Source organism: Anomaloglossus baeobatrachus, chromosome 3 (assembly GCF_048569485.1).
Source record: "Anomaloglossus baeobatrachus isolate aAnoBae1 chromosome 3, aAnoBae1.hap1, whole genome shotgun sequence".
Classification (NCBI taxonomy): Eukaryota; Metazoa; Chordata; class Amphibia; order Anura; family Aromobatidae; genus Anomaloglossus; species Anomaloglossus baeobatrachus.
Window position 1 is genome coordinate 134,670,965 of NC_134355.1, and position 144,179 is coordinate 134,815,143.

A 144,179-nucleotide genomic window follows, 5' to 3' on the forward strand; every position below is an offset into this window, starting at 1 on the left:
TGTCATTCTGGAACTAAGTTGGTGAGCTGCGTTTTTGTTGACAAATCCGTAGGTAAAACGGATGCAAAACGCAAACAATTTGTAATCATGCGTTTTTCAGCCCCTCATTGATTTCGATGGGTGACAAATGTTGACAAAAACGCAAGACGAATGAACATGCTGCTTTTTTGTTACAAACTTTTGTAAAAAAAAAATGCTGACACAAGCTGCAACGTGCGCACAGCAAGTCTGACTTCTCATAGACTTTGCTTGGAAGTCAAATGTCAAAGTTCTGACAACAAAACTGCACCAAAAAACGCAGCGTGCACATGTAGCCTTTGTTTAGTTTTGGATGCATTGGGACAATAAAAATGGTTGTGACTGTGGCCCCTTCTGCAGACTATCCTTTAATTCACATATATTCTTGCCGCATGCTAGGCCTGACAGGAAAGAGTCAATATCGCCAAATAGTTTTCTTTTATTGGCTTGTCATATAACCCTGTATGAGTCCTTGTATACGAGACAATATGATCTCATTGGTGCTGCTGCAGTTTTCTGGGCCATACGGAGGGTCAATGGTTAATACACCAGCAACACACAATGTCCTCATAGACTCTCCCTGTTCGGTAACTGGAATGTTGTTTTGCTGCAGCCAGCCCTTCAGATTGAGCTTTTTGGTCTCCAGATCCTCCTTTTTGAAAGTACTGCTACTTTCCTTAAGATTGAAAATATTAAGAAGTTTCTGTTTTGTGACTTCATCCGATTCTTTCAATATTTCTACTTTCTGCACTGCGTGCCCCATCACCATGCGGACGGATATCTTCTGATCATCTTCAAAGTTAACCAGGACAACACTAAAAGACATATACCATGAATTAGTGCTGAAGAAAACTTTAACACATACCAGTTTGGGCATTTCATTTTTTAAAGGAAGGGTGTTGTGTTTTTTTATTTTTGTATTAATAATAGGGATTATGAAATCAAGTATTTTTAATACAAAATTAAAATCACTGTTTATTTAGTTTTTATTTAATTCTAGTTTTACTGAAGCACTGGGGGCTGCCATCTTGGATTTGGTGTTTGCAACGACAGTTACTCACCTCTTTTATGGCATCCCACTGGGCATAGAGGACAGTGGTCGGCCTGCGACCCCATTTAGTAACAGATAAGACGTCTGCTATGAAATAGACGCGCCTCCTGGGCTGTCCACATCACAGCAGAGGGAGGAGATCAGTGCCATCTTTGTGGAGCACACAGCGTATGCTATGTGCTGCACTTTCCCCCTGTCACCCGCCGGGATGGATGGGGTGAGTACCGACGCCAGGCAACGGTGATTGCACTGTAACTGATCCTGGCGTGCTGCTCGCCACTCCGCCGCTCAGCCCCCGTCCCACTCCTCCGCTTACACCACCGCCCCTCCCCACGTGTGCTCACCTCAAGCCTCTGTCCGCTGCTGGTACTGTGATCGCTGACATGACAGGTTGCCAGGGGCGAAGGTCTGAAGTGAGTGCATGCGGCTGGTAGCGGTGATCTGTAGCCTGAGCAGTACTGCACTATGGATCACCCCTCCTCACCGCATGTCACCTCAGACCTCCGATCCCGGCCGGCAGCACAGTATATGGGGGGCGTGGGATACAGTGGGGCATAGGGAGGGAGACAGCCAGCAGCGGGGCATAGGGATACAGTGGAGCACTATACAGCTGTCCTCGGTGGCACTTTAGACATAATATAATTACTTTGCGGTCACCAACAAAATGGCTCGGCACTGTCACTAAACTTCATCATCCCTTATCCTTTGGGAAACGCCCAGATTGGAAGGGGGAGCTGTGACATCAGACACAGGAGAGCAGATTCTCCCACTTTTACTGCAGCTGTAATGTGAGCTAGTTCTACAGTAGTTCTACAGCAGGATTTCAGCAGCTGCTCCCCCTAGTGTTTAAGAGTGGAAAATATGAAACTTAATTTTTAAAAAAGTTTCTGAATTAAAAACAAATTATTGAAACATAACATTAAAACATAAATATTTTTTTTCAGTTATTGAAAAATTATTATTTTTTTTTTTTTTTAACAACACCTTCCCTTTAAACTAATATTCCATTTTTATATTGCGTTTGCTTATTTTTCTCAAAAACATAAAATGTTCTATGCCCTAAAGGGCTTATTTGGGACCTTTTTTTTTTTTTTGCTATGGGTGTAAAAACAAACAGCTGGTTGTTATGTATTTATTGTGCATGCTTATATAGCGCCATCCTATTCCAAAGCACTTTAAAGACATGACCATCACTCTCCCCATTAGGGCTCACAATTTAAGTTCCCCATCAGTATGGTGTTTGGAGTGTGGTAGGAAACTAGAGAACCCAGAGGAAACCAACGTAAACACAGGGAAAATAAACTCGTTGCAGATGTTGGCTTTGGTGGAAATTGAACCCACCACTGCAAAGCAACTATGCTAACCACTAAGCCACAGTTCTAATCTGACAGTTGCTAATTACCTGCCTATTGTGCACAGTGCCAATCTCTGATGGCTCCAAGAGGTCAGAGACCACTCATGCCAAGGAGTCAGTGGCTTCTGCTGACGTCACTTCGACAGAGCAGTGGCTTCTCTTCCACTCTGCTGTGTCGACAAGGTGTGACAGACAACGTCATGCTAATTGAAAGCTGGCTCCCTGCTGCCTAACTGCGGGGAGCAGTCTGTCAATAAGCATGACGCAGTCAGTCACACCCCTTTGACAGAGCAACCAAGAAGAAGAAGGGCTTCTCAGTTGACTTGGAGAAGCTGAATCACTAGCAGGAGCGGTCCTTGACCACTCTTACACAGCACTGGGTTAATTTTTAGGCCCATATTAAAAAAAGAGAAAAAAAAAATCCTGGCTAAGCCTGTTAAAGGGATTCTCCATGCTTGAAACAAAGATCTTCAGTCACTCCATGATTGCAGACTGCCAAAGCGCCGTTTCACACATCCGGCATTTTGATGGATCTGGCACACTCCAGTACAGTGTATAAGTACAATGGCATCGCGGCAACCTCCGCTCACATGCTGTCATGTGACCGGAGCATGTGAGCAGAGCTTGCCGCGATGCCATTGTACAGTACTAACACTGTACTGGAGTGTGCTGGATCAGTCAATCTGGTGAAATGGCCCTAAGCGGTGTGCTTGCTGCATTACAGTTATACGCCGGCTACATGAGTTCAGCCGTCTCAAAAGAAGTGAATTCAGAGAAGAGCCGTAATGTTGTCAGCATGTAAAGGCAAGTATGAAAACACACACATATATATATATCTAATTATATATATATATATATATATATATATATATATATATATATATATATATATATATATATATATATGTCACCTGACCGCTTCCTCATAAGCGCTGGAAATATCACAGTGTGTGCACCTCGTGCTCTGACGAGTGGACACATTGAGACTGTAGACTGTTGTCTCAAACCTAGACACTCACTATTGGGAGGATACATTTTCACAGATGAAGCTTTAGAATCCCCTTATGAGAGGATAAAGGATTGGGGTAAACAAAAAAAAAAAATTAAACTATGCCGAAATTCAACCTGCCCCACCCTGCTTTCTAAGGGCCTGCAGTCATAAAGGTAGCTGTGTTAGACTTTACATAAGTGGGTCATCACTGCACTGCAGGCCTATAGGTAGGAGAACAAAAGTGAGAAGGAAAAGTGGGTGTCCTAGAATAAGTACCTATCTTTGTTTATTGCCTCCTGGAGCAGAGGGTGGATGAACCCGCCTGCATATTCAGCTCCTCTAGAACACTTGCTGTGTGTCTGATACCAATATGTCCATTACCAGCTTTACGTGCTGGTTTATTCCTAGCCATCAACTATTCACATGATAATGACATTTACCTTGCAGACACTGGATCGATTGTGACAACCCACCCCTGGTATTCATTCTTCTCATCAGCTAGAACCGTCACCTCTTTGTTCACATAGTCTTGCCACTCCAGGGGAGTTTTCTCAGTCCAACTGGTTACTATATTCTGTTCATCTATTAATAAAAATAGATAATATAATTATAACAAACATAAAAACAATAGACTATAGGCAGTGATTGGGGTTTTTTTTTTAGCGTTTCAAACTTAATCTTAATAGGTTTGAGTCAATCTTAATAGGTTTGTAGCTCAATGCATCATCTTTTGGAGAACATATAAGGAAGATGCAATGCTAATATCTTTGAAAAATAACTAAGGGTAAGTTCACACAGTGCGTTTTAGGCGGCGTTTTTCGGGTGCGTTTTTGCTCAGAAAACTGCATGACTTTGCTTCCCCAGCAAAGTCTATGAGTTTTCATTTTTGCTGTCTGCACACAGCGGTTTTTTTAGCTGTGTTTTTGTGGTGCCCACAAAAACGCAGGATGTCAATTATTTTTGCGGTTTTCACTGCGTTTTCCACCCATTAAGTTCAATGAGATATTCAAAAACGCAACGAAAACCACAAATTGCAAATAAAGCTGCATTTTAGTGCGTTTTTATGACTAAAAACGCAGCTATAAACGCAAGGGGTGGGCAGTAAAGTGACATGTACAGGAAGAGGATTCCTTCTGTCAGTAAACACAGAAGCGTGAATCCTCTCGGTACCGCCACCGCTGCTTCTATTTCCCGCCCGGTGCCATGTCTGCTCCCGTGCGGGAGATGGAAGCAGCTGCTAAATCAAAAGTGAACAGTAGAAAAATGTCATACTCACCTGTCTCCAGCCTCCCGGTGCCGCCACCCCCGCTCTGGCTGTGTGCCGGCTCCCAGGCACGTACAATAGCTGCAGGAATTGGCGGTGAGGACCTGGCGGTGATCACCTAACGCATCAGCTGATCGTAAGTCTCGCGGTGACGCCGGATTTTACCGCCCGGCCATCAGCTGATGCCATCGGGAGACTTCATCAGCTGATTACCGGCAGCTCCTGCAGCGGTCAGACGGGAGTCAGGACGGACGTGTGCAGTTTTTTTTTTTTGCACTGATGCATCAGCCTAGACTGTACAGCGAGCGAGCGCCGAGTGACTGATTCCCCGGCGCTTGCAGTCGGTTCATGACAGCTGCAGACAGGCCGGGGTGATCTCCGGCGTTCAGATGAGAGCACCAGAGGTTAGCCCGGGATGTCTGCAGCTATCATGAACTGAACCGCAAGTGCCGGGGAATCAGTCACTCGGCGCTCGCTGTACAGTCTCGGCTGCACTCTGGAGCTCAGGTGAGAACTCCGGAGTGCAGTGCAGGTACCTGAATCCAGGCCTGGCATTACTGGAGATTCCTCCGGTAGCCAGTCCAACGCTGCACAGAAGTGTGTGTTTGTTTTGTTTGTTTGCACTGATGCATCAGCTGATTGTATAAAAGCAGTTTATACAATCAGCTGCTGTGTAATGTGATTCAGGCCCTTGAACCTGACACATTCCAGCAAACCGATCAGATGATATTGGATCCAGATTAGACGGCGCGGGACCCTTGACCCAGGATTACTGTGGAGGGGAGGTTCTTTATTTCAATAAAGATGGAGTCACTAATTGTGTGGTGTTTTATTTCTAATAAAAATATTTTTCTGTGTGTCGTTTTTTTTTTTGTATCTTTACTAGCAATTCATGGTGGCCATGTCTAATATTGGCATTACACCATCAATTTCGAGCTTAGGGCCAGTTGATAATATACAGCTAGCCCTAACCCCATTATTAATCAGCGAGCCACCCGGCATCAGGGCAGCCGGAAGAGTGGGATACAGCGCCAGAAGATGGCGTTTCTATGAAAGCTCCATTTTCTGGGGTGGCTGCGGATTGCAATTCGCAACGGGGGTGCCCAGAAAGCTTGGGCACCCTGGATTGCGGATTCCAATCCCCAGCTGCCTAGTTGTACGTGGCTGGACACAAAAATTGGGCGAAGTCCACGTCATTTTTTTTTAATTATTTCATGAACTTAACCTAAGGGTCCTACATCAGTATCGCGGATAATTGAAAGCATAAAAAAAGGGGGAAAAGACAAAACAATGACAATGTGCACACCTACAGAAAAAACATGGAATGTTCAGTTATTAGCAGAAAATCGACACTCCATAGTGAAAATCAATTAAAAGTCTAAATGTAAATATACTATATCACTGACACTATAGTTATATAAAGTATACTCTCCAGCATAGAACAAAAATATATGGATGGATAAATCCCAGACATAAATTGGTATAATAACCAATAATATCAGACTAAGAAAACAAGCACCATAAATAACAGGAAGTAAATACAATTATAAAAAAAAAAAAGTGTATATATGTAGTATCCAAAGATATCTTGATAACCAGATGCGCAAAAAAAATTAAAGCTCATCTTCAGCGGTTTATTTTTCTTGCACTACTTGAGTGGTGCATAAATTGAAGTCCCCTGATGCCCGTCTTAGGGCTCTTGTCCACTTGCGATTTCCAAGTGCGAGTGCGATCCGATAGAAAAAAATCGGATCGCACTCGCACCAGTGTTAAGCTATGAGGCATTGTCCACTAGCTTAATTTTATACGACACGTCTCGTGCTCTCAGTGAAATCGCAGCATGCTGCGATTTGCACCGAGTCTCAGCTCTCGCACCCCCATGCAAGCCTATGGGAGCGAGAAAAAAATCAGAATACGGGTGGCATGCGCATGTCATACAGATGGCATACGCATGTCAGACAGATCCTTGACACTTGCCTACAACGTCGGACTGGCTACCGGAAAAATCTCCAGTAATACCAGTCCTGGCCGCGGTTACCTGCACTGAACTCCAGAGCTGTCACCTGAGCTCCGGAGTGCAGCCTGGACTGAACAGCGAGCGCCGAGTGATTGATTCCCCGGCGATTGCGGTTCAGTTCAGCACAGCTGCAAACAGACTGGGCTGAACTCTGCAGGTGACAGCTCCGGAGTTCAGTGCAGGTAACCGCTGCCAGGACTAGTATTATTGGCGATTCCTCCGGGAGCCAGTCCTACGCTGCTTGCATAAACACTCACATAGCACTCGCATGACGCTCACATGTCATACGGATGCTATGTGAGGAAAAAAACCAACACCGTACGCAGGACACTCGACTCACCTTTGTAGCAGAGTATTGCAGGGATTTTTTTAACGCAAGTGGACAAGAGCCCTTATACTCACACTCCGGCAACGTCATCTTCTATCATCACCTCTCCGGCGATTTGTGACCTGCTGGCAGCTCCAGTGTTCCATGGAGCACGTCGGAGGTCACAAATAAATTCAAGTCTATGAGAGCCTCATTCTGGCTCTCATAGAGATGAATTACATTCTTCTGATGTAACTTCTAACCAGTCAGACGTTAAAGTCACAAGATGGCACCGCGGGACTAAAGACACATCTGTAAAAGATGAAGATGCCAAAAGGTTTATATATGACAGGGCGGGGAACTTAGATTTTAAGCACCGCTCCAGCAATGAAATATTTTTTTTTTAAAGAAATGCTGGAGTGATGCTTCAAATGAAAAAAGAAAACACACATAGATGAATATAAAGTGCTAAGGAGAAGTACATAATATTATGAACTATGCTAAACTCATAATATGATATCCCAATAGCTGGAGAGATCACTGAATAATATAAAATGGTTGCGATGTCAGTGAAGAAAAAACAAAACCCTATAAAATGGTCGATATTAAATTGTTTTGAAAACCACTAACTCATACCTAAGTGTAATTGTGAGCCACTAGCGTGCACAGAATAGGGAGCTATATATTGCCCTGCACCTGCCAGACATGATTATTTGTTTTATGTTTGCACTATTCACTTTATTTAAGCACTTGCACTTTTTTCTGGCAGGGATACGCAGGGTGATTTAGGGACAGCTGACGAGGAGTGGGGGCACTCTGCTGATAGACAGTGCACAGGAGGGAGAATATCATCAGGGCCAGCATATCTCCCTTGTCTGTGCACGCTAGCGGCTGACAATTGCACTCAAGTGTGGGTTATTGTTTGGTTTTTTTTTAAATAATTTAATAAATCTAGACCATTTTAAGAGGTTTTTTTCCTCTATATTTATAATTTAGCATTTACCCTAATGTATCAAAAAAAAAAAAAAAAAAAATTGGTTGATGTCAGTGAAGAGAACACACACACATTCCTGCTCAAAGCAGCTTCATCAGGGAAAAATACAAGGAACAAGGAGGCTCCTTCATTATATATAGTCAAAGTAAAATTAATTACTTGAGAAAGCATCAAAGGAACTCGATTAGGTGGAACTGGTCATCATTATGCGCTTACTACCAAACTATGGTGCCAGTAACACGATATGCGCATGTGGAAACAAGCTGCACAAGTCAATTAGAGTCTCCACATGAACAATAGTGGATGAATTCGTAGGGCCAGATTTATTAAGACTGGAGTTTTTCGGGGCCGTGCTGGAGTAAGAAAACTCTGAATTCGAGGTATTAGCCTCAGTATGAATCAGGACCGTTGGAGAAGTGGTGCGCACTTCCGCGTGTGTCTTCCCACTAATCTTACTCCAGTCCCTGCTGGAGTTAGATTTCTGAGGTAGGGAACGCCACAACTTGTGAATTTGAACAGTGCAGGTTAAAGCACCTCTGTCCCACCCTCTGTCGGATTGGGCAAAAATAGTGTGAAAAGCCAAAAGACACAATTGTAGAGCAGCCAGCAGTTGCGCCAAAATTATGCATCTTTTCAAAGTTTTTATGCCAGAATACTTTAGAAAAAGTGTTGACAAACTGGACCCATTGTGCGTATTACATATTTATGTTCATGCATCAAGAAGGCCATGTGTGTAATATAGACATTCAATGGGAGTACAACTATCATAATATGGGTTACTAATACAACTATCTGAATACTATGTATGAGCAGAAATAGCACTGCATATACAGTGGGGGAAATAAGTATTTGATCCCTTGCTGATTATGTACGTTTGCCCACTGACAAAAACATGAACAGTCTAGAATTTTAAAGATAGAATATCAAAAATAAAATCCAGAAAATCCCATTGTATAAATTCTATAAATTTGCATTTTGCAGAGAGTAATAAGTATTTGATCCTCTACCAACCATTAAGCGTTCTGGCTCCTACAGACCACTGAGATGCTCCTAATTAACTCATTACCTCCATTACAGTCAGCTGTCTTTAAATTGTTACCTGTATAAAAGACTCCTGTCCACAGACTTAATTGATCAGTCAGACTCTAACCTACAACATGGGCAAGACCAGAGAGCTTTATTAGGCTACTTTCACACATCCGGATTTTTGCTCTGCGGCACAATACGGCGTTCTGCAGAAAAACCGCAACCGGCTTTTGTAACGCCGGTTGCGAGTTTGTTTGCATAGACTTACATTAGTGCCGTATTGTGCCGCAGGGGCTTGCGTTCGGTCCGGTTTTTGCCGCATGCGGCAGATTTAGCCGATGCCGCGGCCGGATCGAACGTTCCCTGCAACGTTTTTTGCTCCGGCAAAAAACACCGCATCGCGCCGCATCCGGCCGCTGCGGCGCATTTTTCAATGCATACCTATGGAGGCCGGATGCGGCGTGATGCGGAAAAATCCGCATCCGCTCGCCGCATGCGGTTTTTCCACTGCGCATGCTCAGTAGCATGCTGCAACCGGAAAAAAACGGACGGGCCGCATGTAAAAACTTATGCAAAGGATGCGGTGTTTTCGCCGCATCCGTTGCATAGTTTTCACAGCCGGATTGAGCCGCAGTGCTCAAACCGGATGTGTGAAAGTAGCCTAAGGCTGCTTTCACACATCAGTTTTTTGGCATCAGGCAAAAACCAGCGAAAAAACTGATGCGACGGATCCGGTGAAAAAACGAATTAGTTCCTTCAGTTTTTTGACAGATCCGGTGTGATACTGAGCATGCTCAGTTCAAAAAAACGGATCCGACGGCCGGATCCATTTTTTTTGCCGCATTAGGCTTCCATTATAAAACATGCCATACGGCGCTGGATCCGGCGGGATTCGTTTTTGTTTTTTTTTGCCAGACACAAAAATGTTCACTTCAACGTTTCATCCGGCCGCCGGACAAATAAATTTTGCCGCATCCGGCAAAAAACGGATGAAACGCAAGGCTATCCGGCGCTAATGAAAGTCTATGGGGGAAAAACGGATCCGGCGGCAACAGACGCCGGATCCGTTTTTTCATGTTTTTGCCGGATTGTGCCTGATGGCAGAAAACTGATGTGTGAAAGCAGCCTTTGGATGTCAGGGACAAGATTATAGACCTGCACAAAGCTGGAATGGGCTACAAAACCATAAGTAAGGCTAGCTTCACATCAGCGGTATTCTGTCGGTCGGCAGAAAAACGCAAACTGCATGTTGCCGGATCCGTTGTCTGCTCAATGCATTGTCAATGGGCTCGCGGCAACATGCGTTTGCATCCGTTTGCATGTGGCAGATTCAGGATCCTGTGAGTTGCTGTTTTTAACCATCTTTCAAAAACGCTACATGCAGCGTTTTTTGTCTCAGACCAAAAACAGCAGCTCACCGGATCCTGTACATTGCAGCAGTAGCTGCAATGTATTTCAATGGGCGCCGGATTGTGTTTTCACAATATCTGTTGTATGCGGCAAAAAGGATCCTTTTTCCCTTGACAAACAAAATCAGAAGAACATAGTTTTGTTTTAAAGTCTTCAAAATCTTTATTTAGCCCTATAAATCTACAAACAACATTTATATAGTTTTATTTTAAATATATATAGTAATAAAATGGAATTTTAATGTACATTAAATATGTTTATTTTTCATTATATCAATATTCATCTAACTTAACAAATCTATAGCAATCTCTCAATATTTTTTTTATAAATTTGAATATAATTTATATTCAAAATTAAACTATGTATCTATATTTAGTTCCTTAATGTGGCTTACTTCCTATCCATGTCTATATATATATATATATATATATATATATATATATATATATATATATATATATATATATATATATATATATATATATATATATATATATATATATATATATTCTATGCATCTATCTTTCTATAAATTATGTATCAATTTCAAACTTTTTTTTTTTTTTTTTTAAATTACACGGCTCTATTCCCTCTCTGTGTCAGTCGGTCGGTACCTCTTTGTCGGTCAGTCGGTGTGTCTCTATCTCAGTGTCTCTCTCTGTCCATGTCGGTCAGTCTCCCCCCTCTCTCATACTCACTGATTCCCGATCACCGGCGCGGCGCTGCACGGCATTCACACTGCTCTGGCGGCTTCTTCACTTTTGAAAATGCCGGCCGCTCATTATTCAATCTCGTATTCCCTGCTTTCCCTGCCCACCGGCGCCTATGATTGGTTGCAGTCAGACACGCCCCCACGATGATTCACAGCTGTCTCACTACAACCAAACACAGCTGCCGGTGGGCAGGTCTATATCATGAAGTAAAATAAATAAATAATTTAAAAAAAAAAAAAAACGGAGTGCGGTTCCCCTCAATTTTAATACCAGCCAGGGTAAAGCCACACGGCTGAAGGTTGGTATTCTCAGGATGGGGAGCTGTCCCGGGATTTGCCCTGGTGCGGTGGTAATAAGGAGTTAATGGCAGCAGACCATAGCTGCCACTAAGTCCTAGATTAATCATGGCAGATGTCTCACCAAGATATCTTCCATGATTAACCTGTTTGTTAAAGAAAATAAAAACACACATCCAAAAATTAATTTATTTGAAAAAATGACAAAAAACAAAAACCTCTTTCACCACTTTATTAAAGTCCCCAAAAACCCTTCCATGTCCGACGTAATCCACAGAGGTCCCTCGACACTGTCAGCTCTGCTACATCGGAAGCTGACAGAGAGCAGTCACAGACCACGACCGCTCTCTGTGAGCTCCCCGCAGCGACTGAAGTGAGTCGCGCTATCAGCGATGACGTCACTCAGGTTACCCGTGGCCACAGATCTCAGCGGGAGGACTTCAGCTGTGGCCACGGGTAAACTCAGTGACGGCACCGCTGATAGCGCGGCTCACTGCGGTTACTCAGCGGATTTGCGGTCAACGGTGAGAACTTCACCGGTGAACCGAAAGTCAGGCCATGCCACACAGACACAGCCGCGGGATTACTATGAAGTCGGGTGACGTTCATCCGACTTCATTCTGATCGTGCGGCTCTGTCTGTGTCTGCTGTCAGCGGCCATTCAGCTCTGCTACATCGCTCTGTCTGTGGCTGCTGTCACCGGCCATGTAGCAGAGCTGAACGGCAGATGACATAAAATAAACGGATCCGCCAAAAATAAGCAGGAAAACAGGACTCAAACGCATGGAAATGCAAGTCTGTTTTTTTGCAGGGTCCGTTCAATGGATCCAGTAAAAAAACGTTCATGTCACTAGCGGTGGCATGCGTTATAATCCATAAAAACAGGATCCAGTGACATGCAGTTTGCCTTAAGGCAAAAAAACGCTGATGTGAAGCTAGCCTAAGACGCTGCCTGAGAAGGAGACAACTGTTGGTGCAATAGTAAGAGCATGGAAGAAATACAAAATGAGTGTCAATCGACTTTGATCTGGGGCTCCATGCAAAATCTCACCTAGTAGAGCAGTCATGGCAAACCTTTTGCAGGCCGAGTGCCCAAACTGTAGCCCTAAACCCATTTTTTTTTACGAAGTGCCAACCAATCCTATTAAGTAAATAATTGATTGTAATCTTACCTTTGCCGTCTTCTCTTCTCTTCAGCAGGGGGCATCACACTCATGCATGCTTACCACACATTGAAGCAGAGTCCTTTCCAGACAGAGCAGTTGGATTGATCTTTCTGGAAAAAATTGCAGCATATTAGATAGATTTTAGCATGGAATGCAATCAGGTGTCACCCTGTAATCCACATCTACATTTCAAAGTCTGAACATCTTGAAATCACATAAAGATGTACGAGTTGCTCCCCTCCCTTTTCATTGTGTAGTTATGTCCCCTTCCTGGCCACTTCCTGGTAAACATGTCCCCCATCCGGATATATATTTCCTACATTCTGGTATATTTGTCCCCATCATGGCCCCATCCTGGTAAATGTACCCCATTCCTAGTAAATGTCCTCCACTCTGGTATATGTACCCCATTCCTGGTAAATGTCCTCCACTCTGGTAAATGTACCCCATCCTGGCATGTTCCCCCATGCTGTTAAATGACCCAGTCCTGGTAAATGTACCTCATCCAGGCATGTTCCCTTATCCTGGTAAACGTACCCCATCCTGCTAAATGTTCCCCATCCTGGTATGTTCATGTACCCCCATGCTTTCATGTTTCCCCCCATCCTGGTAAATGTTCCCCATCCTTGCAGCCACGTTTCCCCCATCTTTGCACGTTTCCCCCATCCTTGCAGCCATGCTTGCCCCGTGCTCTGTCTGCTTGCCCCCCACACTTTGGCACAGCCGCACACAGTTTAAAAAGAAAAACACTCACCTTCCAGCACCGCTCCTCCGCTGCGCGCCGCTGGGTCCTCAGTCAGTTCAGTTCCCGCGCAGCCACAAGCCGGCGTCGCCTACTGACGCTCCTCCGTCTCCTAGGCAACAGGTCTGCGGCTCAGGAGAGGAGGCGTGTCAGAGGGAGGAGAAATGTCTCCTCTGCTAAACATCACTTTGAACTGCCGGCACGATCACACCGACAGTTCAAAGTGGCTGAATGTGGGGACAGCGCCTCTGCGTGCCCAGTCTGGCACGCGTGCCATAGGTTCGCCATCACTGTCATAGAGTATCCAGGATCATGAAGGTGAGAGATCAGCGTAAAACTACACAGGGGGAACTTGTTAATGAACTCAAGGCAGCGGGTACCACTGTCACCATAAAAACCACTGGTAACACATTACACCGTAATGGCTTAAAATACTACAGTGTCTGCAAAGTCCCACTGCTCAAGAAGGCACATGTGCAAATAATTACTTCCTTCACTGTACATGCCCAGCATGACAAAGGTATAACATTATGAGCAAGTGCCGTGCTACCAAATTGTTGCAGGAATCCACATTATAAGGTTGCATAAGTATATGTCATAATACAGAAAATGTACATCTGCATGATAACACTGCATAACTCTGTAGATGTGGAAATATATCCATTGAAGATAGAAGGCAAAAGGCCACATGCATCATAAAGGACATAGAACAAAAGTATACATGAAGAAACAAAAGTCATATACTGTATGTATATATTTGCGAATAATCAGAAAAGCAAAAGCATGGACATAAAAAGACATTGCAAATTACTACTGTTGATATATGTAAAGCGCTGTGGAATTAATATTATTAGGTCATAAGGCATAAGTCAGCATGATTCACAATATACAAGAGTGTACAATTCACGCGCTATACACCAGCATACCACAGTATCTTTAATCTGGTCATTTATCGAGGGTGTCAACAGTCAAACCCCTAATACACTGACAGCCTACCGAAAGTATAGATAGACCATCAATATCCAAATCCTGGAAAACCCCTTTAATTCCAATATGTTACAATAAAGTGCATTGTACCTTGTATAGCTGAATCCGTGTCCATTGCACTGTACGATGATTGGCTACAATCTGAAAGAAAATATCAATAAAGGTGACTTTAGAGGACATGACATGAAAAACACAAGACTTTCTTCTTCAGTAATAACCAAAGAAAGTGTTTTTGGCTGTTGCCATTACTAAGCTGAGTGACAGATCAAGAGGCCATCGGTGATCTGAGCATCAACAAAAACGTATGGGCTGTAATAAAAGCAATCAGAGGGGCATTTATGATTCTGGGCTTTATATCTGCAATACGGGCACAAACGTGCATCAATAGTATTTCATATGACTTACTTTTTTTTTGTACGATCCAAATATTCACCAATCCTCTAGTGCTAATGTAACAGTGCAACATTTTTGAGAATCGAATCTAAAGCTGGCCCCATTCCAGCAGCCAGGTCGGTAGTTAGTGGCCACCAGATGGGCCCTGAGAACCTCCTCCTCCCTGTCAGCGTCCGCGGCGCCTATTATTAGTAAGCCCAAAACAACATCATACGTACGTCACACTGCAATGATGTTGTGGAGCCAGGCTACAAACTGGAAGAAGCGCCAGGAATCCAGCAGGTAGGAGGTTTGCAGGGCTCCCATCTGGGTACCAATGTGGCTACTGGCCCAGCCATTCATTGTGATCATCTTTACTGGCCAAACAGGATACAATAACTTGTAGGCACAAATGAATGGTGAGGCCTCTTCCAGTCCGGACATTGTAGGGTCCCGGTCTGGTCCATCTATATACATGTTCTGTGCACTTGGACACTTGGTGGTCGTTAATTCGGAACAAGAATTCTCTAATGATCTGCAGTGTGGACGAAACCTAATCTGGGCTGAACATCTTAATGGGGTTCTTCACCTTTTATAACACTTCCTTCAATGCATGTATAAGGATTTGAAAATCATTTTTAGGCTTTGTGCGCACTGGAAAATGGAATTTTCTCAAGAAAATTCCGCAGGCATTGAAAGATTACCGCACCCGAAAACCGCATGCGGTTTGCTGCGGTATTGCCGCGTGCGGGTTGGTACATGTGCTTTATTGCATTCAATGCAATAAAGCACATTGAAGAAAAAAAAGTCATTTCATTCTGAGATAGATAGATAGAGAAATAGACCGATAGAAGAATAGATAGATAGAGTCCCTGTGAGCACACGCTGCATTTCTCACGGTCGGCAGTTTGTTCACATTACCGGCCGTGGGAAATGCCCTGTGGTTACCTCTGCTGTCTCGCTGCAAGGCTCTATTCAGCGCTGTGTGTCAGTCGCGGATGGATGCAAGCATCGCAGGACGTGGATTACGCTGGAGCGGTGTGTTTCGGGGGGGGGGGGGGTAATAAAATGGTGAACCAGGAGCTTTATTTGTGTTTTATTTAAAATAAAGGATTTTTGGGGGTGTGTTTTTTCACTTTACTTACGGGTTGATCATGTCAGCTGTCTCATAGACGCTGCCATGATCAAGCCTGGACTTAGTGGTGGCGATCCGCCGCCATTAACTCCTTACATTACCTTGATTGCCACCGCATCACGGCAACAAGAAGAGCCGGCGGGGACACTCCGGGACCGTCGCATAAGGGCTCACTCACACATCCTTCTTTTTACCGGTTTCGCGGATCCGGCGCGCTCCCGTACAGTGAATACAGTACAATGACAGCGCTGTAACTTCCGGGTCACATGCGCCGGTCACATGACAGCACGTGACTGGAGCTTGTTGCGCTGTCATTGTACTGTATTCACTGTACGGAAGCGCGACGGATCTGCGAAACCGGCAAAAAGAAGGATGTGTGAAACTGGCCTAATGCATGCGACAGTCCCGGGGCAGCTGCGGCTGATATTCTCAGCTGCGGCTGATATTCTCAGCTGCGGCTGATATTCTCAGCTGCGGGAGGGAGGCGGGGGACATTATCCCTGCCCCTCGCCCTCCCCAGCCTGAGAATACCGGGCCGCCGCTGTGTGCTTACCTCGGCTGGACGGTAAAAATACAGCGGAGCCCACGTGTTTTGTTTTCTATATTTGTTTGCTTTCTATGTGTATTCTATATGTCTGTGTGTGTGAGTGCGATCTGTGTGTATTGTATGTCTGTGATCTGTGTGTGTGTTTACTCTCTGCACGGCTTCCTCTTCCTGTAATGACATCACTTCCCTGCAAACCGCAGACAGGCGATGTACATTACCGGAGGTAAACCGCGAAATACCGGAGAGGATAACGCAGTAAAACGCAGTGAACCGCACAGAATTTGCTGTCTGCGTTATTCCCTGTGGGATTTCACGATTACATGGCAGTCAATGGAGTGAAATCCCGCAGCGATGTGCGGAAAAGAAGTGACATGCAATTGTTTTTGCTGCGGGAATCCCGCAGCAAAACAGGCAGCTGTCAAATTCCGCCCAGTGCGCACAGCTTTTTTTTTTCCATAGGTTTTGCTGGTGATTCACTGCAGAGATGTTAAGAACATTTTCTGCAGCGAAACATGCAGCAAATCCGCGGGAAAAAACGGTAAGTGCGCACAGGGCTTTATTGGGTTTCATGAAAAATTTTGCACAATTTGTTGATTAGGGGCCTGTGCTTACAAATCAGCTGTGAAGAGCACAGAAAGAGGCAGATAAAGGTTTCAACATCATAATGAGCTCACTGACAGATTTTCATTTAGCTCATTGTGCAACCAGCAAGAAATAGCACAACACAGAGAAGGTAAATGGTGCAACATAAGAAACAATTGCAAACAAAAAAAGAGACAAAATTATTCAGTTAAGTAAACAAATTACATAATTATCCCTTCATTTTCGGCTTCTATTCCATCCATCACATAGACTATCCCTGACATACAGAACTGTGAGACCACCACTAATGGCTGACAACAGCGGACACTACCTGCGCCGGAGGATGAGCTACGTGTGATACACAGAGGATCCCACATGTAGGCAGTGCCCGGTGTCAGGCACAGAGTGTGCGCCCCCCGCAGGCGGCGGCCATTGTACTACTCTACTCACATTATCCATAGAGTCCTGACCTGCGCAGTGAGGCGGCCGCACATCACGTGACTCCAGCACCATGCGCTCCTCCCTGAGCACAGCATACTGACGTCACTTCCGCTTCGCTCACCCACACCCAGGATGCTCAGTGTCCCAAAAATGGCGGGAACTAGGAACGGTCGGCGGGTAGTGTGCGAATGCAGGAAATAACTCCGCACACCTGCCTGTATGGGGCTGCAGCCCGCGGCGGAAGGTGCGGTGTATGTACAGGCTGAGGGCGCAGTGTGGAGGAAGCTCTGGGGGTGATGTAGCCGCGTCCTTCTCTGAGCCAATAATGACTATGGTACGGTGCCATAGAATCACTGGTGCGCTATCAATAATAGTGCGGACTTCCTCCACCTATAAAGGAGTGACAGATGTGTCTGGAACTGCAGCAAGGGAACCTGTCAGGTCCAATATGCACCCAGAACCACGAGCAGTTGTGGGTGCATATGTCTAATCCCTGCCTGACCGTCCCTGTATACACTAGCATAGATAAAGAGATGTTTAGAAGAAGGATTTGTAAAGATCTTTTATCTTATGCTAATGAGCGCTGGGACTAGTTGTAAGGGCGTTACTTCCCCCGACTAGCCGCCCTCTTAGCATGTTAGTACACCCACAGGGGCATACTAATATGCTATTCAATGCAGCGTCACCAGCGTTTGCGGACTCCGCTCTTCTGAATGACGGACACTTCCGGTCATGCGCAGTAGATCTCTCTGAAGCTGGGATGCGTACACCCGGCTCCATACCGCGCATGACTGGAAGTGCGGGACATTCAGAAGAGCGGTCCAGGTACGCGTGACGCTGCATTAAATAGCATGTTAGTATGCCCCTGTGGGCATGCCAAGAGGGTGGACTAGTTAATACCCTTAGGACTAGTCCCCGTGCTTATTAGCATACGATATAAGATCTTTAAAATTATTTTTTCTAAAGATCTCTTTATCTATGCTACTAGCTACAGGGACAGTGATGCAGGGATTAGCAATATGCACCCAGAACTGCTCGTGGTAATGGTTGCATATTGGACCTGACCAGTTCCCTTTAAAGGGAACCTGTCACCGGTTTTTGCCCTATAAGCTGCGGCCACCACCAATGGGCTCTTATATACAGCATTCTAACATGCTGTATATAAGAGCCTAGGCCGCTGTGTACAACATAAAAAAAACACTTTAGAATACTTGCCTATGTGGATGTGGCTCAGTTGGGCGTCCTCGTCCTTCGGTGCCGGCGCCGCCTCTTTCGGCCATCTTTGTTGCCGCCTCTGTCGTCCTTCTGAAGCTGGGGTGCATGACGCGTCAGACGTCCTACACACTCGCCGGCATTCAGGTCCTGAGCAGGAGCACTTTGGTCTGCCCTAAGCAGGGCAGATCAAAGTATTGTAGTGCGCCTGCACGGGACCGGCGTATGACGTAGACGAGTCATGCATACAGGCTTCAGATGGAGGACGAAGATGGCCTAAAGAGGAGGCGCCAGCACAGGAGGAAGAAGACGCCCATCTGAGCCACATCCACCGCAGCGATCGGTTTAGGTATTATATATTGTTTTTTATGTTGTACACAGCGGCTTGGCCTCTTATATACAGCATGTTAGAATTCTGTATATAAGAGCCCACTGGTGGTTGCCGCAGCTTATAGGCCAAAAAAACGGTGACGGGTTCCCTTTAACCCCTTAACGACCCATGATGTACTGGGTACGTCATGGATTGTGTGCCGGTAAGCCCTGCCGCTGGTAGGCGGCGGCGATCCGCGCACATATCAGCTGTTATCAACAGCTGACATGTGTGCCTGCTAGCCATTAACTCCTTACATTTCGCTGCCAAAATCTGGCAGCGATATGTATATGGGCGCCGCCATGACAGTCACTTACCCCGCCCCCAACGGAAGTCATGTGACATGATCACGTGACTTTCGGCGGTTGCCATGGTAGCACAGGGTCATGTGATGACGCCTGCAGCTAACATGACTCACTTCCTCTCAATGCCGGAATACAGCCGGCATTGAAAGTGAAGCAGCAAATCTGCAGTTCTCAGCTCTGTAGCTGAGATCTGCAGATAGTGCAAAGCGATCGGATTGCTGATCGCTATAGCCCCCTAGGGGGACTAGTAAAATAAAAAAAAAAGTTTTAAAAATTAAAAAAACCTAAAAGTTCAAATCACCCCCCTTTCACCCCATTGAAAATTAAAGGGTTAAAAAAATACACACATATTTGGTATCGCCACGTTCAGAAATGCCCGATCTATCAAAATATAAAATCAATGAATCTGAGCAGTAAACGGCATAGCGGCAAAAAAATTCCAAACGACAAAATTACGTTTTTTGGTCGCCGCAAATTTTGCGCAAAATGCAATAACAGGCGATCAAAACGTAGCATCTGCGCAAAAATGGTACCGTTAAAAACGTCAGATTGAGACGTAAAAAATAAGCCATCACTGAGCCTCAGATCCTGAAAAATGAGAACGCTACGGGTTTTGGAAAATGGCGCAAAACGTGCGCCACATTTTTTGGACAAGCTTGTGAATTTTTTTAACCCCTTAGATACAAGTAAACTTATACATGTTTGGTGTCTACAAACTCGCACCGACCTGAGGCATCACATAGATACCTCAGTTTTACCATATAGTGAACACAGTGAATAAAATATCCCAAAAACTATTGTACGATCACACTTTTTTTGCAATTTTTCCGCACTTGGAATTTTTTTGCCGTTTTCCAGTACACTATATGGTAAAACTCATGGTTTTATTTAAAAGTACAACTCGTCCCGCAAAAAACAAGCCCTCATATGGCAAGATTGATGGAAAAATAAAAAAGGTACGCCTCTCGGAAGAAGGAGAGGAAAAAACAAAAACGCAAAAATGGAAAGTGCCCGGGGGTTGAAGGGGTTAACTCACCCAGTCTGAAGATGGGCCGCTCTGTTAGCCATGGCTGCTGGGACTGGTTTGTGTCTTTCCCCCTCCTTGCTTTTAGTTTTCTTTAGGCTATGAAAAAATGCTAAAGATTGAGAGACTCAACATGCTGGTGTCTCAAATTCAGTCCGGGAAATGGAAAAAACAATTGTGTGGCCCCCCCAGCCAGTTTTCACCTTCCTGATCAGGCCAGTTTTTTTCAATTCTGACTAGTGTCACTGTATGAGGATATAACTTTGAAACGCTTCCAGGTCCCAGTGATTGAGATTTTTTTTTTTGTGACATTTGCCCTTCAACAGAGTTATGTAAAAAAAAAAATAACATTTCCCACATGTCTACATCAGCGCAATTTTTGAAACTTTTTTTATTAGAAGGATTCAAAGTTTATTAGCAATATCTCATTTTTCCAATAAAATTTATAAAACTATTCTTTAGGGACAACATCACATCTGAACTGACTTTAAGGGTATGTGCCCTGATCAGGACTGGGGGGGCAGCGCGTCTACTCCGCAGGAGACCGCATCTGTCAGTACCCACGATCAGGGTTCCGTGCCCTGCGGTCTCCTGCTTGTGTTCTCCCTACGGAGGACGCAGGCAATTCCGCAGCAAACAATTGACATGCTGCGGTCTGGAAAGATGCTCCGCAGGTCAGTGTTTGTTGCGGAAAAAACAAGCACAGTAGGCACGGATTTTATAGGAATCTAGAACTGTACTGTACACCGCAGCGGTTTGGACGCAGCTGACGTATGCTGCGTTCAAACCGCTGCAAATACTGATCATGGGCTCGCACCCTTAGAGGCCTAGATGACAAAAAATACTCAGAAGTGACCCCATTCTAAAAACCACACTCCTCAAAGTACTCAAAACCACATTGAAGTTTATTAACCCTTCAGGTGCTTGCTTACTTACATGCTAAGGGGGCCGACTAGCCAAGGGAAGTAACACCCTTGTGACTAGTCCCTGCGTTCATTAGTAGAGTTGAGCGGGATGGCAATAATCCGGGGCCGGCGGGTCGTTAACAGACTTAAAAATAAGTCCGATCCACTCCGGAATCCGGTGCCCATATAAGTTAATGGGGACCGGAATCCGGAGGTTAAAAACGTTTGTGGAGGGGCTAGGGGGCTGGGAGCGAGCGCGGCATACTCACCGAGGCGCTGTCATGGTGGCACACTCTTTCCGGGTCACGCTGTAACCTTCCGGAGCCGACAATTCAATATTCATTGTTTTCCCCGCCCACCGGCTCGCGTTGGTTGCAGCTAGACACGCCCCCACCCTGAGTGTCAGCATGTCAGCTAACTGCAACCAATCACAGGCGCCAGGACGGCCGGTGGGCAGGGAAAGCAGTGCACTGTCGGCCAGTTGAGTTCACGGTGGTAAACACTCGGCAGCACAGGTATAGCGCTCGGCTGCAGCCCCAGCCGTCGCGTTGTATCTGTGCTGTGTATACAGTGGCCAGAGTCACACGTGCGAGGCTTTGCCGGCTGCTGCCATGGCAGACTCGCGTGCACCCCTCGCATGTGTGATTCCGGTGAAAGTAAAAAAAAAAAAAAAGACGACGTGCGGTCCCCCCTATTTTCATCCTTAGCCATGATAACGCCGGCCGGGGGCTGGTATATCCTCAGCCCGAAGCCGTCCGGTAATGCCGCATCTGTTAGATGCGACATACTGGTGCGATACCGGCTCTTCCCGCTGGCGTGATGCGGTGCCAGTCGGGGTAATAGCAGGGGTTAGCAGGGGCACATAGCTGCTGCTAAACCCTAGGTTTGTGTGATGGTACAGGCGTCTATCAGATACCTGCATCACACAAACCTGTAAGTGACAGTAAATAAACAAGACAGAGAAAAATCCTTTATTTGAAATAAAATACAAAACACTCCTCCTTCACCACATTATTAACCCCCAAATACCTTGCAGCCTCGACGTAATCCACAGGAGAAGTCCCGCGGCGACACCTCCGGCTCTGCTACATGTTAGAGCGAGCAGCTATAGAGCACGGCTGCCCGCTCTGAGTGCAGCGTAGTACTGACCGCGATAAGCGATGACTGCACGGCAGACACTGTCACAGGCTGGGGGGCGCGTCAGCCAGGAACCAATCACAGCTGAGAGGACGGCCGGTGGGTGGGGAAAACACAGAAAGCTGTGTGACAGCACAGGAAGTGAAAGCGCGACCCGGAAGCAGTGTGCCGCCGTGACAGAGCCCGGTAAGTATGAAATGCTCATTTATTTATTGTTTTTTTTTCCATTTTTTATTAATTGCCGGTTCCGTATCGTGCAGCCGGAATCCCGGGCCCGGGAATAGTGCTGAAACCGTGCGGATCCGGACATTTACAGCCCGGGCCCGCTCAGCCCTACTCATTAGCATATTATAAAGCATCTTTTTTTTAAACTCGTTTTATTGAAGGTTAAGTATGGCATTACATCAGAAATCAAATCAACAATTTGTACAGTCAGGATATGGGTAAAAATTGGTTAATATCTAGAGTGATAATACATCAATAATCAAGTCAACATCCTGTACTCTTAGGATGGCATTGAACAGTAGATATTTCAGATGTGTCTGCTCACAAGTTATATCTAACATGGGGTAAAGAACCCATATTGACAAGGAATTTGCGAACTTGGTGTCGGGGACCACTTCACACTGTTGATGCATAACCTTATGATCTATAGAATTCCCCTTCCATATCACTGGTATGGTAGCAAATTATTACTACGACAGCAGTGTCTGTAGGTTGTTAGCTAGGGAACCCGGTGAGCCCCCAGTCAAGGGCGAACCCAACCATCTGCCCCATATTTTGTCATTTATTTAAAGAACGTCTCGTCTTAAATACAAATTGTTCTAGCGGAATTATAGCATTTACCAGTGCAATCCAAGAGGCCCTAGATGGGGACTGAGTACTCATCCAATTTAGTATAATGCCCTTCCGGGCCAAAAACAGGACCTTTTTTAATAATAGATTCTCATCTTGGGACCAAGAGTGTACATCTACCACACCAAATAGGCACAGAATCGGGCTCATAGGGACCGGTTTTTCAAGTATGGAGGAAAGAGCCGCTATAACCTCGCCCCAATAAGAATGAATGATCCGGCATTCCCATATCATGTGCCAGAAATCTGCACCGTCTCTCCCACACCTCGGACAACCCTCCCCCACCGAGTTGTTCATCTTTTTCAGTCTCTGGGGAGTGATATAACTCTGGTGTATTATGTATAATTGTCTGTTATTAATTGCAGGAATGACCAAAGTGTGGGATTAGACGATGTCGTCCCAAACTACATCATCTATTTCAGGAATCCTGGCTCTCCGCTTATCCCGGACAGAAAGAGGGTTATTCATGGCTTTGGCCCGAATGAGAGAGGAGTATAGTTTGGAGATAAGACCGCCAGGGCCTTGTGATCTGATAATTCCAATGATTGGGAAGGAAGAGAATCTAACCCCACGACCAGAGAACTGAGCCCGAAAGGCGTGCCTGATCTGGAGGTACTGAAACCCATGGGATTCCGGCAACTCGAATTCAGCTTGCTGTTGCGCAAAAGGACGGAGTTCACCATCACGGACAATTGAGCTCAGGGAGACTATTCCGCGATTCCTCCACTCACCAAAGCCCGGCAACCCACAAAAGTGCGGAAGGTCCAGGTTACCCCATAAGGGGGTCTCAATTGGTACATCATGGAATCTGAATATGGCTTTAGCCTCCTTCCAAATCCTGGCCCCCAGTTTGTGTATCGAGAGGATACGGCCCTCAGGGGCTCTCTTGTAATCTGTCAATAGGGGCCATAGGAGATCCACACCCGTGAACTCTGCCAAAAATCCCTCCGGAGAACCCATCACCCCAGGTAGTGTCCATTGACCCAGATATTTCAGTTGTCCGGCCAGGTAATATATATAAAGATCAGGAAGGGCCATACCCCCCAGATCTTTAGGCCTCTGTAATTTGGCCAATTGGACTTTCGATCTGGAAGCGCCCCAGACAAAGGTATTCATTAAGGAGTCCAGGGTCCGAAAGAAGGAGCGGGGAATCTGCACAAATACATGCTGGGTAATGTAGAGACACTTTGGTTCTACTATCATTTTGAGGTTAATCCTTCCCGCCACTGAAAGCGGGAGCTGGCTCCATCTATTAAATTTCTCCCCGAGGTGTGATAAGAGAGGGACGATATTTCTTGCTATCATCTCCGAAGGGCTTTTTCTCAGTATAATCCCCAGGTATTTAAAGTGATCAACCACCGGAATCCTAAATATGTAAGTGTTCGCCATGTCCTCTCTGTCCCGGGACAAAAAGAGGAGGTACGACTTTGACCAGTTTATTGCCAGGCCCGAGAACTCCCCGAATCGGTCAATAAGCTCCACAGCCCTAGGAATGGAGGAATCCGGATTAGATGCAAACAATAGCAAGTCGTCTGCGTACAGAGACAGGCATTCATCTCCCTTTCGGTGCTTCACTCCTTGGTAAATTGGGTCCGCCCGAATGCGCACCGCCAACGGCTCCATGGCCAGGGCAAACAGGAGAGGGGATAGGGGGCATCCCTGTCTGGTTCCCCTCCCCAGGGAGAAAGTTTCCGACACCCCGCCACCCACCTGGATGTTAGCAGACGGTGCTTTATATATAATCTCAATCCATCTGATGAATTCGTTGCCGAAGCCAAATGCCCGCAGCACCTCCAGCAGGTATGGCCATTCTATAGAATCAAAGGCCTTGGCCGCATCCAATGAGACCAGAGCCCAATCCTCCTCTAACTTGGTACCGATCTGTAAGATCACCTGCGCCCTCCTCAGGTTATCCGAGGTACTCCTACCCGGAATTAATCCCGACTGGTCTTCATGTATTATGGAGGAGATCACTTTGTTAAGTCTAGTTGCCAATATTTTGGTAAGAATTTTATAGTCAGAGTTCAACAAAGAGATCGGCCTGTACGAGCCGCAATCCAATGGGTCCTTGTCTGGTTTCAGTAGCAGAATGGTGGTTGCCTCATAGAAAGAGTCAGGCAACCGTCCCTTTCGGAACGAAGCCTCAACCGTTTCCAGGAGGGCTGGAGCAAGCCCCCCCTGATATCTGACAAATATTTCAATCGGGAGTCCGTCAGGACCAGATGCCCTACCTTTATTAAGGGCCCCCATCGCTTCCACCATCTCCTCCATACTAATGGGCTCATCCAAGGCCGATCTCTGGGCCGAAGTCAGTCTGGGAAGCTCCAGACCTCGCAGGTAATCAGCAATCTCCTCCCTCGACATGGTCAGTCTGGACTCATATAGGTTCCTATAAAATTCCAAGAACACTTCCAGAATGTCATTGACGGAAGTAACTGGTTCGCCATTAGGGGCTCTAATCTTAAGGACCGCAGGTGAGCTATTGGACTGGTGCACCAAGAACGCTAGTAGGCTACTAGATTGGTTCCCTTGCTCGAAATACCTCTGGTTCGTGAAGAAGACATGTCTCTTGGCCTTATCCTGTTAATATAAAAGATATTTCCTCCCAGCTTGTAACCATTGAGTTCTGTTTTCCTCAGACGGGTCCGAAGTAAATCTATGTTCTAGTGTTCTATTTTGAGTGGCCAATTCCTCCTCCTCTCTGGCCGCCTGTTTCTTGATATATGAGATGGAGGAGTGACAGCATCCCCTCAAATACGCTTTAAGTGCGTCCCAATAGGCCGAGTGATTTTCCTCTACGGAATTCGTCTCAGTATATGCCATAATTTGGTCAGGAATCCTATCATTGGTTCCGAAAAGTGAAAGCCACCAAGGGTTAATTTTCCGTGACAATCTGTGTGAATTACATCCCTCCCATGTAATGCCGACAAATATCGGGGAGTGGTCTGATACTGATCTGGGCAAGTGGCATACCATTTGTATATGAGCACAGACTCTCTCATTCCCACAGATGTAGTCAATCCTAGATAAAGAATTTTTCCCTGGAGTATAACATGTGTACTCTCTCAATACTGGATTATAGAACCGCCACATGTCACGCCATCCCATCTCCTGTAGGAATGCGCTCAGTCTGGTTTGTATTGTATGAGAGATCGAGATCTGTCGGGCGCTGAATCTATCCAATCCTGGGTTATTGATCAAGTTAAAGTCCCCCATGCAGAGCACCAGAGCTTGTGGGAATTGCGAGGCAAACTTAGCCGCCTCATGCAGTATCGAAATTCCCATCGCAGGGGGGATGTATATGGCTAGGATCACTATCATTACCCCATCAATGTGAGCTTGGATAAATATATATCTCCCATCAGTATCCTTTATAATCCTACCCGGGTTCCAGCGCACTGTTTTGTGGATTAGCACTGATACTCCCCTAGAATATGAGGAATGAACAGAATGGGCTGACCATTGAACCGAAGGCTTCTGGAGCACTCTAGTGGTCTCTAACAATAAGTGGGTCTCTTGTAAACATACGATCTGCTGCCCTTTTCCTGGCTGTGTCTAGTCCCCTAACATTCCATGTCATTACGTTTAAAGCCATTGAAAGATATCACTTGCTAGACTAAATAAAGTATGTCAAGAACTTAACCTACAGTAGAGTAGAACTTGGGTGAACATACCCTCGAATGCAAACAATCGGCTGCACTTACGCAGCCGACAAGAACTGGTCCAATAGTGTGACCAGGAGAGATTTTCCCTAGCAACGACTAGGGTGAACCAACGTGGCTAGATAATGTACTTGGTACGGGGGTGTCCTCAAACAAGGACATGAGCGGCTCCTGCAGTCCAACAGCTTAAATTTGTCAATTACCTTGCTACATAACATATAACATGCATAAATAAGGGAAAGAATAGGGGGGTATGGAGAGAGAGAGAGAAAGAGAGAGAGAAAAAAAAAGGGGGGGAGTGTGGAGGGGGAGAGGTGTGAAGGGGGGAGGGGGGGAGAGGTGTGAAGGAGAAGAGGTATGGAGGGGGGGAGCACGGGGGAAGAGGAGGGGAGGGGGGTTGAGGGAGTTGGGGGTTGAAAACAGGGGGAGGAGGACTGTTGGGGGAAGAGAGCTTGAGGGGACAGGAGGGGGAGAAGGGTTGGTGTGAGGGGGGGGGGAGTAAGGGGGGGCAGGAATAAGGGGGTTGAGTAGGAGAGGGGGGGAGGATGAGAGTGTGGAGGAAACTAAAGGGATAGTTGCAAGTAGCCTTAGGTTATGAGATACTATAATACGTGGTAGCCTAAGAAACTTTATAAAGCTCTACAATAGAAACCAACATTGTGAACTTAGGTGTGTTGCAGAATAGTGCGATCCTAAAATGGAGTCCCATACCGGTCCGAGAGATACAGGATAACATGAGTCCGCTTTAAAGTGCTTTTGGTGACGCAGCAACGGTCTGGCCCAAGTACTGTCGGACCTCACCTCAGTCTGGGCCCCACAAGTGCCGCAACTGCGATCGAAGTGGCGGTAATCCGGGACTCTGGGACTCAAACCGAACTCAGCAATGATCGCAGGCCATATCATATCCAAGAACGCAGCCCCGGCCCGCCTCCAGTTATCCAGACGGGGAGCCGGCTAGACAATTGGCTCAGTGGAGGACCATAATGGTCGTATCTGGGGACCCACAAGCATCCGGAGGATCGCAATCGCAACAGCGCATCTTCTCATAATCACCAGCTCATCAGCGATCTGGAGCCAAAAGATCGGGGAGCGGGCGCAACAGCGATCCCGAGCCCCTCTCCATTTACAAAACAGGAGAAAAGGAGGAAAAATTATTTCGCGCCTTCAATAACGAGGGACGCAGGATTCCAACAGTCGAAGATCAAAAATCGATCACAACAGCGATTTCAAACACAACGCCCCAGAAACTGGAATCGCATTTCCGTCCTCGCTTCGGAAAAGAAAAGGAGAGGTGGGTCTAAACCGCGATGTAGACACAACAACGTTCACCAGGGTGTCGCCCGAATCAGCATCGTATCAGCGCTTCCTTTTCAGCGAGTTGATCCAATCATCCGCTTCCGCAGGAGAGGTGAAGAACAGGCAACGCTCTTGATGAACCACTCAAAGACGAGCTGGGAAGATCATGGAGTAGGCAATCTGGTGTTCTCTAAGGCGTCTTTTCACTTGGATGAAGGATGCCCTTGTTTTCTGGAGAGACGCAGAGAAGTCAGGGAAGATCAATATGGAGGCGTTATTATGTGAGATCGGGCCCTTGCGTCTCGCCGCACTTAGGATCGCATCTCTATCCCTGCTGCTCAATAGTCGGGCCAAGAGGGGTCTGGGCTGCGCTCCCGGGGGAGGAGGCCTAGCCGGCACCCGATGGGCTCTTTCTATGGCGAAAGCCGCAGACAACGTCGCATCAGGGAAGGTTTCGGAGAGCCATGTTTCCATCAACTTACATGGATCGGTCCCTTCTGTTCTCTCCGGCATCCCTAGGATTCTTAAATTATTGCGACGCAGACGATTCTCCAGGTCGTCAGCCCTATGTGCCCAGTTGTTTGCTGCACTTTCCAAGGATGATAGTCTGCCCGGCGTTGCTCTTGCGTCGTCCTCTAGCGTGGAGATCCTCTGCTCCATCTCCTTTACCCGCTCTCTTAGGTTTTGCAAATCCAGCCTGAGGAGACCCACATCAATCTTAACCTCCTCGATTTTGCCCGTCAGCGACACTTTCGAATCCTGGATCGCTGCAAGTAATTGCGTAGTAACTTGCTGCAAGGTCATCTCCTGCGATCCCTTGGATCCGGCCTCCATGTCCTCCTCCTCCTCCGCCTCGCTGGCTTCCCGCTCTGCCTGTTTGCCGGCGCCATCTTGCTGGGAGTCCCTAGCAAATTTCTTCAGCTTCTCGGCCGCCGCCGCGCTACGACCTCTGCTCATGTTGCCGATCAGGATAATCACCGCACCACTGGTAATCCGGAGGTGTATTTAGGCACCAATTTCAGCAGGATTAATATAGTAAATCAGCGTTGGATAGCAGAGCTGCTCTCAAGTGCGACCGCTCATGCTGCCTGCTGCCCATGCCCCCAATTATAAAGCATCTTTAGAAATACTTTTTCTAAAGATCTCTTTATCTATGCTACTAGATACTGGAACGGTTAGGCAGGGATTAGCAATATGCACCCACAACTGCTCGTGGTTCTGGGTGCATATTGCACTTGACAGGATCCCTTTAAACTAATTTCACAAACTCAGCTGTAAACTGGCAACAAGTAGAAGTTAGTTAAAAACAAAGGCCACATGCCCTGGTGAGAAGTGGCGAGAGGTAGTTTTTCCAAAAAATTAAGGGCACATACCCTGCTGAGAAGTAGAAACAGGTAGTTTCTAAAACAAAATTAAGGCCATAGGCCCTTGTTAGAAGTGGTGACAGGTAGTTTTTACCCAAAATGAACACCACATACCCTAAGCAAGAGGTCGTTTTTACAAAAAATGAAGGGCACAGACCCTTGTGAGAAATTGCGAGTTAATTTTTACTAAACATTAAGGCCACATACACTGGTAAAAGGTAGTTTTTACAAAAAAAATTAAGTCTAAAGACCTGGCTGCACATTGGCGTCAAGTAGAATTTAGGAGGAGGCAGTAAACTATTGGGTTTTCAATGTAATATTATATTTAACCCTTAAATATAATATTACACTGAAAACCCAATAATCAGTATGCTGCCTCCTCCTCCTCCAAAGTTCTACTTCATGCCAATGTGCAACCGGTCTTTAGACTTATTTTTTATTTTTTTTTTTTAAACTACCTTTCACCAGAGTATGTGGCCTTTTTGGTAAATGCTACCTTTTGCCACTTCTCACCAGGGTAGTAAAAAATTAATTCTCGCCACTTCTCTTCAAAACACTGGGCATGGCAAGTAGAGTATATTACGACTTATTAATGTTAACCCCTTCACCCCCGGCCACTAAAACACCCTAATGACCGGGCCATTTTTTGCAATTCTGACCAGTGTCACTTTGACAGGTTATAACTCTGGAACGCTTCAACGGATCCTGGCGATTCTGAGATTGTTTTTTCGTGACATATTGTACTTCATGTCAGTGGTAAATTTAGGCCGATATTTTTTGCGTTTATTTGTGACAATTTAGGAAATTGTGCGAAAATTTAGAAAATTTCGCAATTTTCAAACTTTGAAAATTTATACCCATAAATCTGAGAGATATGTCACACAAAATAGTTACGAAATAACATTTCCCACTTGTCTACTTTACATCAGCGCAATTTTCGAAAGAATTTTTTTTTTCGTTAGGAAGTTAGAAGGGGTGAAAGTTCATCAGCAATTTCTAATTTTTCCAACAAAATTTACAAAATAATTTTTTTAGGGACCACATCACATTTGAAGTGACTTTGAGAGACCGAGGTGACAGAAAATACCCAAAAGTGACCCCATTCTAAAAACTGCACCCCTCACACTGCTCAAAACCACATCCAAGAAGTTTATTAACCCTTTAGGTGCTTCACAGGAACCAAAGCAATGTGGAAGGAAAAAATGAAAATTTTACTTTTTAACACAAAAATGTTAGCCATAAAATTTTCATTTTTACAAGGGAGAAAAGGGAAAGTGCACCCTACAATTTATTGTGCATTTTCTCCTGAGTACGCTGATACCCCATATGTGGTAAAAATCAATTGTTTGGGCGCACGGCAAAGCTCGGAAGGGAAGGAGCGCCATTTGAATTTTTGAACGCAAAATTAGCTGCACTCATTAGCGGACGCCATGTCGGGTTTGAAGACCCCCTGAGGTGCCTAAACAATGGAGCTCCCCCACAAGTGACCCCATTTTGGAAACTAGAGCCCTCAAATAATTTTTCTAGATGTTTGGTGAGCACTTTGAATACCTGGGGGCTTCACAGAAGTTTATAACGTTGAGCCGTGAAAAGAAAAAAAAATTTTTTTACCACAAAACTGTTGCTTCAACTAGGTAGCTTTTTTTTTCACAAGGGTATCGGGGAAAAATGCAACATAAAATGTATTGTCCATTTTCTCCTGAGTACGCAGATACCTCATATGTGGTGGAAATCAAATGTTTGGGCACACGGCAGATCTCGAAAGGGAAGGAGCGCCATTTGAATTTTTGAACGCAAAATTAGCTGCACTCATTAGCGGACGCCATGTCAGGTTTGAAGACCCCCTGAGGTGCCTAAACAATGGAGCTCCCCCACAAGTGATCCCATTTTGGAAACTAGAGCCCTCAAATAATTTTTCTAGATGTTTGGTGAGCACTTTGAACACCTGGGGGCTTCACAAAAGTTTATAAAGTTGAGCTGTGAAAATATTTTATTTTTTTTACCACAAAACTGTTGCTTCAACTAAGTAGCTTTTTTTTCCACAAGGGTATCAGGAAAAAATACACCATGAAATTTATAGTGCATTTTTTCCTGAGTACGACGATACCTCATATGTGGTAGAAAGTAATTGTTTGGGCGCATGGCGGGGCTCAGAAGAGAAGGAGCACCATTTGACAGCAAAATTTGTTTGAATCATTAGCGGATACCATGTCACGTTTAGAGACCCCCTGAGGTGCCTAAACAGTGGAGCTCCCCCACAAGTGACCCCATTTTGGAAACTAGACCCCTCAAGGAGTTTATCTAGATGTTTGGTGAGCCCCAAGGGGCTCCACAGAAGTCGATAATGTTGAGCCATGAATACAATTTTCTTTTGTTTTACCACAGAACTGTTACTTGAACCAGGTAGCTTTTTTTTCACAAGGGTATCAGGAAAAAATGCACCATAAAACGTATTGTGCAATTTCTCCTGAGTACGCAGATACCTCACATGTGGTGGAAAGTAATTGTTGGGCGCATGGCGGGGCTCAGAAGAGAAAGGCACCATTTGGCAGCAAAATTGGTTGGAATCATTAGCGGACGCCATGTCACGTTTTTAGACCCCCCCCCTATGGTGCCTAAACAGTGGAGCTCCCCCACAAATTACCCCATTTTGGAACTAGACCCCTCAAGGAATTTATCTAGATGTTTAGTGAGCCCCTTGTACCCCCAGGGGCTCCACTGAAAGTTGATAACGTTGAACCGTGAAAATTATTTTTTTTTTTTAAATTTTTGCAGCAACAAGGTAGCTTTTTTTTTTCTTTTTACAACGGTATCAGGAAAAAATGCACCATAAAACGTATTGTGCAATTTTTCCCGAGTACGCAGATACCTCATATGTGGTGGAAATCAATTGTTTGGGCGCATGGCGGGGCTCAGAAGACAAGGAACGCCATTTGACTTTTCAAACGCACAGACGCAGTGCACTGATTGGCCGCTGCAGGAGGCACGGTCGGATGAGATACAAAAAGCGCTGGGGATACGGAAAAAAAAAAAAGTCATGGCAAAAATTGAGCAGGGATGCTGATCCGCACTCAGCGGGATGCACGGACAGATGCGATACTTTTTTTTCCGTATCCCCGACGCTTTTTGTATCGCATCAGTCCGTGTGTCCCGCCGAGCGCTGATCAGGGATGCACATAACGGATCGGCATCCCTGCTCAATTTTTGGCGTGACAAAAAGCATCGGGGATACGAAAAAAAAGTCACGCCAAAAATTGAGCAGGGATGCCGATCCGTTATGTGCATCTCTGATCAGCGCTCGGCGGGACGCACGGACTGATGCGATACTTTTTTTTCGTATCCCCGACGCTTTTTGTATCGCATCAGTCCGTGCGTCCCGCCGAGCGCTGATCAGGGATGCACATAACGGATCGGCATCCCTGCTCAATTTTTGGCGTGACTTTTTTTTCCGTATCCCCGATGCTTTTTGTCACGCCAAAAATTGAGCAGGGATGCCGATCCGTTATGTGCATCCCTGATCAGCGCTCGGCGGGACGCACGGACTGATGCGATACAAAAAGCGTCGGGGATACGGAAAAAAAAGTATCGCATCAGTCCGTGCGTCCCGCCGAGCGCTGATCAGAGATGCACATAACGGATCGGCATCCCTGCTCAATTTTTGGCGTGACTTTTTTTTCCGTATCCCCGATGCTTTTTGTCACGCCAAAAATTGAGCAGGGATGCCGATCCGTTATCTGCATCCCTGATCAGCGCTCGGCGGGACGGATTCGATACAAAAAGCGTCGGGGATACGGGAAAAAAAAAGTCCCGTCGAAAACTGACCACGGATGCAGATACGTTATCTGCATCCCTGATCAGGGCTCGGCGGGACGCACGAGGTGTAAAAATGGACAGGGGATAGAGGAAAAAAAAGAAAAAAAAAAAGTTATACTCACAGTACCCAGAGGATTAGCAGGAGGAACAGCTTTACAGCAGCAGCAGGCAGGAAGTTGGACAGCTCAGTAGAAGACCCAGGAAGAAGGACCCAGCGATGGAGGCAGATGTGATCGGCCGGTGAAGACAGGTAAGAGGACGTCGGGGGGACAGCAGAGGTCGGGGGGACAGCAGAGGGGGGGGGGGGGACAGCAGAGGGGGAGGGGGAGAGCAGAGGAGGAGGGAGATACCGGAGGAGCTGCAGAATAGAGATCACGGTGGGAGGCCGGCAGATCGGGATGTCGGGGGCAGATCGGGATGTCGGGGGGCAGATCAGTATGTCGGGGGGCAGATCGGTATGTCGGGGGGCAGATCGCAGGGGGGCACGGGCAGGGGCCATTACGGGAGCGCGCAGGGGCTGCAAGGAGAGCAGAGGAGGAGGGAGATACCGGAGGAGCTGCAGAATAGAGATGGCGGGGGGCAGATCGGGATGTCGGGGGGGAAGATCGCAGGGGGGCACGGGCAGGGGCCATTACGGGAGCGCGCAGGAGCAATCACAAGAGCGCGCAGGGGCTGCAAGGAGAGCAGACGAGGAGGGAGCTACCGGAAGAGCTGCAGAATAGAGATGGCGGGGGGCAGATCGGGATGTCGGGGGGGGGGCAGATCGGGATGTCGGGGGGCAGATCGGGATGTCGGGGGGGCAGATCGGGATGTCGGGGGGGCAGATCGCAGGGGGGCACGGGCAGGGGCCATTACGGGAGCGCGCAGGAGCAATCACAAGAGCGCGCAGGGGCTGCAAGGAGAGCAGAGGAGGAAGGAGATACCGGAGGAGCTGCAGAATAGAGATGTCGGGGGGCAGATCGGGATGTCGGGTGGGCAGATCGGGATGTCGGGGTGGCAGATCGCAGGGGGGCACGGGCAGGGGCCATTACGGGAGCGCGCAGGAGCAATCACAAGAGCGCGCAGGGGCTGCAAGGAGAGCAGAGGAGGAGGGAGATACCGGAGGAGCTGCAGAATAGAGATGGCGGGGGGCAGATCGGGATGTCGGGGGGGCAGATCGCAGGGGGGCACGAGCAGGGGCCATTACGGAAGCGCGCAGGAGCAATCACAAGAGCGCGCAGGGGCTGCAAGGAGAGCAGAGGAGGAAGGAGATACCGGAGGAGCTGCAGAATAGAGATGTCGGGGGGCAGATCGGGATGTCGGGGGGGCAGATCGCAGGGGGGCACGGGCAGGGGCCATTACGGGAGCGCGCAGGAGCAATCACAAGAGCGCGCAGGGGCTGCAAGGAGAGCAGAGGAGGAGGGAGATACCGGAGGAGCTGCAGAATAGAGATGGCGGGGGGCAGATCGGGATGTCGGGGGGCAGATCGGGATGTCGGGGGGGCAGATCGCAGGGGGGCACGAGCAGGGGCCATTACGGAAGCGCGCAGGAGCAATCACAAGAGCGCGCAGGGGCTGCAAGGTGAGCACAATACTCACCGCTCCGTGACGTGACAGCAGCGGCTGCAGCAGCGGTGGCGTGGTACCACTAGTACCAGCCAGTGCTTCACGCTGCAGACATGTTGGGGGAGGGTCCCCAGAACAGCACAGGCCTGGGGAGGGCGGCCACCAGCAGATCAGACCGCCCCACTGCACACTGATTGGAGCGATTGCGCGTCATAGCACGATCGCTCCAATCAGTGCTGCAGGGGCTGGGGGCGGCATGTTTGAGATCCACCTATGATCTGCTGTACCTGCTACAGCACATCATAGCCGGATCTCATAGTATCACACTAATTCTGGCATTATTTTTACCGAAATCAGTGCGAAAGATGTGGTTGGCGGTTCAGATTTGAACAGCCAATCACATCGATCGTCGATGGGGGGTGGCGATGCCACCCCCCCTGGGGTGAAGCAAAGGTCCCTTGCTGTAAGAAACAGCAGGGGACATCATTTGAAAGCCGTTGCTATGGCCACGGCAATCAAATGAACTTTAGGCCGTAAAATTACGTCCCTGGTCGTTAAGTCACGTTAAAATAGGACGTCATTTTACTGCCCGCGGTCGTGAAGGGGTTAATGAAAGTCAGCTTGTCCACATTAGCTGAGGACAGCCGGATGCGCCTGTCTGTGATTAAACCACTGCCATGCTGAACACACGTTCAAACAGTATATTTGTAGCAGGGGAGGCCAACATCTACAAAGCCTATTGTGCAAGCTCAGGCCATGTATTCAATTTTGCAACCCACAAATTAAATGGTGTATAACCATCAGATAGCACTGAGATACGTGTGAACATGTACTCTTCCACCATGTTTGCTAAGTGCTGACTTCTGGAAATACTCACCATAGCAGATGATGTTGCTGGATGGTATGGAGGGTTGCACATGAATTGTGACAAATTGTGGCTGGTGTAACTGCTGCGTTGTTCACTTCCTCCTCCTACGCTGCTTTGTTATTCCAACGAGCCCCTCGATGTCTGGTGGGAATGCCATAAGTACAGCATTACACAACTTAGATTTATATTTGCCCAGTTTTAGATCCCGCTGCAGTGGTGAAAGTAGTACTGCTACATAGTCTTTGTAGCTTAGGTCCATCAGAGTCGCCACCCAGTAATCACTGGTAAGAATCTTTGCAAATCGAGGGTTGTGCAGGCACAACAGCATGTATTGGGTCATGATTAAATATACAAATCTCCTAGAAACCGTGTATAACATAATTATGGATGGATATCAGAATATCGTCACCCAACCACCAACACAAACTCATGGGGAGAGCATAAACACCGGAGGATGAGAGTTATGTGTTTACAAAATATTTTATTTAATACAGAAAGTGGTGGCACACATATAAAAACTATGGGATACAGATTTAGTACAATGAATTTCTTTAAATCGATGTATGCAGCGGGTATCAGGAAAACATAACATGTGACATGCCAGTGCAGCTTAGGCTACTTTCACACATCCAGTTTTTGCCATTAGGCACAATCCGGTTTGTGCCTGACGCAACGGATCCATCACAGATTGTGTAAAAACTGATGGAACGGATCCTGCAAAAAAACGGATCCGTTTTTTTTTTTAATGCCAAAGAGAGAGAGATGAACCCCATCATCACCACACACACGCATGCACTACCGCCCCCATCATCACCGCACACACACAGGCACTACCGCCCCCATCATCATCGCACAAACGCAGGCACTACCACCCCCATCATCCCCGCACACACAGGCACTGCCGCCCCCATCATCCCCGCACACACGCAGACACTACTGCCCCCATCATCACCGCACATACACAGGCACTAACGTCCCCATCATCACCGCACACACGCAGGCACACCGCGTGCCAAGAGAGAGAGACTTTTTCTGTGACCAGAAGTGAATTTACACAACGTCTGGGCATGTGTAGAAACAAAAACCGGACACATCGCTGGTTTCCGGCATATGCCGGATGACGCCGGGTCCGGCCCCTATAGGCTTCCATTATACAACATGCCGGACAGCGCTGGATCCGGCGTGGTCCGTTTTTTTGCCTGAGACAAAAAACGATGCATGATGCGTCCTTTCCGGCAGCCGGATGAAGAAATTTCGACATATCTAGTAACAGGCTCCTAGAGGCAGGGCTCAAGTCATGTAAAGCTAGGAAAATGCTTTCATCAATGAGAAACAAAGGAGAGCCAGGCTGAAGTCTGGAAAAGACCATAAGGATTGGACCACAGAGGACTGGAGTAAAGTAATCTTCTCTGATAAGTCTAATTTTCAGCTTTGCCCAAAACCTGGTCGTCTAATGGTTAGACGGTGACCAGGAGAGGCGTACAAGCCACAGTGTCTTGCACCAACTGTGAAATTTGGTGGAGGATTGGTGATGATCTGGGGGATGCTTCAGCAAGGCTGGAATTGGGCAGATTAAACTTAGCGAAGAACATATGAATCAAGCTGCATACAAGGTTTCCTTGGAAAACAGTTGCTGCCTTCTGCTCAGGCAATGTTCCCCAACTCTGAGGACTGTTTTTTTCCAGCAGGACAATGCACCATGCCACACAGCTAGGTTAATCAATGTGTGGATGAGTGGATGAAGGACCATCACATCAAAACCCTGTCATGGCCAGCCCAATCTCCAGACCTGAACCCTATTGAAAACCTCTGGAATGTAATCAAGAGGAAGATGGATAGTAACAAGATATCAAAGAACTGCTTACATTTCTCTAGTCCCTTCCACGACAGCATAGGAGGTTGTCTCTCCACGCCCTAATTGGGACAGGAAGTTCAAGAGGTTTAAAAGGACCCTCCCACCTCCCATAGCCAGTGTCTTTCCTGTCCCCATGGGGCATGGAGAGGTTTTGTTTTTTCTCCTATGCTGTGGTGGCCGGCGAACTGCAGTATATTTTTTTTTTTTTTTCCCCCCTATTACCTTCAGCCGGACGGCATCGGTCGGGCCTTCACCGCTCCTCCCTTGCTGTTCCCTCACGCTGTGGGGGACCGCTGCTCCAGCCTTCCGGATCCTCCTGAGGGGTGATGCAGGCTGTTGAGCTCCCCGGCCGGCGTCCTCCCTGAGCCGCCGGCCGCCTCCCGCATGCACGCTGCCGGAGCGATCCGGAAGTGCTCCCGGAGGCGGGACTTCTGGTCTTGCGGACTTCCGGTCGAGCGCTTCCGGTTTGCGGAGGCAGCGTGGAGGCACGCCGACTGCGACTCGACCTGCCCAGGACCGGATGCGGGAGGCGGGGAAACGTGCACCGTCACTGGGGAGGCAGGCCCTTGTCCATAAGGGCTGCCACGAAGACATCAGATCATGGTAAGACCGTGCTCCCTGTCATGTCTTCCGCTGCAGCTGCCTCTGCAGAACCCAGTGTGCCCCCTGCTACTGTGAGTATGGAGGGGTCTGGTCCCTCGGACATAGGTCTCATCAGTGATTATGGCTCTCTGCTCTGTGTTTTCTAGGAGGACAAGGCCACCAAGAAAACTGACAGAAATGAGAAATCAGAGAAGCCTGAGAAGTCAGAAAAAACTGACAAGTCCGATAAGCCTGATAGACCTGACAGAGTGGACAAAATTAAAAAATGTCCCATCTGTATAAAGAAGCTCCCTGCAGTATGGGATAAAAAGCTTTGCCAGCAATGTACGGACCAGGTTATTAGGGCCGAACAACCATCTCTGATAGATGAGTTGCGGTCCATGATGAAACAGGAGATTAGGGCCTCACTGGCTTCTCTCCCTGTGCCTGGCCCTGTTCCTGGCCCTGTTCCTGGCCCTGTTCCTGGCCCTGTTCCTGGCCCTGCTCCTGGCCCTGCTCCTGGCCCTGCTACTGGACCCTCTCCTCCAAAAAAGAGGAGACTCCAGTCGACCCCTTCTGATCAGGAGGACGCTGATTCCACCTCTGAGGGTCCTGATGAAGGATTTCCATCTGGGGGGTCTGACCAGTCCTTTCTTTTTCACTCAGAAGAGTTGGGGGATCTTATTGAGGCAGTTCGGAGCACTATGGGTTTAGAGGAAGTGCAGTCTCTTCCTTCAATCCAGGACGAAATGTTTGCTGGCCTGAAGTCAGTCAAACAGTTGGGATTCCCAGTTCATGCCAATATATTGGATATTGTTTCTCAGGAATGGGAATGTCCTGAGAGGCGGGTACGGAGTGACCTTAGACGCCGGTTTCCTCTGGAACCTTCGGGACTACATTGGGAGATCCCAAGAGTAGACGTTCAGGTGGCTAGGGTAGCTAAGCAAACGGCTCTTCCCTTTGAGGATACTTCCCAACTGAAGGATCAAATGGATAGGAAGGTAGAGGGCCTGATGAAGCGGTCCTGGGAGGCATCGTCTTCCTCTATTCAAGCCAACATTGCCTCCACCTGCGTATCCAGGTCCCTAATTAGGTGGTTGGACCAGTTGGAGGCTCATATTTCCCAAGGGACCCCTAGGGAGGAATTACTGGAATCCCTTCCCTTGCTTAGGAAGGCTACCTGTTTTCTGGCAGATACCTCGGTGGAATCTGTCCGCCTGGCAGCCAGGACCTCGGTGCTTTCTAACTCTTCCCGACGTGCCCTCTGGCTTAAGGCCTGGAGTGGAGACTCCACCTCTAAAATGAGGCTTTGTTCCCTTCCTTTTAAAGGGGATTTGGTGTTTGGACCTGCCCTGGATGATATCCTGGACAAGGCGACTGATCGTAAGGCCTTGCCCGATCCTAGACCTACCAGGAAACGGTCCTTTCGTCCCTCGATGCCTCAGGCCTCCCAGCCCAGAGGGAAAGGGAAGGCAGGCAGGTGGAGCTATCCCAAAGGTAGAGGGAGAAACATCCTCATCCCTCCACATCAGCAACGTCCTCAGCAGGACAAGCAGTGACTCGGCCCGGGTGGGGGGAAGACTCTCAGCGTTTCTTACCCAGTGGCAGTCCATAACCTCTTGCCAATGGGTTCTGAAGATCATCTCGGATGGTCTTCTCATAGAATTCCTTTCCCCCCCTCTTCCGGGTCTCCGAGTCACTGCGCTGGCATCGCCGGGTTCACAGACTCTGTTGTACACAAAGATTTTAGAGTTAGTGCACTCGGGGGTCGTTTCCCCAGTCCCGAGTCGGGAAGAAGGGATAGGACACTACTCCCGTCTCTTCCTGGTCAAGAAGCCATCCGGCGACGTCCGTATAATTATCAATTTAAAAAGTCTAAACCGTCAGGTCAGGTACCGGCGGTTCAAGATGGAGTCGGTGAGATCAGCTATTCCCCTGATAGGTCTACACCACCAGATGGCCTCTATCGATCTGACAGATGCCTACTTCCATGTACCCGTCCATCCGGGACACAGACAATACCTCAGGTTTGCGGTGCTTCACGGGGAAGAAGTACTTCATTTCCAATTCAATGTACTTCCCTTCGGGATCTCCTCAGCTCCAAGGATCTTTTCCAAGATCATGGCAGAGGTGGTCGCCTTTATAAGATTGCAGGGTATCTGTCTAGTTCCGTATCTGGACGACTTTCTTCTCATGGCTCCGTCTGCTCCAACCCTCCGGAGCCATGTGGAGAAGTCTTTGGGAATCCTTCGGTCTCTGGGATGGATTCCCAATCTCAAAAAATCACAGTTAACCCCCTCCTCCACACGGCAGTTTCTCGGAGTGCTGCTGGACTCCGACAGACAGGCATCTTTTCTCCCAGAGGGCCACAGGATAGCTCTGTTATCCAAAATCTCGAAGCTCCGCAGGCAGGCTCGCCCAACGCTTCGAGCGGCTATGTCGGCCCTGGGTTCCATGACATCCTGCATCCCCTCGGTCAGGTGGGCTCAGGCCCATTCTCGGTGTCTCCAGGATCATGTCCTGACACACTGGGACAGACTCCCGTCATCCCTAAACAGAAGGTTTCGCCTCTCGGAGTCCGTCTCCTCATCCCTTCTCTGGTGGCTGAGTCCCGCCAACCTGCAGGTGGGGGTTGCCTGGACTCAGAAACCCCTGGTTACACTGACCACAGATGCCAGCCTACGTGGATGGGGGGCAATGGTGGCAAATTCCCCATTTCAAGGGGTCTGGAGTCCTTACGTCAGCTCCCAATCCTCCAACTACCGGGAGCTCAGGGCAGTCAGGGAAGCCCTCCTTGCGGCTCAGGACCTCGTCCGGGACTCTCACGTCCTGGTATATTCAGACAATGTCACAACAGTGGCACATCTCCGCCATCAGGGCAGTACACGCTCCGGCGCCCTGAAGTCGGTATCCTCCCGAATCTTTCAATGGGCAGAACAATCTCTGCTCTCCCTTTCTGCGGTCCATCTGAAGGGCTCCCTCAATCTTCAGGCGGATTTCCTGAGTCGTCGGGATGTTCATCCAGGGGAATGGAGCCTGGATCAGGCAGTGTTCTGCTCTCTAGTGGCAAGGTGGGGTGCACCAGAGGTGGACCTCTTTGCCTCAGCAGAGAATCGCAAGGTCGCAACATATTTCTCCCTGAACCCAAGGGACGAGGCTTTAGGGGTAGACGCTTTCTGCCACAGTTGGTCCTTTCGCCTCGCTTACGCGTTCCCCCCTCTTCCTCTTCTCGCACGGGCCCTGAGGAAGATCAGAGACGAGGGGGTCCCAACTATACTGGTAGCCCCTCTGTGGCCCCGGAGGAGTTGGTACAGCTTGGTCATGACGCTAAGAATCGACGGCCCAGTCCTCTTAGGTTCGGACCCCAGCTTACTGTCACAGGGTCCGATTTTTCATCCGGCTCCTCAGAAACTCAACTTGGCTGCCTGGCTTCTGAGGCCCGGGCACTGAAGGCTCAAGGGCTTTCTGACAAAGTTGTGGCTACGCTGCAGAAGAACCGTAAACCTGTGACTAATAGTATATACAACAAAATCTGGAAGAGATTTTCCTCCTGGTGTGGTTCTCGGCCTCCTGACCCTTTTCGGCCTAATATTGCGCAGATTCTGGACTTTCTCCAAAGTGGTTTAGACTTAGGTCTTAGGCCCAGCTCCCTGAAAGTTCAGGTGTCAGCACTCAGTGCAGTCTTTGACACGGCTCTGGCAGATCATCGTTGGATCCGTCGGTTCTTTGTGTCCGCTGGTAGACTCTGTCCACGTCGGAGGGTCCTGACGCCTCGCTGGGATCTCAATGTGGTCCTTACAGGACTATCTCAATCTCCGTTTGAACCTCTGTGCTCTTGTAACATTCGTTCCCTTTCTCACAAGACTGCTTTTCTTGTGGCTATTACATCTGCTCGCAGAGTCGGCGAACTTCAGGCTTTGTCTGTTAGGGAACCTTATCTGACCATCAGAGATGACAGCATTGTTTTTCAGCTGGACCCTTCCTTCCTTCCCAAGGTGGTTTCGGATTTTCACCGTTCGCAGTCCATCGTCCTGCCTTCATTCTGTCAGAATCCTCGGACTCCGGGTGAGGAAGTGTTTCATTCTTTGGATGTCCGTCGGATAGTGTTGCACTACCTAGAGGTTACTGCTTCTTGGCGCCTTGATTCTAACCTGTTCATCCAGCCCTTTGGCCGCAATAAGGGCAAGAAGGTGGCTAAAAGTACAGTCGCCAACTGGATTGTGCGAGCAATTAGAGATGCATACCTCGCTCAGCATCTCTCTCCGCCTACTGGATTCACGGCGCACTCCACCAGGGCTACCTCTGCCTCCTGGGCCGAACGGGCAGGGGCCTCCCCTGAGCAGATCTGCAAGGCGGCTACGTGGTCTTCGCTCCATACCTTCACGAAGCATTATCGTCTGGATCTGGATTCCAACAGGGATTTGGCCTTTGGCAGGAAAGTCCTGCAGGCTGTGGTCCCCCCCTAGGTATCAATTCTTTGGTATTCCTCCTATGCTGTCGTGGAAGGGACTAGAGAAATAAGAATTATTCTTACCGATAATTCGCTTTCTAGGACCTTCCACGACAGCAGGTAATTCCCTCCCCTATGTATTCATGTATTCCTGAATGTGTAGTACTTCTCATATGCTATGGATTCTTTGTAAGACACTGGCTATGGGAGGTGGGAGGGTCCTTTTAAACCTCTTGAACTTCCTGTCCCAATTAGGGCGTGGAGAGACAACCTCCTATGCTGTCGTGGAAGGTCCTAGAAAGCGAATTATCGGTAAGAATAATTCTTATTTTTGCACCAGGAGTGGCATAAGGTCACCCAAAAGGAGTGGGAAAGACTGGTGGGAAGCAGCCAAGACGCATGAAAGCTGTGATTAAAAATCATGGTTGGTCCACAAAATATTGATTTCTGAACTCTTCCTGAGGTTAAACATTAGTATTGTTTCTAAATCATTATGAACTTGTTTTCTTTGCATTATTTCAGGTCTGAAAGAAATGCATTGTGTTATTTTGACCATTTCTCATTTTCAGAAAATAAATGCAAAATGTATTGTTTGGAAATTTGGAGACGTCAGTAGTTTATAGAATAAAAGAACAATTTACATTTCACTCAAATATACCTATAAAGAGAAAAATCTGAAAAACTGAAAGTTTTGCAGTAGTCTCTTAATTTTTGCCAGAGCTGTATGAGTATATATATACAATTATGCACACAAAGAACCTCATATACACCATGTGCAGAATTATTAGGCAAGTTGTATTTTAGAGGATTTTTTTTATTATTGATCAACAACTATGTTCTCAATCAACACAAAAGACTCATAAATATCCAAACTTAATATTTTTGGAAGTTGGAGTACGTTTTTTTTAGATTTGGATATCTTAGGAGGATATCTGTTTTTGCAGGTAACTATTACTGTTCAGAATTATTAGGCAACTTAATAAAAAACAAATATATTCCCATCTCACTTATTTATTTTCACCAGGTAAACCAATATAACTGCACAAAATTTAGAAATAAACATATCTGACATGCAAAAACAAAACCCCCCAAAAAATTAGTGACCAATATAGCCACCTTTCTTTCTGATGACACTCAACAGCCTAGATTCTGTCAGTTGCTTGATCTGTTTACGATCAACATTGCGTGCAGCAGCCACCACAGCCTCCAGACACTGTTCCGAGAGGTGTACTATTTTCCCTCCCTGTAGATCTCACATTTTATGAGGGAGCACAGGTTCTCTATGGGGTTCAGAGCTGGAGTGATCTGAATTTAATGTGAGGCATCACTAGGTATGTAAATGCAGTGTTAGATCAGTGGCCCAAATCCATTTAACCCATTAAAAACACCAGTTACGTATTCAAATCTGTGAAAACTATGGTTTTGCCCACTTTGATGCCAGTTCTGATGCCCAGAACTTGTTTGGGCCAGGCTTGAATGATCTGAATTTGATATGGGCCATCTCTAGGTATGTAAATGTGATGTTATATCAGTGGTCCAAAGCCAGTTAACCAGTTCAAGACACCAGTTACTTATTTAAATCTGTGAAAATTGGCTGTGTGACCACTTTGATGCCAGTTTTGATGCTCTTTGGGCCAGGCTGTAGTCACTTGAATTTGATTAGGGGCATCACTAGATATGCAATTGTCCTGTTAGATCAGTGGCCCAAAGCCATTTAACCCTTTCACTAATATACTTTGGTGCCCACTTTGATGCCCATTTTTTGCCAGTTTTATAATTTTTGCAGCTGATTTTGAGTGTGTTTATATTAGGGCACATCAGTGCATTGTATTTTATTATTGTGATGTGTTATTTTTGTTGTTAAACCTGAAAAAAACCCGAAGAATACTAAATTGCCGAATAGAAACCAACTTCAGCATCGTTCCAAACAGACCGTGCACCAAGCGCCCGTACTTGTCATCCTGGGCTGATTAAGTCCCTTTAAAATCAAACGTGTTTCCTGTAGCAACCAATCACAGCTCAGTTTCCATTCGTTTAGACGCCCTATTACAAATGAAAGTTTCTTGTGATTGGCTGCCAGAGGTAACAGACAGCAACTTTTTTTTCCCCTTTCCTCAAATTGTACCGCACCGTGTTCCTAGGAGCAGTCAGACAGGACAGAACAGCGGAATGTATGTACTGGTGTGAGGAGCCGCGCCCCCAGAGCGGCGCCATTACTGCGCTCTAGCCGTAATTTTGACTGCAGAACAACAAAGGCGCAGCACGGGCTCCACGGGCACGGGCTCCACGGGCACGGGCTCCACGGGCACGGGCTCCACGGGCACGGGCTCCACGGGCACGGGCTCCACGGGCACGGGCTCCGACCCCGCCCCCTCCTAGTTACCAGGTAACTGCAGAAAAGCGCGTTCTTCCAGAAAAAAGGAGGAGCTGTGGGTGACGTAATCGGCCGCTGCCCAATAGCCGGCTACAACGACCGTTGGTGCGCTGATAAAGAGCGGGAGTCGCGCGGCTGCGCTCTAGATACAGCGGCGTTGCAGCGATATTTTGCGGTGTGCGGACATGTCGCGGTACCGGTACAGTGGCGGTGAGTACGGGGTAGTCAGGGCGGCACCTGCGGCGGGCGGGTTTCTACTGGCTGTGGCAGCGCGTTCGGCTTGTGGTCGCCATTTTGCAGTGTGCGCGGTCACGTGTTTGGCGCTTTGTGCAGCGCTGCCAGGTAATGGCGGGTCGGGGTGTGTTCCTCTTACGTTGCATGTGCTCGGTATGTCGCTGTTCCCCCGGTGCCCCGCTGCCTCTCCTTCGTTTTTTACGATGATGTGGGTGTGCTAATCTGCCTGGGCTAACGAGCGGCCGGAATAACGCCACCTGCCCGCCCCGCACATGCAGGCTTTGTCCGGGCCTCCGGCTCAGTGCGCCACACGGTGATCGGCATCGATTGGAAGTCAGACGTGTGGGGAGGAGGCCTCCTCTCCTGGCCGGCGGCCCCTGCACTTCTCCCGGCGTACGCTGTACTGGAGGCCGAGGGCAGACTTGTGACGCCCAGAGTCCGGCGGTGGCCCCTGGCTTTGTGGCCTGCCTTAATGTGGAGGCCCGGGTGTCTCGGCGGTGGCCCCTGGCTTTCTGTATCCCGGGTTAATGTTGTGGAGGCTCGGGTGTCTCGGCGGTGGCCCCTGGCTTTCTGTATCCTGGGTTAATGTTGTGGAGGCCCGGGTGTCTCGGCGGTGGCCCCTGGCTTTCTGTATCCCGGGTTAATGTTGTGGAGGCCCGGGTGTCTCGGCGGTGGCCCCTGGCTTTCTGTATCCCGGGTTAATGTTGTGGAGGCCCGGGTGTCTCGGCGGTGGCCCCTGGCTTTCTGTATCCTGGGTTAATGTTGTGGAGGCCCGGGTGTCTCGGCGGTGGCCCCTGGGTTAATGTTGTGGAGGCCCGGGTGTCTCGGCGGTGGCCCCTGGCTTTCTCACTCCCGGGTTAATGTTGTGGAGGCCCGGGTGTCTCGGCGGTGGCCCCTGGCTTTCTCACTCCCGGGTTAATGTTGTGGAGGCCCGGGTGTCTCGGCGGTGGCCCCTGGCTTTCTGTATCCCGGGTTAATGTTGTGGAGGCCCGGGTGTCTCGGCAGTGGCCCCTGGCTTTCTGTATCCTGGGTTAATGTTGTGGAGGCCCGGGTGTCTCGGCGGTGGCCCCTGGCTTTCTGTATCCTGGGTTAATGTTGTGGAGGCCCGGGTGTCTCGGCGGTGGCCCCTGGCTTTCTGTATCCCGGGTTAATGTTGTGGAGGCCCGGGTGTCTCGGCGGTGGCCCCTGGCTTTCTGTATCCTGGGTTAATGTTGTGGAGGCCCGGGTGTCTCGGCGGTGGCCCCTGGCTTTCTGTGTCCTGGGTTAATGTTGTGGAGGCCCGGGTGTCTCGGCGGTGGCCCCTGGCTTTCTGTATCCCGGGTTAATGTTGTGGAGGCCCGGGTGTCTCGGCGGTGGCCCCTGGCTTTCTGTATCCTGGGTTAATGTTGTGGAGGCCCGGGTGTCTCGGCGGTGGCCCCTGGCTTTCTGTATCCTGGGTTAATGTTGTGGAGGCCCGGGTGTCTCGGCGGTGGCCCCTGGGTTAATGTTGTGGAGGCCCGGGTGTCTCGGCGGTGGCCCCTGGCTTTCTCACTCCCGGGTTAATGTTGTGGAGGCCCGGGTGTCTCGGCGGTGGCCCCTGGCTTTCTGTATCCTGGGTTAATGTTGTGGAGGCCCGGGTGTCTCGGCGGTGGCCCCTGGCTTTCTGTGTCCTGGGTTAATGTTGTGGAGGCCCGGGTGTCTCGGCGGTGGCCCCTGGCTTTCTGTATCCCGGGTTAATGTTGTGGAGGCCCGGGTGTCTCGGCGGTGGCCCCTGGCTTTCTGTATCCTGGGTTAATGTTGTGGAGGCCCGGGTGTCTCGGCGGTGGCCCCTGGGTTAATGTTGTGGAGGCCCGGGTGTCTCGGCGGTGGCCCCTGGCTTTCTGTATCCCGGGTTAATGTTGTGGAGGCCCGGGTGTCTCGGCGGTGGCCCCTGGCTTTCTCACTCCCGGGTTAATGTTGTGGAGGCCCGGGTGTCTCGGCGGTGGCCCCTGGCTTTCTCACTCCCGGGTTAATGTTGTGGAGGCCCGGGTGTCTCGGCGGTGGCCCCTGGCTTTCTGTATCCCGGGTTAATGTTGTGGAGGCCCGGGTGTCTCGGCAGTGGCCCCTGGCTTTCTGTATCCGGGGTTAATGTTGTGGAGGCCCGGGTGTCTCGGCGGTGGCCCCTGGCTTTCTGTATCCTGGGTTAATGTTGTGGAGGCCCGGGTGTCTCGGCGGTGGCCCCTGGCTTTCTGTATCCTGGGTTAATGTTGTGGAGGCCCGGGTGTCTCGGCGGTGGCCCCTGGCTTTCTGTATCCCGGGTTAATGTTGTGGAGGCCCGGGTGTCTCGGCGGTGGCCCCTGGCTTTCTGTATCCTGGGTTAATGTTGTGGAGGCCCGGGTGTCTCGGCGGTGGCCCCTGGCTTTCTCACTCCCAGCTTTGTTTGCCGTCACTAAACTGGAGCCTAAAGGCTTTACAGTCTCCCTACTGGGGGATACCTGGGCCCTGTGAAGTGCGTGTCCTCCTTAGGCTCTATTCACACCTCTTGCAGTGTCTGCGCAAACTTGTTGGTTTTTTTTTTTTTTCTTTTTTTTTTTTGTTGGGGTTTTTTTATTTATCAATACAAGGTGTGCTGCCAGAGGTTGAGAATGGTGGTGCTCCATGTCCCCCAGTCAGAGGATGATCAGCCTTCGCCCCAGTCAGCTCGTTATCAGGATTGCTGGGATGGCTAAGGCTCTGTGCGCACTAGACCGTCTTATCCGCGGATTTGCCGCGGAAATTTCTTGAGAAATGTCTGCAATCTTTGTGCAGACATTTCCCAGTAAATTCTATGAAAAAAAAATAGCTGTGCGCACGCTGTGGATTTTTCTCAAGAAATTTCCTTGAGAAGAATTTCTCAAGAAAATTTCTTGAGAAAATGAGCATGTCCATTATTTCCGCAGGTACCCTGCGGATTTCGGCAGTACAGCCTGCAAAATCCGCAGGGAACCACCCGCGGGAAAATCGCGGCAAATCCGCATGCGGATTTGGTGCGGATTTTTTCCGGAGGTCTGGAAATCTTTCACTCCCAGAAGTTTCTCAAGAAATTTTCTTGAGAAACTTCACATTTCTAGTGCGCACATAGCCTTAGGCTGCTTTCACACCTCCGTTTTTTCCTGTGTGGCACAATCCGGCGCTTTGCAGAAAAACCATTACTTTTTTTTTTTTGCCGCCGATTATTTTTTTTTATTTCTTGCATAGACTTACATTAGTGCCGTATTGTGCCGCATGGGCTTGCGTTCGGTCTGGTTTTTGCCGCATATGGCAGATTTAGCCAATGCAGCGGCCGGATGGAACGTTGCCTGGCACGTTTTTTTGTCCGGCAAAAAAACGCATTGCGCCGCATCCGGACGATGCGGCGCGATTTGCAATGGATGCCGCATGTGGTTTTTTTTCCACTGCGCGTGCTCAGTAGCCTGCCGCAAGCGGCAAAAACCGGACGGGCCGCATGTCAAAAACTTATGCAAAGGATGCGGTATTGTCGCCGCGTCCGTTGCATAGGTTTTAGAGCCTGAGTGGCCGGCTCTGCTAAAACCGGAGGTGTGAAAGCAGCCTAAGGCTACTTTCACACATCAGTTTTCTGTATTCAGGCACAGTCCTTTTTTTTCCTGATCCAACGGATCCTGAAAAAAAAGTGAAAACCGTATCCATCGGATCCGTTTTTTAACGGATCCGTTATGCCGGATCCGTTAAAAAACGGATCCGGTGGATACGGTTTGCATCCGTTTTTGCATCCTTTTCGTCCGTTTTTTGGCTGGATCCGTTTTGTTAATTACATTGGAGCATGCTCAGTTTAGAAAAACGGATCCGGCGGCCGCATCCGTTTTTTACCGCATTACGCCGGATCCGGCGTCCATAGGCTTCTATTGTAAAACACGCCGTATCGTGCCGGATCCGGCGCGATGCGTTTTTTTTGCCGGACAAAAAAACGTTGCAAGCTACGTTGCCTCCGGCCGCCGCATTAACTAATTAACTAATTAACGGCCGCCGCATTGAGAGAGAGAGAGAGAGAGATTCAGTAGAGCAAGCCGGATCCTGTCTATCAGCACGCCAGCGTTCACCTGCGTTTGCGTGCTGTTTAGTCAGGATCAAGTGACTTGCAGTATTTGGACGCAGCTCAAAAACGCTACAAGTAGCGTTTTTGAAAGATGTTAAAAAACTGCAAGTCGCTGGATCCTCACTATAACACACGCTAACGCAGGTGAACGCATGTTAACGCGAGTCCATTGCAAATGCATTGAAATGAAAACTCATTTGCACTGGATCCGTTTTTCCGCTAAAAAAACGTTATGGACGGATGTTAAATAAACGTAGTGTGAAACCAGCCTTAGCTTGGTTCACACCTCGAGCACCCACCTCACTTCATACCATTTTGTTTCTGCCTGTGGCTGATACGATATTGTAGTTTGTGTTGTTGTTTTTCTCCATTCACTTCAATGGGACTTAGCTGTTGTTACAGTTGACACAACCACTACTGGAAGTACAGAACACTGGTAACAATGAAGGGAATCCATTGTGGTGACTCTGTGGGGTTTAGTTTTGATCTAGCCCTTCCCCCATGAATCTAATATTGATAACACCATTCATTCTAAGGCTATGTGCGCACAGTGCGTTTTTCGCGGCGTTTTGCGCGTTTTTCGGGTGCGTTTTTGGCCTCAAAACTGCATGACTTTGCTTCCCCAGCAAAGTCTGAGTTTTAATTTTTGCTGTCTGCACACAACTTTTTTTTAAGCTGCGTTTTTGAGATTAAAAAAAAAAATGGACATGTCAATTCTTTCCTGCGTTTTTCTGCGTTTCCCCCCATGCAATGCTTTGGAAAAACACAGCCAATATGCACCAAATCGCTGTAAAAACGCATGCGGTTTTGTGCGGTTTTAGCGGCCAAAAATGCAGCATGTGCACATAGCCTAAGGAACCATTTAACCACTTATGTAATCTTGTATCAGTTGCATGGTTCACATTGACTTTTCTGAATAGTTTTCTATACATTTTAACTCTTGTTTTTCAGAAGCAAAAGTTTACGTCGGTAATCTAGGAACTGGTGCAGGCAAAGGAGAGTTGGAGCGTGCCTTTAGTTACTACGGGCCTCTGCGTACAGTCTGGATTGCCCGGAACCCTCCTGGGTTTGCTTTTGTAGAATTTGAAGATACACGGGACGCTGAAGACGCTGTGCGAGGATTGGATGGGAAGTATGTGCTTTGCTTTTTTTTAATCTTTAGCATATCTATTCATTTTCGCACTTCACTATCTACTAAAAATATATATATTATAGTGCTAAAATGCTGTAAACATGTGGGAAATTGTTCTATTATGTTACAGCATCACTTTTAAAATGTCAGGAACCACAGCAATCCCATGTGGACTGGCAGTGTTCCTGGTTGCTCTCCTTTAAAACTAATTGGGCTTGCAGAGACTCCAAACGTGCAATTCTTGTAATTTGTAATGGAAAACTTGATGTGTATGATAGAATCCTAGCTGGGAGTGTCAGCAGCCAGATACCTACTGATGTTTAAAGGGGTTGTCCAGGTTTGGGGTGACAGCATCCTCTGTGTGACTACAGACTTCTAAATCTTTTCAGAGTGCAATGTGTAAGCTGTATTCTCAGGAGCAAGCAGCAAGCGCAGGTGGTCATGTGACCACAAGTATATTATTTGTGCAATTGCACACGTCTAGTCGGCACATCTGCATGTAAACAATTCGCTTACTTGCAGTCACATAATTGTCCATTTTCACCACCATCACAGAACAGTCCTGACAGCATGTGGTTTGCATGCTGAGGATGCAAATGGTTTTACTCGGTGACTGTTAAAGGATTTTCGTATATGATCTAAAGCCAGTGCTATGCTGGCACTATCAGGCTGATCCTATACATACCTGTAGTGGTCAGCTCAGATGTAGAAGTTTTCAAATCCAAGAAAGTAAAGTTTATAAAATCGACAGCTTCTTGCGTGACAGCAGCTGAGGAGCAGATAAAATGTGTGGGGAGGAATTCATAGTTGTGCTAATTCTAATGGGGAGGGGATAAGTATTATACAATTGATTTAACTTCACTAGCAGGACCTGTGTAAGCTCATACCCATGTGACCAGAAGGGGGCGGGGCCTCAGCAAACAAACATGTTGCTTCCTAGTATCAGCTTTGTTTACTGAGGCCGCGCCCCTTCTGATCACATGGGTATGAGCTTACACAGGTCCTGCTAGTGAAGTTAAATCGATTGTATAACACTTAGAATTAGCATAACAGGGGGAAGGGATAACTATGAATACCCGTCAGATATTATCTGATCCTCAGCTGCTGTCACGCAAGAAGCTGCCGGTTTTAGAAACTTTACTTTCTTAGATTTCAAAACCTACACATCTGAGCTGACCACTAAAGGTATGTAGAGAATCGGCCTGATAGTGCCAGTATAGCACTGGCTTTCCGTTATATACGAAGATCCTGGTGAATGTTTCCTTTAACTATAATCCCAAATCTGAAAAAAAAACATTTTAAAGCACCACGTCAGCTTTTCATAGGGGAGTGCTAACATGCTATTCATTGCCCAGCGTCATTGGTGGTGAATTGCAGGGCTGTGGAGTCGGTAAACCAAACCTTCGACTCCGACTCCTCAATTTCTCTTGCTCCGACTCCTACATATATTGCTTTTAGTTAGGTGAAAAATTTATTGTAATACATGACCATTTGTATGTGAACATCAGACATTTAATAATTTTTATGATACAATAATCAAGATATTTGGATAGAACATAAAATATATTTATTGCAATACAACTTTAGAACACAAACTGTAATTGTAAATATGTAATACACTATGTAATATACAGTAGACTACATATATATCTTGTGTGTGTGTGTATATATATGTATGTGTGTGTGTGTGTGTGTGTGTGTGTGTATATGTGTATGTATGTATGTATGTATGTATGTATGTGTATGTATATATATATATATATATATATATATATATATATATATATATATATATATATATATATATTACATATTACATATTACATATTTACAATTTATTAGTTTTGTGTTCTAAAGTTGTATTCCAAAACATATATTTCTTCAGCGCTCTATTGGGAGACCCAGACGATTGGGGTATAGCTACTGCCCTCCGGAGGCCACACAAAGCACTACATTAAAAGTGCAAGGCCCCTCCCCCTCTGGCTATACCCCCCCCCCCCCCCCGTGGTATCACGGGTTCTCCAGTTTTAGCTTTGTGTGCGAAGGAGGTCAGACATTCCATGCATAGCTCCACAGATTTTAGTCAGCAGTAGCTGCTGACTATTTCGGATGGAAGAAAAGAGGACATATATAGTGTCCCCAGCATGCTCCCTTCTCACCCCTGGATGGTGTTGTAAGGTTGAGGTACCTATTGCTGGTACAGGGCTGGAGCCTGACATGCTGTTTTCCTTCCACATCCCCTGGTAGGGCTCTGTGGAAGTGGGATCCTGCCGGCCTCTCAGCTCTGACGCCGGGCTCCATCCACAGACCCATTAGAACCTGATGGAGACGGAGCAGGAGTACGATCAGGGACAGGCCCTGCATCATACAGGTACTCTGTGTCCCCGGCAGGCACAGACACACTCCGGGCTGGCTGGGTGTTGTAGTGCGCCGGGGACCGCAACGTTGGAGTTAGTGTCCCTACAGATTACTGGGGGATTTTTTGTGTATGGGAACGCAGCGCCGACCCCCTCTGGACCGGGCGGCGCTGCTGTGACTTGTGGTGCGCCGGGGATCCGCCGTCCGCGCTTTTACGGCGGCGGCGGTTATAAATTGAGTCCCCGGCTTTTTGGGCCTAGGACGCCGGCAGCTCCGATTCGTTCCCGCCCCCACCCTGTCATTCAGGGTAGGGGAGAGACGCTGTTCGCTAGCAGCGACGAGGGCTGGAGCCTGATTTACATGCTCCAGCCCTCACACTAGGCACAGAGGGAAGCAGGCTTCCCGCTCTTAGCCAGGAACGCCCAGGGCCCGCCCCCCTTCTCTCTCAGGACGCCGGCAGCCATTACATGCAGTCTGGCTGGAGGAAGGACGCAAGGCTCTGGGAGACCTGGACTAGGGGCTATCTGGCGACCACACACCCGCTTTTTAAGCGGGCGGTAAGCGATTTTTCTGTGCTGGTCCCTCTAGTGCCTCACGGTGTATCGGTGTACTGTGGAAGCAACAACATGCCATCCTCAAAACGCAAGGCTGCCAAGGCTAGGGCTGTGTATACTGCGTGTGCTGCATGTGGGGCTAATCTACCAGCAGGCTCCGATGACCCCCATTGTGTGCAATGCTCCGACCCGGTGCTGCTTCGCCAGCCGGAGTCAGGAGAGGTAGTGACCCAGGCTGAGACGCTTGTAAGTTCTGCCCCGGTGACAGGGACAGACTTTGCAGTTTTTGCGGATAATATGTCTGTGTCTATGGCAAAAATCCTTGAAACCTTGCAATCTATGCATGGGGCTCAGTCTTTGGGCACGGCGAGGCCTCTGTCCTCAGGTCCCCCTCACTTGGAATTAATCCAGCCCACAGGGGGGTCCCCGGCTTCACAGGCCGAGGATTATGACTCAGATGATAGCCCCAGCCACCCTAAGCGAGCTCGCTGGGAAAGACCCTCGACGTCATCACACTGCTCAGGGTCTCAGCGCAATCAGTCTCCCTGTGATGTGTCTGATGAGAGTGATCAGGAATCCATTCCTGGAACCCCTCTCAACCTGGATACCCCTGATGGGGATGCCATGGTAAACGACCTTATCTCAGCCATCAATAGGCTGTTGGATATTTCTCCCCCAGCCCCTTCAGCAGAAGAGGCGGCTGCGGAGCAGGAGAAGTTTCGTTTCCTTTATCCCAAGCGTAACTTGAGTGCTTTCTTGGATCACTCTGACTTCAGAGAATCAATCCAGAAGCACGACGCTCACCCAGAAAGGCGTTTCTCTAAACGATCTAAAGATACGCGTTTCCCTTTCCCCCCTGAGGTGGTCAAGCGCTGGACACAGTGTCCAAAGGTAGACCCCCCGATTTCCAAACTCGCAGCTAGGTCCATAGTTGCAGTGGAGGATGGCGCTTCACTTAAAGATGCCAATGACAGACAGATGGACCTTTGGTTAAAATCTGTCTATGAAGCTATCGGCGCGTCGTTTGCTCCGGCATTCGCAGCCGTATGGGCACTCCAGGCTATTTCAGCTGGCTTAGCAAAAGTGGATGCTATCATACATCCAGCAGTGCCGCAAGTGGCGCACCTTACCACGCAGATGTCGGCGTTTGCGTCTTACGCTATCAATGCGGTCCTAGAATCTACCAGTCGCACCTCAATGGCGTCCGCCAATTCGGTAGTTTTGCGCAGAGCCTTGTGGTTAAAGGACTGGAAAGCAGATGCTGGTTCCAAAAAATGTTTAACCAGTTTGCCTTTATCTAGAGATAGACTGTTTGGCGAGCCATTGGCTGATATCATTAAGCAGTCCAAGGGTAAAGACTCCTCTTTACCACAACCCAGAACAACCAAACCTCAGCAGAAAAAGTGGCAGCAGAGGTTTCAGTCCTTTCGAGGTTCGGGCAAGACACCATTTACCTCGTCCAAAGGGACTCAGAGGACGCAAAGAAACTCAGATTCGTGGCGGGCTCACACGCGCCCCAAGAAAGCAAATGGAGGTACCGCTTCCAAAGCGGCTACCTCATGACTTCCAGCCCCCCCCCTCCGCATCGCCGGTCGGGGGCAGGCTCTCCCGCTTTTCCGGCTTTTGGATGTCACAGGTCAAAGACCGGTGGGTGACGGACATTTTGTCTCGCGGGTACAGAATAGAGTTCAATTCTCGTCCTCCAGCTCGGTTCTTCAGAACCTCCCCACATCCAGACCGAGCAGATGCTCTGCTGCAGGCGGTGGACTCCCTAAGAGCGGAAGGAGTGGTGATCCCAGTCCCTCCTCAGGAACAAGGGCAAGGGTTTTACTCCAATCTCTTTGTGGTTCCAAAAAAGGACGGCTCGTTCCGTCCTGTTCTGGACCTAAAACGGCTCAACAAACATGTGCACGCCAGGAAGTTCCGGATGGAAACCCTGCGTTCTGTCATTGCCTCAATGTCCAGAGGAGACTTCCTTGCCTCAATAGACATCAAAGATGCTTATCTCCACGTGCCAATTGCTACAGAACATCAACGTTTTCTACGTTTTGTGATAGGAGACGACCATTTTCAGTTCGTAGCTCTGCCATTTGGTCTGGCGACAGCCCCACGGGTCTTCACCAAGGTCATGGCGGCGGTGGTAGCAGTCTTGCACTCTCAGGGACACTCGGTGATCCCTTACCTAGACGATTTATTGGTCAAAGCTCCCTCTCAAGAGGCATGTCAGCACAGCCTGAATGCTACGCTGGAGACCCTACAGTCTTTCGGATGGATCATCAACTTTCCAAAGTCGATCCTATCACCGACTCAATCACTAACGTATCTTGGCATGGAGTTTCATACTCTAGCAGCGATAGTGAAACTTCCGCTGAACAAGCAGCGGTCACTACAGACAGGGGTGCAATCTCTTCTGCAGGGCCAGTTGCATCCCTTGCGGCGCCTCATGCATTTCCTAGGGAAGATGGTGGCAGCCATGGAAGCAGTTCCCTTTGCGCAGTTTCATCTGCGCCCACTTCAATGGGACATTCTCCGCCAATGGGACGGGAAGTCAACGTCCCTGGACAGGAAAGTCTCGCTTTCCCAGACGGCCAAGGACTCCCTACAATGGTGGCTCCTTCCCACCTCATTGTCTCAGGGAAGATCCTTCCTGCCCCCATCCTGGGCAGTAGTCACGACAGATGCGAGTCTGTCAGGGTGGGGAGCAGTATTTCTCCACCACAGGGCTCAGGGGACGTGGACTCCGCAGGAGTCCACCCTTCAGATCAATGTTCTGGAGATCAGAGCAGTGTATCTTGCTCTACTGGCCTTCCAACAGTGGCTGGAAGGAAAGCAGATCCGAATCCAATCGGACAACTCCACAGCGGTGGCATACATCAACCACCAAGGAGGGACGCGCAGTCGGCAAGCCTTCCAAGAAGTCCGGCGCATTCTAATGTGGGTGGAGGACAGAGCATCCACCATATCCGCGGTTCACATCCCAGGCGTAGAAAACTGGGAAGCGGACTTCCTCAGTCGCCAGGGCATGGACGCAGGGGAATGGTCCCTTCACCCGGACGTGTTTCAGGAAATCTGTCGCCGCTGGGGAGTGCCGGACGTCGACCTAATGGCATCCCGGCACAACAACAAGGTCCCGGCATTCATGGCGAGGTCGCGCGATCAAAGAGCTCTGGCGGCAGACGCCTTGGTTCAAGATTGGTCGCAGTTTCAGCTCCCATACGTGTTTCCGCCTCTGGCGCTCTTGCCCAGAGTGCTACGCAAGATCAGATCCGAGTGCAGCCGCATCATACTCGACGCTCCAGACTGGCCGAGGAGGTCGTGGTATCCGGATCTGTGGCATCTCACGATCGGTCGACCGTGGTCACTGCCAGACCGACCAGACTTACTGTCCCAAGGGCCGTTTTTCCATCAGAATTCTGCGGCCCTGAACCTGACTGTGTGGCCATTGAGTCCTGGATCCTAGCGTCTGCAGGATTATCTCAAGGAGTCGTTGCCACAATGAGACAAGCTAGAAAGTCGAATTCGGCTAAGATCTACCACAGAACGTGGAAGATTTTCTTATCCTGGTGCTCTGCTCAGGGAGTGTCTCCCTGGCCATTTGCATTGCCCAAGTTTCTTTCCTTCCTGCAATCGGGGTTAGAAAAGGGCTTGTCGCTCAGCTCCCTTAAAGGGCAAGTTTCGGCACTATCCGTGTTTTTTCAGAAGCGTCTAGCACGTCTTTCTAAGGTGCGCACGTTCCTGCAGGGGGTCTGTCATATTGTGCCCCCGTACAAGCGGCCGTTAGATCCATGGGATCTGAACAGGGTACTAGTTGCTCTCCAGAAGCCGCCCTTCGAGCCTCTGAAGGAAGTTTCCTTTTCTCGGCTGTCACAGAAAGTGGCGTTTCTTGTTGCGATCACATCGCTTCGGCGAGTGTCTGAGCTGGCAGCTCTGTCATCCAAGGCTCCCTTCCTGGTGTTCCACCAGGACAAGGTAGTGCTGCGCCCTATTCCGGAGTTTCTCCCTAAGGTCGTATCCTCTTTTCATCTTAATCAGGATATATCCTTGCCTTCTTTTTGTCCTCATCCGGTTCACCGGTATGAAAAGGACTTACGTTTGCTAGATCTGGTGAGAGCACTCAGAATCTACATTTCCCGCACGGCGCCCATGCGCCGTGCCGATGCACTTTTTGTCCTTGTCGCTGGTCCGCGCAAGGGGTTGCAGGCTTCTAAAGCCACCCTGGCTCGATGGATCAAAGAACCAATTCTAGAGGCCTACCGTTCTGCGGGGCTTCCGGTTCCTTCAGGGCTAAAAGCCCACTCAACCAGAGCCGTGGGTGCGTCCTGGGCATTACGTCACCAGGCTTCGGCTCAACAGGTGTGCCAGGCAGCTACCTGGTCCAGTCTGCACACTTTCACCAAGCATTATCAGGTGCATACCTATGCTTCGGCGGATGCCAGCTTAGGTAGAAGAGTCCTGCAGGCGGCAGTGACACCCCCGTAGGGGAGGGCTGTTTTTTTGCAGCTCTAACATGAGGTATTTCTTTACCCACCCAGGGACAGCTTTTGGACGTCCCAATCGTCTGGGTCTCCCAATAGAGCGCTGAAGAAGAAGGGAATTTTGTTACTTACCGTAAATTCCTTTTCTTCTAGCTCTTATTGGGAGACCCAGCACCCGCCCTGTTGTCCTTCGGGATGTTTTTTTGTTGTTTGCGGGTACACATGTTGTTCATGTTGAACGGTTTTTCAGTTCTCCGATGTTATTCGGAGTTAATTTGTTTAAACCAGTTATTGGCTTCCTCCTTCTTGCTTTGGCACTAAAACTGGAGAACCCGTGATACCACGGGGGGGGTATAGCCAGAGGGGGAGGGGCCTTGCACTTTTAATGTAGTGCTTTGTGTGGCCTCCGGAGGGCAGTAGCTATACCCCAATCGTCTGGGTCTCCCAATAAGAGCTAGAAGAAAAGGAATTTACGGTAAGTAACAAAATTCCCTTCTTCTTTGTCGCTCTATTGGGAGACCCAGACAATTGGGTGTATAGGCTATGCCTCCGGAGGCCGCACAAAGTATTACACTCAAAAGTGTTAAGCCCCTCCCCTTCACCCCACGGGCTCCTCAGTTTTTTTGCTTTGTGCGAAGGAGGTCAGACACGCACGCACAGCTCCATAGATGGGTCAGCAGCAGCTGCTGACTATGTCGGATGGAAGAAAAGTGGGCCCATATAGGGCCCCCAGCATGCTCCCTTCTCACCCCACTCTTGTCGGCGGTGTTGTTAAGGTTGAGGTATCCATTGCGGGTACGGAGGCTGGAGCCCACATGCTGTTTTCCTTCCCCATCCCCCTCAGGGCTCTGGGTGAAGTGGGATCTTACCGGTCTCCAGGCACTGAGACCGTGCTCCATCCACAGCATTTAAGACTCTGCTGGATAGGAGCCGAGTATCGTTCAGGGACATGGCCCTGCTACTTGAAGGTACTCTGTGTCCCTGTGGGGACCGCGCACAGCAACACTCCAGCATTGCTGGGTGTGCTAGTGCACCGGGGACCGCGGCGCTGACCGGGTTAATGTGCCATTACACACTCAGCGTCGCTGAGTGTGTTTATGTAGGGGGACTACCGTACTACCGCCGCCGCCATGTTTTTAACACTGAGGCGCGGCTGGGACTTGTAGTGCGCCGGGGACTTCCGCGCGGCCGCGCTTTTATGGCAGCCGCGCTTATTACTTGAGTCCCCGGCTTGTACGGCCTAGTGTTTTCTCCTCCCGCCCACAGCCCTGACAGGCAGGGGAAGGGCGGGACGCTTTACAGACGAGCTGCAGTGAGGGCTGGAGCATGCTTTGCATACTCCACTCCCCTCACTGCACTGTGAGGCACCAGTTCCCGCACTTTCTAAGGGTCACGCCCACGGCTTCCTCCTCTCTCAGGACGCCGGCAGCCGTGCCATTACACACTCAGCATCGCTGAGTGTGTTTATGTAGGGAGACTACCGCGCTGACCGCCGCCGCCATGTTTTGACACTGAGGCGCGGCTGGGACTTGTAGTGCGCCGGGGACTTCCGCGCGGCCGCGCTTTTACGGCGGCCGCGTTTATTACTCGAGTCCCCGGCTTTTGCGGCCTAGTCTTTCTTCCTCCCGCCAACAGCCCTGACAAGCAGGGGAAGGGCGGGACGCTGCACAGGATGAGCAGCACTGAGGGCTGGAGCATGCTTTGCATACTCCACCCCCCTCACTGTCCTCTCCTCAGAAGCCGGCAGCCATTCCTGTCAGCTCCTTGAATGCTGCAGAGGGGGACAAATTCTGACAGACCCAGGCAGGGACCCTGGTGGGCTCACAACCGCTTTATGCGGGGGGTATGCAGCATCTGTGGTGCTAGCCACATTTGTGCAGGAGTGTAATTTTAAATCATATGTTTATAAGATATGCTTTACACTGTATGGTGCACAGTTGATTCTGTATATATATTGTGTTGCTCAGGGAAGTCAACAGCATGGCGCCCATAAAAGGCAGGAGCGCCAAACCACAGGCTTACTATGCTGCCTACGCCGCATGTACGACCCCTCTGCCGGCAGGATCCACTGAGCAATCCAGACCGGTATCTCAGCACAGGGGCACTGTTGAATCATTGCTCCCTGGCCCACCTCAGTTGGACCAGAGGTCTCCCCGGGGTGTCTCATAGATCCCAGAGTGAGGTCTCTGATACAGACCCCAGCCCCTGACTGTCTAAGCGAGCTCGCTGGGAAATTCCCTCGACATCTTCATATTGGTCAGGGTCTCAGCGGGGGGAATCCCTGGATGATGAAGCGGAGACAGCTGATCAGGATTCTGATCCTGAGGCCGCTCTCAATCTTGATACGCCTGACGGGGACGCCATAGTGAACGATCTTATAGCGTCTATCAATCAAAGATGCCACTCACAGGCAGATGGAGCTCTGGTTGAAATCCATCTATGAAGCTATCAGCGCTTCTTTTGCACCAGCATTTGCAGCCGTATGGGTGCTACAAGCTATCTCAGCAGGTCAAGCGCAAATTGACGCAGCCACACAGACGTCGGCATTTGCGTCTTACGCTATTAATGCTGTCCTGGACTCTGCGAGCCGTATGGCGGTTGCTTCCGCCAATTCGGTGGTACTCTGCAGGGCCTTGTGGCTACGGAACTGGAAGGCAGATTCTGCTTCCAAAAAAGCGTTTAACCAGTTTGCCAATTTCTGGCGACCGACTGTTTGGCGAACGTTTGGATGAAATCATCAAACAATACAAGGGAAAGGATACATCCTTACCCCAGCCCAAACCGAACATACCCCAACAGAGGATGGGGCAGTCGAGGTTTCGGTTCTTTCGGGGCGCGGGCAGGTCCCAATTCTCCTCGTCCAAAAGGCCTCTGAATAGATCAAGGGCTCTCCGATTCATGGCGGTCTAAGTCAAAAAGACCACCGGAGGTGCCGCTACCAAAGCGGTTTCTTGATGGCTTTCGGTCTCCTCAATCCGCATCCTAGGTTGGTGGCAGGCTTTCCCGCCTTTGCGACTCCTGGCTGCCAAGGGTAAAAGACCGTTGGGCGAGAGACGTTCTGTCTCACGGTTACAAGTTAGAGTTCGCCTCTCGTCCCCCGACTCGATTCTTCAGGTTATCCCCGCCTCCCGAGCGAGCCGAGGCTCTTCTGCAGGCGCTGGGCACCCTGAGGGCAGAAGGAGTGGTGGTCCCTGTTCCTCTTCAGCAACAGGGTCACGGGTTTTTCTCCAACCTGTTTGTGGTTACAAAGAAGGACGGGTCTTTCCGTCCTGTCCTGGACCCGTAACTGCTCAACAAACACGTATAGACCAGACGGTTCCGGATGGAAACCCTCCGCTCCGTCATCGACTCAATGTCCCCAGAAGATTTCCTTGCATCGATCGATATCAAAGATGCTTTTCTCCACGTACCGGTGGCTCCAGAGCACCAACGCTTCTTGCGCTTCACCATAGGAGACGAACACCTGCAGTTCGTGGCACTGCAGTTCGGCCTGGCTACAGCCCCACGGGTTTTCACCAAGGTCAGGGCTACAGTAGTTGCGGTCCTCCACTCTCAGGGTCACTCGGTGATCCCTTACTTGGACGATCTGCTGATCAAGGCACCCTCTCAGGAGGCATGCCAACACAGCCCCGACGCTTCTCTGGGGGCTCTCCAGGGTTTCGGGTGGATCATCAATTTTCCAAAGTCAAATCTGACACCAGCCCAATCGCTGACATATCTTGGCATGGAGTTTCATACCCTATCGGCGATAGTGAAGCTTCCGCTGATCAACAAGCGTTCACTACAGAAAGGGGTGCAATCTCTCCTTCAAGGTCAAGCACACCCCTTGAAGGGCCTCATGCACTTCCTGGGGAAGATGGTGGCAGCAATGGAGGCAGTTCCTTTCGCGCAGTTTCACCTGCGTCCTCTTCATTGGGACATCCTACGCAAATAGGACAGGAAACCGACGTCCCTCGACAGGAACGTCTCCCTCTCTCAGGCAACCAAAGCTTCCCTTAGGGGGTGGCTTTCTTCCCACTTCATTATCGCATGGGAAATCCTTCCTACCCCCATCCTGGGAGGTGGTCACGACGGACGCGAGTCTGTCAGGGTGGGGAGCAGTCTTTCTCCACCACAGGGCTCAGGGTACGTGGACTCAGCAAGAGTCCTCGCTTCAGATCAATGTTCTGAAGATCAGGGCAGTGTATCTTGCCCTAAAAAGTGTTCCAGCAGTGGCTGGAAGGCAAGCAGATCCGAATTCAGTCGGACAACTCCACAGTGGTGGCTTACATCAACCACCAAGGCGGAACACGCAGTCGGCAAGCCTTCCAGGAAGTCCGGCGGATTTTGATGTGGGTGGAAGCCACGGCCTCCACCATCTCCGCAGTTCACATCCCGGGCGTCGAAAACTGGGAAGCAGACTTTCTCAGTCGCCAGGGCATGGACGCAGGGGAATGGTCTCTTCACCCGGGCGTGTTTCAGGAGATCTGTTGCCGCTAAGGGAGGCCGGACGTCGACCTAATGGCGTCCCGGCACAACAAGGTACCGACGTTCATGGCACGATCTCACGATCACAGAGCTATGGCGGCAGACTCCTTAGTTCAGGATTGGTCGCAGTTTCAGCTCCCTTATGTGTTTCCTCCGCTGGCACTGTTGCCCAGAGTGTTACGCAAGATCAGGGCCGACTGCCGCCGCGTCATCCTCGTCGCTCCAGACTGGCCGAGGAGGTCGTGGTACCCGGATCTGTGGCATCTCACGGTCGGCCAACCGTGGGCACTACCAGACCGACCAGACTTGCTGTCTCAAGGGCCGTTTTTCCATTTGAATTCTGCGGCCCTCAACCTGACTGTGTGGCCATTGAGTCCTGGATCCTAGCGTCTTCAGGATTATCTCAAGAGGTCATTGCCACTATGAGACAGGCTAGGAAACAAACGTCCGCCAAGATCTACCACAGGACGTGGAAAATTTTCCTGTCATGGTGCTCTGCTCAGGGTTTTTCTCCCTGGCCTTTTGCCTTGCCCACTTTTCTGTCCTTCCTTCAATCTGGACTTGAAAAGGGTTTGTCGCTTGGCTCCATTAAGGGACAAGTCTCAGCGCTCTCTGTGTTTTTCCAGAAGCGCCTAGCCAGACTTCCACAGGTACGCACGTTCCTGCAGGGGGTTTGTCACATCGTTCCTCCTTACAAGCGTCCGTTAGAACCCTGGGATCTGAACAGGGTGCTGATGGTTCTTCAGAAACCACCGTTCGAGCCAATGAGGGATATTTCTCTTGCACGCCTTTCGCAGAAAGTGGTTTTCCTAGTAGCAGTCACTTCACTTCGGAGAGTGTCTGAGCTAGCAGCGCTGTCATGCAAAGCCCCTTTCCTGGTGTTTCACCAGGACAAGGTGGTTCTGCGTCCGGTTCCGGAATTTCTCCCTAAGGTGGTATCCCCCTTTCATCTCAATCAGGATATCTCCTTACCCTCTTTTTGTCCTCATCCAGTTCACCAATGTGAAAAGGATTTGCATTTGTTAGATCTGGTGAGAGCACTCAGATTCTACATTTCTCGTACGGCGCCCCTGCGCCGCTCGGATGCACTCTTTGTCCTTGTCGCTGGCCAGCGTAAAGGGACACAAGCTTCCAAATCAACCCTGGCTCGGTGGATCAAGGAACCAATTCTCGAAGCTTATCGTTCCTCGGGGCTTCCGGTTCCCTCAGGGCTGAAGGCCCATTCTACCAGGGCCGTGGGAGCGTCCTGGGCCTTGCGGCACCAGGCTACGGCTCAGCAGGTGTGTCAGGCAGCTACCTGGTCGAGCCTGCACACTTTCACGAAACACTATCAGGTGCATACCTATGCTTCGGCAGATGCCAGCCTAGGTAGGCGAGTCCTTCAGGCGGCGGTTGCCCACCTGTAGGACGGAGCCGTTACGGCTCTATTATGAGGTATTATTTACCCACCCAGGGACTGCTTTTGGACGTCCCAATTGTCTGGGTCTCCCAATAGAGCGACAAAGAAGAAGGGAATTTTGTTTACTTACCGTAAATTCCTTTTCTTCTAGCTCTAATTGGGAGACCCAGCACCCGCCCCTGTTTTTTTGTGTACACATGTTCATGTTGAATGGTTTCAGTTCTCCGATATTCCTTCGGATTGAAGTTACTTTAAACCAGTTTATAATTCTTTTTCCTCCTTCTTGCTTTTGCACCAAAACTGAGGAGCCCGTGGGAGCACGGGGGGTGTATAGGCAGAAGGGGAGGGGCTTAACACTTTTGAGTGTAATACTTTGTGCGGCCTCCGGAGGCATAGCCTATACACCCAATTGTCTGGGTCTCCCAATTAGAGCTAGAAGAAAAGGAATTTACGGTAAGTAAACAAAATTCCCTTCTTTATGTTCTATCTAAATATCTTGATTATTGTATCATAAAAATAATTAAATGTCTGATGTTCACATTGTACTACAATACATTTTTCGCTTAAATATAAGCATTAGACTAAATGTTGTTGTTTGGTAAAATATTCAGCACATTCTGCATTGTACTACTGTCCCCAATTTATTATATATTGTCGGAGTCGGTGCATTTTCTACCGACTCAGACTCCACCAAAATGAGCTCCGACTCAGACTCCATAGCCCTGGTGACTTGTGTACCTGTCGTCAGAGCACATGATCAGAAGTCACCGCACTTCTGTGCACTAGACTTCCCTGGAGCTGGGACACAGGCTTCACAGTGCGCATGACCGGAAGTGCGATAACTTCTGATCATCCGCTCTGACCCTAAGCCCGGTGTCTGAGAGGTAACAATGGACACAGGTATGCACGTCACCACCAATGATGCTGGGCATTGTGAGTGCTAACATTCTAAGAGGGCGGAATGAGTGTATTAACTAAAGCTCTTGTGACTAGTCCCTGCACTCATTAGCATGCTAAGAGGGCGGAATGAGTGTATTAACTAAAGCTCTTGTGACTAGTCCCTGCACTCATTAGCATATCTTAAAGGATCACTATATATTAGCATATCATAAAGGATACTATTTCAAAAGATCTCTTTATGCTACTATATACTGGCACAGTTAGGTAGGAATTAGAAATATGCACCGAGAACTGCTCGTGGTTCTGGGTGCATATTGCACCTGACAGGTTCCCTTTTAGGCTCCACCTTTACTTTTGGGTACACTTGTGTTTGGAATCACTCCATGAATTGTGTTTTAAACTGAGGGTAGTTGAAAACACAATGTATAGCTTCATTTTAATATGTTTAAAATTTTTTTTTTTTTTTATCTTTTTACAGGTTTATTTGCGGTTCAAGAGTAAGAGTAGAGCTATCCACAGGCATGCCCCGACGATCTCGCTATGACAGACCCCCGGCACGTCGTCCTTTTGACCCAAGTGATAGATGTTATGAGTGTGGTGAAAAGGGTCACTATGCTTATGACTGCCTAAGGTACAGCCGACGAAGGAGAAGCAGGTACACTAGGTTTTTTGATGAGTGGCCAGATGTTGAGATACACAAACTTGCAGTGATAGTCCTCAAGAAGCAGGTGTTTTTAATGGGTATAATGAAGAATATGGGACTCAGTGCAATATTAGGCCAGAGAGGGGGCTGCTAGGTTCATACTATAGAATAGATGTTTGCATGCACAAATGTCAGTCTCCGGGCAGTAGTATGAACAGGACCATCCAGCGCAGTTTAATATGCAGAATATAGTTATCTTCAGCTTATTTACTGAAACGCAAGATTTCTATAAAACACACAAATACACACACACACACACACACACACACACACACACACACACACACACACACACACACACACACACACACACACACACACACACACACACACACACACGTTCTAAAGGCAAATTTACTGGCAAAATGTCAGCGATAATGCTTTCTTTTGCCCTAAGGCTAAATGTTTGACGTGTTTGAATTAAATGTTGATAAAAACGTAGTTTGTATGCATGTGCTTACAGCGTATAGTGAATGTGAAGGGAAAGTGGGCTGGTGATAGCGGGGGAGGTTGGGAGCATTTATTAGCGATTATGGCTGATTGTAACAGAAAATAAGCTGTTGTAGTTAATGCAATGTATAGTGGACTGCTGCTCTTTTTTTATGCATTATGGCTTATGTGATGACTTTGCACTGTTCAAATATATTAATAATCAACCTGGTCAAAACCTTACAGGTTTCTTCGTTTGAGTCAGTCGACTTGATTCAGAATGTCACGAGCCTTAAGATTTCATGCTGAGGCGCCTTGCAAATCCAACCTTATGATTCTGCTAGACCTTGAGGTGATCAGCATAAGAGGCCAGATCCCCTCAAGCCTTCTACAACTAGATCATCCTTTAAGATTCTGTAGAGGCCTTGAAATCTATGATCTACTGTGATCGCCGTATCTGAGTAATATTGGCAAACAATTGGGGCACCCCTCCGGTTTAGAAAAGAACTACAGATTGACCACATTCCTACCTAGAAAAAACGTCAATCAAGCCTCACCTGGCTCATATGGCTCAGTATGATCGTCGTTAGATTGAAGACCTACAGTAGATGAAGTGATCGGCTGGTAGATCCTTCTAGACCGTCTAGATCTTCTAGACCTTGAGGCCAAAGAGGGTCGACCTGCAGACTTGCAAGGTTTATTTACTACAAATTCTAGTCTTGTTTTTTATTTTATTTTCTCTTTTTTTTATTTTATTTTTTTATTTATTTCTGTTTGTTTTGTTTTTGTTTTTTAGTTTTAATTTTATTGTAAAGTGAAACTCCTTTTATTTAACCAGTTTCTCCTAGGTAGATCTATTCAAGGCAAATAGGTTTCCTGATATCAGACGCTCATTGCTGTCTGTAGGCTACCTAATTATCAATTTCTAAAGCTAAATTAATTTTACTTTCAACATTCAGATCAAGGTCTCGCTCTCACTCAAGATCCCGGGGAAGGCGATATTCTCGATCTAGAAGCAGGAGCCGAGGAAGGAGGTGAGTTTAATTGCCTTCCTATAATATTTGTATATATACACTCTACCCACAAAATGTTAGGGATATTTGTCTTTAGGGTGAAATTTCAGGATCCTAAAATGCACTAATGGACATGAAGGCAGAGCATTGCTCGCTATGTACAGAAGCCAGCCCATTCCTTGTTCCATTTTTAAAATGCGATAACAAAAGTATAATTTAAAACTTCAGTACAGTGGGACCTTGGTTAACGAGAACAATCCGTTCTTGGAGTGTGCTTGTTAACCAAGTAACTCGTTCAGCAAAGCAAAGATTTCCCATTGGAAATCATTACAATGCAGACGATTCGTTCCACAACTTGTTAAATGTCCCATCCTGTTCCCCTATTGTCATTCCACACACATACAAGCACGAATTATATGCTCACCTTACCTTCCGTTGCATCGCCGGTCTTCTGGGACTAGCTGTTCTCCGGTACGGGCTGTGTATCGGGTTACCATAACGACAAGGGAGGAACTTACGCTCCCAGCACACTGACGTCAAAGGCAGAGCCGCTTGCCTCTGATTGGCCAGCACGCTGCCTTTGAATAGCGGTGACAGGAAGTTCCTGCTTCGTCGCTATGGATGCCGATGCACGGAGCGGAGCGGCGAACTACAGGAGGCAGGCAATGAAACAGAAGGTACACATATTATATGCTCACCTTGCCTTCCGTTCCACCGCCGGCCTCATGGTACTTGTAGTTCGCCGCAAGGACGTCGCAATGTACCCGGGAACTACAAGAACCATGAGACCAGCGGTGGAAGGTAAGGTGAGTATAATACTGTATGTGCGTGTGTTTGTGAGTACATGTTTGTGTGGACTGAAAGTGCGGGTCAGAGCGCAGTGGATGTACGGAACCGGAAGTGTGTGCGGTGAGAATTTTGCTCGTACAGCAAAGCTTTCTCGTAAACCGGGTTACAAATTTACAGAAAGCTTTGCTTGTTAAGCGAAATTCTCGTTAAGTGGGTTACTCGTTAAGCGAGGTTCCACTGCATATAGTAACTTTTCATAATACTTCTATAGGTGGACCTGCACTCCAAGATGCATCTAATGGAGGTCTTGTTTTCTTTAAATTATAGTTGCTGATTAATTGTTCAGGGGTCTAAAAAGGACTGTCTCCAGGGTTTTGCTACCTTATCTGAGAGCAGCATAATGTAGAGATAGACCCTGATTCATGTATCACTTAAGGTGGCTTTACACACTGCAACATCGCAAACGACATCGCTGTAACGTCACCGGTTTTGTAATAGCGACCTCCCCAGCGACATTGCAGTGTGTGAAACACATCAGCGACCTGGCCCCTGCTGTGAAGTTGCTGATCGCTATACATCTCTCAGGACCATTCTTTGGTCCTTTTGTTTCCCGCTGTGCAGCATGATCTCTAGAAAGTCTGTGTGTAAAGGGGACTTTACAGCGACTTCGTTAGCGACTTCCCTTTCAAAAAGCTGCTTTACAACGTCCCCAATGACTAGCTAGGTCGTTCTACAGGTTCGGATCGCTGTTGCGTCGTTGGCCAGGTCTTCCTGTTTGACAGCTCACCAGCGACTCACCAGAGACTTTGTAGCGATCCCGGCCAGGTTGGGATCGCTGGTGGGGTCGCTAGAAAGTCTGTGTGTAAAGGGGCCTTTACTGAGCTGTTTGCTAGATCTGCAGCTGAGAAAACATTGATTTTTATCAAAATGACAGCAGTTATACAGAGCTCATGAATATGTTGGACTATCTGGCAGCACGTTAACTAGTCTTCTAATGATGATCTACTGCTGATTAAACGATTATTTTTATCAAAACTACACAGCAGCCCAGTAAGTAAAACACTGCTGGAATCAGGATCTCTGCCCCTATGTTATGCTGCTTTCATGTTGAGTGATAAATCTGGTGACAGATTCCCTTTTATTGCACTTTTATGCTTTTATCCCACAAAGTAGGACTTAACCTTCCTTGCAGTTAGTCATCATGGAGCACTAATTGCACACAGTAAATGATGCGGTTTTTCAGACTGTCTAAAGCTCGTCTTGTGCATTATTCTGTTTCCTAGGTCAAGGTCTGGATCTCCCCGTAGGTCTAGGTCTGGCTCACCTCGTAGGTCAAGATCTGGTTCTCCACGCAGAACACGATCTCCTTCGGTTAAAAGATCCAGGTAAGTGAAAATCTTATAACACAACCTGGACATGTGTAGTCTTTGCTTTTGATTACTTGGCAGTACATGTAAAATAACTGAACTGTTTTCAGATCTAGGTCTCGCTCAAGATCCAGGTCTGTTTCACGCCCTAGAAGCAGGTAAGAATGCTTGCGTAATGGTTTATTTAGATGTGCTGATTTCAGCCTAGTAGAGAGCAGACTGGCTATATCCAAGTGAATTTGCACTTGATTTACCAGTTTGCAGAAGCCATTAAGAAATTATGGGGACAGAATGGTTAATACAATTGTTCAGTCTCTATTTTCACAGCCTGTTTATTCAGCAGAAAAATACTGATCAGTCCTGCAGTTCAGCAAAATGAGATATTACAGATGCACTATAGCAATGTGGCTTATAAAGTAATTGACACCACTATGTATCATTTTTACCCCACTGTAAAATACAGTGTATACTGTAACAGAGGTAATTCTGACAGATGGTTCCCACCTCTGGAGACTGGACAAACCTCTGATATCAGTGGAGAATGGCTTGACTAATCTGTTCCTACATAGATGCAGTCAAATTGTATCCACTATGTCTGGGTTTACTGTTCTAAATGTGGTTACTTATAAATAAACACTACACTAAATACTACGATAAACACTTAAAGGGTTTGTCCACTACTCGGTCAACCCCTTCTCAATAGCTATAGTTTCTCGTACTAAATAACAGCCCGTACTCTCCTCCGGTGCGCCTCTCCATTGATGCTGGTGCCTACTCTCCAGGGATGTGCATGAATGGCCACAGGATTCACATGGCAAACAATCAGTGGCTGCTTAACTGGCTCTTCCATTGCCTATGAATGTAGCAGCTGCTGATTGGCTGTAGGGCTCCAGTTGCACGGCCTCTAATAGACCATATAGTAGAAACTTTGCTGTAACTGTAGAGAATATAAGCCTGCTCTCTGAACGAGGCAATATAGACATTGATAAGAGCTTGTCTTAAGGTAAAGAGGGGGGGTGCACCAATTACAATTTTGGGTGGTGCACAATCTAGCAGAATCTATCCATACTTAAAAAAAAATCAACCAATGCATTGTCAAGATGTTGCTGCATGATTGCTAACCTGAGTTTTGAAAGTACAGTGGGAATGGATCTTTAAAACCCTTTTAGCATAGGGTGACCTCTAGGATTGCTCATTGATGGGTCATAATTTTTTTTCCATTTTTAATTCCTAGATCAAAGTCAAGATCAGTTACTCCCAAAAGAAGGTCAGTTACTCCCAAAAGAAGGTATGTCCCATTTTCCTATTCCTCAACACACAAGCTAATGTCTATACCTGATAGTTCTTAATAGTTAAAGGAATCTGTCCCCACATTTGACCCATCCAACCTATTAGTATGGGCATACAGGATTTAGAATGCTGAATAAAGTCCTACCTGTCTGCTTCATAACAGATGCCTTGTGGCTAAATCCGCTCATCACTTTATGTAAATGAGGTGTTCCAGACTATGGGGGGGAGCTGCCGGAAGAGACCGTTCCCTTTAGGGCTTATTCTAATAGGTGTTTCCAGTGTGATGTTAAATAAAATAAATTACTGTACCTTTTAATGTTATCTTCACTTTTGATAAAATATCTATACATATCTTGGTGCCTCTGGGAAAGTCTGTTCACGTCAGATACTAATTGATTTGTCTCTTCTTTGCAGCCGCTCACCATCCCGGAGCCCACAAAGGAGCGTAAGCCCAGAGAGGAATGGCTAGCCTCTGCTTTTGTTTTTTTTACAGCATTGCTATGGCATTCTCTTGCCAGACATGCATACTTTTTTTCACCTTTTGAATTGTTTTAAAGTCACTTTGGTAGGCTAGCGTACAATGTATGTTATATCCTGTCATCTGAAAGTGAAACCTTTTTTGTATCTTTAAATTAAAAGTACTTGTTAAATGAATGACCTGTCATGACTAGAATTTCCTATCTGAAATGTGCAGGGATACTTGGGGGTGCATGAGGGAAACGATGCATTTTAAAACAAGTGTAATAAAATACTTGCCTGATGCACATGGCTACCTGCGCTCTTGAGTAAATAATTTGGATGTGATGTTCTTGACAGACTGGTGGCTCGCCTGACATGTACTGTAGCTGATCATTTGCAGTATGGTTTCTGGGTCCTATGTGGTTCTGCCCTAACATGATTCTGCTTTTTCATATTGTGTTCTATGAAGAGTTGTTGTGGTCTGTTTCTACCTGAGCAGCTTGTATAAAGGACCACCTCTCAAGCGGTCTATAGAGCTTTAAAACTGCAGATTTTGGAACTTAATACAAGATGTTCTAAATAAAGTTTTTTTCCAATATTGTTTGGTTTTTTTTTTTTAAATGCAATGTTTTAGTTTCTTTTGTTGGTTTAAAACCAGTGTGATTAAACCCTTATTTTGTAAAACAAACTTTAGGAATGTCCTTACATTAAAAAGAATCTGTCAGTTTTTTCTAAATAATCTGAGAGCATGTTGACAGACCCTGAGTCCAGCCATGTGTCACTAAGCTGATTAGTATAGTCTGTTTTTTTTTTTTTAATTTAATTTCTTTATAAACAAACCCAACAGTACAAAATCAGTTAATCTTATGTATAATGTGGATATCTATGGGGGCGATCAAATTCCATATACAGATACAGCTCCAAGTAATGTTCTTACCCCTCTAGCATGTAGGTTTGTGCATTTTGAAATTAAAAGGGAAGGTGAAAAAGAGAGAGGAAAGAAAATGAAAAGCACACCAACAAAGTAACTTACTCCACATCCCCCAACCAGGCTAGAAGGTGAGAACGAGAAGAGAAATAGGGGAATGGGGGAGGAGTAGAGAGGGGAGAAGTAGAGCTGTGAGAAAGGGAGGAAAAAAAGGAGGGAGTGGGAGTAACAGCCTGTGGGAGAAGGTAAAGGGGGAGGGGAGTCAGTCCCTCCAGGGGTAGACATGCAGCTAATGCTAGCGTATCACTTCGAGTCATCCATCAACCGGTCGTCCTCGCTAGAGAACCTGAAGTCCAGCCAGGGGAGTCAAGTCCCATAGAAGTGTTCATGTCTGTCATAGAGCGAGGCAGTCAAATCCTCTATTTGTAAAAGGTTAACTCTTGAAGCCCAAAGGGCCAGAGTGGGGGGAGTGCTCGACTTCCATTTCAAGGGGATGCACAAGCTGGCTGCAATCACCAGGAAGCACAACAGTGATCTTTTATACGTAGATGCTGGAGTCCCTGATAGCTGTAGCAGGAACAACTCTGGGCCCAGAGCCAGTTACCCCAGTCACGTGTCTGATCACTTAACCCATTCCGTCCCAAAGCCGGACAGGCCCAGAAAATATGGACGAAGTCCCCCATCCCTGCTCCGCACATCCAGGATCCACCCCAGGAACCATCCTGTGCAGTCTGGAAGGAACCCTATACCACCTCGCCAGTAATTTAGTTAGACTCCTGGAGCTTAGAGCTTATTGAGGTTTTGTGTGCCAGCATCAGGACGTCATTCCTCTGCCCATCCGACAAGGAAAGTCCATGGTCACGGTCCCACTGCAAAAGATACTGTGAAGGAGGGGCGCCTGCCGTATCTGCCAGAAACCTGTATACCAGAGCGAGGGAGTACCGCAGCACCCCCTCTCCTAGGCACAGATTTTCCAACTCTGGGGTGGTTGGTGAATTGAGTGTAGTCGGGAATGGAGCTAAGGAAATGCTTAAGTTGTCTAGATCTTCAGTTTCCCAAAGGGCATGGCACCACACTATCCTCAATGTTCCCCAAGGAAGGCCAATTTCCCTCCATTGCCAAATGACAAGCACGAATTCCTCCCCCCCCCATATCCACTTCCGAAAGACTGTATCTGACAAACCAGGGAGGAAATTCAAGGAACCAATCACCGGGTAGAGAGGAGAGGGCAGAGGAAGCAACAGCTGTCGAACCAGGTACGCGGAACAACACTCCAATGTAGCCCCCAGAGTCGGGTGTTGTCTCAGGCCAGGAAGGGACAGATGCAGAATCCAAGGGGCTGCTACGAGAGGGACCGCCGCAAAGCTTTGTTCCAGGAGAACCCAGGGCTTCACAAGGGAGTGCCGACACCAATCAATGACCCTTACCGTATGAGAGGCCCAATAATAGATCTTCAGATCAGGGATTCCCAATCCTCCCCTCCTCTTAGGCCTGCCCAACAAAGACTGGCAGAGCCGGGCCGGTCTGTTGGGTCATATAAATTTAGTTTAGAGAGAGGCCAGGTCTTTGAAAAAGGAATTAGGAACCCTTATAGGGAGAGCCTGGAATAGATACAAAATGCAAGGAAGGACATTCATCCTAAAAATATCGCATCTCCCAAACCACGTAAACAGACCCTTGGTCCATCTCGCACAGTCCTCTCGGACAGACTGAAGACAGGGGAGGAAGTTCAGCCCGTAAAGAAGATTGGCATCGACCGCCAGGTGAATCCCCAGGTACCTCAGGGACTGGGCAGCCCATTTAAAACTGAAGGAGGATCGGAGTGAGGAGACAACGTCAGGAGGGAGAGTCACGTTTAAAGCTTCAGATTTAGACATGTTTATTTTAAAGTTAGACAAGTCAGAATACTTTCCCGCAAAAGGTTAGGTAGTGAGACCCTAGGGTTAGTGAGAATAACTTTATATTCGATCTCTTTGACCTGAGATGTCCTCGCATCCCCTGATGTGGCACAAAAAGGGTTCCAGGGTCCGCACAAATATCAAAGGTGAGAGGGGACATTCCTGTCTAGTCCCGTTATCAATAGGAAATCCGTTAGGAGACCATTCACCCTAACCGCTGCAGAGGGAGCACTATCCATCAGCCTCCCCATGCCCAAGCTGCAAATATAATTCTGTATTCTGGTGCGGAGGTCCACCGTAGATTGTCCTCAGTGGGCATTATCAATAGAGTAGAGGGAAGCATAGATGTCCCGAAAAGCAGAGGCAATGTCTCTCGGTTTCACTGCCATCCCCCCCCCCCTCGGCGAACGTACCCGTGGAACATAGCCCCGAGCCCTCTGTAGCACCCTTGCCAAAGTTCTGCTCTTATTTCCGAACTCATAAAAGGGTCTCCTGCACTTTACCAGGGCGCCCTTTGCTTTGTGGTTCAGCAAAGTTCGCAGTTCCTCCCGCTTTTTGGATAGAAGGGGACCTCCAGTCAAATCATGGGCCCCCTTATGCAGGATTTACAAACCATGGATTTCAGACAAGAGAGCAGCAGACTAGGCCGCACATTCTCTTCAGGCGCGAGCGGTGCTTGATGAATATCCCCCGGACCACACATTTTATGTGCCTCCCATACTACATTAGGGGACACCTCCCCCGACGTATTCCCCTCTCAGTACTCCGTCGGCGCCGCACCAACCTCCTCCCATCACCGTCGAGACCCCAACAGTGACCTGTTCAAGATCCACTGTCTGCCTATCAGACAAGCTGCGAAGGGCGAGTGTTAAAGTTATCAGTGCATGATCCGAGAAATAGATGCACTCGATCGAAGCAGCCACCAAAGAGTGAAGATCACCGTGACTGTCGCAGCGCACTCTGTGACATGCATGACACCCCCCCCGGAGCAGTACAATTGCGGGTCTAAGGTGAGTTTGAGGTCTCGCCCAAAAACCAGGGTGCCCTCCGAGAATTCATCCACCAGCTGAAGGTATCGCAGAAGAGACTGGCATTGCCCCGAGTTTGGAAGATAAATTGCCACAAAGGTATAAACTTGAGAAGCGATATGACCCTTCATCATGGAAATTCTACCCTCATCATCTGATTCCGATGCCAATAGCTCCCATTGTAGAGAGTTATCGGCAGAATGCAAGTCCCTCTGGATCTAGGGTCTGGAAACAGAGAGGGAGTGGTACACACTCAGGTATCGTCTGTCTGACAACCTGTACGGATTCTCTACACAGTAGTGGGTCTCATGGAGGAAAGCTACCTGTATGCGTTTTTTCCAAAGTAAGGTTCAACAGCACTGAACGCTTCTCAGGACTGTGCAAACCCTTCACATTCAAGGAGCCGATTCGCACCTCTGTTCTGGTCTGCTGCATCTTGAAATGTCGTGAGAACCCCCGAAGGACCTAGCAGGAAAAAGAAAAGAAAAACAAAAAGGGGGAGGGGGGAGGACTAGATAAGAATAGAAAGGGAAGGAGAAGAGGAAGAACCCAAGAGAGGTGGAGAGGCAGAAGGAGCAGGAGAAGATCCTATTCGGTGTGAAAAGAGTAGAACAGGAGAGTGTAGGAGATGGAAAAAGCTCACAAAAAGCGTACAGATCTAGGGACCAGCCCACAGATCTGCTAAGGAAAAGAAAAAAGGTGGGGACAAGCACAGACCAGCGTCGAAAAGCAAGCCCCGGCCCACCCACTAATAAACCGGACAATTCCCAATACCGACAAGGGGAGGTTAAACACTAGATACCCTCCCACCAGCCACGCAGAATTCTTGAGATGGAAAAAACATGTACAGTGCTGGCCAAAAGTATTGGCACCCCTGCAATTCTGTCAGATAATACTCAGTTTCTTCTTGAAAATGATTGCAATCACACATTCTTTGGTATTATTATCTTCATTTAGTCTTCAATGAAAAAAAAAATTCTCACAAAGCCAAATTGGATGTAATTCCACACCAAACATAAAAAGGGGGTGGACAAAAGTATTGGGAACCTGGAATTTCATAAATCAGCTTTTTTTTTCTTTCTTAAATGGCAGGCAGCATTGGCAGGGGTGGCACGGTGGCTCAGTGGTTAGCACTGCAGTATTGCAGCGCTGGGGTCCTGGGTTCAATTCCCACTAAGGACACCATCTGCAAGGAGTTTGTATGTTCTCCCCGTGTTTGCGTGGGTTTCCTCTGGGTACTCCGGTTTCCTCCCACACTCCAAAAATATATAGTTAGGGACCTTAGATTGTGAGCCCCAACGGGGACAGTGTTGCCAATGTATGTAAAGCGCTGCGCAATATAAATGAATAAATTATTATTGTCACTGTTTGAAAAATCATGTGATGCTTCTCTAATTTGTGTAATTAACAGCACCTGTAACTTACCTGTGGCACCTAACAGGTGTTGGCAATAACTAAATCGCACTTCCAGCCAGTTGACATGGATTAAAGTTGACTCAACCTCTGTCCTGTGTCCTTGTGTGTACCACATTGAGCATGGAGAAAAGAAAGAAGACCAAAGAACTGTCTGAGGACTTGGGAATCCAAATTGTGAGGAAGCATGAGCAATCTCAAGGCTACAAGTCCATCTCCAAAGACCTGAAAGTTCCTGTGTCTACGGTGCGCAGTGTCATCAAGAAGTTTAAAGCCCATGCCACTGTGGCTAACCTCCCTAGATGTGGAAGGAAAAGAAAAATTGACGAGAGATTTCAACGCAAGATTGCGCGGATGGTGGATAAAGAACCTCGACTAACATCCAAACAAGTTCAAGCTCCCTGCAGTCCGAGGGTACAAAAGTGTCAACCCGTACTATCAGTCGGCGTCTGAATGAAAAGGGACTGTATGGTAGGATACCCCACTTCTTACCCCGAGACATAAAAAAGCCAAGCTGGAGTTTGCCAAAACTTACCTCAGAAATCCTAAAACGTTTTGGAAGAATGTTCTCTGGTCAGATGAGACAAAAGCAGAGATTTTTGGAAAAAGCCATCAACATAGAGTTTACAGGAAAAAAAAGAGGCATTCAAAGAAAAGAACACGGTCCCTACAATCAAACATGGAGGAGGTTCCCTGACCTTTTGGGTTGCTTTGCTGCCTCTGGTACTGGACTGCATGGCATTATGAAGTCTGAAGACTACCAACAAATTTTGCAGCATAGTGTAGGGCCCAGTGTGAGAAAGCTGGGTCTTCCTCAGAGGTCATGGGTCTTCCAGCAGGACAATGACCCAAAACACACTTCAAAAAGCACTAGAAAACGGTTTGATAGAAAGCACTGGAGATTACTAAAGTGGCCAGCAATGAGTCCAGACCTGAATCTCATAGAACACCTGTGGAGAGATCTCAAAATGGCAGTTCGGAGAAGGCACCCTTCAAATCTCAGGGACCTGGAGCAGTTTGCCAAAGAAGAATGGTCTAAAATTCCAGGAGAGCATTGTAAGAAACTCATTGATGGTTACCGGAAGCGGTTGTTCGCAGTTATTTTGGCTAAAGGTTGTGCAACCAAGTATTAGGCTAAGGGTGCCAATACTTTTGTCTGGCCCATTTTTGGAGTTTTGTGTGAAATGATCAATGATTTGATTTTTGTTTCATTCTCTTTTGTGTTTTTTCATTGCAAGCAAAATAAATGAAGATAATAATACCAAAGAATTTGTTATTGCAATAATTTTCAAGAAAAAACTGAGGATTATCTGACAGAATTGCAGGGGTGCCAATACTTTTGGCCAGCACTGTACATTTCCCCACTAATTTAAAACAAATGGCACATGAACAAAAAGAGTGAATACGAACTAGTTAAAGGTAGTCGCGTCAGCAAAGCAGGGACGACAGTCCAGGCCACCAGGGAACAGTCCTGCAATAAAGCCATGCCAGCCTTGGAAAGCGACCGACTCAGAAGACCAAACAGAGGCTCCAGCATAAGGAGGGACGTTCAGCCCTGCTCGACAGCCACAGCGGAGATATCCTCCCCTTTCCTCTCTCCGCATCTGAGATTCCGGCGGGTCCCAGGTGAGCCGCAGGTCCGAGGGCTGCTTTAGTTGGAAAACGGCATCGCCATTACGGACAACGAGGTGAAAGGGCTGACTCCACCGATAGGAGGCGCCCATCTCTTTGATCCGAAGCAGGAGAGGATGTAATTGCCGGCGCATGGACAGGGTGCGACGAGACGTTCAGTAACAGTGACACCGTGGCTCCATCTATCTCCACCGATCCATATGACCAGGCTCCCTGGAGGATCTGCTCTCTCTCCCCATAATAGTGGAGCCGGCACAGGACACCTCTCGAGGAGGAGGGCACCCGTTGGTTAATTTTAGCCACCCTGTGGATCCTGTCGAATAAATAGGTGGCATCCGGGGGTCTGTTCGTGACTTTATTGAAAAGGGCCAGGACATTAGTGCGGAGGAGATCTTGAGACCATTCTTCAGGGATGCCTTTTAGCCATATATTGTTTCTCCTGCTCCTATTTTCTTGGTCATCTAGGAGCAGGGCTAATTCCCTCGTGCGTAAGTTGTACGATGCACAGTCTCTCTCCAGCCTGTCCATTCGTCCCTCTAATGACTCCTGGGCCTGTTCTGTGGCTATGATCCTATCTTCCAGCACCCCTATATCCTCTCTCACGGAAGCCAGGGCAGTGATCTGAGACTGCTCTATTTTGGATGCAAGCTCCTGTAGATCATGTTTGCTGGGGAGAGCCAGGATTAACGCCCTGAGTGCCTGTAAGTCCTATATGTCAGGGGGATGTGCTGCAGGGGTCCCCGAACCCTCCTGCGTGCCCTCCCATGGATTGGGGGTTCCGGAGAGCCGGAATGCCACAGGGATCCCCATGTCTGGCGACATATTAACGGCCAGGCTCCCACTGCCGTCTGACTGCGCAGCACTTCTCATGGTGCCGACTGTCTCCCTAACAGGACCAACCGACATCTCACCCTCCACCGTAGCCGCTGGTCCCATCAGCTCTGCAGATTCAGACCTCCTCTGACGCGGAGTCTCCAGACACTTTTCCTACGTCGGGCGCACGGCTCCCGTCGGCGCCATCTTGTTTCTGCTGCCGACCGCGGCTCCTGAGGCCGAGGAAGAAAGGAAGCAAGTCAGTCCTCCCGAGGGTCTCCCAGACGCAGGAGAGGGCGCCGGTGCAGGCACCGAGGTTGGCTTTTTCTTGGGGGACATGGCCAGGCAGCGTGGTCACTGAGGGGGTGGAAATATTTCAGTGGGCGTGAGAACTCTGAGAGTGTGCGTCTTCACGCCGCCATGTCCAGGGACCGCCCCGATTAGTACAGTCTTTATAAAATCATTGTTTTATCAGCAGGAGATTAATACTGACTGTAAACACCAGGTAGTCCGAACACACCCCCACCACAGATAGGCATACTGTGCATAAACAGAAAATTGCCACAGTGCCCTGGGTGGGGGTAGAGGGCTCAGCAGCCCAGTAAGTATCACATAGGTGAAATCAGCATCTCTAGCCCTACATTATTCTCCCAAATGGATGATGGCAAAAAAAAAGTGATGATATACCTTTACTAGAAGCAATGGTGTGGAGTGTGACTAAAATATGTCTGAGAACTCTAGTCTAAAAAGCATTTGTTTGCCAAAACTGTCGTGTCTGCAGCAAAATCCACAAGTTATCCATACGTTATGTAGCCCCTATGTTGACAGAGGTGTCCATACAGTGCAGCATGCAGTTTATACTGCCACATTACAAATAAGCGATACTAGGAGATATTATGAAAAATTGAGTTATAATACATATATGTTCTGCTTAACCCTTTACCCCGAACCTGGTTTTCACCTTCATGACTGGGTCGTTTTTTGTTTTTTTCTTCGGCGCTCCATTGGGAGACCCAGACGATTGGGTGTATAGCTACTGCCTCCGGAGGCCACACAAAGTATTACACTAAAAAGTGTAAGGCCCCTCCCCTTCTGCATATACACCCCCCGTGGATCACGGGCTGCTTCAGTTTTCATGCTTTGTGCGAAGGAGGTCAGACATCCACGCATAGCTCCACTGTTTTTAGTCAGCAGCAGCTGCTGACTATGTCGGATGGAAGAAAAGAGGGCCCATACTAAGGGCCCCCAGCATGCTCCCTTCTCACCCCACTTTTGTCGGGTGTTTGTTAAGGTTGAGGTACCCATTGCGGGTACGGAGGCTGGAGCCCACATGCTGTTTTCCTTCCCCATCCCCCCTCGGGGCTCTGGGTGAAGTGGGATCTTACCGGTCTCCAGGCACTGAGACCGGGCTCCATCCACAGACCCGGAGATCCTGCTGGATATGGAGCTGGGTATCGTCAGGGACAGGGCCCTGCTACATTAAGGTACTCTGTGTCCCCGTACACATCGCGCACACACACACCAGCATTGCTGGGAGTGCTAGTGCGCCGGGGACAACAGCGCGGAGCGCTTGTGCTATTATTCACTGCAGCTTAGCTGAGTGAATTTATGTGTTAGAAACTGCCGCGCCGACCGCTGCGGGGTGTTTTACACTGTGGCGCGGCTGGGACTTGTGGTGCGCCGGGGACTTCCGCGCTGGCCGTGCACATAGGACGGCCGCGCTTATTACTCGAGTCCCCGGCTTTGCGGCCTAGTTTTCGCTTCGTTCCCGCCCCCAGCCCTGCCAGTCAGGGGAGGGGCGGGACGCTGTACAGACAGTCAGCGCCGAGAGCTGGAGTCTGCTTTGCATTCTCCAGCCCCCTTCACTGGACACAGTGGGACTCCAGTTTCCCGCTCTTGTCTGGGGCACGCCCACGGCCCGCCCCTCTTCACAAGACGCCGGCAGCCATTCCTGCACGCAGTCTGGGCTGGAGAAGGGAGACAAGCTCTGGGCAACCAGTCACAGGATTCGGGCGACCACACACCCGCCTTTGGGCGGGCGGTAAGCAGCACCTGAAGTGCTGACCCCACTAATGCCATTTGTACTTTATGCCTAGATGGCTAGACTACAGCAGCAAAAAGCAAGGGTGCTAAGGCACAGGCTTTCTAGGCTGCTTGTATTGCATGTGCTGAAGTGTTTATTTGTACTTTATGCTGGTATGCTATACACTGCACTGTACGGTCGCTATTCTTGGCTATATACTCCTAGATGGCTGGACAACAGCAGCAAAAAAGCAAGGGTGCTAAGGCACAGGCTTTCTATGCTGCTTGTACTGCATGTGCTGAAGTGTTCATTTGTACTTTCTGCTTGTATGCTATACATTGCACTGTACGGTCGCTATTCTTGGCTATATGCTTCTAGATGGCTAGACAACAGCAGCAAAAAAGAAAGGGTGCCAAGGCACAGGCTTTCTATGCTGCTTGTACTGCACGTGATACTGTTCCACACGGCAGGTTCCACTGTCCCCATTGTGTGCAATGCTCCCCTGTAGCACTTGGTCAGCCGGGGTCTCTGCTAGAGGTGGCTAAAGGAACCACCTGTGAACCCTGTCCAGGGACAGGGACGGAGTTGCAGTTTCGGCTGATAGGTCTGTGACTGTGACTAACATCTTAGAGACTTTGCAGTCCAGACGGACCATGGGCAATGTTGATACGCCCTCATTTGGAACAAATCAGTGCTCCGGGGGGGTCCCATGCATCCCAGGGCGCAGGCTCTGACACGGACGACAGTCCCAGACAGTCTAAGCGAGCTCGCTGGGAGCGGCACTCGGCTTCATCACTGGTTAGGGTCCCAGCGGGACTCTCTGTATGATGAGGCAGACGTAGCTGATCAGGACTCTGATCCTGAGACCGCTCTCAATCCGGATACTCCGGATGGTGACGCCATAGTGAATGATCTTCTAGCGTCCATCAAGGGAATGTTGGATATTTCTCCCTCAGCTCCTCCGGCGGAGGAGTCAGCTTCACAGCAGGAGAAATCCCTTTTCAGTATCTCAAGCGTATATTGAGTACTTTTCTGGCCACTCTGACTTCAGAGAAGCAATCCGGAAACACCACACTTATCCAGATAAGCGTTCTCCAATCGTATTAAGGATATCCTTTTTTCTCCCTGACGTGGTCAAGCGCTGGACCCAGTGTCCAAAGGTGGATTCCCCTATCTCCAGGCTTGCGGCTAGATCCATAGTTGCAGTGGAAGATGGGACTTCACTTAAAGATGCCATTGACAGACAGATGGTCCTCTGGTTGAATTCTGTCTATGAAGCTATCGGCGTGTCGGTTGCTCCGGCATTCGCAGCCGTATGGGCATTCCAAGCTTTTTCAGCTGGTCTTGCGCACGTGGACACTGTCACATGTACATCTGTGCCGCAGATGGCGTCCTTAACCTCGCAATGTCTGCATTGCGACTTACGCTATTAATGCTGTCCTGCACTCTACGAGCCGTACGTCAGTGGCGTCCGCCAACTCCGTGGTTTTACGCAAAAAGCTCAGAGAGGCGCAGATTCCTGGCAGGCTCAATCACGCCCAAGGAAGGCAGCCGGAGGAACCGCTACCAAGGCGGTTTCCTCATGACGTTCAGCTCTCTCTCTCCGCATCCGCGGTCGGTGGCAGACTCTCCCGCTTTGGCGACATTTAGCTGCCACAGGTCAAAGACCGGTGGGTGAGAGACATTTTGTCTCACGTGTACAGGATAGAGTTCTGTTCTCGTCCTCCGACTAGATTTTCAGAACTTCCTCACCTCCCGACCGAGCCGATGCTCTTCTGCAGGCAGAAGGAGTGGTAATCCCTGTTCCTCCTCAGGAACAAGATACGGTTTTTTACTCCAATCTGGTTGTGGTACCAAAAAACGACGGCTCTTCCGTTCCGTTTTGGACCTAAACCTGCTCTACAAGCACGTGAAAACCAGGCGGTTCCGGATGGAATCCCTCCGCTCCGTCATTGCCTCCATATCTCAAGGAGATTTCCTAGCGTCAATAGACATCAGGATGCTTATCTCCACGTGCCGATTGCTCCAGAGCACCGGTGTTGGCTACGATTCGTTATTGAAGACGAGCATCTTCAGTTCGTAGCCCTGCCCTTCGGTCTGGCGACAGCCCCACGGCTTTTCACAAGTTCATGGCAGCAGTGGGAGTAGTCCTGCACTCTCAGGGTCACTCTGTGATCCCTTACTTGGACGATCTGCTTGTCAAGGCACCCTCTCAAGAGGCATGCCAACACAGCCTGAACGTGGCGCTGGAGACTCTCCAGAGTTTCGGGTGGATCATAAACTTTTCAAAGTTAAATCTGACACCTACCCAATCGCTGACATATCTTGGCATGGAGCTTCACACTCTCTCAGCGATAGTGCAGCTCCCGCTGGACATACAGCGTTCACTACAGACGGGGGTGCAGTCTCTCCTTCAAGGCCAGTCACACCCCTTAAGACGCCTCATGCAGAGGCAGTCCTTTTCGCGCAGTTTCATCTGCGTCCACTTCTATAGGACATTCTTCGCCAATGGGATGGGAAGTCAACGTCCCTAGACAGGAACGTACCCCTTTCTCAGACGGGCAAGGACTCTCTTCAGAGGAGTCCACCCTTCAGATCAATGTTCTGGAAATCTGGGCAGGGTATCTTGCCCTGCAAGCCTTCCAGCAGAGGCTGGAAGGCAAACAGATCCGAATTCAGTCGGACAACTTCGCAGCGGTGGCATACATCAACCACCAAGGCGGAACACGCAGTCGGCAAGCCTCCCAGGAAGTCCGGCGGCTTCTGATGTGGGTGGAAGACAGAGCATACACCATATCCGCAGTTCACATCCCGGGCGTAGAAAACTGGGAAGCAGACTTCCTCAGTCGCCAGGGCATGGACGCAGGGGAATGGTCTCTGCACCCGGACGGGTCTCAAGAAATCTGTAGCCGCTGGGGGAGGCCGGACGTCGACCTAATGGCGTCTCGGCACAACAACAAGGGCCCGATTTTCATGGCGCGGTCTCACGATCAAAGAGCTCTGGCGGCAGGCGCCTTAGTTCAGGATTGGTCGCAGTTCCAGCTACCCTATGTGTTTCCCCCTCTGACACTGTTGCCCAGAGGGCTACGCAAGATCAGCTCCGATTGCCGCCGCGCCATCCTCGTCGCCCCAGACTGGCCGAGGAGGTCGTGGTACCTGCATCTGTGGCATCTCACGGTCGGCCAACCGTGGGCACTACCAGTCCGGCCAGACTTACTGTCCCAAGGGCCGTTTTTTCCATCTGAATTCTACAGCCCTGAACCTGACTGGTGGCCATTGACTCCTGGATCCTAGCGTCTTCAGGATTATCTCAAGACGTCATTATCACCATGAGACGGGCTAGGAAGCCGACGTCTGCCGAGATCCACCACAAGACGTGGAAGATATTCTTATCTTAGTGCTCTGCTCAGGGAGTGTCTCCCTGGACATTTGCATTGCCTACTTTTCCTTCCTTCCTGCAATCTGGTTTGGGAAAAGGTTTGTCGCTCGGCTCCCTTAACGGACGAGTCCCAGCGCTGTCTGTATTCTTTCAGAAGCGCATAGGGCGACTTCCTCAGGTACGCACGTTCCTGCAGGGGGTTTGTCACATTGTCCCTCCGTACAAGAGGCCGTTAGACCCATGGGATCTGAACAGGGTACTAATTGCTCTCCAGGAGCCGCCCTTTGAGCCTCTGAGGGATGTTTCACTTTCTCGACTTTCACAGAAAGTGGCCTTTTTGGTAGCGGTCACGTCTCTTCAGAGAGTGTCCGAGCTCGCAGCGCGGTCATCCAAAGCTCCCTTCTTGGTGTTTCACCAAGACAAGGTAGTGCTGCGCCTGATTCCGGGGTTTCTCCCTAAGGTGGTATCCCCCTTTTCATCTCAGTCAGGATATCTCCTTACCTTCCTTTTGTCCTCATCCAGTTCATCGATATGAATTGGATTTGTATTTGTTGGATCTGATGAGAGCGCTCAGAATCTACATTTCCCGCACGGCGCCCCTGCGCCGCTCGGATGCACCCTTTGTACTTGTCGCTGGTCAGCGCAAAGGGTCGCAGGCTTCCAAATCCACCCTGGCTCGATGGATCAAGGAACCAATTCTTGAAGCCTACCGTTCTGCTGGGCTTCCGGTTCCATCAGGGCTGAAGGCCCATTCTACCAGAGCCGTGGGTGCGTCCTGGACATTACGGCACCAGGCTACGGCTCAGCAGGTGTGCCAGGCAGCTACCTGGGCGAGTCTGCACACCTTCACCAAGCGTTATCAGGTGCATGCCTACGCTTAGGCGGATGCCAGCCTAAGTAGAAGAGTCCTGCAGGCGGCGGTTGCCTCCATGTAGGGAAGGGCTGTTTTTACAGTCCAAACTTGAGGTATTAATTTACCCACCCAGGGACTGCTTTTGGACGTCCCAATCGTCTGGGTCTCCCAATGGAGCGCCGAAGAAGAAGGGAATTTTGTTACTTACCGTAAATTCCTTTTCTTCTAGCTCCAATTGGGAGACCCAGCACCCGCCCCTGTTCCTTCGGGATTTTTTGGTTGTTCGGGTACACATGTTGTTCATGTTGAATGGTTTCAGTTCTCCGATGTTCCTTCGGATTGAATTGTTTAACCAGTTATTGGCTTTCCTCCTTCTTGCTTTTGCACTAAAACTGAAGCAGCCCGTGATCCACGGGGGGTGTATATGCAGAAGGGGAGGGGCCTTACACTTTTTAGTGTAATACTTTGTGTGGCCTCCGGAGGCAGTAGCTATACACCCAATCGTCTGGGTCTCCCAATTGGAGCTAGAAGAAAAGGAATTTACGGTAAGTAACAAAATTCCCTTCTTTTCTTTTCTCCAATTCCGACCAGTTATTTTGACTGGTTATAACTCGAACACTTCAACAGATCCCGGTGATTCTGATATTGTTTCATAACATATTGTACTTCACGATAGTGGTAAATTTAAAGGGAACCTGTCACCATTTTTTGGCCTATAAGCTGCAGGCAACCACCACCGGGCTCTTATATACAGCATGTTAGAATGCTGTATATAAGAGCCCAGGCCACTGTGACAACATAAAAAACACCTAACGGTCGCAGGTTGCTCATATGGGCGTCTCTGTTGTCCAGTGCCGCCTCTTTTGGCCATCTTTGTTCTCCTCTAGCCGCAATGCATCCACACTCGCTGGCATTCAGGTCCTGAGCAGGTGCACTTTGATCTGCCCTGATCAGGGCAGATCAAAGTATTTGCAGTGCGCCTGCGCAGGACCGGCGAGTGTGTATGACGTACATGCGTCATGCACACAGGCTTCAGAAAGAGGAGGTGTCGGCATCGGAGACGCCCATATGGCCAACTGCACAACCGTTAGGTAAGTATTATAAAGTGTTTTTTATGTTCTCACAGCGGCCTGGGCTCTTATATACAGCATGTTAAAATGCTTTATATAAGAGCCCGGAAGTGGTGGCCACAGCTTATACGCCAAAAAAGTGGTGACAGGTTCCCTTTAAGGTTATATTTTGTTTGTGAAAATATTGGAAATTTTGTAAAAATTTCACAATTTTCGAACTTCTAATTTTTATGCCCTTAAGCCAGACTTACATCAAACAAAATACAGTGGGACCTTGGTTAACGAGAACAATCTGTTCTCGGAGTGTGCTTGTAAACCAAGTTACTCATCGAGCAAAGCAAGATTTCGCATAGGAAATCATTGGAATGCAGACAATTCGTTCCACAACTTGTTCAATGTCCTATTCCACACACGCACACACATTATGTTCACCTTACCATCGCCGGCCTCTCAGTACTTGTAGTTCGCCGGTACAGGATGTGAATCGGGTAACCATCGCGACCGATGCCGGAACTCCTGCTGCCAGAGCGCTGACCTCAAAGGCAGGAGCTGCTTGCTTCTGATTGGTCAGCGCGCTGCCTTTGAGTAGCGGCTGACAGGGGAAGTTTCTCCATCGTCGCAATGGTTACCCGATACACATCCTTAGCGGAGTACTACATGAATCGGGAGGCCGGTGAGGGAATGCAAGGTAAGGTGAGCATAATGTGTGTGTGTATGTGTGTGGACTGTTAGAGCGCAGTGGAAGTACTGAACCGAAAGTGTGTGCGGTTAGTATTTCCTGGTATGGCAAAGCTTACTCGTAAACTGAGTTACAAATGTACAGCAAGCTTTGCTCATAAAGCGAAATACTTGCTAATTGGGTTACTCGTTAACCGAGGTTCCACTGTACTTAACACCTCCCACATGTCTAGTTTACATCAGCACAATTTTTGAAACTTTTTTTTTTTCGGAACCTTATCTGCAACTTCTTATTTTTTCAACAAATTTTTTTTTATTTTTTTTTGGGGGGACCACAACATTTGAAGTGATTTTGTAAGGCCTAGTTGACAGAAAATAACCAAAACTTACACCATTCTAAAAACTGCACTTCTGAATCTGCTCAAAATCACGTCCAAGCAATTTAAGTCTTTGGGTGCTTCACAGGAACTAAAGCAACGGGGAAGAAGAAAAAATGAAAATTTTCCCACAGAAATATTACTTAAGCCACAAATTTTGCATTTTCGCTAGGGTAATGAAAAAAGAACCACACAACTTGTACAATTTCTCATGAGTACACAAATATCCCATATGTGGTGCAAAATTGGCTGAATTTGTAAGCGGATGCAATGTCTCATTTGGAGTGTACCTGATATACCTAAAAACAGTGGACACACAGGACCCCATTTTGGAAACTAGACCCCCTCAAGGTATTTACCGTATTTTTCGCTTTATAAGACACACCTGATTATAAGACGCAACCCCATATTTGTTGAAGGAAAAGATAATTTTTTTTTTAATGTTAAAAGGGGTCCATCTTATAATACCAGTGTCCGTCTAACAAATCATATAGGGTATATGTCCCTCATAGCCCCCCCATCCTAAAATTAGCCCCCCTTAATCTGGATATGGCCCCCCTTATATTGAATATAGCCCCCTTGTGCTGGGACACGTCCCCCTGTGCTGCCCACCTCCCCTGTGTTAGATATGGCCACCATGTGTGCTGCCCATGGCCACTATAGATGGCACATCTCCCCTGTGTTTGATATGCCGCCCATGTGTGCTGCCCATGGCCCCTATAGATGGCACATCTCCCCTGTGTTAGATATGCCCCCCATGTGTGCTGCCCATGGCCCCTATAGATGGCACATCTCCCCTGTGTTTGATATGCCCCCCATGTGTGCTGCCCATGGCCACTATAGATGGCACATCTCCCCTGTGTTAGATATGCCCCCATGCTGCTTCCCATAATAAAATAAAACACTCTTTCCTTACCTTCTCAGCGCTGTCCTCGTGTCTCCCTCCTCGCAGTTGAGCTCCGGCTTCCTGCACTTCCTGGTTCTTGCTGCCAGTCATGTGATCGGCACAGCAGAGTGATATCATCTCTGCCTGCCTTATCACAGACAACAGCAGCAGGAGACCGGAGATCATCGCTGGAGGAGGTGAGTAAAGCTTTTTTTATTTTACTATGGGTAGCAGCACGGGGGGCCATATCTAACACAGAGGGGATCATGTGCAATCAAAGGAGGGCGCAGGCAGATATAATATGCCCCACTGCCCCAGCCCCTCAGCGTGATGCAGTTTCAGCAACACGCTGCTGATGGACAGCAGCTGTGCATATTATATGAGCGGGAGCAGGAGATCAAACGCTGCCGCTCGCAGCTGTCACCTGCCCCCCAGCCCCGCTCCAGAGCGGACCCTGCAGTATATGTATATTTATATATATGTACACCCACCCCCGTATATTCGGTTTATAAGACGCACCCCCTACTTTCCCCCAAAATTTGGGGGAACAAAAGTGCGTCTTATAAAGCGAAAAATACGGTACTTAGTTGTTTGAGCACCTTGATACCCCAGGTGCTTCATAGAATTTTATGACGTTGCACTGTGAAAATGCAAAAATACATTTTCCTCGGCGCTCCATTGGGAGACCCAGACGATTGGGTGTATAGCTACTGCCTCCGGAGGCCACACAAAGCATTACACTAAAAAGTGTAAGGCCCCTCCCCTTCTGGCTATACACCCCCCGTGGGATCACGGGCTGCTCAGTTTTCAAGCTTTGTGCGAAGGAGGTCAGACATCCACGCATAGCTCCACTGTTTAGTCAGCAGTAGCTGCTGACTATATCGGATGGAAGAAAAGAGGGCCCATGGAAAGGGCCCCCAGCATGCTCCCTTCGCACCCCACTCTTGTTGGCGGTGTTTGTTAAGGTTGAGGTACCCATTGCGGGTACGGAGGCTGGAGCCCACATGCTGTTTTTCCTTCCCCATCCCCCTGAGGGCTCTGGTGAAGTGGGATCTTACCGGCCTCCAGACTCTGAGGCCGGGCTCCATCCACAGACCCGGAGATCCTGCTGGATACGGAGCTGGGTACCGTCAGGGACAAGGCCCTTCAACATTCAGGTACTCTGTGTCCCCGTACAGACAGGCACAGACACACTCCAGCGTTGCTGGGCGTTCTAGTGCGCCGGGGACAGTAGCGCTGCGCGCTTGGGTTATACTCACTGCAGCTTAGCTGAGTGAGTTTATGTGTGGGGAACTACCGCGCCGGCCGCCACGGAGACTGCGGCGCGGCTGCGACTTGTGGTGCGCCGGGGACTTCGCGCCGACCGTGCTTTTACGACGGCAGCGCTTATAAATCTAGTCCCCGGCTTCTGCGGCCTAGTTACGTTTCGTTCCCGCCCCCAGCCCTGTCAGTCAGGGAAGGGGAGAGACGCTGTACAATAGTCAGCGCCGAGGGCTGGAGTCTTATTTACATACTCCAGCCCTCTCACTGGGCACAGTGGGACGCCAGTTTCCCGCTCTTTGTCTGCAGCACGCCCACGGCCCGCCCCTCTTCACAGGACGCCGGCAGCCATTCCTGCACGCAGTCTGAGCTGGAGAACGGACATAGCCCTGGGAGACCCAGACAGGGGATTCTGGCGACCACACACCCGCTGTTAAGCGGGCGGTAAGCAGCACCTAGGTGCTGACCCCACTAGTGCCACAGTGTTTGTTTTGTGTACTTTTGTCTGTACCTATATATTGCACTGTACGGTCGCTTCTTGGCTTATACCCCTATATTGGAGACAACAGCATGTCATCCGCAAAAAGGAAGGGTGTCAAGGCAAAGGCTTTCTATGCTGCTTGTACCGCATGTGAGGCTACTCTACCGGCAGGTTCCACTGACCCCCATTGTGTGCAATGTTCGGTCCCTGTGCCACTTCGTCAGCCGGAGTCTATGCTAGTAGTGGCCCAGGCAGAGACGCCTGTGAACCCTGCCCCGGTGACGGGGACAGAGTTTGCAGTTTTTGCTGATAAGATGTCTGTGACTATGACAAAAATTCTAGAAACTTTGCAGTCCAGGCCGGTCACTCAGACCATGGGCACTGCTGATTCAATGTTCCCCGGTCCCCCTCAGTTGGAACTAATCCGTGCTCCAAGGGGGTCCCAGGCATCACAGGCTGAAGGCTCTGACTCGGACGACAGTCCCAGGCAGCCTAAGCGAGCTCGCTGGGAGAGACCCTCGGCGTCATCACGCTGGTCAGGGTCTCAGCGAGAGGATTCTCTGTATGATGAGACAGAACTAGGTGATCAGGAGTCTAATCCTGAGACTGCTCTCAACCTGGATACCCCTGATGGTGACGCCATGGTGAATGATCTTATAGCGGCCATCAATAGACTGCTGGATATTTCTCCTCCAGCGGAGGAGGCAGCAGCACAGCAGGAGAAATTCCATTTCAGGTATCCCAAACGTAAATTGAGCTCTTTTCTGGACCACGCTGACTTCAGAGAAGCAGTCCAGAAACACCATGCTTATCCAGATAAGCGTTTCTCCAAACGTCTTAAGGATACACGTTATCCCTTTCCCCCTGACGTGGTCAAACGCTGGACCCAGTGTCCAAAGGTGGACCCCCCAATCTCCAGGCTTGCGGCTAGATCCATAGTTGCAGTGGAAGATGGGGCTTCACTTAAAGATGCCAATGACAGACAGATGGACCTTTGGTTGAAATCTGTCTATGAAGCTATCGGCGCGTCGTTTGCTCCAGCATTCGCAGCCGTGTGGGCACTCCAAGCTATTTCAGCTGGTCTGGCGCAGGTGGACTCTATCATACGTCCATCAGTGCCGCAAGTGGCGTCCTTGACCTCGCAAATGTCTGCGTTTGCGACTTACGCTATCAATGCGGTCTTGGACTCTACCAGCCGTACGTCAATGGCGTCCGCCAACTCGGTGGTTTTACGCAGAGCCTTATGGTTAAAGGAATGGAAAGCAGATTCTGCTTCCAAAAAATGCTTAACCAGTTTGCCATTATCTCAAGACAGACTGTTTGGTGAGCAATTGGCGGAAATCATTAAACAGTCCAAGGGTAAGGACTCTTCCTTACCCCAGCCCAGATCAAGCAAACCTCAACAGTGGAGGGGACAGTCGAGGTTTCGGTCCTTTCGAGGTTCGGGCAGGGCCCAATTCTCCTCGTCCAAAAGGACTCAGAAGGAGCAGAGGAGCTCAGATTCCTGGCGGACTCACTCACGCCCAAAGAAAGCAGCCGGAGGAACCGCTTCCAAGCCGGCTGCCTCATGACTTTCGGCCTCCTCTCTCCGCATCCTCGGTCGGTGGCAGGCTCTCCCGCTTTTGCGGCATTTGGCTGCCACAGGTCAAAGACCGGTGGGTAACAGACATTTTGTCTCACGGGTACCGGATAGAGTTCAGTTCTCGTCCTCCGCCTCGGTTCTTCAGAACTTCCCCACATCCCGACCGAGCCGATGCTCTTCTGCAGGCGGTGTGCTCTCTAAGGGCAGAGGGAGTGGTGATCCCTGTTCCTCTTCAGGAACGAGGTCAAGGTTTTTACTCCAATCTGTTTGTGGTGCCAAAAAAGGACGGCTCTTTCCGTCCTGTTCTGGACCTAAAACTGCTCAACAAGCACGTGAAAACCAGGCGGTTCCGGATGGAATCTCTCCGCTCCGTCATTGCCTCAATGTCTCAAGGAGATTTCCTAGCATCAATAGACATCAAGGATGCTTATCTCCACGTGCCGATTGCTCCAGAGCACCAGCGTTTTCTACGCTTCGTTATAGGAGACGAACACCTTCAGTTCGTAGCCCTGCCATTTGGTCTGGCGACAGCCCCACGGGTTTTCACCAAGGTCATGGCAGCAGTGGTAGCAGTCTTGCATTCTCAGAGACACTCGGTGATCCCTTACTTGGACGATCTACTTGTCAAGGCACCCTCTCAAGGAGCATGCCAACACAGCCTGAACGTGGCGCTGGAGACTCTCCAGACCTTCGGGTGGATCATCAACTTTTCAAAGTCAAACCTGTCACCGACCCAATCACTAACATATCTTGGCATGGAGTTTCATACTCTCTCAGCGGTAGTGAAGCTTCCGCTGGACAAGCAGCGGTCACTACAGACAGGGGTGCAGTCTCTCCTTCAAGGCCAGTCGCACCCCTTAAGACGCCTCATGCACTTCCTAGGGAAGATGGTGGCAGCAATGGAGGCAGTTCCGTTTGCGCAGTTTCATCTGCGCCCACTTCAATGGGACATTCTCCGCCAATGGGACAGGAAGTCGACGTCCTTGGACAGGAAAGTCTCCCTTTCCCAGACGGCCAAGGACTCTCTTCAGTGGTGGCTTCTTCCCACCTCATTATCACAAGGAAGGTCCTTCCTACCCCCATCCTGGGCGGTGGTCACGACAGACGCGAGCCTGTCAGGGTGGGGAGCAGTTTTTCTCCACCACAGGGCTCAAGGTACGTGGACTCAGCAGGAGTCCACCCTTCAGATCAATGTTCTGGAAATCAGGGCAGTGTATCTTGCCCTACAAGCCTTCCAGCACTGGCTGGAAGGGAAGCAGATCCGAATTCAGTCGGACAACTCCACAGCGGTGGCATACATCAACCACCAAGGTGGGACACGCAGTCGGCAAGCCTTCCAGGAAGTCCGGCGGATTCTGATGTGGGTGGAAGCCACGGCCTCCACCATATCCGCAGTTCACATCCCCGGCGTAGAAAACTGGGAAGCAGACTTCCTCAGTCGCCAGGGCATGGACGCAGGGGAATGGTCCCTTCACCCGGACGTGTTTCAGGAAATCTGCCGCCGCTGGGGAGTGCCGGACGTCGACCTAATGGCGTCTCGGCACAACAACAAGGTCCCGACCTTCATGGCGAGGTCTCGCGATCAAAGAGCTCTGGCGGCAGACGCCTTGGTGCAAGATTGGTCGCAGTTCCAGCTTCCCTATGTGTTTCCCCCTCTGGCACTCTTGCCCAGAGTGCTACGCAAGATCAGGTCCGATTGCCGCCGCGTCTTACTCGTCGCCCCAGACTGGCCGAGGAGATCGTGGTACCCGGATCTGTGGCATCTCACGGTCGGCCAACCGTGGGCGCTACCAGACCGGCCAGACTTACTGTCACAAGGGCCGTTTTTCCATCTGAATTCTGCGGCCCTGAACCTGACTGTGTGGCCATTGAGTCCTGGATCCTAGCGTCTTCAGGATTATCTCAAGGGGTCATGGCCACCATGAGACAGGCTAGGAAGCCCACGTCTGCTAAGATCTATCACAGAACGTGGAAGATTTTCTTATCCTGGTGCTCTGCACAAGGAGTGTCCCCCTGGCCATTTGCATTGCCTACTTTTCTTTCCTTCCTGCAATCTGGTTTGGAAAAAGGCTTAGCGCTCGGCTCCCTTAAAGGACAAGTCTCAGCGCTATCAGTATTTTTTCAGAAGCGTCTAGCACGACTTCCTCAGGTACGCACGTTCCTGCAGGGGGTTTGTCACATCGTCCCTCCGTACAAACGGCCGTTAGATCCATGGGATCTGAACAGGGTACTGGTTGCTCTCCAGAAGCCGCCCTTCGAGCCTCTGAAGGAAGTGTCACTTTCTCGACTCTCACAGAAAGTGGCCTTTCTGGTAGCGGTCACGTCTCTTCGGAGAGTGTCTGAGCTAGCAGCGCTGTCATCCAAAGCTCCCTTCCTGGTGTTTCACCAGGACAAGGTAGTGCTGCGCCCGATTCAGGAATTTCTCCCTAAGGTGGTATCCTCTTTTCATCTCAATCAGGATATCTCCTTACCTTCTTTTTGTCCTCATCCAGTTCATCGGTATGAGAAGGATTTGCATTTGTTAGATCTGGTGAGAGCACTCAGAATCTACATCTCCCGCACGGCGCCCCTGCGCCGCTCGGATGCACTCTTTGTCCTTGTCGCTGGTAAGCGCAAAGGGTCGCAAGCTTCCAAATCCACCCTGGCTCGATGGATCAAGGAACCAATTCTTGAAGCCTACCGTTCTGCTGGGCTTCCGGTTCCATCAGGGCTGAAGGCCCATTCTACCAGAGCCGTGGGTGCGTCCTGGGCATTACGACACCAGGCTACGGCTCAACAGGTGTGCCAGGCGGCTACCTGGTCGAGCCTGCACACTTTCACCAAACATTATCAGGTGCATACCTACGCTTCGGCGGACGCCAGCCTAGGTAGAAGAGTCCTGCAGGCGGCAGTTGCCTCCTCGTAGGGGAGGGCTGTTTTGCAGCTCTAACTTGAGGTATTATTTTACCCACCCAGGGACTGCTTTTGGACGTCCCAATCGTCTGGGTCTCCCAATGGAGCGCCGAAGAAGAAGGGAATTTTGTTACTTACCGTAAATTCCTTTTCTTCTAGCTCCAATTGGGAGACCCAGCACCCGCCCTGTTTCCTTCGGGATTTTGTTTTTTTCGGGTACACATGTTGTTCATGTTGAACGGTTTCAGTTCTCCGATGTTACTTCGGATTGAATTTGTTTAAACCAGTTATTGGCTTTCCTCCTTCTTGCTTTAGCACTAAAACTGAGCAGCCCGTGATCCCACGGGGGGTGCATAGCCAGAAGGGGAGGGGCCTTACACTTTTTAGTGTAATGCTTTGTGTGGCCTCCGGAGGCAGTAGCTATACACCCAATCGTCTGGGTCTCCCAATTGGAGCTAGAAGAAAAGGAATTTACGGTAAGTAACAAAATTCCCTTCTTTGACTGCAAATGTTGCTTTAACCCCAAGTTTTTCATTTTCACAAGGGTAACAGGAGAAAATGGGCCATGCAATTTCTCCTGAGTACGCCACTACCCCATATGTGGACGAAAACCACTTTTGAGGCAAAGAGAAATGCCATATTTCTGTTCCGATTTAGTTGGAATGGTTTGCGGGTGCATGTCATATTAGCAGAGCCCCTGAGGTGTCAGAACAGCAGAAATTCCTGACAAGTGACCCCCTTTTTATATATCTATATATATATATCTATATATATATATTTTATTTATATGTATATATATATATATATATATATATATATATATATATGTGCAGTGAGCATATAGACACTGCAGGTGTCACAAAATGTACTATTAGGCGGTGAAGAGAATTTTTCTCAAAAATCTTTCCACCACAAAAATGTTGTATTAACCCAGATTTCCAATCTTCACAATGGGCTTAGGTAACAAAAAGGTACCGATGGATGAGTGAAGGAAATGAGGGACCGCACTCCGTACCGCTGTGCAGGAATCTTTAGTTTATTAGACGGTGCAGGGTAAAAAGCAGGAGACGAGCTGTGAGCTGGCTCCCAGGTAGAGGACGACAGCTGTTTCGCCTAACTAATTAGGCTTCCACAGGTCCATATGTGGAGCTACAACGGCGCCCCCTATATAGGAGTGCTCACAGGTGCATCGCATGCCACACAAAAACATACATAGGAGAATGTAATGTGCATATAAAACATGGAAAACACCATGCCACAATACAAAACAATAAAAACAAGGTTATTACAAAACGATTATACCAAAAAAGAAGAAAGAAAGGACACCGAAGGAATACATATGCAAAATATGTCAAAGCACACACATATGGAGGACCTACAGAAAAACTGACAGATCCATGCGATCATTTAACCCCAATGCCCCCTGAGCTCCATAATTAAATGATCGCGTGGATCTGTCAGTTTTTCTGTAGGTCCTCCATATGTGTGTGCTTTGACATATTTTGCATATGTATTCCTTCGGTGTCCTTTCTTTCTTCTTTTTTGGTATAATCGTTTTGTAATAACCTTGTTTTTATTGTTTTGTATTGTGGCATGGTGTGTTCCATGTTTTATATGCACATTACATTCTGCTATGTATGTTTTTATGTGGCATGCGACGCACCTGTGAGCACTCCTATATAGGGGGCGCCGTTGTAGCTCCACATATGGACCTGTGGAAGCCTAATTAGTTAGGCTAAACAGCTGTCGTCCTCTACCTGGGAGCCAGCTCACAGCTCGTCTCCTGCTTTTTACCCTGCACCGTCTAATAAACTAAAGATTCCTGCACAGCGGTACGGAGTGCGGTCCCTCATTTCCTTCACTCTTCCATCGGTACCTGGACTTTTCTTCTGGACGAGCACCCCCGCTCAGGATACGGTAATTCCCAGCCCTTGACGAGCACACATGCGTTATCGCTGAGTGACATACAGTGGTGCAGCACCCTTCCTATCTTGCTTAGGTAACAAAAAGTCCCTATAATGTGTTACACCATTTCTCCTGAACATGGCAATACCTCACATGTGACTATATAGTACTGTTTGGCTACACCACAGGGCTTGGAGGGAAGGGCTATTTGACTTTTGGATAATAGATTTTACTAGAATACTTTGTGGACTTCATTTGTAGAGCCCCTAACTGCAAAATAACAGAAAACCCCCTCAAGTGACAGTTTTTGAAATTTCACCACTGGGAGTTCATTTATGGGTGTAGTGACTATTTAGTCTGGAAAACTCATTGTGTCAAAAGCAGCGAGTGTTGCAGAATTAAAAATTGCAAATACCATATTTTTCGGACAATACGCACTTTTTTCCCCCCCAAATGTTGGGGGAAAGTGTGGGGTGTGTCTTATAGTCTGCATGTAGGGCTGCGGGGAATGAGGGTGGTGCGGTGGAGCGGGTCATCGGGGGCACGAGCAGGCTGCAGCAGCCTGCCATGACCACGTGGGCCCGCTCATTTCATATGCACGCCCATTCTCCCGCCCATCTGTCAGCGCTCAAGCCGGCGCTGACAGGTGGGCAGGGGATGCACGCATAGTAAACAGCCGGCCCGCATGATCACCCCTGGCAACAACAGCCTGGAGTGATCATGTGCGGCTGTATTCATTGCCCCTCGCGCATCATCATCAGCGCGGGGTGCTGTGAATCCGTACACTCGCCGACAACGATCCCTGCAGCACCGCAATCTCCGCCTGTGTGCCGTCCGCGGCTGTGTGTGGAGACTAGCGGTGCTCACAGGGATGATGTCATCACTGTGTGCATTTGTCCACACGCAGCCGCGGTCGGCTTAGACAGGAGGACATCGCGATGCTGCAGGGAGCGTGGCCAACTCCACACAGGTAAGCGGCGCTGCTGCTGGCACAGACGGAGGAGCGATGCGTGGAGCGAGGAAAGGAGTATAAACGTTTATTTTTTGTGTGCCACAGGATGCGGCCATACACCAGGATGGGGGTATATAGCAGGATAGGGGTATATAGCAGGATGCCGGCATATACCAGGATGGGGGTATATTATGAGCAGGATGGGAGTATATAGCAGAATGGGGGTATATAGCAGGGTGGGGATATATAGCAGGGTGGGGGTATATAGCAGGATGGGAGCACATAGCAGGATGGGAGCACATAGGATGGGAGCACATACCAGGATGGGGGTACATAGTGGGATGGGAGCACATACCAGGATGGGGGTATATAGCAGGATGGGGCCATACACCAAGATGGGGTATATAGCAGGATGCAGCCATATGCCAGAATTGGGTATATAGCAGGATGGGAGCACATACCAGGATGCTAGTATATAGCAGGAATGGGTACATATATACAAGGATGGGGATCATATACAAGGCAGGAGGATCATTACCAGGCTGGGGAACCTTAGTAGAGAATTTGGGGACATTACCCCCATAAAAGTGTCAGCAGCAGATCATCGCCCAATAACAGCGTGTCATGACCACATTTTTTGCTTAATATTTTATTTTCCTCCTCTAAAACCAGGGTGCATCTTATGGTCCGGTGTGCGTCTTATCGTCCGAAAAATATGGTAAGTCCTTGTTGTGCTCAGTACATTGTAGTGCCCATACATTGTGCCCAGCCCATGCTTCTGGAAACCTGCAAATTACAATATTGCCAAACATGTAGCTGTTAACTGTTCTTTAGGCACCTTGTGGGGCTCAGAATGGAGGGGAGCATTTGGATTTGGGTGTGCATATTCCACTGGATCTGGATTTCTTTTTTGAGAGAGGGGGGGAGGGGGAGTCATAGGGTTTTTGCAGAGCCTTTTTGCTACATGGAAGCCCCCCCTTTATTTCCATTAACAGATGATGCACCTGAGTGGGGATTTGTCTGTGGGTTGAGTTAAATGCTATATTTTGGTGGCAGTTTGGGGTACAAAACATTTTGGATCAGTTCACACATATCCTGTGCTCTATGCTGAACACTTACATTAGTGTTTCAATCTACATCTCTGAAATACGTGATTCAGGTGAACCCCCCCTTACGCCCGATGAATCCATTCACTGTAATGGGGAAGCAGAGTTAAGGGTACTTTACACGCTGCGACATCGCTAGCGATCTCATTAGCGATGTGAAATTCTAGATCGCAAGTGCGATCTTTCGAGATCGCACATGCGTAAAATGACCTATGTGCGATCTCGAAAGATCGCACTTGCGATCTAGAATTTCACATCGCTAATGAGATTGCTAGCGATGTCGCAGCGTGTAAAGTACCCTTTACTCAGGACTCAGTTTGGCCATTGTTCTGCTTTGCCAGTTTTTTCAAAGGTGAACAAAAGTGTTGATGACTGCACTTTTGTGCAGATCTAAAAAGATGGACATCGCCACACTACAGGCCAGGAAGGAGTTCAAAGTGACTCCCTGTGCCTCATTACAGTGAATTTTCCATTGAAAATTTTGTCTGACTCTAAGTGAGCTGAACCTAACTGCAATCTTTGGGAGGCAGAATAAACAAATCAACAGCAGTTGAATAATTTGCTTTATTTTGTATACCGTTCACTGTACTGTATGTGATTAGGTGGCTTTATTCCTCAGGTCAGTACAATTACAGCGATACCAGGTTTTTATAGTTTTGGGGGTTTTTTTAGGTGTGACTGATATCACGCTAAAAACATTGTTTTTTTTATCTTTACATAAAGGGTTTTTGCATCACTGAATTTTGTAGGCTATAGTTATTTTTTTCTGCCAAAAAAGTAATGAGGGCTTTGCAGGATGACGTGGAAGTTTTATTGGTACTATTTTTGGCCACATAGTACTTTTTGATCGCTTTCTATTTCACTTTTTGTGAGGCAGAATTGTGAAGAAACAGCATTCAGGATTTTTGTTTTTTTTTTTTCACCATGTCATAAGTGATAAGACAGCTTTATTCTTCAGGTTAGTCTATTACAGTGATACCACATTTATATTTTTTTTGTTCGTTTTGCCACTTTTAGGCTATAAAAACTATTTAATAGAAATGTTTTGTTTTTTTTGCTGTATTCTGGGAGCTATAGCTTTTATATTGTTTAGCTGACAGAGCTATAGGGCAGCTGTTTTTTTGCGGGACAAGATGACATTTTCAGCATTACCATTTTTATTTATGACTTTTTAATTGCGTTTTATTACACTTTTTGTTAGGTATATGATTTTTTTTTTTCTTTTGGGCCGCAATCATCACTGAGTCTGCAGGCCGTAAGAGACAGGTACGTGCTCATGATCAGAACTCAGTGTCCTAGAAGGGTGGATCCTGACCTGCGGAGCCGCAAGTCTCTTCCGCAAGAGACTGCAGCTGCCTGTGGCCTCCCTGCGAAGGACACTTGCGACTCTGCAGCAAACAATTAACATGCTGCAGCTCGGAAAGCCGCACCACAGGTCAATATTTGCTGCGGAAAAACAAGCACAGTGGGCACGAGATTTTAAGAAATCCCATCCATAGTGCTTGTACTATATATCGCAGTGTTTTGGACGCAGCTGAAGCATGCTGCTTACAAAACACTGTAAACACTGATTGTGGGCACCGAGAGGACAGGTGAAAAGAATTTGTTTTTTTTTCTTTGCAGGTGTGAAGAGAGACATAATAGGGGACCAGGATGGGGCACATTACTACAGGGCACAAGGATGGGGAACATTACTACAAGATGTTGGCCAAGATTACTATATGATGCTGCTTCTTGTAAAACCATATTACCTTCAATAAGGAGATAAAAAAAATCAAAATAAAAGCATGAACTTGTTTTTACCATTAAAAAAAAGCTTTTTTTCTTTGTAAACTTAAACAAAAAGTGCACATTTATAATAACCAAATCATGTTCAAGAAAGTGATCCAGAGATGTATAGAAAACAAAAATATGGTATCACTAAAAATGTCACTTTGTCCTGCAAATGCAGCCCCTGCAAATTTCTTTCTTCCCCAGAAAATTAGTGCAATTACACGTTTATTACCTTTGTGTGTATTGGAACAACACGAAAAAAAGCGTGAAAAAAGGCAAATTGGACTAATTTAGCACCAAACTCCAAAAAAGGCCGGACAAAACTGTTGCCACCCTCAATTTAATATTTGGTTGCACACCCTTTGGAATAAATAACTGTAATCTATCACTTCCTATATCCACCAGCAGGCTTCTTGCAGCTCTCTACTGGAATTTTGGACTCTTCTTTTACAAACTGCTCCAGGGTCTCATGTCTGAAGGCACCTTCTCCTAACAGCAATTGTAACGTGTTCAATGTGATTTAGATCTGGACTCTTTGCTGTCACTTCAAGACTCTCCGGCGCTGTGTTTCCTTCCATTTTGGGGTTTCTTGAAGTATGTTTGGGGTCATTGGTTTTGGCTTATATCTTAAGTTATATGACAACGCTCATTCAAGGGTCAATATTGACATTTAGGACTGCTACTGCCAACAGGTGGCACACGATTTCAAGTTCTCTTCCTCTCTGAAGAGGAAGTTGCATATTTAAATTTCCCAGAGGTGTATGCAAGGCGTTTAAGTCTCCCCATAATGGTATGCCAGACCTGGCATGTCACTCTCCACAAGGAGAAACCTTACCCCTTCCATCCCTATATCTCAGATTATGCAACACTCCCTACAGTGGTGCACCACCATATGGCTGAGGACCATGGTAATGATGACACAAGTGGCAATGAATTTAAAGTTGTACTGATTTTGTTAATTTACCCCATGATGAGCCTTTATTTTTGGTGTTGGAGAACCCATTCATTAAAAAGTTCCTTCACAATTTCTACACCGGATTCATCAGCAGGGTGCTATTGATATGTGTCTGTTGGTATACCTCATTTGTACCAACAGATCCCAAAATGTTTAAAAATGGTTCCCTGACTGTTAGATATAATGAAAATAAAGTCATTACAAAAATAGTAGTAATGTATTGAAATTATTAGTGTAGGGTGCGACCCAACATGTCTGTGTATACAACTGACAAAAGCCCACACACAAATGGGAATATGTAAATTAAAAAAAATATATATCTCTAAAAGTTAAAAAGTATATGGTTATGTATCAAAGGCAAGCAACAGCTATCTTCCACAGTCTCTTATACCTTTCCCCCCCTAAAATAAATCTACTGTATGCCAGTGCTTTGTATTAATGTACTGATGACAGAGAGGGGTGGGCACACTAGCACTGAAGTAGCAAACTTTGTGAAGCTAGGCATGGTATAATAAAAAGAAAATGACACATGAACATTACAAATTATTACAATTTATTGTTCTTCATTAGTGTAAAGAAAAATATACTGCTATAGGCTCTTTCTCTTCTCCATTAAGTTAATGCACCATTCTCCAGGAAGTCAAGAAAAGCGACGTCCAGGTAGATGCAGAAAATAATTCAGCATTAGGCTTGATTCATATGAGCGCATTTCACAGTCCGCATACAGACTTAAAGCTTCATATTTATCTATAAGGCTGTGATAAGTTTAGGTCGGGACACTCACAAGCAGTCCTAGAATTGTGGGCCATATATGATAGGCTATTGGGAACCTGGCCTTAGGTATGATACATTTTTGGAATTATTTCAGTGTTAGTTTGTGGTTAAATGGTGTAAAGTACAAGAGGATAGGTCATCAACATTCCCCAGAGAGCTAGTAGATTGGGATAGATTGGACACCTCGGCTGTAGGGTAGCTGACATTTTACTGAATAGAGAAACTGAACCAGGTGGTCTGGTCATACTCCTCTCCTGGATGTAGAAGAGCGTTTGGGAATTGTGGCTGTGGATGAAAATATAAAGAGTAACGTGAGAAACCGCAATGCTTATATTGAGAGTCATCAGAATCGGTCATCACTACTAAATATCTCAATAGTCAACTACATAAAGGTCACAGAGGTAGTGATGTTGATTGAGCCTTGAGTTAAGGGGGGGTTAGCTTGGATCCCCAAAGAGGCACAACTTTCAATGCTATCCATATCTTCATGACTCAGAAAAGAGTTGAAAAGTGTAGATTCCTGCTCAGCCATTTACATTGACAAGCTGCTTAGGTCTCTGGCCTGAAAGATAATACATATGTATGCCACTTATGGGTCATATGTTCTATAGTTTTTATTTGTTTTGCTTTCTTAAGGTAGGAAGAACATATATGGATCCAAGCAGCAAGCTAGATTGAGGGAGGAGGGCAGATCCAAAAATTGCCCAAGGGCCACAGGACTCTAGTTGCATTTCTTGCATTTCTTAATAAATTGGATTTAAAACTTGTTTATAAAAAAAATTTGGTCATCATATGATGAAAATATATTTCTGTCACACTTTTGAAGTCAAGCTCCTTCCGTTCTTTCTGACTGCAGTTTAAAACTCTTCTCAGTTTACAGTCAGCAGTCAAAATCCAGTTCTGACTGTGGAGTACCTGCACACAGATTTGATGCAGATTTTCCGCAGCGTACCTGTGTTATATATATATATATATATATATAGAGAAAAATAGAAAGTGCAGCACTGACCGGGTAAATTAAAAAGTCTAAAACTTTATTGTAGAAATTCTTAAAATCCAGCAAGTATGGGCTTGTATTATGAAGAAGCAAACATTTTTCGACACTCAGGTCTTAGGGGCACTTTGCACACTACGATATCTCAAGCCGATGCTTACGATGCCGAGCGCGATAGTCCCCGCCCCCGTCGCAGCTGCGATATCTTGTGATAGCTGCCATAGCGAACATTATCGCTACGGCAGCTTCACACGGACTTACCTGCCCTGCGACGTCGGTCTGGCCGGCGACCCGCCTCCTTATTAAGGGGGCGGGTCGTGCGGCGTCATAGCGACGTCACACGGCAGCCGGCCAATAGAAGCGTAAACATCCCGCCCACCTCCGTCCTTCCGCATAACCGGCGTGAGCCGCAAGACGCAGGTAGTAGATGTTCCTCGCTCCTGCGGCTTCACACACAGCGATGTGTGCTGCCGCAGGAACGAGGAACAACATCGTAACATCGGTCCTTTCCGAAATTATGGAAATGACCGACGCTACACAGATGATTCGATTTGGACGCTTTTGCGCTCGTTAATCGTATCATAAAGGATTTACACATTACGATATCGCCTGCGACGCCGGATGTGCGTCACTTTCAATTTGACCCCACTGACGTCGCACCTGCGATGTCGTAGTGTGCAAAGTGCCCCTTAATCTTGAGAACCTGATTAAGACCTGAGCGTCGAAACGCCTTGTTCTGTTTGCTTCCACACGATGCAAGCCCATACTTACTGGATTTTAATAATTTCTACAATAAATTTTTGGACTTTTAATTTACCCGGTCAGTGCTGGAGTTTCTATTTTTCTATATTGATTAATGGCTAAGCTACTCCGTGCGCAGGACTTCTGGATGCATCAGAACGTTGATGATCGGTGACCTGGACTTTCTTTACCTTGTGTGCTATATGTATAGTTCACTCTATGAATAGTGAAAGGCATATGCACAATGAAAATTTGCATAAAGAATTGACATGCTGTGGATTTGAAAATCTGTAAGATAGATTAATTTACAGTCGGAAAATATCGGCAACATGTATGAGTTATTTAATATTTTATCTACATAGCGGATACCGAACTACGGTTATGATTTTCCGTATGGTAAATGTGCACCAAATATGCAATGTGCATTTATCCTTACAGTGCCACAGGGACCTTAGACATTAACTCTTTTTCTGCCTCAATTCATCTCCACCACCTCTCTTTCTTAGAATACTAGGGGTGCAAACATTAATCATTTCTTCAGGGATGCAATCATTCCCCCATCCCTGCTGTCAGATCCAGGGATGTTGTCCTAAACCTATTAATAATCTTAGCAAATATGACTAATAATGTTACATTATTCAAAAATATTTGTTGATATTTTAGATCTCCAGGTCTAGAGGGAGCAGTGATCATGTCCCAGACAGCACACTTCACTGGTGACCATGCTTAAAGGGAACCTGTCATCAGAAATTTGGCTTTCAACCTAGAAGTTTCCCCCTCTGCAGCTCCTGGGCTGCATTCTAGTAAGGTTTCTATACTTTTTGTGCCCCCTTTTAAACCAAAATAAATACTTTATAAACTTGTACCTTTCGGTTTGAAAATCTTGTAAATCATCCATGGGGGCGGGCCGTCTGGCGTCCGTTGCTGTATCTTACGCCGTCCCCCATGCTCCAAATCATCCCTCATAACGCCGCCCACTGCGCCCGAGGTCCCGTTCATGCCGGGACACCTAGTGACGTGGTCGCACGCACGAGAGTATGGGCGGCGCTGTGATTGCATCGCAAGTGCGTTTCCTGCTGCAGGGTACGATGGGAAGGAGGTGACGTCGGGCCGGCACAGAACGCTGGAGGCAGTGGGGAAAGGGCGGGCACGAGAGTATGGGCGGGCACTTGCGATGCAATCACAGCGCCGCCCATACTCGTGCCTGCGACCACGTCACTAGGTGTCCCGGCGTGCACGGGACCTGGGGCGCCGTGGGCGGCGTTATGAGGGATGATTTGGAACATGGGGGACGGCGTAAGGGACAGCAACGTACGCCACACGGCCCGCCCCCATGGACGATTTACAAGATTTTCAAACCGAAAGGTACAAGTTTATAAAGTATTTATTTTGGTTTAAAAGGGGGCACAAAAAGTATAGAAACCTTACTAGAATGCAGCCCACGAGCTGCAGAGGGGGAAACTTTTAGGTTGAAAGCCAAATTTCTGATGACAGGTTCCCTTTAAGATATGTTCACACACTGCATTATTTATTGCGTTTTTGGTGCGTTTTTTGAGGTCACAAAGATGCATCTAAATGCATGCATTTTCTTCTCCCAGCAAACTGTATGAGATTTCTATTTTGCTGTCCACACTGTGCATCTTTTGTTGGCTGCATCTTGGCTGCGTTTATGAAGATGCAGCATGTCAATTCTTTTTTCTGTTTTTTTTTGCCAGCGTTTTTGAGCCCTTTCAGTGAAACGATTTGACTTAAAAAGCACATTGAGCAAAATGCAGTAAAAACGCCTAAAAAACGCATGCGTTTTTTGATGCGTTTTTGCCGCAGGTGTGTTTTTTGGGGGCCAAAAACACTGCATCTTTGTGATTAAGAAAAGATGCAGTGTGTGAACATAACCTTAGAGCGAATAATCACAAGACCCTCATCTTTGTACCCAAGTAGTCACACATTTACCATCTATCCTGTGCCTACATGAAAAATGTTTATGGTGGGGAAAATCCCTTTCTTAAAGTGGCAAATATTACCACATTTCTCACAACTGTAATGGAGATTATACTGTACCATCTATATAGCAATGTTGTGTGTATTTTATTTCTTTTCTCTTATGCTTACCAACCTTGTTTACTGCATCTGGCCATGCTTGAGTCTCAAGACAAAATGCAGACTGCTTAGGATAGATGGCACCACCTTTTCCCTTAAGGGATCCATCCAAGAAATTAGCAGTGTAGAACTGAACTCCAGGTTGTGTTGTACGGACAGTGAGCACTCTGCCACTTGGCTCGTGATATACTCTATGATAGATAGGATATGAATAAACAAAAAATGTAACGTAGAGTGTGGTTAGCCAAACCTTTAATTAAATCTTGCAAAGCTTTTCTTTTACAGGTAAATCTCTTTAAAATATGTGCAGTAGACTAATTAGAAGTGTGGCTGCAGCAAGAAAATGAAGTTATATTCTCCCTGTAGCCGCTCATTTCCAGTCATCAGAGCAGTCTTCATTTGGCACTCATTATAAAGTGATCAAACTGTAATCACACTCACCGCTCCTTGACCGACACCCTGCTTTACACACATGCTGCAGAATAAGCTGGCTGCCAAGGAGCAGGGGGTGTAATAAGAGTTCGCTCACTTTATAGTGAGCACTGACTATTCAGTTACCCGATGACTGGAAGTGATGCCTGGCTGCAGGGAGAATATAACTTCATTTTCTCCCTGCAGCTGAACTCACATTTAGACTGCTGCACATATTTAAAACAGTATTTACTTTGTATTGTACAGTATTTATTTTGCAGACAGGTTCCCTCTTAAAAGGGTTTTCCATTTTCAGGAAACGCCTGTCCCTAGAAACTGTACGTTACTCTTCCTCCCAGGTCTGTTACTGCTTGTGTCTTTTACGTCATGCAGACAGCAGCGATGCAGTCAGTCAATCAGGTCAGCTCACTCATTGGCTGCAGCACTGTCGAGTTGAGAAAACAGGGAAATAGGTGAACTGATAGTGAAAAATACTTTCTCTTACCTTGAACAACAGTGTTGCGCATCAGACTTACTCAAGCAAAAGTTGTGATCAAAACCATTTAGTTTCAGTTTGGCTATCTGGCTCCCAATATTGACAGACTTCCGTAGGTCAAAGTAGGTTCCTTGAACAGGCACCACCTCGCCTGTAGAAAACATTGGATATGAGAATGCTTAGGTTAAGTTCCCATGATTAATGTTTTGTGTATCTTTGACACTACATAATTTTTCTTTGCAGCAAGCACAGTGTCTTACAGTTTTAGCAAAATGAATACCAATAATAGGGCCTTTGAAGAAGTGCATAGCTCAAATGAGCAGTAAACAAATCTGTTCTAGAAACTGGTGAGGGTCCAGGAGGAGGGATTGTGATTTTGCAGGACTGACAACAGCAGCTCTGAATCAGAAGCTAGGTGGACAGTTAATTGATGTATAGAATTTAATGTACTGGTTAATAATTGCTGAGATCTGGGAGATTATTAATAAGACTGGAAAGTGCATACTGGGCCAGTCTCTGGTGGATGATATCTTTGGCAACAAGCTGTAAACAATGTAAGATTAAAAGTTTCTTATTAAAATATCATAAATAGGGTGCCCGGTGTGCCATCGGTGTGGCCAAGAGGCTCAGTGCACCATTTCACTCACTTACTTTGGCTATGTTCGCACAGTGCATCCTTTACTGCATTTTTGGTGCATTTTTTAGATCACAAAGATGCACATGCATTTCCTTCCCCCAGCAAAGTCTATGAGATTTCTATTGCTGTCCGCACAGTGCATCTTTTTTTGGCTGCATTTTTAGAGACGCAGCCAAGAAGTAGCATGTCAATTCTTTTTTGCATTGTCCGCGGTTCAGAGGACAGACAAATTTATCCCCTGCTAACTCGGGGTCGGCAGGGGATTGATCACTGGTATCTGGCTAGATGCCGGTTCCCATATAAAGTCTATGGGGACCAGAATCTGGCACAAAGGGGTAGGAGCAAGCACTTCATACTTACCAAATCACCGTCGCGGCTGTCACACTGCTCCCCCGTCAGTCATTCACTTCCTGGGCCGCTCATTACTTTAATTGAATATGCACTGCTTCCCACGCCCATCGGTGGCTGTGATTGATTGCAGTTAGACGAGCCCCCAACCTGAGTGACAGCGTGTTTGACTGCAACCAATCACAGATGCTGGTGGGCGGGTCTATATTGTACAATAAAATAAATAAATTTAAAAAATTGGCATCGGATCCCCCTATATTATTATACCAGCACAGATAAAGCCCAACAGCTGGGGGCTGGTATTCTCAGGCTGGGGATACCCATGGTACCCCTCAGCCTAAAAATATCTGCCAGCAGCCACCCGGAATTGCCGCATCCATTAGATGCAACAGTCCCGGCACTTTACCCAGCTCTTCCCGATTGCCTTGGTGCGATGGCAATCGGTGTAATAAAAAGTTAATAACAGTCCACAGCTGCCACTAAGTCCTATATTAGTGATGGCAGGTGTCTGAGACACCCCCATCACTAATCAGTAAGTGAAAAGAAAGAAACACAACCACCAAAATAATGCTTTATTTGGACTAAAACACAAAAAAGCACCCTCTTCATCATTTTATTAAACCACTCAAAAACCCCTCCAGGTCTAGCAAATCCACACGTGGTCCCACGACACTTCCGACACTGCTACATATCTGAAGCTCACAGCGAGCGCCATAAAACAAGACTGCCCACTGTGAGCTCCGCTGAGCAACTGAAGTGAGCCGTACGATAAGCAATAGCAACAGGAACACTTTTGTTTAAAAAGCTCAACAGGTTTAGTCACACCAAATAAACTGCACTTCAGTAACATACAATACAGCCTTTTCTGGGTTAAAGGCACATGCACGGTTTTCAAGTCCGTTTATCCTGCGGTACACCCGCTCGTGTTCGGATACCACTTCTCTCCAGAAGTATCCCACTGGAGTTAAGTTATGCTCCAAGCACTGACCCCGGTGATATGAATTAAACCCTCACTTCCCTCAGAGGGTTCCCCTTCCAGAGGGGTCAAACCTCTACACACGGTCCCGGTCAGGACTCGCCAATCCTCTCTTGACAAAGAGGATTCACCCCAGAGGCTTCACAAACACAACGTCCTCATACTGACTGCCATGTGCCAAACAAACAATCTTATTAAGATACATATGAGACACACCCATGGGTTGAGGTATGTACATAGCCATACCTAGCCATCTCTTCAGCTATCTGTAAACCTGGCCCTTTGAATGCCTTAAAAAAACTTATGCCATGACACAGCATAGACATTCCAGGTTTACATCCCAGAGGAAAACCATCTCTGGGATACATACCGTTCATTTACAATGCAGCCACTGCCCATCTTACATTGCCTAAGGGTTAAAAATTTGATTGAGTCATTTCTCTAAGGCTATGCTTATATGCCCAGTAATCATCTGAGACTTCTCAGAGAGAGACCTGGACATTTATCGCTTACCGGACTATATTTGTGTTACTGGATTAATTTTACTCTCTGTTTTGTGGATTATTTTATGGACCGTTTTAATTTGCTTGGAATAAATGCTCTTTGGATTACCATGCCATCTCTCGCTCTGTTGATCATGTGATATGGGAGAAGGACCCGTGACAACTGGTGGCAGCAGTGGGATCAACAGAGCGCAGCCTAATGGAGATGCACCAACAGAGTGAGTACAGAAACTGGACTGCTTCCAGTCCAAAAGGAGAGAGCCAAAGATCTGGGCTTGAGCTACCAGGGACTGAGTAAAGAAGCCTTAATTGATCTACTTGTGGGTGAGAGCCAGTCCACCTCCTCCCAGATGTCTGACGGACAAACACGGGACGGGGATCCCTGCCCCAAAAAGCCAGTGGTTGGGGTGGTTCGAAGAAGAGATGGCAGCTCTTGGCCCCGGTGTATCTCAGGAATATAAGGAGCAGACTGCTCGCCGAGCACAGAGGAGACAAGAAGCAATGGAGTCCGACAGAGGGAGTAATGTGAGTTGGAGTGTAAACCCAGCGATCCAGGAGCCTGTGCTGATCACCCGGACAGACTTCAAGCCATTTGATGAGGCTTCCGGAGATGTGGAAGGGTTCTTCAAGGACTTTGAGCAGCAGTGTGTCATGATGGAGGTGCCCCACTCTGGCTGGGTGCGTTTGTTAGTGGGACTCCTGAATAGAAGCCTGGCAGAGGCTTATCGCACCACTGATTCACAGCAGAACCAGGATTACAACATTGTAAAGTGGACTATCCTGGATTACCATGCCATCACCCCAGACTCACATAGGGCACAGTTCCGAGACCGCCCATGCACCACGGGGGGATCGTTTAGGATGTATGATCATAAGATGTCCCAGGCATGTCGGAGATGGCTGGAAGCGGAAGACGCCTTCACTGTGGAAGACGTTATACAGGTATTTCTTATAGAACAATTTCTGTACAAATGTCCCTCAGAAATACGGGAATGGGTCAGAGAACGCACGTCGTGCACCTTGGATGGAGCTGCAGCCCTGGCTGATGAGGCCCTTACTATCTGACCACAATGGAGGGGGCTTCTGGACAATAAACCACAGCCTGCTCCTGCTCCCCTGCCCTCTCCAGTTAGATCTGCCCCTCCAACCAGCCACAGGCCGATGACAACCATGGCTCACAATCCTGGGCCCAACAGTTCCGACCACACCCTGGGGGGGATCACAGAGAAGAGATGTTATGGGTGCGGACAACCTGGGCACCTACAATCCAGTTGTCCCACAAGGACTCGAAGGGAGCCCCAGGCACTTCCATCGCGCCCAGTACATTTTGTGCATTCCATCCTGCCTGAGGAAGAGTTACCACCACCTCCACCGGAGTGAACCGCTGACCCCTGCACCATAGATGCCCCTGTTGGAGTGTATGGCCTCCGGCCTCTGTCACCAGGTTTTCCTAAGCCTTCTCCAGAATGGACACTGGAAGGAGTACGACGCAGAGGAGATGTTATCTATGTGCCGGGGCATTTACAAAACATTTGCCCTGTTGGTCGATTGAGGAATAACCTTGCACCAAATCGACCTGTTCATTCTCTACAGCCAAACACAATGGAGGAAGAGTTCTCACCCCTTCAAGTTGACTTGCCTAATGATTCAGACACTCATGGTCAGCCACTAGGGGTTCATGGGGTGCGAGCCACAGCCCCGAGTTCCTCTAACCATCAAAGCAGGCACTTACAGGAAGTTGCGCTGGATTGACAGAGAGTCATTGGATTTTGTGATTCTGGGGCATTTCTCACAATAGCTAATTCCTGGGTGGTTCTTCCAGAGGCAATACATCATGGACCAGGGATTGTTATTGAATTGGCTGGTGGACAAAAAAGGAATATTCCAAAAGGCGACTGTGAATCTGGACTTTGAAGTCAAGCAATGTGTGGTTGGGGTGATGAGCGGCCTGCCTGCACATATTCTCTTAGGAAATGATGTGGGAGATCTACAATGTAGATTTGTGGGTGCAGGAAACACAGTTTGAGTGAAGGAGGACACAAAGGGAAGCTTGTCCTTCCAACCCTACCGCTATAGAAGGGACTAGCTACAGCTTTTCCATCCAATACAAGTGTGGAAGCCAACACCGGAATGCTGATGGACTGTCCCAGCAAGAAGAACCATAGACTATTCACAGCTGAGCAACATGGACTTAAGTGAGATGGCCAGAGGTCTGTGTAGACCTCATGGCATACTCACTTATTAAAAAGGAGGGACAGGTTGTGATGGTGGGATATTGTGGGTCATGTACCATTTTGTATGGGATCATGTTTAGGTGTGGTTCACTATCCATTATTTGTACTGCTTATGTGTACATTCTATTGTCTGTAGATAATCACCACCTACAGTGTTTCTGTCCCTAGGTCTGGGGGAGGGGTCCAGGGATTCAACTAAACTCTCTGTTTTACTTGGAGATTAGCAGTCTGTTGGAGAACTTAAAGAATGAAGCAGGAAGATTGATCCTCTGGTAGAAGCTGAGACTTCTCAGAGAGAGACCTGGACATTTATCGCTTACCGGACTATATTTGTGTTACTGGATTAATTTTACCCTCTGTTTTGTGGATTATTTTATGGACAGTTTTGATTTGCTTGGAATAAATGCTCTTTGGATTACCATGCCATCTCTCGCTCTGTTGATCATGTGATATGAGAGAAGGATCTGTGACACAAATACTGAGGTAAAAAACTCACCAAGTGCTCAACATGTGACTGTGAACTTGGCAAATAAGAGGCAACCTGACCAGTTACTTCACTGTCCGTAAACAGTTCAAGGCTCTCTTTTTCTGTAAGGTGTCATGCTCTGGTACTTCCATTCAAAATCACCACCAAAACAAGAACACTCTCTTTTTAGACTTAGAACCTCCAATAGTCACATTATTTACCCATTAGCCCTATCACAACATGCTTTCAAAGATCTCAAGACCCTACTAAGAAACAACAGTAGATCTCCAACTGTCAATCGATTGCATCGGCGAAGATAGAGATAACTAATAGGGTCACATATGGAGAAATGGGTGATGTAAAGGGCCAGATGACCTTCTAGATAAGGCAGTGTATAAAAGCAATGCACAAATGAATTGAATTGCTGAGCAGGAGGAAGCATATTTCTTTTCTAGTCCAAGCTTGCTGTAAAGTGCATGATAAAAATCTTAATTACTCACCGGTAATGGGATTTTCAATAGCCCATGACAGCACCACATGAGAGATAGGTTCCGCCCACATCAGGACAGGAAACCCACTGATAAAAAGGCGGTACCTCTCCTCCACATCAGTAGGTTTTCAGAGCCAGAGAGGACCAACAAAACACAAGAAACAGATTAATCATACCACCACCCAAGGAAAAACACCCATAACTAACACTCCCCGAAGGGTGCCCACAACCAGTGAATAGGGGGGGAACTAAGGGTGCTGTCATGGGCTATTGAAAATCCCATTACCGGTGAGTAATTAAGATTTTTCCCTGCCGCCCATGACAGCACCACATGAGAGATTTAAATAGACCATCCACCTTAGGGAGGGACCACCGCCTGCAAGACCCGTCTCCCAAAGGAAAGGTCAGTTGTGGAGGACAAGTCCAGCCTATAGTGCCGAAAGAAAGTCCCAGGAGACGACCAAGTAGCCGCCCGACAGATCTGGTCAAGAGAGGCATCCGCCCTCTCTGCCCAAGACGTAGACACCGCTCTAGTGGAGTGCGCCCTTATGCCCGGAGGAGGAGTGGCGTCTTTAGCCGAGTACGCCAAACCGATTGCATCCCTGACCCATCTGGCCAAGGTAGCCTTAGAAGCCCCATGCCCCCTGGACTGCCCCTGAAAAGTGACAAACAGGACCTGAGACTTCCTCCATTCCCTAGTCCTATCTAGGTACGTGACTAAGGCCCTCCGGACATCCAACGTGTGTAACCTAGCCTCCTCCTCGTTCCGAGGGGGGTCACAGAGGGAAGGGAGCACGATCTCTTGGGACCTATGAAAAGGTGTAGAAACCTTGGGCAAGTAGAAGGGATCAGTCCGCAACACTACCCTATCATCCAGAATCTGGGTATAAGGGTGAACCACAGACAAGGCTTGGAGATCCCCCACCCGCCTGGCCGAGGTGAGTGCGACGAGGAGAAAAACCTTAAGGGACAGCAGTTTGAGAGGGACTTCCCCTAAGGGCTCAAACGGAGGCCCTGTGAGGGCATCCAACACTAAATTAAGGTCCCATGGGGGAACCCTGGGAGCCTGAACAGGGACAGACCTGGACTTAGATTTAATGAACCGGCAAATCCATTCATTCTGCGCCAGACTACAATGAAACAGCGCCCCTAAGGCAGATACCTGCACCTTGAGCGTACTGGTGGAGAGCCCCAATTCCAACCCCCTCTGGAGGAATTCTAGAATAGCCGAGATAGGAGGGGGGCCCTCCGCCCGAGCCCCCGACTGAAGGAGAAAACGCTTCCAGACCCTACCGTAAATGGCCGTGGTGACCGCTTTCCTACTGCGAAGAAGAGTATCGATTAGGCAAGAGGAAAACCCCCGTCGAGCTAGCAGCCGCCGCTCAAACGCCAAGCCGTCAAATGGAGAGCCGGGTCGGGGGGGTGACGGACTGGGCCCTGGGACAGGAGATGAGGGGCGTCCGGAAGAACCCAAGGATCCACCAGAGACAGGGTCCGCAGCCAGTAAAACCACGCCCGTTTCGGCCAGAAGGGGGCGATGAGAATAACCTCTGCTCTGTCGGTCCGGATTTTCCGGAGAACCGAAGGCAACAGGATCAGGGGAGGAAACGCGTACAGGAGGCCGTGAGACCAAGACATCTGGAAGGCATCGAGGGCAACAGGATCGTCTCGGGGGTTGAGAGAGCAGAACCTGTCCACTTTCCGATTCGCCTTGGTAGCGAACAGGTCTAGAACAGGGACACCCCATAGAAGCGTGATCTTGCGAAAGACCTCCGGGTCCAAGGACCACTCCCCCTGACGGAGACAGTGCCGGCTGAGGAAGTCTGCCTCCTCGTTGTCCGTCCCCTTGATATGAAGAGCAGTCAAGGAGGAGAGATGTTGTTCGGCCAGCTGGAAGATGTGCATAGTCAGAGTCAGAAGAGAAGGGGATCTGGTGCCGCCCTGATGGTTGACGTACGCCACCGTCACCCTGTTGTCCGAAAGGATCCGAACATGGCGACCTCTCAAGAAGGGGAGGAACCCCTCTAGTGCCTTGAGAACCGCCATGAGCTCCCTGTAGTTGGAGGACTGTCTGACCAACCGAGCGTCCCAGGGACCCTGGAGCACCCGTTGGCGTAGATGGGCACCCCACCCCCAATGGCTGGCATCTGTGACTATTGTGTCCGTGACCGGGGAAAGCCAAGGAACCCCCATCCTGAGGTGAGAGGGGTCCTGCCACCAACCCAGGGAGTGCAAGGTGTCCGCAGACAGGGTCAATTGTTTCTCCAAACAGCCTCCAAACAGTCTCTGAAACTGAAGGACCTCCATCTGGAGGATTCTGGAACGCAGTTGGGCCCACCACACTCCTGGGATGCAAGAGGTAAGAGTCCCGACCAGCGACATAGCCTGCCGTAAGGACATGCTTGGGCAACTCCTTACGGAAGAGAGAAAGGACAAGATCCTGGCGACCTTGTCCTCTGGCAGGTGGCACAACTGTCTGGTAGAGTCCAAGACGAGACCCAGGAAGACTTGACACTGGAGAGGCTGGAGTCTGGACTTCTGCTGATTCACCACCCACCCCAGGCCTTCCAGGATGGTGATGACCCTGGTCACGTGAGCCGCACATAGAGACTCCGACTGACTCACTATCAGGAGGTCGTCCAGATACGGAATGATCAATATGTCCTGTTCCCTGACATGTGCCATGACCTCCGCGAGGACTTTGGTGAAGATCCGTGGGGCCATGGAAAGCCCGAATGGCAGCGCTGCGAATTGGAAGTGTCTCAGCCTCCCGGAGACGTGTAGTGCGAACCTGAGAAACCGCCGGTGAGACGGAAAAATAGGGATGTGATAATAGGCGTCCTTTAAGTCGAGGACCGCCATGAAACACTCTGGATACAACAGCCTGACAGTTGACTTCATGGTCTCCATTTTGAAGGCTCGCTGCACCAGATGCAAATTCAAGTTCCTCAGGTTGAAGATGGTGCGGAAGGTGGAGTCCGGCTTCCGAACCAGAAAGAGAGTGGAGTAAAAGCCGTCCCCTTCTTGTTCTATGGGGACCTCCTGAACGACTTTCCTCGAGAGGAGAGTTAGCACTTCCACTTCCAAGGCCATCTGCCGCTCTGGGGACCGCAAGGAGGTTATCATGAGAGACCCCCGAGGGGGTGAACGGAAGTCCAATTTCAACCCTTCCTCCACAATCTGAAGGAGCCACCTGTTGGAGGAGATTGCCTGCCATGCATGGAGGAAGAGGGACAGCCGACCCCCTACCTGATGACAGGCGTCATTGAGAGGGCTTGGGCTTATTATCGGAGTGCTTGCCAAAGAGAAAGCCCGAGGTAGTCTTTCTACGGTCCTTCCACTGATCTTGCGGTTTTTGAGACTTCTTTGCGAAAAATTGACGTCTCCGAAAGGGCCGGCTGCGAGAGGACGCCACCGGAAAAACTGGAAACCCCTGTTTCTTATCGGATGCCTTAGTGAGGAGGTCGTCCAGGCCAGAGCCAAAAAGATAGGCACCTTCACAAGGCATGCTGCATAGTCGCCCCTTGGATTGGACATCACCCTTCCAAGTTTTCAGCCAGAGGGCCCGACGCGCGGAATTGGAAAGCGCCGCCGACCTGGCAAATAGTCTTAAAGAATCAACCGAGGCATCAGCCATAAAGGCAGCAGCACCCTGTATTAAGGGCAAGGACGAGATAATATCTTTCCTAGGAGTGTCATTGCGCAACTGGTCTTCTAACTGCTGAAGCCACACCATTAAAGACCGGGCAACACAGGCGCTGGTCACGGCCGGGCGCAAGCCACCTGCCGTAGACTCCCATGTCCCTCTCAGAAAACCATCAGCCTTCCTATCCAGCTGATCCTTAAGGGACCCCAAGTCCTCAAACGGCAAGGTAGTGGAACGAGACGCCTTGGCAATAGCGACATCAATTTTAGGGGTTCTATCCCAAGAGGTAGATGCTTCCTCATCCACGGGGTACTTCCTTTTAAGGGAAGAGCCAAGATTCAACCTTTTGTCCACTTTTTTCCACTGGTCAGTAATGAGACTTTGAACCTTCTGGGGAATGGGAAACCCCTTACGCTTCCTGGAATCCAAGCCCCCAAACATGACATCCTGGGTAGATTCGGGCCCCCTGGGGTCCACTATACCCATGGTCGAACGTACTGCCTTCACCAAAGGTCCGACGTCTGCTGTAGGGAAACAAGGGCGACCACCTTCATCGGAAGAGGAAGAGGAGCCAGAATCGGAGGGGGAGGATCCTGAGGATCCCGACGACCGAGAGCCCTGAGCCGAACCCGCCGAGGTATCGGGAGTAGACAGCTTATGATGACGGGACTTCTTGCGCCTCTTGCCCCCCTTAAGGGATTTAAGGGACTCCTGTACTTCTGCTCTGATAATGGAACGTAATTCAGATGAGAACCCCGGCCCCTCTTTGAGTAGGGTCTGTTGGATACAGCCTGCACACAGGGCCTTGGTGTAATCCGAAGACAGGGAGGATTGGCATATGGCACATTCCTTGTGACGCTGCTTGGAGGCACATTTTTTCGGTACCTAACAAGAGAGGGGACACGGAAACGGGGACTTAGAAACATGGAAGACCACGAAGTCCACTCACCCCCACGACTCCAGGCAATACCGGATCAGGAGGCGGATTCTTATCTCCCTTGGACCTCTTGGGACCCACCGACCGAACGCTGCCCGGACTGGATATAGCCTTCCGGGAACGATCCGCAGAGCCGCGTTCCGAGCCCCGCTGTGGCGACTCCTTGCGCTGCTCCTTGCTGCGGGGTGAATCTCCTGCCATAATGGTAACAATGGAGGAGAAAAAACTCACCAGTCCCAAGCGCCGGTCACATTTGTCTCGTTACATGGGCGCCGCCATCTTGGATCCTAGTGCGCATGCGCACACCAGTCACTTCCTGGTCGCATTGCGCACGTCACCCTGGAATCGCGTCACTTCCGGTCGGAGCTCCAGCTTCACTCCAGCGTGCTGCACAGCAGGGACAAGCCTTCCAGCGGCCGCCGTGAGTGCGCACATCCCTGGAGCGACGCCGGGCCGAGCTCCCGCTCCAGGCCCGCGCCTCACCGCCGCAGAGGTCTGAGACCGAGGGGGGGTGCATCCAGGCCCGAGCACCGGCTTCAGGTAAGTACCAGGCTTCCACACCGGGTCGGACCTGGGACAGCAATGGGTTGTCCATACCAGGACAGGAAACCAAACTGATGTGGAGGAGAGGTACCGCCTTTTTATCAGTGGGTTTCCTGTCCTGATGTGGGCGGAACCTATCTCTCATGTGGTGCTGTCATGGGCGGCAGGGAAAAGAGCTTTTTGACACTTCAGAGATGCAATCTGATATCATTATGGTTAATGTAATAAGAAGTTTTGTATTTATTTTTCTTGCTTATATAGCGCCAAACATATTCCGCAGCGTAGTACTGACATCACTGGTCCCTCCGGACTCACAATCTAAATGCCCCATCAGTCTGTCTTCGAAGGCTCAAATATCACTTACACGATTGACGTTAGCACATGTAAATACTGTAACCCCGATTCATCATTGCTATTTGTTCCTTTTTAGTAGCTTTGGGATTATCTGCCTTTTTTAATTTTTTTCTCAACAACTTTGTTTATTCAAATGTTTTAGACAAATTCACAAAGTGCGACTTTTACCAAATCTTACATTTTTTTTATGCATTTCACTCCAGTCCCTTTCTGCTGTGGGGTTCTGGAGAAGTTTTCAATTTGGCGCAAGGTTGAAAATTTGAGAAATATTTCAGAGCTTTGTGCTGAAAAAAACAGTTAAGAACAAAAATCAATTTTTGATTTTGAGAGAAATTCAAATGGGCCATTTTGAAAAACCTGTCACAAAAAAACACAACAAAAAAAAGTCAGTGAATACCACAAGACAAAAAAAGTGACTTCAATAAATTTGTAAGCAAGAGGAGTCTAGCTCAATACAATGATCCGGTTGGGCTGCAATCTGGAGCACGGAATGGTTTCTGCCAAGGCACGTGAAATGCAAAAAAAGGAAGATAATCCAGCTTCACAGGTCTGCAGTCTTCTTTATAAAATTAAAAGTTAGTGCAATCCATAGCCAGCTCTTGCAGTATATAGCCATCTATGCGCGCGGTGGGCCTAATGGGCGTCTCCGTTGTCCGGCGCCGTCTCTTTCGGCCATATTTACGCTCCTTCTCTAGCCGCGGTGCATGACGGGTCCGACGTCATCCACACTCGCCGGCATTCAGGTCCTAAGCAGGCGCACTTTGATCTGCCCTGAGCAGGGCAGATCAAAGTATTGTAGTGCGCCTGCGTAGGATCGGCGAGTGTGTATGACGTAGACACGTCATGCACACAGGTTTCAGAAGAAGGACGAAGATGGCCGAAAGAGGGGGCAACGGAGATGCCCATTAGGCTCATCGAGCGACCGTTAGGTAAGTATTACAAAGTGTTTTTTATGTTCTCACAGCGGCCTCGGCTCTTATATACAGCATGTTAGAATGCTGTATATAAGAGCTCGGTGGTGGTGGCCACAGCTTATAGGGCAAAAAAGTGGTGACAGGTTCCCTTTAAAAGGGATTGTCCAGCCTTAGGCTGCAAGTCTACAGTCACTTTATTTGACTGCAGACTTGTGAATCCTCATATCGCACACATTGCCCGCTCAGACGATTCTCCAGTGCTGGGAGCATGATCACAAGTTTGTGATTAGCATACATGCAGTCACATGCACACTAGATGGTTGCGGCATTGCTCAATGCAAGTTTATTGAAGAAGGCCAAATACAGTCTAGTGGAATGTGGCTGTAAGTATGTAAATCACATACTTGTAGTCACAATACTGTTCTCTCTTGGCATCTGAGAATCATCGCAGTGCGCGCGATGTGAGGTATTGACAAAGTAACTGCAGACTTGTAGCCTAAGGCAGGTGTCACACTTGTGAGTGCCTCGCGTGTATCTCGCGCGAGTCTTGCGTTGCATCTCCCGTCACGGACTCACATTCTCCGGACAGGAGCGTCTCACCTGCATAGAGATGCATGCAACCAACCCGCTCCTGGGAGGAGAGTGTGAGTCCGTGCCGGGTGATACAATGCGAGACTCGCGCGATATACACGCGAGGCACTCGCAAGTGTGACACCGGCCTAAGGCAGGACAACCCCTTTAAATGCTCATGCCCATGGCCATATGCCCTACAATACTCAGTGTAGAACTTTACCGACCATAAGAATTTTTCACAATTTGTGGTCCTTATTATTTGTTGTACATACAATTATGCTTCTAGAGTGGATGAAAGAGATCAATATATGACATGCAACAACTATGTTATACAGACAGCTAAAACATAACTTGTAGAAAATGCATAGCTCCAAGAAAATATTAGCACTGTAAACAAGATATCTATCATACATAAACCCAAATACGCTTGTATGGATGGGCCCTGGTAGCAAGATAGCAGTAATACTTAATACAAAGTAGTATCTGCAAAAAAAACTAATTAATTCTTGTATAAAACAAAAAAGATAAGGTGCAAGTTCAGTAAATAAGCCTCTAGTGCGGTCACAGATATAGAAGAATTGTAGGACTACTCTATAGTAACAATTTAACCCCTTAGTGACGGAGCTAATTTTCACCTTAATGACCAGACCAAATTTGCAATTCTGACCAGTGTCACTTCATGAGGTTATAACTCTGGAACGCTTCAACGGATCCCGGTGATTCTGAGATTGTTTTTTCGTCACATATTGGACTTCATGTTATTTCAAATCTGTTTAATTATTAAGTTTATATATCAAGCATACGTCTTGAACATTTATAAAGATTATAAAACATAAACAGTGATCTCTCAGTTTCGGAATGACAAAAATAACATCACATTGTAGATTTCATTGGAACTCTATAAGCTATCCTTATGTTAACACTCCATGACAAACCATACACTAGAAATCAGAGTTCCAGCTAAACATGTGTTCCTGATAATTGACAAGACCACTCTCAGCATAAAACAATCCCCTTTTAAGTTATTGAATAAACATTTAAGAAAAAGTAGAAAACTAGAAAAAAAAAAAAAAAAACAAAACAGATATAAGCTTAGAAAAGAAGGAATCAAATAGAGTGAAGAAAGTAGGGTAAAGAGGGTGTGGGGGAAAAAAGTGTGTGGGGAGAGGGGAAGACAAGGTTTGTCACCAATTCTCATCCCAAATAACCTGCCAGACTCACCGTGAACTCAGGAGACTCCATGAACGTAATCCACGGTCCCCACACTGTGATAAATTTTTCCGTGAGCCCATTAAGTTCAGCTGTGAGTTCCTCCATTCTCTGGAGGTTTGCCATCTCCTCTACACAGTCAGCTAACGTGGGGCATCTAGTCTGTTTCCAGTATCTGGGAATAATTATACGGGCTGCCGCCAAACAAAATCGCAGCAGGTCCCTCTTTTGTGACTTGAATGAACCTGGGAGGATAGAGAGGAGGGCCACCTGGGGAGATCTCTCCACCTCACCCCCACTCATCTTTTTATACAGAGAAAACACTGAGTCCCAGAATGGTTGCAATTTAGCACAGCTCCACCATATATGTAACATAGACCCTTTTTCTGTACCACATCTCCAGCACATGTCGGACACCGAGGGAAAGATAGCATGCAATTTGGTCGGGTATTGGTACCACCTTGTGAGAATTTTATAGTTTTTCTCTTGGGCGGCACAAGCCAGAGAAATTTTGTGGGTCCACAGAAACGCCCTGCTCCATCTGTCCTCCGAAATGTCCTCTCCCAGTTCCTCTCCCCATCTATAGACAAATTTGGGTTTGTCCGACATGTCTCTCTGGTTCAGCATTTTATAAATAAGAGAGATGACATGCCCAGGTGACGAACCCTGCAAGAACAATTTCTCAAATGGAGTAGGGGGGGTCCTCAACTTCCTCTCCCTGTCCTGGTTGGATAGAAACGATTTCAGCTGCATATATTCTATCCAGGAAACCTCTCTCCCTGTGGCCCGTAGAGATGCATAAGGGGGCAGGGTATTTCCCTGGAGCACATGAAAAAAAACGAGTTTCCTCCACCTGAGCACATCCCAGAAATTTATTGGAATGAAGCCCCGGAGGGAACTCCTGGTTGCCAAAGAGGGGGGTAAGTGGACCCCTCCCCTGTGAGAGAGAACCCCTCTTAACCTCACCGTCCCACGTCCCCATCACTGTCCAAATAAACTCCATTCCCTTCTCTATCTGTGACCTACTCTCCTTTCCCATCCATGAGAGGAAGTGCAAAGGGACTGCCAATCCGTCCTGTTCGATCGCGACCCATTGTTTCGAGTTCCTATGGAAGTGCCAATCCATTATCCTCGTTAGAATAGTTGCCCTGTAGTATAACTGGAAATTTGGGAGCCCTGCCCCTCCATTATTTTTGTGTCTGGTAAGAGTTTTTATGCTTGTCCGAGGTCTCCCATTCCCCCAAACGAACCTTGACAATGCCGTCCGAATTTTGGAAAAGTAACTCCCCGGCAGCTGAATAGGTACCGTTTGGAACAAGAAAAGAAACCTAGGAAGAACATCCATTTTAATAGCGTTGATACGCCCAAACCACGATAGTCTTTTTTGTCGTACTTCTTTAAATTCCTAATTGTCCTCTCTAACAGGGGTAGAAAATTATGATGCATAATTTTTGTTGGATCCCGAGGTACAACTACCCCCAGATATTTTATAGCTGACGGTTGCCACTTAAAGGGAAAATTTTGGGTTGTACGGGCTAGATCTTCCGCCGACAGGGTCACATTCATAGCCTCTGATTTAGAGAAGTTCACTTTAAAATTACTTAAGTTACCAAACTCCTCGAACTCTTTGAGCAAAGACGGGAAGGATATGTGTGGCTGGGAAATAAACATGAGAAGGTCGTCAGCAAATAAAGCCAACTTGCGATTCCCTCCCCCGGCCTCTATCCCATGGATACTAGCATTATTTCTTATGGCGACCGCGAGATGCTCCATGACAATGACGTAGAGCAGAGGTGATAATGGACATCCTTGCTTTGTTCCATTGTGGACCTGAAACGATGACGACAGAAACCCATCCGTCCTAACTTTTGCTGAGGGTCTCGAATAAAGGGACGCAATCCTATCTAAAAAATTTTTGCCCAAACCCACCTGCTTTAGAGCGGCCATCATGAAATTCCAACTGACCCGGTCAAAGGCCTTCTCCGCATCCACTGAGAGTAAACACATGGGAAGAGAATGAGCCCTCGACCGGGTCATTAGGAGGAACAGTTTGTTGGTATTGTCACGCGCCTCCTGACCTTGTACGAACCCCACTTGATCTGTGTGTATTATCCCGGGCAAGGAAGGAGCAAGTCTGTTGGCTAAGGCTTTGGAAAAAAGTTTTAGGTCTAGATTGATCAGTGAAATGGGTCTGTAATTTCTAACTAACATGTGATCCTTCCCCGATTTGGGGATAACACATATATATTGGCTTCGAGAGATTGCGCCATCCATTGGGAATTTTCTGAGATGGAATTAAATACTTTAGTCAAGAACGGGGATAGCTGAGTTTGGAATATTTTATAAAATTTAGGGGTGAACCCATCTGGACCCGGACTTTTGCCTGAGGGAGATTCTTTAATGATAGATGCCACTTCTGCTTCTGTAAAGTCCGTCTCTAAATTTTCAACCTCAGCGCTGGGTATAACCGGTAGGGCCGTTCTGGATACGTAGTCGTTTATTTTATTTTCTAATGCGTCATGTGGCATGTCTCCAAATTTGCCCTTTATGTTATATAGGTCTCTATAATACTTTTGGAACTGTTCCGCGATGAGAGTTGGGTTCTGAGTCGAAGAGCCGTCTGTTTGTTTAATCATGGGAATGTGGCTGGGGTCTCCCCTAGGGTGTAGAATCCTAGCTAGTGGTCTACCACATTTATCTGCATACTCATAGAGGAATCTTTTTATTCTAGTCCTATGTCGCTCATACTGTCGGTCGAGAATCGATTTAAGCTCCTCTCTATTTTTGACTAGCTCCGCCAGTGTCAAAGGTGATAATGTCTTCTTATGGGTCCTTTCCAGATCTGAAATATTCTGAAGTAGGGACAAAATGGTTTGGGCTCTCTCTCTCTTAAGCCTAGCCCCATGTTTGATCAAAACCCCTCTCAACACACATTTAAGTGCCTCCCACTGCACGGGAAGGGCAGTGGGGTCTTCTGAGTGTATTTCTAAAAATTCATCAATCGTGTTCTGTAGATCCTTCATGCACCCCTGATCCCCAAGCAGACTATCGTTCAGCCGCCAAGACCACGGCCTCCCTGCCCCATCTGGGATAGTAAGGCTCAGGAATATAGGAGCGTGGTCAGACCCGGATATACTGCCTATAGAGGCCTGTATCTGCCAGGTCAGAGCCTTTTGGCTCACAAGAAACAGGTCTATGCGGCTGTACGAGGAGTGAGCCGGGGAGAAGTATGTGTAGTCACGCTCCACTGGGTGTAACGTTCTCCACACATCTACCAATCGAAGCTCTTGTATTGAGCGTTTAACTTTTGTTAGCTTTCTGAGAGAGATAAAATTGTGTCCCGAAGTTGTATCTACCTTAGGGTCCAAAGTGAAGTTTAAATCGCCACCCACGATCACGGTCCCTTCTGCGAATTCATCCAATGATGACAGGAGAGAGGAGCAGGACGTCGCCGGATCTCTGTTTGGTAAATACCAATTGACAATGGTAAAGATAGATGAATTAACATTAATTTTCAGAAAAATGAATCTTCCCTCAGTGTCCACTCTCGTGTCCAGAACCGTGTGCACCAGGGCTTTATGGATGCCTATAGACACCCCTTTTGATTTTGACTCTGGGTTGGTGCTATGGACCCATTTGGTGTAATATCTGTCTTTAAAGTTAGGGAGGTGACCAGTTTTGAAATGTGTTTCCTGAATCAATAATATATGGACTCGTTTCTTATGCATGTCAAAGAATACCTGAGACCGTTTTTGCGGGACATTGAGGCCCCTCACATTCAATGAGCCAAAGGTAATCTGCGTCATTCTGAGGAGGAGGAACGGTGAGGAACCGGGAAGTAGGGTCAGAGGATGGGGATGGGAAGAGAGGTGTGGGTGGAGAGAATAGAAAAGGTTAGGAGAGGGGGAGAGAAAAAAAAAAAAAAAAAAAAAAAAAAAAAAGAAGAGGGGGGGGTAGAAGGATTAAGTATATGAAGGAAACTACAAACAAAGAGAGAGTACCGTAGGCAAAAAGGTCAAAGGACCTCTTGCCTGTAGGGTCGTAACGTGACCCTTATACTTGGTCAAATAAACTAGAGGTAAATGCAGAAAAATAAGAATCTCTATATACCAGGGATGTTAATCCTACGCCACTACCCTGTGGCGTGTTATCCTAATCAGGGAGGGAACTTTCCACAAAGGAGCCCCCTGCCCTGGACTAAAAAACAACTTTTAACTATATATATTTTGATTTGCAACTAAAGCTCTGTATAAAGAAGGGAGAAGGGGCTTTGAGAGGGTATTATACCTTATAATGTTGAGGGGCGCCCCCCCATTACACCCAGGATGGAAGGAGGGAACCCCCCACCCCCCTGTCCAGGGCGATACAATAACCCCACAACGCGAAATTCCCATCAGGACCAGGGGATAGACTCCATCGTACTGTGATCCTATAACCAAAAACATACTAGAACAATTTAATCCACCATTCTCTTATACATCAGACCGGCCTCCCTCCTCTTTCTCTACGAGAGCCACGCATCCGATCACCGGCTGGGACGGTGACTCCCCCCCCCATTGGAAAGTCCGGCCAGTCCTCTATAGGCACTAATGGAATGTCCAAGGCCGCAGTGAACGAGGGTAAATCCGCCGGAGACCGAAGAACATGCATTCGTCCCGCGTGCCGAACCTGCAGGCGGAAGGGGAACCCCCAGCTATATGGAAACTCGTATGAGCGGAGAATGTCCACAGCAGAGGTTAAGAGCTCTTCTCCTTTGTAAGGTAAAACGGGATAGATCTTGTAGAATCTGGATTTGGCTCCCCTCATACGATGGTGATACTCCACTGCGGAGCTTAAACAGAATGGCCTCCTTAATAACATAGCGGTGGACCCTACAGATCACATCCCGAGGTCGGTCGTTCTGGGCTGGTTTGGGGCCCAACGCTCTATGCGCTCTATCCAATTCCAGGGGTTGGCTCGATGGTTCACCCAGAATATTATTGAAGATCACTTGAAGGGTACCATGTAAGTCCTTGGCCTCGACAGACTCAGGCAGGCCGCGCACTCTGAGATTGTTTCTTCGGCCCCTATTTTCAGCATCATCAATTGCTTCAACCACGTATTGTATTTGGCGGGAGTGTTGTTCTAATAGTGCCCCGTGGGCCTGTGAGGTGTCCTCCATATTCTGAATTTTAGCTGCCTGCACTTGACTCTGGGTGTCCAAACTCTCCACCTCCCCCTTCAGGGCTGACAGCTCTGTGCGGTACGCCTGCTCCAGCCTGGTTATATATGTCTCCATCTCTTCCCTGGTGGGTATAGCTGAGAAACGTGCCCGGATCTCATTAAGCTCTGTCAGAACTCCTGACTCTTGTGTTTTTGTTATGGCTGGCCCTGACCCTGCATGCTTGTCTGCATCTGGTAACTTTAGATTTATGTTGTGCTTCTCCCTGGGTACGGTCTCACTTCTGTCAGGGACCTGTAACTCATTTGCAGTGCAGTGTCCCCCCTCCTGAAATTCCTCACACTCCTGCATGTGTGTTATAGGAGGGGACGTTACTCCCCCCTCCAGAGACCTCCAGGCTTCAGGGCTACTGTTTGTATCAGCAGGGACTTCCCCCGTGCTTCTCACTCCGGGTTTCCCCTGTACCTGCAATCTTGGGCTGTCTGGCCTTATCTTCTGTATCTCCTCTTCACTCCGGGTGGTCTCTCCTCTCAGTCGCGTCAGCTGCTGAGCCTTTCCCTGCATCTCCATAGCTGCCATCTCACTGCTGCACGCTGAGCTCACCTCGTGTGTAGCCTTAGCAGCCATCTTGGGTGCCACCTGTGAAGCTTCTCTCTGCCCCGGCCTAGATAAAAAGTGTTTGATCCCTCTCTCCTCCGATTGTGAAGCTCTGCTGCTGCACCCCTGGGATCTCCCTCGTCTTCTCCGCTGCATAGCCTGTGTTGCAGAGTCCTCAGTTGCGTGGATCATCAGTTATAAAGTCCAGTGGCAGGAGCTAAGACAAGTCACGTCCTCACTCCTTCATAGCCAGGACATGCCCCCGACGGACTTCATGTTAGTACCAAATTTAGGACAATATTTGTTGCATTTATTTAGGAAACAAATTGAATTTTGGCGAAAATTTAGCAATTTTCAACTTTTGAATTTGTATACCTTTAAACCAGAGATTTCTGTGACACAAAATAGTTAATAAATAACATTTCCCACATGTCTACTTTACATCAGCACAATTTTGGAGAGTTCAAAGTTTATCAGCGATTTCTCATTTTTACATCAAAATTTACAAAACCATATTTTTTGGGACCACATCACATTTGAAGTAACTTCGATAGGCCTAGATGACAGAAAATACCCAAAAGTGACACCATTCTAAAAACTGCACCCCCCAAAGTACTCAAAACCACATTCAAGAAGTTTATTAACCCTTCAGGTGCTTCACATGAACAAAAGCAATGTGGAATGAAAAAAGCAAAAATTAAATTTTACCTAAAAATGTTGCTCTAACCCAAATTTATTCACTTTTATAAGAAATAACACAACAAAATGGACCCCAAAACTTGTTCCCCACTTTCTTATGAACGCACGGATACCCCACATGTGGTCAGAAACCTCTGTTTGGACAAATCGGAGGGCTCGGAAAGAAGGGAATTTTGTTACTTACCGTAAATTCCTTTTCTTCTAGCTCTTATTGGGAGACCCAGACGATTGGGGTATAGCTACTGCCCTCCGGAGGCCACACAAAGCACTACACCAAAAGTGCAAGGCCCCTCCCCTTCTGGCTATACCCCCCCGTGGTATCACGGGTACTCCAGTTTTAGTGCCAAAGCAAGAAGGAGGAAGCCAACAACTGGTTTAAACAAATTAACTCCGATTAACATCGGAGAACTGAAAAACCGTTCAACATGAACAACATGTGTACCCGCAAACAGCAAAAACAATCCCGAAGGACAACAGGGCGGGTGCTGGGTCTCCCAATAAGAGCTAGAAGAAAAGGAATTTACGGTAAGTAACAAAATTCCCTTCTTCTTCAGCGCTCTATTGGGAGACCCAGACGATTGGGACGTCCAAAAGCTGTCCCTGGGTGGGTAACGAAATACCTCATGTTAGAGCTGCAAAACAGCCCTCCCCTACAGGGATGTCACTGCCGCCTGCAGGACTCTTCTACCTAAGCTGGCATCCGCCGAAGCATAGGTATGCACCTGATAATGTTTGGTGAAAGTGTGCAGACTCGACCAGGTAGCTGCCTGACACACCTGTTGAGCCGAAGCCTGGTGCCGTAATGCCCAGGACGCACCCACGGCTCTGGTTGAGTGGGCTTTTAGCCCTGAAGGAACCGGAAGCCCAGCAGAACGGTAGGCCTCTATAATTGGTTCTTTGATCCATCGAGCCAAGGTGGCTTTAGAAGCCTGCAACCCCTTGCGCGGACCGGCGACAAGGACAAAAAGTGCATCGGAACGGCGCATGGGCGCCGTGCGGGAAATGTAGATCCTGAGAGCTCTCACCAGATCTAGCAAACGCAAGTCCTTTTCATACCGGTGAACCGGATGAGGATAAAAGGAAGGCAAGGATATATCCTGATTAAGATGAAACGAGGATACGACCTTAGGGAGAAACTCCGGAATGGGGCGCAGCACTACTTTGTCCTGGTGGAACACCAAGAAGGGAGCCTTGGATGACAGAGCTGCCAGCTCAGACACTCGCCGAAGCGATGTGATCGCAACAAGAAACGCCACTTTCTGTGACAGGCGAGAAAAAGAAACTTCTTTGAGAGGCTCGAAAGGCGGCTTCTGGAGAGCAACTAGTACTCTGTTCAGATCCCATGGATCCAACGGCCGCTTGTACGGGGGCACAATATGACAGACCCCCTGCAGGAACGTGCGCACCTTAGGAAGACGTGCTAGACGCTTCTGAAAAAACACGGATAGTGCCGAGACTTGCCCTTTAAGGGAGCTGAGCGACAAGCCCTTTTCCAACCCTGATTGCAGGAAAGACAGAAAAGTGGGCAATGCAAATGGCCAGGGAGACACTCCCTGAGCAGAGCACCAGGTTAAGAAAATCTTCCACGTTCTGTGGTAGATCTTAGCAGAAGTTGACTTCCTAGCTTGTCTCATTGTGGCTACCACTCCCTGGGATAAGCCTGTTGACGATAGGATCCAGGACTCAATGGCCACACAGTCAGGTTCAGGGCCGCAGAATTCTGATGGAAAAACGGCCCTTGAGACAGCAGGTCTGGACGGTCTGGAAGTGACCACGGTCGGCCGACCGTGAGATGCCACAGATCCGGATACCACGATCTCCTCGGCCAGTCTGGGGCGACGAGTATGATGCGGCTGCAATCGGATCTGATCTTGCGTAATACTCTGGGCAAGAGTGCCAGAGGCGGGAATACATATGGGAGGCGGAACTGCGACCAATCTTGCACCAAGGCGTCTGCCGCCAGAGCTCTTTGATCGCGCGACCGCGCCATGAATGCCGGGACCTTGTTGTTGTGCCGAGACGCCATTAGGTCGACGTCCGGCACCCCCCAGCGGCGACAGATTTCTTGAAACACGTCCGGGTGAAGGGACCATTCCCCTGCGTCCATACCCTGGCGACTGAGGAAGTCTGCTTCCCAGTTTTCTACGCCTGGTATGTGAACCGCGGAGATGGTGGATGCTGTGTCCTCCACCCAATTCAGAATGCGCCGGACTTCCTGAAAGGCTTGCCGGCTGCGCGTCCCTCCTTGGTGGTTGATGTATGCCACCGCTGTGGAGTTGTCCGACTGGATTCGGATCTGCTTTCCTTCCAGCCACTGTTGAAAGGCTAGTAGGGCAAGATACACTGCCCTGATTTCCAGAACATTGATCTGAAGGGTGGACTCTTGCGGAGTCCACGTCCCCTGAGCCCTGTGGTGTAGAAACACTGCTCCCCACCCTGACAGACTCGCATCTGTCGTGACCACTGCCCAGGATGGGGGCAAGAAGGATCTTCCCTGAGACAATGAGGTGGGAAGGAGCCACCATTGTAGAGAGTCCTTGGCCGTCTGGGAAAGAGAGACCTTCCGGTCTAGGGAAGTTGTCTTCCCGTCCCATTGGCGGAGAATGTCCCATTGAAGTGGACGCAGATGAAACTGCGCAAAGGGAACTGCTTCCATGGCTGCCACCATCTTCCCTAGGAAGTGCATGAGGCGCCGCAAGGGGTGCGACTGGCCCTGAAGGAGAGATTGCACCCCTGTCTGTAAGGACCGCTGCTTGTTTAGCGGAAGCTTCACTCTCGCTGCTCGAGTATGGAACTCCATGCCAAGATACGTTAGTGACTGTGTCGGTGACAGATTTGACTTTGGAAAGTTGATGATCCATCCAAAAGTCTGGAGAGTCTCCAGCGTAGCATGTAGACTGAGTTGGCATGCCTCTTGAGAGGGCGCCTTGACAAGTAGATCGTCTAGGTAAGGGATCACCGAGTGTCCCTGAGAGTGCAAGACTGCTACCACCGCCGCCATGACCTTGGTGAAGACCCGGGGGGCTGTCGCCAGACCGAATGGCAGAGCTACGAACTGAAGATGGTCGTCTCCTATCACAAAACGTAGAAAACGTTGATGTTCTGTAGCAATTGGCACGTGGAGATAAGCATCTTTGATGTCTATTGAGGCAAGGAAGTCTCCTTGAGACATTGAGGCAATGACAGAACGGAGGGTTTCCATCCGGAACCGTCTGGCGTGCACGTTTGTTGAGCAGTTTTAGGTCCAGAACAGGACGGAACGAGCCGTCCTTTTTTGGCACCACAAAGAGATTGGAGTAAAACCCTCTCCCTTGTTCCTGAGACGGTACAGGAACCACTACTCCTTCCGCTCTTAGGGAGTCCACCGCCTGCCGCAGGACATCTACACGGTCTGGATGTGGGGAGGTTCTGAAGAACCGAGCTGGAGGACGAGAACTGAACTCGATTCTGTACCCGCGAGACAAAATGTCTGTCACCCACCGGTCTTTGACCTGTGACATCCAAGTGTCGTAAAAGCGGGAGAGCCTGCCCCCGACCGGAGATGCGGAGGGAGGGGACTGGAAGTCATGAGGTAGCCGCTTTGGAAGCGGTTCCTCCATTTGCTTTCTTGGGGCGTGAGTGAGCCCGCCAGGAATCTGAGTTTCTTTGCGTCCTCTGAGTCCCTTTGGACGAGGAGAATTGTGTTTTGCCCGAACCTCGAAAGGACTGAAACTTCTGCTGCCACTTTCTCTGCTGAGGTTTGCTTGATCTGGGCTGGGGTAAAGAGGAGTCTTTACCCTTGGACTGTTTAATGATGTCAGCCAATGGCTCGCCAAACAGTCTATCTCTAGATAAAGGCAAGCTGGTTAAACATTTTTTGGAACCAGCATCTGCTTTCCAGTCCTTTAACCACAATGCCCTGCGCAAAACTACCGAATTGGCAGACGCCATTGAGGTGCGGCTGGTAGATTCTAGGACCGCATTGATAGCGTAAGAGGCAAACGCAGACATCTGCGAGGTAAGGTGCGCCACTTGCGGCACCGCTGGATGTATGATAGCATCCACTTTTGCTAAACCAGCTGAAATAGCTTGGAGTGCCCATACGGCTGCGAATGCTGGAGTAAACGACGCGCCGATAGCTTCATAGACAGATTTTAACCAAAGGTCCATCTGTCTGTCATTGGCATCCTTAAGTGAAGCGCCATCCTCCACTGCAACTATGGATCTAGCTGCAAGCTTGGAAATCGGGGGGTCCACCTTTGGACACTGGGTCCAGCGCTTGACCACATCAGGTGGGAAAGGATAACGTGTATCCTTAGAACGTTTAGAGAAACGCTTTTCTGGATGAGCGTCGTGTTTCTGGATTGATTCTCTGAAGTCAGAGTGATCCAACAGAGCACTTAATTTACGCTTGGGATAGAGGAAACGAAACTTCTCCTGCTCTGCCGCTGCCTCTTCTGCTGAAGGGGCTGGGGGAGAAATATCTAACAGCCTATTGATGGCTGAGATAAGATCGTTTACCATGGCGTCCCCATCCGGGGTATCCAGATTGAGAGGGGTTCCAGGATTAGACTCCTGATCACTCTCTTCAGACACATCACAGGGAGACTGATTGCGCTGAGACCCTGAGCAGTGTGATGACGTTGAGGGTCTTTCCCAGCGAGCCCGCTTGGGGTGGCTGGGGCAATCATCTGAGTCATTATACTCATCCTGAGAAGCCGGGGACCCCCTTGCAGTCTGGATTAAATCCAACTGCGGAGGATTAGAGGACATAGACCTCGCCATGTCCATAGACTGAGCCCCAGGCATGGATTGCAAAGTTTCCAGGATTTTTGCCATAGCCACAGACATATTATCCGCAAAAACTGCAAAGTCTGTCCCTGACACCGGGGCAGGACTTACAAGCGTCTCAGCCTGGGTCACTACCTCTCCGGACTCCGGCTGGCGAAGCAGCACCGGATCTGAGCATTGCACACAATGGGGGTCATTGGAGCCTGCTGGTAGAGCAGCCCCACATGCAGCACACGCAGTGCACACAGCCCTAGCCTTGGCAGCCTTGCGTCTTGTGGATGACATGTTGCTGCCTCCTCAGAGCGATCTGGGGTATTCAGCCAGGAAGCGACCTCACAGTGCAAGAATCAATAAATATCTATGTCCAGTGACACAGTACACTAATACACAGTAAGGCACTAGAGGGGCCAGCTGAAAAGCCGCTTACCGCCCGCTTAAGAGCGGGTGTGTGGTCCCCCAAAGCCCCTCAGTCTAGGTCTCCCAGAGCCTTGCGTCCTTCCTCCAGCCAGACATGCATGTAATGGCTGCCGGCGTCCTGAGAGAGGAAGGGGGGCGGGCCCTGGGCGTTCCTGACCAAGAGCGGGAAGCCTGCTTCCCTCTGTGCCTAGTGAGGGCTGGAGCATGTAAATCAGGCTCCAGCCCTCGTCGCTGCCGTGAAACAGCGTCTCTCCCCTACCCTGATTGACAGGGTGGGGGCGGGAACGATCGGAGCTGCCGGCGTCCTAGGCCCAAAAGCCGGGGACTAGAGTTATAAACGCCCCCGCCGTAAAAGCGCGGTCGGCGTATCCCCGGCGCACCACAAGTCACAGCAGCGCCGCCGGTCCAGTGAGGGTCGGCGCTGCGTTCCCAGAACACAAAGTCCCCCAGATAACTGTAGGAACACCAGCTCAGTGTACGGTCCCCGGCGCACTACAACGCCCAGCCAGCCCGGAGTGCGTCTGTGCCTGCCGGGGACACAGAGTACCTGTATGATGCAGGGCCCGGTCCCTGATGGTACTCCTGCTCGGCATCCACCAGGTTCAACTGGGTCTGTGGATGGAGCCCGGCGTCAGAGCTTTGAGGCCGGCAGGATCCCACTTCCACAGAGCCCCCAAGGGGATGTGGAAGGAAAACAGCATGTGAGGCTCCAGCCCTGTACCAGCAATAGGTACCTCAACCTTACAACACCATCCAGGGGTGAGAAGGGAGCATGCTGGGGGCCCTATATGGGCCCTCTTTTCTTCCATCCGAAATAGTCAGCAGCTACTGCTGACTAAAATCTGTGGAGCTATGCATGGAATGTCTGACCTCCTTCGCACACAAAGCTAAAACTGGAGTACCCGTGATACCACGGGGGGGTATAGCCAGAAGGGGAGGGGCCTTGCACTTTTGGTGTAGTGCTTTGTGTGGCCTCCGGAGGGCAGTAGCTATACCCCAATCGTCTGGGTCTCCCAATAGAGCGCTGAAGAAAGAATGAGCAATATTTGAATTTTGGAAAGCAAATTTGGCTGAAATAGATTGCGGGCACCATGTTGCATTTACAGGTCCGCTAAGGTACCTAAACAGAAGAAACCCCTCACAAGTGACGCCATTTTGGAAACTAGACCCCTCAAGGCTTCTATCTAGGGGTATAGTGAGCATTTTGAATCCACAGGTACTTCACAGATTTTGTTAACGTTACGTTGTCATATTGAAAATTTTAATAATCTTCTCAAAAATGTTGCTTTAGCATCAATTTTCTCACTTTTTCAAGAGGTAATTCCAAAAACTTGACCTCAAGGTTTGTTACCCACTTTTTTATGAGCGCGGTGATACCTCACATGTGGTCTGAAACCTTTGTTTGGACAAATGGGAGGGCTTGGAACGGAAGGAACAATATTTGAATTTTGGAAAGGAAATTTGGCTGAAAAAGATTGCGGGCACCATGTCGCATTTGGAGGTCCCCTAAGATACCTAAACAGCAGAAACCCCACACAAGTGACCCTCATTTTGGAAACTAGGCCCCTCAAGGAATTTATCTAGATGTTTGGCGAGTACCCTGAACCCCCAGGTGCTTCACAGAATTTTATAACGTTGAGCCATGAAAATAAAAAAATAAAATTTTACCACAAAATTGTTATTTCAACCAGGTAGCTTTTTTCCACAAGGGTAACAGGAAAAAAATCACCATGAAATTTATTGTGCAATTTCTCCTGAGTTTGGAGATACCTTATATGTGTTGGAAATCAACTGCTTGGGTACACGGCGGGGCTCGGAAGGGAAGGAGTGCCATTTGACTGCAAAATTGCCTGGAATCAATAGAGGACGCTATGTTGCATTTGGAGAGCCCCTGAGGTGCCTATACAGTGAAGCTCCCAAACATGTGGCCCAATTTTGGAAAATAGACCCCTGAAGGAATTTATCTAGATGTTTGATGAGTACCCTGAACCCTCAGGTGCTTCACAGAAGTTTATAATGTTGAGCTGCGAAAATAAAAAAAAAATACATTTTTACCACAAAATTGTTACTTAGATAGCTTTTTTTTTACAATTTTAAAAGCAAAAATTCAGCATAAGATTTATTGTGCAATTTCTCCTGAGTATGCTGATACCTTATGTGTGATGAAAATCAACTGTTTGGGTGTACAGCAGGGCTCGGAAGGGAAGGAGCGCCATTTGACTGCACAATTGGCTGGAATCATTAACAGACGCTATGTTGCATTTGGAAAGCCCCTCAGGTGCCTAAACAGTGGAGGTCCCCCACAAGTGACCCCATTCTGGAAACAAGACACCTCAAGGCTTTTATCTAGGTGTATAGTGAGCAGTTTGAATCCAAGAGTACTTCACAGAATTTGATAAGCTTAGGTTGCCATATTGAAAATGTTCATTTTTTTCACAAAAATGTTGTTTTAGCATCATATTTCTTACTTTTTCAAGAGGCAACAACAAACCGTGGACCCAACAGGTTGTTATTCAATGTCTTATGAGCACAGGGATACCCCACATGTGGCCAAAAACCTCTGTTTGGATAAATGGGAGGGCTTGGAATGGAAGGAGCACCATTTGAATTCTGGAAAAGTTTAAATAAATTGCGGGCACCATGTCACATTTGCAGGGCCCCTTGGGTACCTATACAGCAGAAACCCCCCACAAGTGACCCCATTTTTGAAACTGGATTTTATTCAGGAGTATAGTAAGCATTTTGAATCCACAGGTACTTCACAAAAATGTTGCTGTAGCAACAAATTTCTCACTTTTAGGCTATGTGGCCATGATCCAGCGACACGGCGTCTAGTACACAGTGTCAGCCTTCCTGCAGAGATGTGAGTGTTGTCCATGGGAGAACGCAGCTGCCCATGCCCACGATTTGGGTTCAGGCTGCTGTGGAGCTCTATGCTACCTGCAGAGAACACTCTTGTCTCCGCAGCATAAATTGACATGCTGAGGCTCGGGAAGCTGCACCACAGGTCAGTGTATGCTGCGGAGAAGAGAAGCACAGTGGGCACGGGATTTCTAAAAATCCTTCCACTATGCTTCAACTGCACAACGCAGCGTTATGGACGCAGGGAAAACACTGCGCCCAAAACACTGCAAACCCTGATCATGGGCGCACAGACTAAAATGCTACAATGGATGAATGGATAGATGTCAAACAAATATAACGTCCCACCCCCTGCATATTCTAAGCTGGCGCCCTTTAGTGCCTTTTATGTGGCAATAAAGGGTGCCTAGCCTTGTATTTAGCCCCCAAAAAATTAATGATTAAAATAAACGACGTTGTGTCCCCCCTATTTTTATATTTATTTTTGATAGCCAGCTAGGGTAAAGCAGACAGCTGTAGCCTGCAAACCACAACTGACAGATTCCTTCACCTTGGCTGGTGATCAATTTGGAGGGCTCCCCAGGCGTTTTTTTTAAAAACAAACAAACAAACAAACGTGGGGTCCCCCCCCAAATTAGATCACCAGCCAAGGTGAAGCGGACAGCTGGGGTCTGGTATTCTCAGAGTGGGAAGAGCCATGGTTATTGGACTCTTTCCAGCCTAAAAATAGCAGGCCGCAGCCGCCCCAGAAGTGGCGCATCCATTAGACGCTCCAATCCTGGCGCTTCGCCCCAGCTCATCCCGCGCTCTGGTACGGTGGCAAACAGGGTAATATACGGGTTGATACCAGCTGTAATGTCACCTGGCATCAAGCCCTGGGGTTAGTGATGTCACGGCATTTAAACAGATACCCGACATCACTAACCCAGTCAGTAATAGAAAAAAATAAAGAAAAAAAAAATTATTTGAAAAAAAACCTCCCCGAAACATTCCCTCTTTCACCAATTTATTGAAAATAAACAAGTTCCGGTCGCTGTAATCCATTTTGGAGGTCCCTCGACGACTCTGGACCTTCTAGAATATGGGGGGCACATTCAGGGAACGTATCCCCCATTTTCTGGAAGAGCAAGCTCTCCATGAGCAGTGTGGGTGCAGTGATCTGAGAATACTGCACTCACACTGCCCCGGTCCAACCTAGGGCAGAGTGACCTGCAGTAACCTCATTCCAGAAAATGAGGGGCACGCTCACAGAACGTACCCCCCATTTTCTAGAACGGCAGGCTCTCCATGTGAGGAGTGTGGCTGCAGATTACTGCACTCACTCTCCCCCGGTCCACAGTGCAGCAGCATGTGCAGCAGCGAGGTCAGCGTCCCTGCTTGCAAGGATCCAGCTGACATCCGCTGTCTGCACAAGCGCCGCCAGCTTTCCAGAAGGAGGCGGAGTGATCGCGGGGACGGAGCAGCAGCCAGGTAATGGGGAAGACTGGGGGCTGACGGCGAGAGACCTGGCGGGACCTGGGGACAACTTTTCTGTCGCATGTGACGTGTCACATGCCGCAGAAAGAGCAGGATGAATGCGGCCGCGCGCTACTGTGCGCTGAGCACCACCATCTTGCATGCTCCAGAGGGGGGAAGGGGGGGCGGCTCTGGAGAACCGGAGGGGGCTCCGGGGGACCAGAGGGCTCCGGTGTACCGGAGGAGGGCTCAGGGGGAGGACATTTCCCTGCGATCTGAAATGTTTGATCATTTCAGATCGGAGGGAAATGAATGCAGAGGCGGCGGCGGCTGCAGTTTTCGGTGCGCTTCGGCACCATTTTGACTGTTCCGGAGGGGGGTAGGGGGGGGCTCTCCAGTACCGGGGGTTTTGGGGGCACTAGGGGTTTATATTTCTTTCTCATCTGACATGTTTGATCACGTCAGATGAAAAAGAAATCAGTTTTACCGGCCATTTCTTTTTTTTTTTATGTGATCGTCAGTATACGGTGTATACTGGCGATCACATTATCGGGGTCCAAAAAAACACCACGATTAATAATCTGGGGGGTCTCAGCTACCCCCGGTAGCTGAAACCCCTGAGATTTTCGGTCGCTGGGGGGCGGTACAGGGTTTTTTCGGACCGACGCTTTAAAGCGGCGGAACAGAATAAGTACCCTGTTTTGCCGCCGCTTTAAGTCGTATGGCCGTCGTCATGAGGTTAAGGGAACCTGTCGGGTGATTAATACTGATGTAATCATGGGCTGCATAAAACGGTCCGGATTCATCATTGCAGACATCATGGTTTTTTTCTATGTTGTGTTCCAGAGAAAATATAGCCTAAATAGAAGCTTTGTGTGAAGTCCTACCTGTTGGTATCATGGTGTCATCTACAGGAAGATAGTGATCAGCATCAATAGAAATTTCATGGTCATGTATATTTTTGTAGCCCTTAAAAAGAAAAAAAAAAAAGGACTATTACTCAAACACACCAAGCCAAGTAAATGCACATGTAATAGTACTAGTTGACATCAGTACAAAGCATAACATTTTAATAAAAGTTTACCTATGGTGACAGGGATGTTTTTCAAATAAGTTACCCGATCTGAGTCCCCAGCCTCAGTTGTATTATTAATCATTTCTAAATATACAGTATAATTACAAGTACAATTAAGGGATTGTCCGGGACTATTTTATTTTATTTTTTCTTATAGGCCTAAGAAGTAATAGCCAGGTAGTTGCTAACTAACTGACTGTTCTGCTGTTCGCAGATCTCTGGCAGCACAGTATGATCACAGTCCGCTCCTCAAAGCAATACTGCGGATTCCGCTGTCATCACATCAACAAAGCAGCAGCTTCTCTTCTACTCTACTCAGTTAACGGGGCATTACTTCTGACGTCATACTGATTGACAGCCAGCTCCCCGATGCCCAACTGCTCTCTATCAGCAGGACGTCGACAGGCACGCCCCATCGACATAACAGCCAGGAAGAGGAGGAGCGGCTCTGTTGATATGAAGCTGCAGAATCCCCGGCAAGAGAAATCCGTGATCACGCTGAGGCCGTTCTGAGTAGAACTGGCAGGTATAGTTAGCAACTACCTGCATATCAGTTCTTAGGCCCATAGTAAAAAAAAAATTGTCCTGGATGACCACTTTAAGGAGCAGAGGAGAAAAAATTATATATGTAAACATATATAGATTATGATTTTTTAAATATAACTGAACTTTGTACAAACTTTTAGGTTTCTGGGAAAGTTATCTTACTTAAAAAGGACCTATCACCAGATAAAAAGTGGACAGTTTTTGCTCTTATTTATTCCTGGTGTTTCCCTGAATGAATATTCCAATTTTTGTTTCTTGTAATTCCTCCATATGGTTCCAGAGATCTGGGCTTTTTTATTTACTGCTAATTTCGAGGTCTTTACTAAGGGGAATTGCCCACAGGGTTCTTCAGGGGGTGTCTATAGAATACTCTATATTATTACCCTGTGAACACCACCCTAAAATTAGTGCAAAATAGAAAATACTATCTCTGGAACTGTATGCTGGATAACAAACAAACATAATACTTAACAGAAGAGTCTTGAATTAAAATAATAATAAAAAAAATTAAACAAAAGAAAAAAAGTAAAAACTTGGCATCTTTGACTTGGTGACAGGCCCTCATTAAAAAGCCAATTCCCTTCAAAATCCAAAAATCCCTTCAAAATCTCCCTTCAACCAATCTGATCTAGTGCTGAGCGGTCAGCATAAGGCCCATTTCAGACGTCTGTGTTTGATCAGGTACAAGCCACACGCATCGGTATGGTCATATGTGTGTCACACGTGTGTCACACTCGTGACATCTGTGTTTGCATGTGTGACATCAGTGTGACACGTATCGGCGAAAAGATTTTCTATATTCACCGCTCATTATATTCATTGAATATTCACTGCACTGAGCACCTGGAAGCCAGAGCATTGTGGTGACAGCACCGCAGACACAGCATCGGAGACAGCATCTCCGGTGACAGGTGAGTATTCAGCAAGCAGTGTGTGTGTAGTGATGTCCACGAAGACATCAGAGTTCCCAATGAACTCAGATGAACCCGTGAAATCACCATGGTGACAACAGCTGTATCACGGGTGTCACGGGGGTGTCATCAGGATGTCATCAGAGTTCATTGGGAACTCCAAAGACCTCCTGGACGTCACTGCACACACACTGCTTGCTTGCTGAATACTCACCTGTCACCGGCGATGCTGTCCCTGGTGCTGCTGTTCTCGGCGATGCTGTTCCCGCGGTGCTGTCACCCAATACTCTGGCTTCCAGGTGCTCAGTGCAGTATATACCGTAATCAATTAATATAATGAGCGGGGGTCAGGAGCGGGAGGCAGCAGAGCCGAAGAAAATAACGCTGGATACAGGTGAATATAGTGTTTTCTCCGGTACGTGTCACACTGATGTCACACAAATCACATCAGTGTGCGATCCGTGTGACACCCGTGATACCGGAGAAAAAACGAATATGTCTCCGTGTGTGCGTGCGGGGACACCAGGGGTCACACAGTTCATGTGAAAACACGGCCGTGTTAGTAGCTCCAGAGAATAACATGGGTACATGTGGTGTTATGGACAATGTGACAATTGTTATGGACAATTTGAATGACATCAAATTCCACCGGATACAGTCAGGGTCTCACCATGACGCTGTACCGGCCAAAACCAATCCCCCTATCGTCTCCTCTCTGTGCAAGACGCACCAGGATTCTGCCAATGTTCCTCCTACCTAGGATCGCGGAGAGAACATCAAATTCCACCAAATACAGTCAGGATCTCATGATAAAAATGAATGTCACACGTACCTGAAACACGGACGTCTGAAAGGGGCCTAAAGAATAGCAGTGTTGGAGTCTCCAAGCACTGTTCACTCCCCAGCCCCTGTTTACGGTAAATAAAGGCTAGTATAGTTAGGCTAGGTTCACACCTTTTTTCACTTAATAGGGATAATTGTTGGCTTTTCCGTGTGAAATCTGCCAGAAATAAATAACATGCTATTTATTTTTGCAGCAGATTTTTTTTTTCCTGAAGTGGACCTAAACATTTCAAGCAGTTCTTTTCCTCTGCATGTTGCTCTGGCTGTGAAAGCCTCATTCAAATGCACAAGGTGTGGATTGTTGTTGGATTTGACATAGATTTTGCTGTTAAATTTTGATTACTCTGTATCAAAGCTGTTTATTGTGAAACAAACATGTTTTAGTTTTGGGGTCTAGTTTTATTCCCCCCATTGCTTAACATGTGGTAAAAATAAAATGTTAACATTATTCTACAGGTCAGTACAAATATGGTAATACACACTATGTATCTTTTTTCCTCACTTTTTAGAACTTCTGTACCATAAAACCACGGAAAAAATGTCATTTTGTATTTCTGTATTCCAAGAACCTTAAACCTACAGTTTCCTAAAATGAAAGGTCCAGGGGCTAGCAGAGTGTACTGCCATCTATAGGCTTGCCTTGGTGTTGCAGTTGTTTCTGAGCAAGTTGTTTCCATCTTATTTTGCAACCACTGTGCACTGTGTTCCCATTTATTATCTTTAATAAAATATAATTGTGTATTTGACTACTCATCTCTTCAGTCCTTTTTCTTATTGTGTGTCCCTTACACTGGCATTTATTTATGTATACTAGGGATTCACATTTTTTTGGTTTTCTATTTACTTCAATGGATGACTTTGACCAAACTTTGATATGTGAGGAGTGTCAGACTGTAATTCTAGGTCTTGCGCTAGCTGTTGAAAAATGTACATGAAAAATCAAAGTGTAAATGGGTTCTTACACTGTGAGGTCCTATATCACAATTACTGATGATGATTACACAGCTCCTGTCACTAAACCAGAGATGACAGTCAATTCTGTTTGTACTTTTGGTCTATCAGTGTATTTAGAAGAACATAGAAGGATGGATAATCACACTGTCTATTGCCTCTAGCTACCCATGTGATGCTGGGCATAGGGGAATAAAATGCAGGATAAAATTTACAAACTAAGATGGAAAAAAAAACAAAAGGAGGCTGTATTGCAGGAAAGTACACTATCTATGAAAAAAAGAGTGTCAAACAATTCAGGTGGGTTATGCAGGGATGAAAAAAAATGATTATTGAAGTTAACTATATTATGCCATTACCTGTCCTGCCAAATTGAAGTAAGAGTGGTTGGTTAGGTTGATCGGTGTGGTCTTACTGGTCCCAGCCTTATAATTTATAGCGAGCTCCTTGCCGACAAGTGTGTATGTCACCAACACTTCTAACTCACCGGGGTATCCTTCTTCTCTATCAGCACTTGTATAAGAGAGCTCCACACCATTTTCAATCTCCTTAGGTTTCCAGAGCACCTGCAACAAATCGTTCATAAAATCTCTGTCATTTCAGCCTTGTGTTGATTTGAAGGCAATGTTATATCAAAAGCTGCGTGAAACCATTATTAAAAACCTGAATATTTGGCATTACATGATAGTAAGGTATAACAGTGATCTCTGCATCATAAACTACTGTATGTACAGTACATAGAGAGAATCAGAGAGCACACTAAGGTGAAACTCTATGGAAGGGAAGTGGGTAAGTGCTGGCTCTGGTCACCTGGTGGAGTAACAGGCGCAACTACTATTTAGTGATGAAGAATAACAGCCTCTGCTGCCCCATGGCTGGTGGATGAATCTTCCAGCAAGTATTGGATCCAGTTGGATAAAACACGGTAGGCGGCAGTGCTGCTGGAGTAGATCAATTCTTCTTAAATTATGACAATAAGGTTTTTTTTATTCACAACACGTTTCAGCTCCGTACTGATGCCTTTATCAAGCAAAAAAAACCAAAAACAAGTGTTTTTGTTCACTTGATAAAGTCGCTGCTACAACATTGTGAATAAAAAAACCTTATTAGAATTCATTTTGGAAGAATTTATTTACTCCAAGCCAAGCAGCCCACCCAATAGGTTTTATCCAATTGAATTATTAAATAGAGGAACACTCCAAGCAATACTGATACCCTGCAGGGTCTCACATGTTAGTAGTAACATGGCCTGTTTTTCTACTGAGTGGCCCAATGTCAGGTTGGTCTCACCACAATTTTAATGTGTAGAAAAAAAATCCTGCAAAGCAATGTGGTTATCACAGGCGCTTCAAAGAAAAGAAAATGGTTTGGTGGCGCCTACAAGGGGTTTGATTTCTGATTTATTTTTTTTTTACTGAGTAAGGCCTTGTGCCCACAGGGCGTTTTTACAGCGTTTTTTCTAGCGTTTTTCATTGCTTTTTTTAATCAATAAAAGCAAGGAAAAAGCATCCCAGCAAAGTCTATGAGAATCAGGACTTGCTGTGCCCACGTTGCTTCTTTTTCAGTTGCTTTTTTTCTTGCTGAAAAAAGAAGCAACATGTCAATTGTTTTAGCGTTTTTTCCTGCTTTTTTCCCCAATTGACTTCAATGGAGTCAGGGAAAAAAGCAAGAAAAAACGCATGTGTAATGCCCACGTTGCTTTATATTTTATGCGTTTGGGCGTTTTTAGGGAGAAAAGAAAGCTATGGCTATGTAGATTCCTTCATAGAAGAAAGCCACATAGCCAGCGTCGGCAGCTATTATCTTATCTCCCATTGTTTAGCGCGACACCTCTGCAGGGACCCCCGCTGACGTCACAAGGTAAAGAGTTCATCACAGCGGGGGATCTCCAGGAAATCCCACAGTAATCCCCCTGTATGAATTGTATTCACCTTGTGACATCCCCGAACTTATACAGCGAGGTGTCGCGGTAAACAATGCATGGACTGCAGCTGATGTCACAATGTAAAGAGTTCATCCCAGCGGGGATCTCCAAGAATGTGGGCAGCATTGCTCGGTAATCCCCCTGCATGAATTGTATTCACATTGTGACATCCCGAACTTCTCTGCAGTGACATGTGGCATTAAACAATGCAGGGACCCCCGCTGACGTCACAAGGTGAAAAGTTAATCCCAGCGGGGGATCTCCAGGAAAGCCCCCGGTAATTCTCCAGCATGAATTGTATTCGCCTCCTGACATCCCCGGACTTCCCTGCAAAGAGATGTCGCGGTAAAACACCGCAAGAATACTGAATGCCTGGTGAAGCATTCTTCCTCCCCCGTGCTTTCTGATATAGCAGAGCTAGATCGGTGACAGAAGACCAGGATTGAGGAGGGGTGAGAGGAAGTAATAAAGATGGAGTCCCTAAGTGAGTCTGTGTATTTATATTTACTAAAGTATTTTTTGTGTGGTGTCTTTTTTTAACCCTTTATTGGAGATTCTTAATATCCGGGTCAAACTTGGCTTCACATTAAGAATCTCGGGCTTAATACCAGCTGGTAAAACAAAGCTGGTATTAACCCCTTATTACCCAGCATGCCACCTTGCACCATGTCCACTGGAAGAGTTGGATACAGCGCCAAAAGATGGCGCTTCTATGAAAGCACCATTTTCTGGGGTAGCTGCGGACTGCAATACACAGCGGGTGGCCCAGAAAGCTTGGGCCACTCAGCGTTGCGGTTTCCAGTCCCCAGCTGTCTGGTTGTACCTGGCTGGACACAAAAATTGGGCTAAGCCCATGGATTTTTTTTTTTTATTTTTTGGCAAAAAAAACTCAAGAAAAAAGGGCTTAACTGGATTTTTCATTGCCAGTGAAGGTAACACCAAGCAGGAGGGGTTAGCAGCCAGTAGCTGTTTAAGTTACCCTAGCAATAGAAAATACAGCGAGAGCCTAAGCATTTTTTTTTACTCCTAACCCTTTTGGGTTATGTGTTTGTTTTTTTTTTAATGAATTAAAAAAAAAAAAAAATCGACATGGGCTTCGCCATATTTTTGTATGCCAGCCAGGTACAGCAGGCAGGTACGGGTGGCCTCCAACCCCCAGCTGCCTATTTGTACCCAGCTGGGAACCAAAAATATAGGGAAGCCCTTTTTTTAATTATTTCATGAATTTCATAAAATAATTTAAAAAAAAAAAACCGACATGGGCTTCGCCCAATTTATGTGTCCAGCCAGGTACAACTAGGCAGCTGGGGACTGGAATCCGCAGTACAGGGTGGCCCAAGCTTTCTGGCCCCCCCCACTGTGAATTGCAGTCCGCAGCTGCCCCAGAAAATGGCGCATTCATAGGAAGCGCCATCTTCTGGTGCTGTATCCAACTCTTCCAGCGGCCCTGGTATCGGGTGGCTCACTGGGTAATAATGGGGTTAGGGACAGCTTTGTATTATCAGCTGGCCCTAAGCCTGAAATTCATGGTGTCACGCCAATATTAGACATAGCCACCATGAATTTCTAGTAAAGATAAAAAAAACACAACACAGAGAAAAATATTTTTTATTAGAAATAAAACACAACACAATTAGTGACTCCATCTTTATTGAACTAAAGAATCCCCCTCCGCTGTAGTCCTGGGTCGAGGGTCCCTTGATGTCCAATCCGAATCCAATATCATCTGATTGAAAGGCAAACTGATCAAATGATGACACATCATCTGATCGGTTTGCCTTCTGATCAGATGATATTGGATTCAGGTCTTTGAACCTGACACAGGTTCAAGGACCTGAAACAGATTACACATCAGCTGATTGTCTAAAAGTCCCATGGGCTCCAGGACCCGCTGGTAAGCAGCTGATGCTATCACCTGATAGCATCATCCGATCGTTTACGTCCAGGGAAGATCAACTGATTCATCATCTGCTTGTTAAAAAGCTGGCAAGCTGTTCACCGCTGGACGTAAACAATCAGCTGCTTACCGGGAGGTCCTGGAGCCCATCGGACGTGACCCAGGAGACTGCAGAGAAGTGAGTAAGGTGAAGAG

The 144,179-nt window shown here is 48.1% G+C and overlaps 3 protein-coding genes across 13 annotated transcripts in view; 1 reads left to right on the forward strand and 2 right to left on the reverse strand.

Annotated features, from left to right (window-relative positions):
- Nucleotides 1-241: 241 nt before the first annotated feature.
- Nucleotides 242-45,454, reverse strand: GEMIN6 (gem nuclear organelle associated protein 6). Of its 7 annotated transcripts, none has more exons than XM_075339478.1 (4): nt 17,443-17,498; nt 14,427-14,477; nt 3,855-3,996; nt 242-833 (listed from the first exon to the last, which is right to left on the reverse strand). In XM_075339478.1, the coding sequence occupies exons 1-4, from the start codon at nt 17,483-17,485 to the stop codon at nt 458-460; spliced, it is 612 nt and encodes a 203-aa protein (XP_075195593.1). In that variant the 5' UTR covers nt 17,486-17,498; the 3' UTR covers nt 242-457. The 7 variants fall into 7 exon arrangements, with proteins under 7 accessions (XP_075195593.1, XP_075195597.1, XP_075195594.1 ...); XM_075339482.1 differs by lacking the exon at nt 17,443-17,498 and adding an exon at nt 45,267-45,313 and having other exon boundaries at nt 243-833; XM_075339479.1 differs by lacking the exon at nt 17,443-17,498 and adding an exon at nt 45,403-45,454 and having other exon boundaries at nt 245-833.
- Nucleotides 45,089-71,247, forward strand: SRSF7 (serine and arginine rich splicing factor 7). Of its 4 annotated transcripts, none has more exons than XM_075339473.1 (8): nt 45,089-45,239; nt 50,266-50,446; nt 65,078-65,254; nt 66,691-66,765; nt 68,817-68,918; nt 69,011-69,058; nt 70,135-70,188; nt 70,605-71,247. In XM_075339473.1, the coding sequence occupies exons 1-8, from the start codon at nt 45,215-45,217 to the stop codon at nt 70,657-70,659; spliced, it is 717 nt and encodes a 238-aa protein (XP_075195588.1). In that variant the 5' UTR covers nt 45,089-45,214; the 3' UTR covers nt 70,660-71,247. The 4 variants fall into 4 exon arrangements, with proteins under 4 accessions (XP_075195588.1, XP_075195589.1, XP_075195590.1 ...); XM_075339474.1 differs by having other exon boundaries at nt 70,135-70,167; XM_075339475.1 differs by having other exon boundaries at nt 65,078-65,230.
- A 29,818-nt stretch (nt 71,248-101,065) lies between these two features.
- Nucleotides 101,066-144,179, reverse strand: part of GALM (galactose mutarotase) — a 90,401-nt gene continuing 47,287 nt past the window's right edge. For both annotated transcript variants that reach the window (XM_075339489.1, XM_075339488.1), the window contains exons 4-8: nt 140,523-140,729; nt 136,725-136,806; nt 106,056-106,197; nt 105,156-105,330; nt 101,066-101,592 (exon numbers count right to left, since the gene is read on the reverse strand). In XM_075339489.1, coding sequence (XP_075195604.1) covers nt 101,515-101,592; nt 105,156-105,330; nt 106,056-106,197; nt 136,725-136,806; nt 140,523-140,729 — 684 coding nt within the window. In that variant the 3' untranslated portion in view covers nt 101,066-101,514. The remainder of the gene's footprint in view (nt 101,593-105,155; nt 105,331-106,055; nt 106,198-136,724; nt 136,807-140,522; nt 140,730-144,179) is intronic.

What these genes read in the sequence shown, in the direction of transcription:
- GEMIN6 (XM_075339477.1), bottom strand. Translation starts at nt 17,349, where the DNA reads ATGTGGGATCCTCTGTGTATCACACGTAGCTCATCCTCCGGCGCAG. An exon ending in TAGCTCATCCTCCGGCGCAG is followed by an intron (nt 14,478 to 17,303) that starts GTAGTGTCCGCT and finishes ATTTTCTTTCAG; the next exon opens with ATTGTAGCCAATCATCGTAC. An exon ending in CACGGATTCAGCTATACAAG is followed by an intron (nt 3,997 to 14,426) that starts GTACAATGCACT and finishes TTTTATTAATAG; the next exon opens with ATGAACAGAATATAGTAACC.
- SRSF7 (XM_075339473.1), top strand. Translation starts at nt 45,215, where the DNA reads ATGTCGCGGTACCGGTACAGTGGCG. An exon ending in GCGGTACCGGTACAGTGGCG is followed by an intron (nt 45,240 to 50,265) that starts GTGAGTACGGGG and finishes CTTGTTTTTCAG; the next exon opens with AAGCAAAAGTTTACGTCGGT. An exon ending in GTGCGAGGATTGGATGGGAA is followed by an intron (nt 50,447 to 65,077) that starts GTATGTGCTTTG and finishes ATCTTTTTACAG; the next exon opens with GTTTATTTGCGGTTCAAGAG.